This window comes from Diospyros lotus, chromosome 1 (genome assembly GCF_014633365.1).
Source record: "Diospyros lotus cultivar Yz01 chromosome 1, ASM1463336v1, whole genome shotgun sequence".
Taxonomy (NCBI): Eukaryota; Viridiplantae; Streptophyta; class Magnoliopsida; order Ericales; family Ebenaceae; genus Diospyros; species Diospyros lotus.
This window is the reverse complement of record NC_068338.1, coordinates 30702542-30846720: the sequence shown is the minus strand read 5'-3', so window position 1 is coordinate 30846720 and position 144179 is coordinate 30702542. Positions and strand designations below refer to the sequence as shown.

The following is a 144179-nucleotide window of genomic DNA, read 5'->3' as shown; positions in this document are numbered from 1 at the left end:
AAATGAATAAAATTATCATTCTAACATTATCTATTAAAAGAGACAAATAACATTATTGATATCTCGTCGTAACTCCTCCTATCTCTTTTTTCTAAATTTATTAGATTTATTTTCTAATAAATCAATTAGTTTCATCTTTATATATTACAAAATAAGAAATATTTACTTATTATTGTTTTTTCCTAACCAAAAAAGGACGATCGGAGGCAGGGCGAGGGTTCCAACGATGGGTCTATCCAGGGGGTGGCTGGCACCTGTAAATACTCCGACGGTCAAGTAAGTAAGAGAGTAAGGGGAGATAGTGTATCAGTAGATCGGATATCAGAACATACCTTACATTTGAAAATAGTTAATTGATATAAAATGAGGAGACGTCATCTTGTATGCATGAATCGTGCATTTGCATGTGATGAGATTGACTATCTAGTGCCAGTGGAGATTCTCATGTGATAGCATGGTGGCGACGAGACCCTCATTAATGTGGATAGAATTCGTTATTAATGAGTATGAGATCTGAGATGGTCGCGCAGACATCCAATGAAAGTTGTAATAATGTTGTGACAGGTTGGCGTTGGACAAAAATTGAGTCCAAAATGAATACCAAATTTGACTTAAAGAGAGGATCGAGATTGGGCCAAGGAGAGATGTGAAATTGAGCCTTGAATGGTCCAATTATTTCTACTAAAGAATTAATGATTTGGTCATTTTAGATATTTTTTTTCCCTTGATTTTTCTTTAGACTAACAATTAAATTATAGTAGAATATAGTTATAGCTTTTATTTGGTAACATGAATATTATTCTATCTAACTTTTATATCAAATTGAATTATGAATTTTTATAATAAGTACAAGCCTTTATAAGGTTTGTTCTCTGACATTCCTTTTAATTAGCAGTCTCCTATTTGAGTTCAAACCTAATTTTAAAAACAAAATTTGATATAAACATTCCATTTGATTTGTATATAATAATACATACATGATCGATGTTCTAAACATAGCCTATTTCTCTTAATTTCAAATATTCTCTTTAATTTGTAGTTTCTCTATTTGAGTTCACACCCAAAGAGTTGAAAACAGGAAAATATTATCTTTTGTTAATTTTATGCACATAAATAGTTGGAAATACAAAAGTGGAATTTTAATTGATTTTTTATGCAAAAATAAACAAATGCAATTATAATTGGATTTTATGCACAATTAACCATTGGAAGGAAAATGGAAATTTTAATTAGGATTTTATCTATAATTGATCTTTGGAAATAAAAAATGAGGTTTCAATTCAGTTTCATGTACAGTTGATAATTGGAAATAAACGAAGTAATTCAATTTTTTAATTTAAAATATAATTTTAACATTGGTTTTTTAAATTATAAATATTATAACTTAAAAACTAATATAATATCCATAATTAGTTTTATACCCTTCTCATAATTTTAGTTTGCTTATGAGTATTTAACGATTGAATTTGTATATAATAAAATTAAATTGAATTAAAATTTTTAAAAATTAATTTAACCCAAATAATGAAAATAATTAATTTTTATTTAAAATAACAACATTAAAAAAATTTAACAAGATTAAATATAATTATTGTCATATGTTCATTTTCATAGTAATTTCGCGACCCGAAGCGAGGACGCGAATTTCAAAGACACAGAGAGGTTTCACCTGGCCTTCAGGGATAAAGCCGACGTTTACGTGGCCGCCGGCGAACGACCACCTGGCGGAGTGTGTCCACGTGTTTGGCCTCGGACTCCAAACCCACCATTCCAATCCACCTCTGCGCATTTAAAGTCCGCCCCTCGAATTCCAAAAAGCTACTGCGCAGTATCCACCACTTTTAAGCTGCCTCTGTCTCTCTCTCTCTTAACCTTTGCGTTTTCTCCATCTCTTCACTTCTCTCCCAGTCTTTCCCATCCCTCTCTGTATCTGACATCGCAATGCGATAATTCTGGGCTTTCGTCGGCAATCTTCAGAGTATGTTGTTCTGCAATCAATGTATTGCAAAAGCGTTTCCCTTTTCCTGACTGCTTGAACAAGGTATTTTTCTGAATCTCCTGTGTCCCCGTTGTTTCTTTTTTTTTTTTTTTTTGACAACTTTCCATGCTTGCAGTGCTTTCTCTCTCTTTTTCTTCATATATATATATATGTATAGATGCGCAATGATGATTTTCGTGTTTGATTTTTAACTTTATTTTCGGGGGGGCGGGTTCTATTTGGAATATTTGGGATTAGATAGGGAAGGCACAGCAGTCGCAAAATAAGATACTGCTATATGAGTGTGAATGCTAGTTGATAATCTGTTAAATTGTTTTGTAAACGTGTATTTGAGGTCTGCAATGAGAGTTGTTTTTGACAGGAACGTGCAAGATTAAGGGGTATTGTTTTCATTGAATGCTATAAAGATACATAGAAGATTTTGGTAATGAAAGTAAAATTGTATTGCTTTGTGTTTTTTTATATGATTCTTGGCGTACTGATTGATGAAAAAATCTCGAAGTGAGCGGAACATTCTACAGACAATTTCATATGGAAAAACCTGCTCGGTCCGGGGATATATAATTGAAGAAATGCTTGTTGGAGGGGAAATTGTGAGACCGAATTTAACAGGGACTGTGATAGTGTGATTGCTTAAACTGCAGTCACGGAATTTAGGAACCTTGTGATATTTGTAATGGTGGTTGTGTTCTGTAGTATATTTGGAAGTAATGGTGTCAATATTGGGCGTGAAATGTAGGCAACCTAAACGAATTTAAGTGTAAGCGATTGCTACTTACTAATTCAGTTAGTCCTGCACTCCATGATGATAAATTGTCTGTGAAATTAAATAAATGGATGACCATTATTTATGATGATATTTGTGATGGACATCTCATTTTCTTATATAATTGATAAGCACCATAAAAACATAAGATATTGTTCTGTACCAGCGAGTAAAATTGCCACCCATACTGTTGTTATACATTTCATTTCTCTTTTTTTTGTTTTGTTTCACATTTTGCACATTTTTGTTTTATTTGGGGGGAGGGATGGTGACACGGCTCGGTGAAAGCCTTGGCTCTTATTGTGAAATTGTTCTTTGGAGGGAGGGAGTGACAAAGGGTGTATCTATTTGAGTCACACTGAAGAATACCAAGAAGGTACCAATTTGGGTGATCTAGCAGGATATTCAAATTCTTTTTGAGATTGGTGGACTTAGAAAACCATAATACATGTTTGACTAAGTGTATTCTTAATTGACCTTAAGCATTGAGATGTTATTCATGGTTTGAGGGAAAGAAACCACAAATCAAACCTAAATCCCACTTGGTGGGGTCAATTACATGAATTCTAGCTCAATAATCGTTTTTATCTATGGTCATATCTTTTTTAGGCCCTTATAACTCATGTAAGGTGTAAGAGTTCCACACCAAGTTTTTATCAGGTTTATCTCTTTTTCTGAAGATTTTGTTCAATTTCATCCATTCTCCTCGATTAAGCTTTATTGGTCTTCTTCTCACATGACCGAAGCTTCTTAATCACATCTCGCTCATCTTCAACAAGAGCCATTTTGACTTTATTATAATTAACTTCATTTCTGATCTTATATTTTCTTTTATGGCTGCACATGCATCTTTGTTTTGCTAATATATTTACATTTTGATGCTTTACTACCCAATGTGCCATGTCATGGAACAAAGTGTTAGGCCTCAAATTGAAGGCTTGAACAATTCGGTAAATAGAGTAGTTGTAGGGATTTGAATTGAGTGAGAGAGAAAATTAGAAATGGAGGGAGAAATTGAGAGAGAGATTGGAGGGAAAAGAATTATGTCAAATTCATTCATAATTTCCATCCTCGGCGCCTGATATCTTTTATAGGTTGCCTTCAGTTATAACCGTCCAAGTACAAGCGGCCCATAGCTATAACCGCAAACTACTACAGTAGCTTATTACATGCATTCATCTAACTACAGTTTTACCCCCAGCCTACTAACTACTATCATACCCTTTGTCCGCCTTTGGGTCGTGACAAATCCCCCCCCCCCCCGCGGGGCGGTTGAAGCCTTTCTTGCCTCAAAGAAAGGATAGGAGATGAGCTGCTATGGGGTACTGCTTTAGCAGTTCTGGAAGGTACTCCAAAGTAGTGTTGTCCGGATGTAGGTGGCTCCATTAGACAAGTACCTTTGTTAAGGGCAGTGTGTTCTTGTAAGTAATCCTTTGATCCACGATAGCTTGGGGTTCCATAGTCATCTTCTCCTCATCCACTGTGGGAAGGTTCCGGCTAGTAGTGGTTGCCGGTCTTCTTGAGCAGTGATACATGGAACAACGGATGATTAGTGTTCCCTTTTGGCAATTGTAGCTGGTAAGCTACCTAGGCCAGTATTGTATAGGGCCCAAAATACTTAGGGCTCAGTTTGGATACTGGGGTTGTTGAGAGGAATGCTGGAGACACCTCTTAACTTTCAAGTTGACCTTGTCCCCCACACTGAACTCTCAGACACTTCTTCCCTTATTTGCCATTTGCTTCATTTTGTTTGCATTCATCAGGGTAGGTAGGGTGGGAGCTTTGTAACCAAATAATGCTTTGAATGGAGACCTTTTTAGGGCATTGTGGCAGTTAGAATTGTGTCACCACCGTGCCATAGACAACCATCAATTCCAACTCCTAGGCTTGGTGAAGCACATACACCTTAGATAAGACTCCAAGCACTGATTAACTCTCTCTGTTTGTCCATCGGTCTTCGGATGGTAGGCCGTGGACATATGTAATCCTACTCCCAATCCTTTAAACAACTCTTGCCAAAAGTGGTTGGTAAAAATCTTATCTTGATCAGACACTATTGTTTTGGAAACCCCGTGTATCTTTGCTAGCATATCTAAGAACCGTCTTGCCACCTCTTAGGCCATGAATGGGTGAGTGAGGCTCACAAAGTGAGTAAACTTGGTCAATCTGTCCACAATCACCATTATTACATCCTTGCCCTCCGACTTAGGTAGCCATTCAATAAAGTCCATAGATATCCCCTGCCAAGCCTGTTTTGGAATGATCAGTGGTTGTAATACGCCTGGTAAGGCCACATGTTCAAACTCCACTACTTCCTTCTTTAATCCCGACCCAAAGAAGAGTTGTCTTACCTTGTAATAAGTAGCTTGAATTCCCAAGTAGCCCCTTAGGGTGAATCATGGAGGGATTGTAGAATTTTGCTTTTCACACCTTGATCATTTCCCACTACTATTCTGCCCTTGTACATGATCAATCCGTTTGACAGTATGTATCCCCTACTCTCTGTTGGTTCCACAGCCAATTGCTCCTGCAACTCCTTAAACCATTTAGTGTGTTGATAATTGTCAGTGATCTCCTTCTCCCAATCTGGTATCACGACGGTGATGGCATTACAACAGACCCCTCCTTCCCTTCTCGAGAGTGCATTAACCACCCTATTCTCCTTCCCTTGCTGATAGTGGATTGTGTAATCCAACCCAAGCAACTTGGATACCCCTTTCTTCTGCAGCTGGGTGTGTAGCCTTTACTGTAACAAGTATTTAAGGTTCTCATGATCGGTCTTTATTATGAAATGGTTACCCTCCTAGTAGTGCCTCTACTTATCTACTGCCACCAAAATCGCTAATAACTCCTTATCATAAACACTTGGTCCCATATGCTTTGGGGCCAAGTCCTGACTGATGTATGCTAATGATCTTCCCTCTTGCATGAGCACTACACCCACCCCTAGATCACTAGCATCAGTTTGCACCACAGAAGTTTTTGAAAAATCTGGCAAGGCTAAGACCGGTGCTTGAGTCATGGCCTCTTTTAGTGTTGTGAATGCTACCTTTTCCTTTGGACTCCATTGGAATTTATCCTTCTTGAGCAATTCCATAAGGGGCTTACTGATTACCTCATAATGAGAGACAAACCTCTGGTAATACCCAATCAATCCCAAGAAGCCCCTCAATTCCCTCACCGTGGAAGGCCTCGGTCAATCTGTCATGGCAGATATCTTCTTTGAGTCTGTACTAACACCTTCACCCGAGATCAAGTCTCCCAAGTATTCCACCTCTTTCTTGGCAAATAAACACTTAGACATTTTAACATACAATTGATTGAATTTAAGGATCTCAAAAGCTGTCCTTAGGTGGTTTAAGTGTAGCTTTAAGTCAGGGTATATATGAGTATGTCATCAAAGAATACCAATACAAATTTCCTTAGGTAGGGTGCAAACAATTGGTTCATCAGGGCTTGGAAAGCGGTAGGGGCGTTGGTAAGCCCGAAGGGCACTACCAAGAATTCATAAACGCCTTGGTGGGTTCAGAAGGCCGTTTTTGGGATAGCATTAGAGTGCATGCGGATTTGATAGTATCCCAATCTCAGGTCTAGTTTAGAAAAAATGATTTCTCCATGCAACTCATCCATCAAGTCTTCTATGATAGGTATAGGGAATTTGTTCTTGATGGTGAGGTCATTTAACTGGCAGTAATCCACACAAAATTGCTAAGTCCCATCATTTTTCTTTACTAATAGGACTGGGGAGACAAATGAGCTCTGGCTGGGTTGAGTCAGGGAAGTTGAAAGCATTTGTGTTAACCTAGGAATATGCGGAATTACCCTTAGATGATATAGGCCTCTCTCAACACTCACAAACCCTCTCGATGTTAATAGGAATTGAAACAAAAAACTTAAGCAATCAAAACAGAATGAAAATAAAAACAAGAAACAATCAAACCAACATTAGTAGACGCGGATTTATCCTGGTTCAGATTGCATATGATGCAACCCTACATCCAGTCTTCAAAACCCCCTCCGAGAGTAATTTTTATTTTGAGAATCAATCGATGTAGCAGCAAGAAAACATCCTCCCTATTTTCGAGTACACCCAACACTTAGTTCTCTCTCAAGATTACAAAAGCTACCTCAAAATCTAGCCTTTCCTCTTAGAGAACATACAACACTCGTTACAATAGAAAAAGACTTAATTTAGCACTCTCGCACACCCCCTTGCCCTCTATTTATAGAGTGGGCGGATATCTCTAGAGAAGACATTAAATATTTACAGTTTAACCCCTCACATATTACTAATTATAGTTTTTGGGTTACAACTTCTATTTAATTCTTCAAAGGAACTCTAGCGTACTGCCATCATTCACTACTTATACCATCATCTTCTTCTTATACCATATACTCAAGACAACCTTTTAACAATTTGTTTCACTTGTTTTTCGATCTCAGATTTTTGCACAGGTGAATAACGGTAAGGTTTGACATTAACTGGTTTAGAGTTGGGTTTAAGGGTAATGGAGTGGTCTAGATTTCGGTTAGGAGGGAGTGATGTAGGCTTAGCAAATAGATCCTTAAATTTAGTCAAGAGTACATGGAGGGAGTCTAGTGTAGTTACCTTATCTTGGGGCAATGTGTTCGCAAATGTCTGCTTTCCTTTGTCACTCTTGGCCCTGCATTTGTCTTCTTCTATCTCCCTAGCTTGAAAAGAGCTTGCATTCCCTGTTTCTAGACTCCCTACCAGGGTTAGTATTTCACCATCCACCTCCATTGTAACTTCCAACTTGTTGAAATCAAATGTCAGAGGACTAATCGTCCTCATCCAATCAACCCCCAATACAAGATCACATCCTCCTAATTCTAGGGCCCTAAGATCCATTGCAAACTCTTTCCCTTGCGTGAACCACCTGAAGTCAGCACACCTATAATGGCTGTACATATGGGTACCATTGGCTACAATAATCGTCAATGGGGTGAATGTGACGATCTAGAAATTCCTCAAATTCTATTTACAACCAGCTAATAACTCAAATGCATGGGTTGGAATTTTGCCCCACAATTATACAACAATGGAAGCAAATTAAATATAAGTACACATCTTAGGGGCGTTTCTTTACATAATAAAGCATCAATCAATCAAATACAACAAACCACAATTTCTAAGTCCCTAACCACAACTCACACCCAAAGATCTTTTCGGTGGGGATTGCCCCTGTACACACAACCACCTAAAACCAACATGCCATAGAACCCATCCTCGACATCAGCTCCCACACTTAGAATGATGTTAAAAATAAGGTGAGCCACAAGCCTCAGCAAGTATAAAAGAAGAATAAAGGTAAATCTGGGAATAAATCTCTCACCCAGAATACGCCCCACACAATGCAATGCCACAAATGATAATGTCACATCATTCCATGCACGAATATGTTCCGTGCATAACACAAATATACCAATGTATGTAATGGTATATTTGCCTTGTACACCTAGTCACCTAAAACCGACATGCCATAGAACCTATCCTCGACATCAACTCCCACACCTGGAATGATGTTAAAAACAAGGTGAGCCACAAGGCTTAACAAGTATAAGAGAAGAATAAAGGTAAATCTGGGAATAAATCTCTCACCTAGAATATGCCCCACACAATGCAATGCCACAAATGATAATGTCACATCATACCATGCACGAAGATATCTCGTGCATAACACCAATATATCAATGCACGTAATGGTCCTTGAGGCTCACATAAGAAATGCACAACCTGACACCCAAGTCTCGTCATACAAACCTACCGCAGCTAGTCACACAAATGATAATGTCACATCCATACCATGCATGAAGATATTCCGTGCATAACACAAATATACCAACGCACATAATGGTCCTTGGGGCCCACATAAGAAATGCACAACCTAGCACTCAAGTCCCGGCATACAAACCTGCCGCAGCCATGACTGGCTGGCATAAAACACGTGAACCTGAGTCCCTCACCACATAATCCATATGAACCCGAAGCTCCCACAAGATAATCCACATGAGCCCAAGGCTCTCACAACATAATCCACATGCCGAAGTTCCTGAGTCATAGCTACCCAGAGCCCAGCTCCACTCATAGCTATTGAGGGTCAACTCCATACCACAATTCACATTATACTATAACCACGCAATGCATCAAATAAGGAATGCAATGGCTTTTACAGTATTAATGTGATGACAAAGCCCCCATAAGGCAAGTATCAGGTCATGCTACGCCCACGTAGGAATTTACATAAGCGAATGCTCTAAATGTATATGCTCGCCTAACATACATAAGTCAGCACTCAACAGGCCAACTGTGTTATGCCAATGCTCACACTTCCAACACATACAAGCATGACCCTCAATGAATGCAAGCCCAATCCCATGCACTGCAATGTCATGCGATATGTCACATAATGGCAGAACCGATTGATAATGACTAGGCATCAGTCGACAGTTCGTGACTAGGAACAACCAGTCGACAACCATCCTCAGCTTAGTTAATGGTTCGCTCTAGCGTCACCAGATGGTCAACATATCACCTCATTAGTCGACAACTCCCGCACCCCACTGCCACAACTCACACTTGCGGGAAACCATGACCACAACCAAAACCCACCAACCTTTTAGGAACCTAGTCCCAAACTGGCTCGACATCATTCCCAAGGAAATAGGGGCGATACAATACCCCGTAAACACTTACCAAATTAAACCCTAGAAGTCTCCTATTTAATTTAATTTAAATTACATCAAAGGTACCCATACATTAAATTAATAACACGGTAAATAACGCGCGGAACCGAATCAGATTAAGGAAGGAAATGGAATCCATAAATTGAAGGAGATTCGCAAAGGGAGTAAGGAGCTTACCTTTAATTAGCAGATTTCAGTGTCTTTATGCCCACATGTCGCTAAATTAAAACATGTTGCAAAATAATATAATTCAACAAAATTAGCAAAATCGCACCCTAAATTAAATTCCAACCGTAGAGATTTACTAGCATAATTTACCCCACTTACATGATTATTTAAACCTCGATTAAATTGCATTTTCCCTCAATTTCCTCTTAATTTTCTCCCCTATTTTAGCTTATGTGCGCTGTTTCTTCTTCACCAATTTTTCCTCTCTATTGTTGTTTGATTTCATGGCTGAATGCTCCCAAAATCGGGAGTTAAATAGCAAAAGAAGAAGGCCACCAAAAGCTATCGCGTGACAGCCTAACGCACCACCTCCTTACCCCAAAATGACGTCGTTTTGGGGTTGGCCTTGCTGAAAAATCAGCATTTTTCTTCCCTTGCGCGCGCCTACATCCGAGCCTCGAACTCACGACCTTCCCCTCCACCTTGCGCGCTCGTGCCACCCGCACTAGCTGCTCCTTCAACCATTATATGCGCGAATCCTACCTCTGGAATTTACACTTAACACCCACAACTTCCAAGAATTAACACACACACACCCCACATAATAATATCTCTTATATCCCAAATTTTCAACAATTACTCGCCCATCTCTTTAATACAAAATAAATTAATATTTCCCTTAAACCCACAAATATTCAATAATCACCTCAAATATAATAATTATTTCTTCCACTAAATTATTCAAATCAACAAAACCCCAATAAATCACAGTTCACTTCAAATGCAAAAACTAATAATTATTATTTGCTCCCGAATTATCGAGATATTATAGTGGTGGCCCTCAATTCACACTTCAGGTCCATGGCAGTGGCCTCATTTATGAAGTTGTGTGTGCTGCCACTGTCTATAAGGGCCATCAGCCACCTTTTCCCCACTTGTCCCCTCACTTTAATGATCTTCCCCGTGGGTTCCCCTTTTAGAGCATGGAACGATATCTTCCCTCCTCCATCTTCTACTTCTGCTTCTTCCACCATTTCTACCACCCCTTCATTGTCTTCCCCTTCTTCTTTGCCTTCCATCTTCAATAGCTGCCGTTTGCACTGGTGATTGGGATCATACTTATCACCATATTTGGAGCAGAGTCCCAACTGTCTTCTATGCTCCATTGTAGTCCCTCTCACCCCATTATTATTTGTCCTAGGAGGTCCCAATGCTAATCCAGCATTCGTCCCCCTCGAATTCATCCCCATAGGTTGTGGAGGGTTAATGCTACCCCTAGGCCACGCCTTGCCTTTGCCGAAAATGGCTTCTGACGTCAATTCTCGTAACTTGGCCTTCTCCGCCGCTTGCCTAATTGTGGTAGGCATCATTATCTTGACCATGGATCGTAGTTCTCCCTTCAAGCCACTCACAAAATTAGATACGAAGTATTGTTCCGTGAGATGTGGTTGTGCATTCCACAGTAAGGCCCTCAATTCTTCAAATTTATCCAAGTATTCAACCACCGACCCTGTTTGCTTCAACATCTTGGATTCTTCAACCACATCAGGCATATTCTTCTTCCCAAACCTCACACACAATTCTTCCACAAAATCATTCCATCCAGCCTCCACTTCTCTTGCTTTGGTCCACCCCTGGTACTAGGAGTCGGCAATATCATTGAGATATGTCGTTGCCATGGTTACCCTCTGTACCTTAGGTACATTATACAATTATAAAAACCTCACACCGACGAATTCACCACCTAGGCTTGGATCCGTTAAACATGGGAGTCTTTAAGTGAGGCATAGGTGTATGAATAGTAACGTGAGAATTCAGGCCTCTTACTGGTACTCACGTGTCCGCCTTTGACGGTTCACTTGATTCTCCCCGTCTGGTCGTGGAAGTATCCCATGGCTAGATTAATTGGGATCCATCGTCGACCGTGGTGGAAATTTAGGTTGTAGCTTGAATTGTGGAAGGGCAGAGAACATATTGAATATGATGTGCATTCTCTGCCCGTATTGGTCGATAGTCTCTCGTTGTTTCTCTAGTTTTCGCTACATTGCTTCTTTGGTAGCGGCTTGATATTCTCTTCCTTGCGCAATTGCTTCGTGAGTCTGGTTCATTCCAAACTCCAATGCCTCCAAGTGCGTCTCCAACTGCTTCATGCATGTGCCTTCTACCATTGATCCTGCTCGAATTGGTTTTGTCTTTTATCTCTGAGGATGACCGACTCTGATACCAAAATATTAGGCCTTAGATCGGAGGCTTGAACAATTCAGTAAGTAGAGTAGCCATAGGGATTTGAATTGAGTGAGAGAGAGAAAATTAGAAATGGAGGGAGAAATTGAGAGAGAGATTGGAGGGAAAATAATTTGAGAGGGAAAGAATTATGTCCAATTCATTCATAATTTCCATCCTCGGCGCCTAATACCTTTTATGGGCTGCCTTCGATTATAACCATCCAAGTACAAGCAGCCCATAGCTATAACCGCAAAGTACTATAGTAGCTTATTACATGCATTCATCTAATTACAATCATACCCTTTGTCCGCTTTTGGGTCGTGACACAAAGTTGGCCTTATAGTTGTCTTATAAAATTTTCCTTTTAGTTTTAACAAAATGATGCTATCATATAATGTTTTGGATGTGCTTTTTGATTGTGACCATCTTGCCTTAATACAATGGATAACTTTCTCGTTGATCCTCTCATCATTTTGGATGGATGATTGATCTTAGATATTTGAAATAAACTTTTTTGGGGGATGTTTTGATCGTCAAATTTCAACATAATATCATTCACACTTATATTTACTAACCTTACACATTGTATTCAATTTTTAATCTACTCAGCTTAAAACCTGTCGATTTTAAAGTGTTCCTCCATTTCCCGAGCATATTATTCATGCTTTCTTTTGTCTCATCCTCCAAGACAATGTCACTTGTAAATTACATACACTAAGGCACCTTTGATTGAAAATGTTTAGTAAGTTCATTCATAAGGAAAAGAGATAAAAGGTTAATGTAGAGGCTTAATATATTATGAGGTAATTATTCTTTCAGGACTTGTCTGATTACTTCATGCATCAAACTTGTATCCGTAAATTCTTTCAGATATTATATGACTAGTGTATGTTTATGAGTTGAAAGTTGGAACAGAACTCCACTGCATTCTGTAAGCTTTAGCTTCAACAATTGTGGAGTATAATATCTATAAGTTTGTGTCTTGAGGCTTTGTACTTTACATTTTGAAGAGAATGGCAGAAGATGGGCAGGGTGAATACAGTCAGGAACTGATGGAGAGACCCAAAGATGGTGTTACCATTAATGATGCTTTAAACATGTCTGGCAAGAATCTCAGTCAGGTTAAGGTATTCTTATACATGTTGATGAGATTGATTATAGATCTGTTACTGCAGTTTTTTCCACAATTTATAACTCAAATACATTTCTTTTACTGTCTTGAGAAAATTATTGTGATTTTGGTATTGTGATGCTACTTAATTTCATGAGGGTAATAACGTATTTTATTCCAATGTCTATATGATGGTAATTCTTAATTAGTGGTGTACAACTAACATTTTGAATTGAATAATTATTGATAAAATGAAAGAATAAGGATGGTTACTTTGGCTGGTCTGGTTCTTATTCTTCCAGGCATCACAGATTTTTAATAAAGTTCATAAACAAGGCTTAGGTTAAGGACTTCTTTCTTATTTCTATTCTTTGAGTCTTTTCTTGTTTTTTCTTCTTTGTCTTGTTTTTTCTGCTTAACAGTAAAGGCATGGGATGGTACAAAATGTATGCATATGAAATGTTTAGCCTATGTAGATTTGGGTTGAAGCTGGTGCCAAATTCGAATTAATCTATATTCATGCCATTGTTCTGCTGATGACAATAGAAATACTTTAATGAATTCAGAGAAACAAAATAGTGTTGGGCTTGAGAATAGAATTCCATTCTATTTTCTTGGCCATAAGATATTCAATATTTGTTAAAATTGAGAAAAAAATAATTTTTTAAATTAATTCTATAAGATATTGTGTCCAAGTTTTTGCTGAGTCAATTTTCTTTCTGGTCTTCTGGTTATTTGACTCAGGTTGCATCTGGGTGCTCTGCTGTGCTAATTTATCTGGTTAGATTGCTCTGTCTAGTGGGTTTAATTGGTGTTCCAAATGTACAACCAGAAGAAATTAGGGGCTGTTTAGTTGTGGAAGATGATTTCCAGTTTTCACTCTATATAAAATCTCTAGGTTTCATTTTCTATGGAAAAATTGGAGAACGCATTCAAGTGTTAAAAATACAGAAACTAATTTCCAATATTGAAAATGAAAACGTACAGAAACTAATTTCCAATCTAGAAAATGAAAACATATGTTAAAAAAAAAGAGAGTTGTTTTAATTTTTGCACGTAACCTGTTTTAGAGAATGAGATGAAAATGATTTATAGAAATTTTTTGGAAAATGGTACTTTCCAAATCTCTAAATTAACAAGGAAAACTTAGAAAACTCATTTTAGTGGTTTTCTACGTTTATTTCAATTTCGGAAAACTGCTTTTTCCAAATATCCATTTTCCATTTGAAATTTTTTTGTACTTGAACTAGCTTTCTAGTTTTCTGTTTTCTGTAGAGTAATTTTCTGGAAAACTGGGGCAGTTTTCTGCAACTGAACAGCCCCTTAGTTTCTTGGTTGCATGGCCTTCCCAACTTCTTTAAGGAAACATGCTCTACATAAGCAAACATACGGTTTTTATTGAGGAAAATGGCTAAAATGCTAACTTCTAGTTTTATCAGAACACAGTATCATGATGATGGACTACTGGTCCCAAGATCTAGTCAAGAGACATTTGTTACAGTTCATGATTTGGTAAGATTTATTATATTGCCAAAACATTTGTATGAATGCCAGATTCTGAGTTGCTGTGTCCATAAATAAACTGAGAAACAGCTTCTCACAACTTGTCAGATTATAAATGAATGAATCTCTGCAAATAGATAGGCTTCCAATAACATGCACCAGAGTTTGTATATGTACTGAATGAACACATTCATTAATGATCTTTCAATCACATCCATGAATACTTAATTTACTCGAACAACTTAAAACATAATACGATCTTTTAACTCATTACAGTACATGTAGGATCTATGTGTGTCTAGAAATATTTAAAATTTTTAAAATATCGTTAATCAAGTTTAACCATCCAACATTTTGATGCTTGATCTTTTTTCTCAGGGATCTAATGATCATCATGGTTCATTGAGACTTTTAGATTTTCACTACTAAAATCATTATGGTTCATTAAGACTTTTCATTTTCTGTGTGGTTTCCACCCCTACTTGCAGTTTGTTTGTTCCCCCTTGGTATATTGCATCTTTTGTTTTTTGTTTTTTATTTAAAGAAACTTTTAGATTTTCACTACTCATGCGATCCAATTTCTAACGCCATGGGTTAATAACTTAAAAAATACTTCCAAGTTTTATATGTAACTGTAAACTTCATGCGTGCAAATTGTAATCATTTTGAAAGATATAATTGCTGATTGCTTCATTTAGGACAGGTAATTTTCCATTAAGAATGCCATTCAGACAATATGTTTGTAGAGTGAGTAAGCAACAGAGATGAAAGTTTTTGTCAATATGGATAAATGCCAAATAATTCATCTGGCAGTAATCAAGGTTAATGTTGAGACTTTTCTTCACTTTTCTGCAAATTTTCTGTTTCGGCTCATAATATATAAATGGAAAATGCTTATCGATATGTACAAAACTAAGTTGTGCTTAGTTGAATTACATATGCCTTGCGATCTTGGCATGATTTCTCTAGTTAACAACTTTGTTTTTTCTCTTAGTAGGGCTGGTTTGCTTCACTTGACTTATTCAGGGCTCCCTGTTTGATCCAAATTTAAAGCTAAATTAATCTCGAATTGTGTTATAGGAAGATTTTAGAATTGGCTTGCCCTATGGAAGAAGCAATATTTTGCTTTCATCTAACTTAAGAGGGATCTCTCTCTCTTGGGGGGGTAGGGGTGGTGTGTGGGACTTCTTAATGAGTTTTAAGTATCATCATGTATGTGGAATACGGTTCTATCCTGTAGAAGTTGGTGGCCTAGGTATTAGGAATCTCGATCTTTCTGATTGTAAATACTTTGGTTATTTTCTGTTGAGAGGAAGGGTCATTATCGGTTTGCTTATGAGTTGTGGGGTTTGGAGGGGTATGATGATGCACCGAAATGCTTTCTTCATGAATATTCAGTTCAGGGTTGGAAATGGGGTTGTTCTATATTTTGATAATAAACCTGTTCTTTATTTTCTTCCTGACCTATTTTGTTTCTCTGGTAATAGAGGTGCTTTAGTGGGTGTATTTTTAGTGTTCCTGCGAAGGGCTGTGCTTGGTTATCTATTGTTGTGGATAAACAGTCAAATTAAGGTTGGGTGATGATATAATTTGTTGGGCCTTCTCAAAGATAGCTCCTGATTGTTTGTTTGAGCAGTGATGGGTTTGGAGGCCTGTTTAGGGTGCGGATTCTTGGTTGGTTAACTTTAGGACACTGTCTTTGATAGAGGCATATACCTATCGTGGAAAGTTATTTGAAGATGAGAGCTCCTCTCAGGTTGCATTTTTTTTTGGGTCTGTACAACCACTTGTAAAGCTATTCTCATGATTGACAACCTGAGGAGAAAGGTTACAGTTTAAACAGATTGGTGCTTTTTATGCAATGAGATTGGTGTTTAAACAGATTGGTGCTTTTTATGCAATGAGACTGGTGACTCAGTGGATCATTTGGAGGTTTTTGGTTGAGAGTAAAATATAGTATAAAAGATAAAGTTAATTCCCTATCTAATAATTTAAGCTTTTAGACCAGATGGTGGTTAATAATTCAGCATGGCATCAGTGCAGGGAAAGGTCTTGAGTTCAAATCACATTGCCAACCCAATAATTAAATTGTTTCACCTGGTTAGACCAGTTATCAGTGAAACTTGGCCACACGTGAGGCGGTGTGTTGGGAGTAAAATAATAGTATAAAAGATAAAGTTAACCATCCATCTAATAACTTACGTTTTTAGATCATATCGTGGTTAATAATTCAACAGCTCTGTTTCAATTAGCCAAAGGGATTTGGAGGTTTCATTATTTCCTTTCTGATTTGGCACACGTCTGGAAAGGAATAGCATTACCTACAAGGACAAGGAGCAGTGGATTCATTCTACTAGGGGATCAATTATGGTTTCTCTTTTCCTGTGGTGCTGTAGTTCTGTTCACTATCCTGCGTGTTTTCCCTTGCTTTTTTTGTTGATGAGCTTCTTATGCAGCCTTGTCTCTTTATTTTCTGTTTCTGTATAGGGTTCCCCCCCCTCCCCAGCACGCCTGTGCACTGTTTTTCTTTCTTTGTCTATCCCAAAAAATGGGCTTTTTTTTCTCCTATCCGATGTTTGCCTTGGTACTGTGTATTTGTGTCTCTGCTGGTTTTTCTTCCCCCCCAATAAAGAAATATGAAGCTTGCCAACATGATTTTCTTCTTATTGTTGTCTAGGTTGAAGATGGATCATTTTTTCCATCCTTGGAAGATGAAGTAATAGGTGTTCAACATTTGCTAGCAGAACCTAATTGCAATGACTTTGGTGACGACGTTCTAGGTTTTAATGCTTTCAATCATCATAAGTGCTTTGCTTGTGATGAGTTTTCAGCTGTTGAATATGATTCTACAAAACCTGATAGCGGTAATATTCTTGTCAGCTTCTAGTTATATGTCTTGCTATTTTCTTCTTCTTTTCTTTCTATTTGAAATGATAATTTGTAATACTGAAAGGAATATCTGGAGAAGATGTATGTCACTGTAAATTGACTCTTTTTGGGTGATAGTTGGGGTGTGATCCATACTAGCTTATGTGTAATGTACTTTCATGCTAAAGAAATTCGTGACAAATTGTGATATTAGCAATCATCGGATTCCCCAAGGCATAATAATGAAGTCATTTATTGTAATTTGCTGCCAATGTGATTCATTTATTTGTTTTTTCATCTATAGGGATATTCATTTTAAGGAATATTTTGGGAGCTGAGGCATTCATTTGAAGCTTCCTCTTTTTTGTCTAGTATGATTAAAGCATCAGGAGAATAGTTGCCAAACTAATTTTGTTAATGGGTGAAATTAACTAGTTTTTGTTTGGTAAATCTTTACTGTATCTAGGTAGTTGTTGCATGGAGTTGCAGGCTAGATTACCTCATACAATGTACACATATTTTACATGTATAATTATATAATGTATTTGTGGTCCATCAATCAGATTTAAATAGCAAGTGTATTGCTATTCTGACCTGTTAACCTGTTTTGCAGGTGTATTTATTCTGAACAAATAATTACATGTGTTTCACTGTCTCTCGTTTTGCTGCTTTCTTGGTTCTTTGGTTTATTACTAATGCTTTTCTGCTTGATTTACTTTTCAGATGCACTGAGTTGCGGGCATAACTTGCTTGAGAAAGTTAAAGAAGTATGTGTTGTTAAGTAATGGATATATTTCTCATCCCAATCTTGCTATTGGCATGTGAACCTGTGTCTGTTGCAGTAAATCTTTTCATTACTAATGAATTTGAATATATGCGGTTCCTAGGACATATAACACTCTATAGAGTTGGAATTCTTAGGAGATCTAGTTGCGTTGCCAACAAACAATTTAATAAAATTTCTGGTGACCAAGAAACCCAAGAACACTAAGCTTACCACCTTCCAGAATTGCCAAGGAAGTGGTTGAATTGATTGGCTTGAAGACAAGCTGTAATTACACTAGGTGGGACCACCTACATGAGTTCTAGAAGTAATCTGTAATGACCTGTAATTTTGTCCGGAACAATTAAAGAAGTTAAATGAATAAATAAATAATAATCAAGGAATAATTAAAGAAGTTAAATGAATAAATAAATAATAAACAAGAAAGGTGGGTTGAATGTAGAGGATTTTTAAAACTGAGCTTATGAGGGGTATAAGTGACTCGTTAAGTGCTTTTATGGGTTGAGTAGCATTTTTTTTTTAAATTGCAAGAATTTAATTTACTTTGAGTTGGTTAGGAGTGAAGTTAAAAAGATGGTGAAATTATTGGTCAAAATTGTAATTAAAAATGTATACAAATGTTGGCACGTGGGAAAATAATGGAAGAAGATAAGGATGGTTTTATATACACACTCACACATAGAGATATGAGAATAGCTAAAATCAGTTCAGATTGCAAAAGAAGTTTGTCAGGACCCTAGGATGTATAAGAGTTTATGGTAGGGTTGAGTGTAGTAGATTATCCCTCAGAATAGTTAATTATGTTGGGTTGTTAGGGTAATTATTTTACTTGTATTTTCTGTTAAGCTATTGAAGTAGCTATATAAAGCTACTAGGGCTGTTGTAGATGGATTATTGAGAATTATATCAATTGAATCATCTGTTTTTCTCTCTCCAAACTCTCTGTCTCCCTGGCTTCTCTTCCTCTCTTCTTCCTCCCGATTCTCCCTCTATTCTCCCTCTCGATCTTCCTGTTTCTTACACCACCTCCTGTTTTCTTCCTCTCTTTCTCTAATTCTGCCTTAATTCCTCCTTAAATCTGACCTAACTCTCTGCGGTAACCCTAGGACCCTGACAAAGTTGTAGTTCGGACTTATCAAAACAGCGTTGTTTTAGTCAGTTGCAGTCCTGACTCATCAAAACAATGTCGTTTTAGTCAAAATGGTGTCATCTTATGAATCTTCTTTGTCCTCCTCTCTCTTTTTCTCTCTCCTCTTTTTGTTGTCCTCTCTTTTTGCAAATCTAACAGGTGGCGGCGACATTGTTGGGCAGAATTGGAATAGGCAACGAAGGTGACGATGACGAGCCGATATTGAATGGGCTAATATGATGTTGGAGATGAGAAGATTTGCCCGTTGCTGTCGCAGTTGCTTGTTCTAGATCTGCTTGTCACCATCACTGTCACTTGTTAGATTTGCTAAAAGAGAAGAGAAGAGGGGAGTGAAGATTGCAAAATGACGCCGTTTGAGTCAAAATGGCGTCGTTTTTGACAAGTTCAGACTGCAACTTCTTTCGTAATCCGGACTGATTTTAGCTATTCTCTATAGATATGTGTGTGTGTGCGCGCGCGCTCGGGCGTGTGTGCGGTAGAAAAATAATAATAAAATTGGCCAATGGCCAAGTGCAGCCTAGTGCAAGGGCCAGGCATATTTTTGGCCATTGCCCCCTTGCCAGCTGGCTGCTGGCCAGAGGAATTAAAGGGACCACTTGGGTCCCCTCCCATTCATGTCACCCCTTTTCTTTCTTATTTTTTAAAAGAAGTTTAAGGGGAAAAAGGACAAAAGCAAGGGTGCAATATAAATAGGAGGTGATCCTCCCAGTCTCTCATTTTGTCAAGTGCAAGTTAAGGGAGAGTGAGTTTGGAGAGGATAAGTTGGAGGGTTCTTCCTTTGGAGTTGGATCATTCTTCATCAAGGCAATGAGAATGAGACTAACTCCATTATGATTTATTTGCTATCATGATTAGCTATGAGAATAGTTTTAGCCTATTGTTTGGTTCCTAATGTAGTTTTAAAAGTGGGATGCTCACTGGTTGGCTGTTTTCTACCTCCTAAACTCATCCTAGTAAGTCCTCTACCCTAGTTTCATATTGCACAGAACATTCTTTGGCATGATATATTGTTGGTTTTGCGTATTGGATGCATTGTTGCCTCTTTACTTTGTATAAATGTCGTGGGGACCTGCTGGGGTTGTGTGTGTGAGATCTTGAGACAAGAATGCCCGAGGTTATGGGCCATCATCGGTACAGATTGGGGAGGTATCTAGAGATGAGAATGGCTGAGGTTAGTGGCCATTGTCCATGAGAGATCAGTACGTAAATCTTAAGGTGAGAATACTCGAGGTTAGGGGCTACCGTCTTTGGAAGTTCAAACATACTTGGTCTTAGAGACCTTGAAAATGTAGAGGATGCAGTTGGGGGTTGCATAACTTACTAAGCTTTCAAAGCACATGGTTGCATCTCCATCATTTTCAGATACTCGTGGGGAGATTGCAAGTTCAGAGACTCATTAGAAGATTTCCATTTATATTTATGTAATAGAGACATCTTGCTTGTTGTCGTTGCTGGGTGACAGTGTTTTGATGCTACTATTTTGGCCTTGGACAAGTTGCTATCAGTTGATTATGTCTTAAATTATATTTTTATCGGAAACTAGAATGTCTTTGGAACTTTTGGTGCAAGAAGCATGGGAAAACAATTTTTCTACAATTGCTTACAATTTTTCTTGTAAACCCTGTGTAAATAGTCCAAATTAAAACGTGGTTGTGCGTCAATGTATTTCGGGGAGTTGCTGGGAATTGTGGATGGCATGAAAAATTCTGAGAAAATTTTACATGATGAAAACTGAAGTCTAGTTTCTAATGAATCCAGCCTCACTGCCTTTTGAATCTTGTAGAAAAAGATATGCCTGTTGGAGTATCAATTGTGCAGTGCAGTCAGATAGACTAATTGACTTTGAATACAATTCAGGAGGGTCAAACCTTCTTGGAATAAAATGAAATTTGGATATGTTGTAGCTCATTGAATAAGCTTTCCAGTGGTGTATGAATCATCCCAAAAGATGAAGGATTGGTCATTGAAATATTAAAAATACAGAAATGTGTCACAACGACAATGTATTAGTAAATAGTCAACTTCATGAAGTTTTTCGATGGGTTAAATGATGCCCTTTGGGTTTGTACCTTTACACAAGGTTGATCTATGGATTTTCTAGTCTCGGTGAAATTTTTAAGATTTTATATGAGGGCTGCAATAATGTAATAATTAAAACCCGATATGGTGGCATGTAACACTTGTCTCATGTAAGCTGCACGATCGGGATTCCACCGAGGGAAACCATGGGATTTTCCATTAATGGCTTCGTTGTGTAATCCGGTCTCATATTTGAAATTTTTAAATTGATATTAATTTGAAATAAGAAGTTTTTCATATTATTTTAAATTAGAGATAAAAAGGACGGATGTTAGGGCGTCTCTATCCATGGCCTAAACCCTAAATCACAGGCAAGGAAAATTGATGGGATTTCTTTGGTTGCCATTGGTTGCCATGTCATCTTGGTTCCTCATGTTCCAAGGTTTAGTGCTGTTGTCCTTACATTTTTTGCAGCCATATCGGATCATATCCGTGTATGTATCTTTTGTGTGTGTGTGTGTGTGCACAGAGAGAGAGAGAGAGAGAGAATTTGCAATCTTTCCCCCTTCATAAATTGCCAATGGTGCCTGCCTCCTTTTTTTGGTCATTTTCAGATTTATCATATGATTTTACCTTTTGATAAGGTTTTAGTTGAGTTTTCTATTATTTTAAATTTTGTATTATGATTATTTTTATATTAAATGATTACTGTATCTTTAGTTTTCAGATGAGGCGTTGTCAGGAACCGATATAATGGTTCTTGATGTAAAAAATAACATTTCAGATACCTGTGAAGACTATCTTCTAGGTGAGTGTTTGATGTTAGATACTACCTACCTGTTCAGACACAATAAATATTAATTGAGCCATATGCAAAACCCCATCGCCCCTCTTTCCTTCTCTTCCTGCTGAACTTTTGGTGTAAAATTTGTCTGTTTTCAGATACCGAATTTGTTGATGAAGCTTCACATCCCAATCCAGTTAAAGGATCAGCTGTGGGAAACATGCATATGGAAAGCAAGTCCATGGTTTCAGAAGACGCTGTTTGTGTTGCTGAGGTGCCTGAAGTGTCCATTGCATGTATCCCAGTGCTTGACAGTGCATGTCAAAATTCGTCATTGCCTGATAATATGACAATTGATGAGGTGCATAATGCTTTTGTAACATATTTTGGCATGAACACCATTACGGACAAGCAGTGGCTCAACCTCAATTCACCCCCTTCCCTCATTTGGTTTGCAGAGTGTTGTTGTAGCTGCAAATGAAAAAGAAAGCGAAATGATCTTGCCAACAAGTGATCAGTGCTCCCAAAGAGTGTCAACCTCCTTTAAAGTTATGTCCAATTTAAAAGGAAGGCCTGGAGTTAACTATGTGGAGGAGAGAAATGAGAACCGTGTTTCTTTGAAAGCATCATCTTCTGAGAATAGAAATGCATTATTTAGTTTTTCTGAACTAAGAGAAGAGGAAACTGTACTTGTTATGGGTAAGAGATCGCGCAAGCCTACTCGGAGATACATTGAAGAATCATTGGAACAACACTCGGGACATCATAAAAAGAGACGCGGGAATTCTAATGCATGCCCAAATCCTAAAGTTGTGGACAATGGATCTTATAAGAAGCATTCTCACAAAGGATTTAGAGCAAAACATTTTGTCTATCAGAAGGAATCTTTTAGAGGAGCTTGTATTCAGGTTCCATTTGGTGAACCTGTTCAGGGAGACCATTCAAAGAAAAAGGTGAGAAGTATATCCTGCTAAAACTAATTGTAAAAGTTCATGGTCTTTTATACTTCATTTTTATCCTTGCTGACTCTTGTTCAAAGGCTTAATTTTAGCCTAAAGCTGCTCTACCTGGTTGATTATATTAGTATCATGACTGCTTAATCTCAAAGTACTGTTCATCCTTTTCTGTTCAGGTGCTTGAATCTGAGGGTTGCAAGGACAGTAGCCTCTTAAGTGCAAATGCCGATTCTGATGCTGATTCTTTTTCAACTGAATCACAAAATTGTGTGTCTGAAGAGGATTATAGCACGGGGACCAAGAGTCAGAAGGGTAAAACTCGTAGAAAACATCATATGTACTGGTCTCTCTCAGAGGTATTGAAGTTGGTTGAAGGAGTTTCTATGTATGGAGTGGGAAGATGGACTGAGATAAAAAAGCTAATGTTCCGATCATCTGCGAATAGAACTTCCGTTGATCTTAAGGTAGTATTGGGTTCATCTTGCTATTCACTCTTTTTTCTTTTCTGGGTCTTAATCATTTATTTGAGCTTTCAGGATAAGTGGCGCAATCTTCTTAGGGCCAGCTGCCCACATATGCGAAGCAAGAGGGAGGTTGGTTTCAAATCAACTTTGTAAATTTGTTCTGCATTATGTTATCTACAGTTGCGCTTCCACATTTCACACATTGCCTACAGACGGTTAGCTGATTGGTATTTTTTTTTCTTGGGTAGAGAATTTTTACGATCAAGCAATAACATCACATGAGGATATGTCCTGGACTTGAGTTTAGAAAATCTGTCCATATAGACAGAATATAACTCTGGTTTTGCAATTTTTTTTTTACAAAGGGGTTGCTGAATAACAGATGCTTATTACATGGAATCCTATCTTTTAGAACGGGTTGGGGGGTAGCCATTATTTGTGGAGAGGATGCAGTGAATTAGGGTTTATTGTGGTTCTTCACCTCGAGTTGGTAGTGAAAGCTATTGAGACCTAATATTGCCCAGGATTTTTCCAGTATGCTGCCAAATGCTACAAATCTTACCTACCTAGAATTGGTCAGTTGCAAACACATCTTGCACGCATGCATGATTGCTACTTAGATTGTTCTTGAATCTTGATACCACTTGTAACGCTATATGCCCTTGTTTAACGGTGCTTAATAATTTTGGCTTTCGGACCATGGAGACTAAGTAATATTTTTAATGTATTCTCAATACAATATTTAGATGGGATATGATCTAGACAGGAAAAAGGAAGGAAAAAACTCCCCCAGAATACTTAATCTGTAGGCCATTTGAATGAGCTTCTTCGCAGCCTTTATTTTTCTTCCTGCAGATGCTCTAAAGCGCAACCCCCTCCCAACCACCATCACCACACCCACCCACACACGCAAAAGTTGATATGATTTCTATATGAAAGATGAAACAATAATACGCTGTTGAATGGTTTGAATTTGATAGGGAAATGCTATGAGTGTGTTAAAGAAACATATGGTAATATACAACAACATATTCAGCCTTTATCCCACTATGTGGGGTCGGCTACATGAATTCTAAACTTCCATGTATTTCTGTCTTTTGTCATATCTTCATTTATGTCCATACACTTCATATCAAACTTTAACGTCTCTCCCAAAATCTTCTTGGATCTGTATCTATTTCTTTTTTTGACTAATTGTTACATTTCATCAACTCTTCTCACAGCAGCGTCTCTTGGTCTCCTTCTCACATGACCAAACTATCTTAGTCTAGTCTCTCTCATCTTCTTCTCGATTGTCACTACTCCTACCTTATTACGAATAACTTCATTTTTAATTTTATCTTTTCTTGTATAGCCGCACATCCATCTTAACATCCTCATCTCCGCTACACTCGTCTTTTGCTCATGTTGGTATTTGACTACCCAACATTCTGAGCCATACAACAAGACTGGTCTTATAGCTGTCCTATAGAATTTTCCTTTCAGTTTTAATGGGATTTTACCATCACATAACACCCCTGATGCATTTCTCCATTTTAGCCAACCTGCCTCAATTTTATGTGCGACATCCTTGTGAATTTTTTCATCTTTTTGAATCACTGATCCCAAATATCGAAAATGGTCTTCTCTTTGTAAGATTTGGTCTTCCAATTTAATTATAGCATCCTCCACTCTTGCATTCTTACTAAATTTGCATTTCATATATTCTGTTTTCTTTCTACTTAATTTAAATCCCTTAAATTCTAAATTGTTTCTCCACAACTCAAGCTTAGTGTTCACCCCTTCTTTTGTTTTATCTACCAACACTATGTCGTCTGCAAATAGCATATACCATGACACCTCTGTCTGAATATCTTTAGTGAGTTCATCCATTACTTGAGCAAATAAGTATGGACTTAGTGCAGAACCTTGATGCAGTCCTATTGTAATTTTAAACGGTTCAGTATCCCCTCCGCATGTTCTGACCCTTGTCTTTGCACCGTGATACATGTTTTTAAGGGCTTGTATATAGGCTATTCTGACTCATTTCTTCTCTAAAACTTTTCATAATACTTCTCTAGGGACCCTATCATAGGCATTTTCTAGATCTATAAACACCATATGTAGGTCTTTTTGATGATTCCGATACCTTTTTATTAGGCGCCTCAGTAGGTATATAGCTTCCATTGTTGATCTACCAGGCATGAAACCAAATTGATTTTCCAAGACCTTTGTTTCTTTTCTGAGTCTGTGCTCTATTACTCTCTCCCAGAGTTTCATGGTATGGCTCATTAACTTAATTTCTCTGTAATTTTCACAGTTTTGAATATTTCCTTTGTTCTTGTATATAAGAACCAAAATACTCTTCTTCCACTCATTTGGTGTCTTTTTTGATTTAAAGATCGCATTAAATAATTGCGTTAGCCAGGAGATGCCCTCCTTTCCCATGCATTTCCATGCTTCTATTGGTATATTATCCGGTCCCACCGTCTTATAATTTTTCATCTTTTTTTAATGCTTGTCTTATTTTATTTGAACTTATGCGTCAATAAAATGTATAACTCACGTTCCTTTCAGAGTTACTAAGATGTCCCAACCTAACTCTTGTGTCACCACCATCATTGAATAGTTTTGTAAAATACTCTTTCCATCTCTCCTTAATCGCTCCCTCATTTACTAATACATTTTGATTTTCATCTTTTATGCATTTCACTTGATTTAAATTTCGTGTTTTTCTTTCTCTTACTTTAGCTAATTTATATATATCTCTTTCTCCATCTTTTGTATCAAATCGTTTATATAGATTCTCGTATGCTTTTGACCTTGCTTCACTAACAGCTCTTTTTGCTGCCTTTTTTGCTTCTTTATAATTTTTTTGATTTTCTTCATTGTTGCATTGATATACAGCCTTATAACAAGTTTTTTTTTTTTTTTTTTTAATTTTGAATTGTACCTCTTCATTCCACCACCAAGACTCCTTAAGGTTAGTGGCTCTACCATTTGTCTCTCCAAGAACTACCTTTGCCGTGCTTCTCAGGGCGTTAGCCATTTTTTTCCACATTTGGTTTGTCTATTCTTCTCCCTTCCATTCTCTTCTACCTTTTAATTTTTCTTTGAAGATTAGTTGTTTCTCTCCTTTTAAATCTCACCACCTGATTTTAAGATTTTGTTTTATATGATTTTTTCTCTTTCAATTTCTTATTTGGACGTCAAGTACTAGAAGTCTATGTTGAGTAGTCAAACACTCTTCCGGTATCACCTTACAATCCCTACAACATAACCGATCCTCTTGTCTCATGAGGAAGTAATCTATTTGGGTTCTTGATGTGACATTTTTATATTTGATTTAAGTGTTCGTCCTGTTTTTTGAACTTGGTATTGGTTATGATGAGCTCATAGCCATAACAAAATGTAGAATAGACTTACCCTCGTTATTAATTTTCTCGAATCCATACCCTCCATGTATCTCTCTATACCTGTTTCCGTCTCTACTCACGTGCCCATTTAAGTCACCTCCTATAATCACTTTCTTTCCTCTTAGTATCATTTGTATGAGTCCCTCTAGATTCTCTTAGAATTTTGTTTTTATCTCATCACCTAACCCCGCTTGTGGTGCATATGTACTAAAGATATTCATAGTCATTCTTCCTAGACTAACCTTCACCATAATAATCATATCCCCTATTCTCTTTACATCCACCATCTCATCTACTAAGTTTTTATCCATAATAATCCCCACTCCATTTTTCGCTCGATCATTACCTATGTACTATATTTTATATTTAGTTTCTGATAAAATTTTTATTTTTTTACCTACTCATCTCGTCTCTTGAAGGCACATAATATTAATTTTTCTCATAATCATCACATTTACCACTTCCATAGCTTTGCCTGTTAATGTTCGTTCCATGATCCAATCCTTAATCTATGATTTTTTTTTTTTTTGCCTAGACTTTGAATTTGATTTTGTTTTTATTTTTGATTTTGATTTTGGACTAGCTTCTTTACCCACATCCATCCAAGCAAATGCGGAGACCCTTGCTCATTTGTCACTACATCTGGGCGTCGATGCAGCGACCCTAGCTCACTTGACACTACACGCGGACAGTAGCGCGTCGCTATCAAGGGTTATGCCCACGCTCAAACATTTTTTCATAATTTTTCTAGAGTTCATGTTTTGAATCCGACTAAGTTTTACGTTGGCTGTTGGCTATCTAACACAATTCTCTTCTTTTATCCGGGCTTGAGATCGGCAGTGGAAAACATCCCCGGGCGGAGTTAAACATAAGGAAATATAAAGATAATAAAATTTTTCAAAGAACTGATTTGTGTTTTTGGATGGAATTCAAAGGATGGCTGGTTTTTGATGCCTGTACAACAGAAATACTTAGAAGAGGCACTACATGAAACTCTTTTGTAATGTGCTTTTTAGCCACGAAGTTCTATGCTTGAAGTCAAATGTGGCCTGTGCAGGTTGAATCAAGAAGGAAGCATTCATCACAGGTAATTCCACCGTCTATTCTGCATCGTATCAGGGAGTTGGCTGCCATGCATCCGTATCCTCGGGAGCGAAAGACGCAGGTCTTGCAAACTGCTTCTGTTGCCTCACCAATTCCCAGCAAATCGTGTGATGGTTTGGTGCCTCTGTCAACTGCTGTTAGAGTTTAGTGTACAGTCAAATATCGTTAGAAATTAGGTACTGGATATATAGATGAAAGGATATTTTTTAAGAAATGGGGAAAGCTAATACAACCATGTTATAAATTCTTCTTTGTTTTTTCTTCTGTTTGTTAGTTATGCCTTGCCTCCTTTTATTGCTGCCTGCTTGTTTTTGGCCTTGGGTTTTTGAATGCCGCACCGATCTACCATTTTCACTGAAGCCTCTGCTGGCATGTTAGCACCATTCCTGTTGAAGCTGCGAAACGGGCTCTGTTTCTTCCATTTGTTTGTGGTTCGTTGTGATATTCTGGGTTCTGGAGATGGTAGGGAGTATGGACTTGGGACACTGAGAGATGGTTTCAGCAGAGAAGTGGAAGAGCTAATGAGCATGATAAATACTAAGAAATATGACCTTGATTTGGTCTTTTGATTATATGAGCCAACGAGCAGTGCAAATTCCGAGAAATTCATTAGCAACAAAGCATTTGACGGAGTACAAAGCACGTGATGGAGCAAGATGAGCACGATAATCCCAACAAAATTAAGAAATTTGAATCAGCTGGAATCGTTACTAAGGCCATATGGTTATGAGGGATTTCAAAGGATCAAGAAGCAGATGCTTTCCACTTCCTTTTGGTGGGTTAAACTAGCAATAAGCAGATTCTTTGTCGATTTTGATTTCTGCAGTCTTGATGGTAAGTTTTAACACCCTTAACCTTGAGAAAGTTCTAAGTCGGAGATGGGAGCTGAGCGGTTGATGTGGACGATTGTCAAAATGGGAGCCCTTTTAATGGGTGCACCATTTTGATGATAAATGATGTTGGTCATTGAGTCTGTCTCCTTTGCAAGGCAACCTAAGAATTGTCAATTTAGCTCCACATTTGTCCAATTTGACAGAATGTCAGATGATTTGGGTTTCTTGGGGGGACACTGAAGGTAGCAAAGGTTCCTATCCGGGAATAGAGCTTTTTATCCTGGCATGGTCAACTTCTTTTCCTCGTGGTTTTTTCATCTCTCTCTTTATCACCTGTTAAGATTTGCAAAATAAAAATATAAATTGAAGTATAGACATTCGTATCTCAATTGACCACCACGTGAACGGTTGCTGACTTGTTTTCTTCGATTAGAAGCAATGACACGACACAAACTATTGCTAACTTGGTTCTTTTGTTTGGAAAAAAGTATTCGCCGAAAGAGATGCCTATTCACAGCATCAGCATCACACCACTTCTGTCGCAATCACAGCAAACTGTAATCTATTGTTTTATTAGTATAATAATCTGTGAATATCTCCGACCGTGTCCAAAGAATCCTAAATAATTATATCCCACTCCCAATTTGAACAAGAATTAGCAGTCAGGACCCTAAATATTAATATATTGCTCAACGAGGGGTCCAAGAAACAGAAATCTCGGTCGGGACCCTGACTTGATCCGACCATGTCCTCGACTGCAAAAACAGCTTCGATATCTTCCCGGCCACGCGCCCCATGGATGGCCTTTCCTCTGGATCCACGTGTACGCACTCCAGAGCGACCTTTATCACCTTCTCGGCCAACTCCACCGGAAACGAGTCCCCCAGCCTCCGGTCCACCCATCGCCTCACCCTCCCCTCCACTTCCTCTGCGCCGCCTTCTACGGCGTGTCTCGCCGTCTCAACCACCGAGATTTTCTGGTACTGGCCACTCGTCCGCTCGAATTTGTACTTTATAGGCTCTCCGCCGGAAAGAAGCTCCAGAATCACGACGCCGAAGGCGTACACGTCTGATTTCTGTGTCGCTATTCCAGTCGCCCGAAATTCCGGTGACATGTACCCCCTGACGCCTTCGAATTTAGCCACACCGGCGTCCGATCTACTCGTTTCCGCCGGCGATTCTGGTACAGGTTCCTCGATCTCGCCGAATTGGCTCTTCTCGAGGCCCCTGTTTTCCTTATTCTCAATGGCGGTTTCGCCGCAGAGCTCCGCCGCGCCGAAATGGCATATCCTGGCGTTGAATGATGGTTCGGTGATGATTAGGGCACTGCTTTTGATGTGCTTATGAACGAGGCCAATGTTGAGCCCCGTATTGTTGTGGATGTAGTCCAAGCCGTGCGCAAAGTCAGTCGCGATCTGCATTCGCGACATCCAAGTCGAAAGCACGGTGAAGTTAGGGTTTTTAGGGTTCCGGAGCAAATCCGAGACGCTAGCACCGTTAACGAAGTCGTAGACGAAGAAAATGTTGTCGCCGGAGATCGAAACCCCGAGGAGCTTAATTATGCTCACATGGTGACTCCGGCAAATCACCGACAGCCGCTCTCTCAGTTGCGACAACTCTATCGAACGCCGCGACTTGCGTTGGAAAACGACGACGTCCTTGTCGCGCAGAATGCACCGCCACGACGGCGTTGAGGAGGAGGAGTACCGTTTGGCGAGAAAGGAGTTGGTGGCGGAGCGAATCTCGGCGAAGTCGTAGATGTGAGGATTTTCCGGCAACGCCCTGCGGAGGCTGGGCAAGGAGGTCCAGCTTGAGACGGAATTGGTTGTTGTCGAGGAGTCGAGTATGTAGCCGGAGCCGGTGGAGTAGCTAGAGCTGGGGACTTTTCCGGTCGACGATTCGGATACAACCGGCGGTTTGGTTGATCTTCTTGCGGCGGGGCGAGAGGATCGGGCGTTCGGACTGGGCTCTGCCGCATCAACTGCCATCTTCGATCTACACATAAGATTCTTTTCGAAGGGATCCAATAGGTTGAGATTGAGAGCTAGATGAGTCATAAAAGCAGTGCGAATTGGCTCTGGCTCAGCAGCAGAATCCGATCGAAGGGGACGGGGAAGAACAAGTGTAGAAGATGACGTACCCGAGAAAAGGTGCATCAGGGTAAGGGGATGTCTGCTATATTTTGAACTTGGAAGCAGGGCGTATAATTATAATTATAATTATATTGGCTGACGTGGACGGGACTCACTCACTCACCCTATCGAATCGAAATAGGTTTATCGATGAATTAAAGCGCCTTATTTTGTCATTGGGTTTTGGGTAGAAAACACCCCTCTCCCGTTGTTGCTGTTTGTTAGGCTTACTCCGACAGCGACCTCGCCAGCGCTTATAGCGAACCAATTCAAAATTGCAGCTCTAACAGAAACTTAAATTCACCACCGAAGGTGTTTTCGGCCCAGCTAATCCAAATGAGTTCCACATCCTCAATGGATCGAACATTCCGGTGCCAATTATTGGCTAAATTATAAGAATAGTTACTTAATTTTATAATAAGATATAAAATAAATTATTAAATTTTAATTTTACATATAATTCTATAACTATCGTCAATTATCGTTAAAAGAATTTAATAAAATATTGACATAACTAATAATGTAAAGTCATATATAATATTAAAATACTACCTCACTTAAATATAATATTAAAATTAAACCCAACCCAAAAATTAAACGATCGCTCAATTTTGTACTAAATTAGAAAAAAGTCAATGAATTTTGTATTAAAATATGAAAAAAATCACTAATTTTTTTATGACAATAGTTATGAAATTATATATAAAATTAAAATTAAGTTATCATTTTTTATGTTAGTAAAAAGTTTAGTGATATTTTTGTTATAAATTAAAATTTATTAACCTTTTTATATTTTAGTACAAAATTAAGTGATTATTTTTATAATTTAACAGCCAATTACATATAAAGGCTAGCGTGCTAATCCCGTGGAGAGACAGGGTCCAGGGAGGAATGATCGACATAAAGCCTGCGGTAGATTCCCGGCCGAGCAAGACAGATGGGTTCGCAAACAGAGTCAGGCTCACGAACCAGAAATTAAAGTTGACTTGACCACTGCTTTCAACTTCATCTTTTCTTTCAAAAATTTGAAATCTAAACTAGTTACTATTACAAAGCAGCAAGTACCCACTAATTGAAGATGGCTGTTCGTTTTAAATTCATATTTAAGTTGGCAATTCATCTATTTAATTTACTTTCTTGGGCTTAAATTTTAATACTGATAGATATTAGCCTAAGAAGAAGAGGTAATAAATTTATTCAATAGATAACATACTCAAAATGAATGCTACAATTGGATATTTTCATTCACCCAAAGAAAGGTCCATCCCCTCTCTTTTGCAGCAGGTTTTGATTACTCTAAAAGTAGATCAAACTTTTATAATTTAAATATTAAGATTCGTAAAATTTGTTTAATGTAAATACTAATATATAAAACATCAATACAAGCAACCATTTTGATAAATTTTAATTTTTGCTCCTCCGATGCATAAAAGAAAATAGATTTGACTGAATACAAAAAAAAAAACTTTTTAATCCAAATCCAATCTAATGTCAATCAAATTCAAAAAATAAATAAATAAAATTAGAAAAAGAATCAAGTTGAAAAAAAAAAAATTCGAACAGGCCTAATTAAATATCTAGAGTAATGATTTTTTTTACTTACTTAATATTGGTGTAAATTAGTGATTCTATTGAACAAAATATTGAATATGACTTTGCATTAGTTAGTTATTTATTTCTTTATTTATTATTTGCATATATATGATTTAACAATTATCATTATAATTGTTAAACTAATAAAAGTATATGGTAGACATTTTGCTTAACAAATTAAGCTGCCAATTTTTAGGTCGCTGAATAAGACTAATTAATTCTCTCATTAATCATATAATTATTTATTTCTTCACAAATTCTTTTATTGTTGCCTCAGGCTACAGTGCATGGACATGCATGCGTACGTGGACTTGTAAACCCCCTCTCCCGGGGTACCTACCTACCTAGCTACGTACGTCTCTCAATCCATAGACCAGGTAACGTTCGGTGGCGGAGGAGAGAAGGGCGATGAGGGCTGAAGAGCTGGCAAAGGCAGAGCAAACTGTAGTGTTTTGCCATGGATGTATTGTTGGAATTAAAAGGTTTTTTGAAAATTGAGTATGGAACCAACTCGGTATATTTTATCAATGTTGGATGACTATACAAAAATATATCTATATATTATTTATAATAAATTATTATCTAACTTTTGAAATGACCAATGAATACGACTGGCTTAAGGTACAGGCCTAGGGCCCCAAAAAAAGGTCTCAAATTTTTTTCAAAAAGCCAGCCCTGCTGCCAAAAAGGAGGCATGCTGTCCCAAGAAATTTTTACTTTTAAGTGGCAATTGAAATGACAGAGAGAGAGAGAGAGAGAGAGAAAGAAATAATTATAAAAAAATTTAATAAAAGAAAAGAGTGAAGATGATGAAGGTTGCTGAGTGGTGACAGGTAAACCTATTATAGTCTTCAAAATCCTTGAGTAGTAATGGAAAAAATTAGTGACATTTGGAGTGAAATTGTGAGTATAAAAGGTTTTTAATAGTTTGAGTTTCAACTCCTCCATCACTTCTTTCTCACTCTCTCTTTATGATTTTTATTTACAAATTATATATTTTTTACAAAATATTGGTGATGCAGTAATCATTTTTTTTCTATATTTCTCTTTGTGTTATTTTTATCTCAATATTATGATTAATTTTTAAAGGCGCATGTTTTGATTTTTTTTTTAGATAATAATATCAAGTTTTATCAAGAAGAGCACTTAAAATAGCATAATCAGGTATTACCATTCCTCATTTATTGCATTTTTATAATTAAATTTATTTTAAAAAATAATATTAAGAGTCTAAATTATTTATTATTTGAATATAAATGTATAGTAGAAAATATGAATCTGAATATAAAAAATGAAAGAAAAAAGGAAAAGTAGAAGAATTAATTCAATCCAAAAAATGTGTTCTTGGTAGATTTGTAACTAATACTAAATACCAAATATTAGAAAAATCAAATGAATATTTAAATAAAAATTAGTTAAAAATTATGAAGAAATTTTTGAGAATAACAGTTTAAATTCACTAAAAAATTGTGAAAAATAAGATGAAAATTTAGAAAAAAAAAATATTTTAATAGACAAGAATAAAAATGTTAATGATGAAGATTAAATAACTATTAAAAATATTTTTGATCTGGTACAATAGAATAATTTAGACTTAAAACTAATTAATTTATTAGTTAAGAAATGTCCAATTAGATATGTTTTAGATTTTTTAAGAGAAAAAAATTCTAAACACTTTTTTTACAATTCATTACATTCAAAATTTACTAAATGGAGAAAGACATAATAAAAAGTGGCTAGTATATTTAAAAGAATTATATAAAGTATTTTATTATTATTGTAAATTATTTAAATTAAAATCAAATACAACTCAATTAACAAGTGAAATGTGTGGAGATTGAAAAAATCTTAATGGCAAACTTAAAAGTCACTAAATAAGTAATGAATATACTATAAATATAAACATTTGGGTTGATACTGAGATGATATTATCTATATAATAAAACACAAGGGTTTTTGAAATGTCTTAAATGTATAGACATTTTGATGGTTGAGATTAATTTGGTTGAGATGAATGGCTGAGATTACACCCTTCATTTGTGTGTTCTCGCCCATATTGCCTCTCTATCTTCTCCCCACCCTCCCTCTCCATCTCTCTCTTCCTCTCTCTGTCTAAGCTCTCTTTCTCTCTCTGTGTGTGTTCTTCTTCCTCTTTGTTTTTCTTCCTCTCTCAGCGAGAAACTCGCTTTCTGTAACCTTCCGAGAGAACAAGACCGCGCACCTGGAAGAACGAAAGAAGAGAAAAAGAAAACGCATAGGAGCATAGGAACAGGGAGTTGCGTCTCATGCACCTAGCGCACGCACCAGAGAAGAAATCGGGAATGGAGAAAGAGAGCTGGGCGTCGAGAAGCTTGCTGTCGAAAATTGGGAGGTTGTTTTTGCTCATTTCTCTCTGTTTTTGCTTACACACACAAGCACATATATATGATTTATACACTCACATATATAAGGCTTAAGATCTGACTTGATATATATGATTTCTACCTCTCTCTTCGTTCGCTGTTGTGATGTTTGCTGTGTATTTTTTGTTGTTGGATTTGTTGTTTCTGGTTGTTGCGAAGATAAATTTTAATGTGTTATTCGATGTTGATTTTTACTGTGAATAGAATTTTTGTTGTTCTTAGAAATTTCTATTGTGTGTGTGTTTATATACTAACTGCGCGTGTGTGTATATATTATGTATATATTATATATGTATGTATATGTATATATATTATGTATATGTGTGTGTATAAACACAGAACAGACTGAGATCTCACACATACATAATATATACACACAGTAAGTATACACACAGAACACACGCATACAGAGAGAGGAAAAATGAACAGAGACACGCAGAACTCTATAAACACACATACCTGCTTAAAGATGGATACACACACAAAAACAAAAACAGCCCCCCCAACCACACACACCCATCAACACACGTATAATCATATTTGTGTGTGTACATCTCTGTGTGTGTACATAAAAAACACTCACATACAGCAACAGCCCCCCAGCCACACACGTACATCTGTGTGTGTACTTTCTTCTTTTTTTTTTCCCTTTCTCTTTCTCTCACTCTCTTTAAAATCTGTGTGTACATCTCTGTTTGATGTTTGGTGTAAAATATCTATATATTTGGTAAATTTTATTTTTATAATTAAATTTTAAGAAAATTAATCGTATTTTATATAAAATTTTAAGATATACTGATAAAATTAGATAATGTTGGTAAAAAAAAAAGTATAATTTAAAGGTATATCAATCTTTTATTTTATATGTCAAATTGTAAAAAAAATATGCTAATCCTGTGAGTAAATTGTTAAAAGACCAATTTGTCCCTTTATCTAAATAGATTAGAATTATAATTTTAACAAATAAAAATATTTTTAAATTACAAAAAATATATTTTAATTGCAAATATATATATATCAAAATTTTAAAAATAAAAAAATAAAATTGAGATAGAAAGAAAATAGTCAGATTTGCTTATATAATTAGGGAAAAAAAATGTTCATATAATTGAAATGTTTAATTTCACTAATTAAAGTGTTTATTTAAAATCAATACTCCTTAACCTTCTATATAATAAAAAAGAGTTTTTGAAAATATGTAAAATATATGAGAGAGATATTTTAATGGTTGAGATAATTTTAAATATATATATCAATGGTTAAGATTGAGAATGATATTCCCACCCGCTCACTCACTCTCTCACTCATTGCTTCTCTATCTCCTTTTCACTTTCTCTCTCTTACAGACCTACCCACCCACCTCTCACTTACTACCCCTTTCTCTCTCTCTCTCTCTGACCCATCCACCCACCTCTCTCTCTCTTCCTTTCTCTCTCTCACAGACCCATCCACCACCATCAGCGGGTACGACTGTAGTGGGGGGTAAGGGTGGGAAGCCAATGGGTAAAACGACAATGATGGGGGGTAGGAGGGACGACAACGGGTGGGGGGGCCGACGGGTGCGACGACCACTCATTCCCTCACTCGCTGCCCCTCTTTCTCTCTCATTCTGTCTTTTTCTCTGTCACAGATCTACCCACCCACGCCATTGGTGGGTGCCACAGTGGTGGGGGGAAGGGAGGGTCGATGACAGTGGGGGAGGGGGTGAGAGGGACAACAATGGGTGAGGAGTTGGCAGGTGTGACGACCACTCACTCCCTCACTTAATGCCTATCTCTCTCTCTCATTGTCTTTCTCTCTCTCACAGATCCACCCACCCATACCATCGGTAGGTGTGACGACAATGGGGGATGGGAAGGTCGACGATTGGCTGACGGGTGCGACGACAGTGAAAGGGGCGAGAGGGACAACAACAGGTGTGACGGCCACACATTCCTTCACTCACTGCCTCTCTCTCTCCCTCTGTTGCATGCTCTCTCCCATTCCCTCACTCACTGATTCTCTCTTACAAACCAACCCACCCACGCCACCAGGGGATGCGACGACGGTGGGGGGAATTCATTTATTTTTTTAATTTTATTTATATTAATTAAAATAATATAAATTATTCAGTATTTATAATTTTTTTGTAATATTAATAAATATTATTATATTTTAATCTTAATATTATTTATACCGTATCTTTAAGCACGAATATACGCTAGTACGTATATAATTTACTAAAGGAAACTTCTCTCAAAAGTTTTGCGTTTTTGACATTTGATAAATGTGAAAAAAGAAAAATTTTCGTCAAAACTTTTGAAAAAGGGAGAGTTAAATTGACGGAGAGATGGGATGGGGATTTGACATTTGAGAAGTTGTCTCAATCTCAAACAATAGCAGCACCAAAATGTTCCTCTTTTCATTGATAGGGTCGGCTAAAGGGGCTGAAGGCCTCAGTCATTGTTAATTTATGAGTCTTTTAAAAAATAATAAAAATTATTAAAATTTTGTTTTTTTATTTTTCATATGTAAAATTATTAATTAAATTTGTATATTCTAGTTTAGAAAGTAAATTTTTTTCAATTGACAATATAACTAAATTACTTAATTTTTTTGTGATATAGTTGAATGTAAATAAAATTTTATTAATTTTAATTTTAATTTTAATTTTAATTTTTTTTATATTAGATTTATTATCATATCATTGTCCTCTCATATTATTTATATCAAGTTCAAGATTTTTTATTTTACTTGTGAATACATTAAAAATATATTGACCGGAAGTATCATTTATTTTTAAAAAAATTATAAAATATTTATTTATTTTTATCTAGGTAATTGAAATATCTACACATTTTAATATAAAAAATATTTATTCTTGATGACTTGCATCTAGAGTACAATTAAATATAATTGAAAAATATTTTTATTTTTTGATTTTTTTAATAATGATATTTTTTATTTTTAATGCTAAAATATTTATCAACTCATTTTGTATATTATGACCAAGATAATTACTATAAATTTCTCCATTTTAAATGTGTTTAAGGTGTTTTTACATTATTATATCAGACTTAGTAATCATTTTAATTAAGCTTAAAAAATTTATATTATTATCTTGATAAATCTTTTCATTCTTACCACAAAATACCAAATTATTTTTTAAAAGATTTATTATAATACCAATAATTTTTATTAGTACATTCTTCCAATATCCCTTCTCTTTATTTATTTCCTCTTGTAAATATTGATCAATTGTTATATTTTTATATTAGCGTATACCCGTGCCTAAAGGCACGGTGTAAATAATATTAAGATTAAAATGTAATAATATTCATTAATATTACAAAAAAAATTATAAACACTGAATAATTTATATTATTTTAATTAATATAAATAGAATTAAAAAAATAAATGAATTCCCCCACCGTCGTCGCACCCCCTGGTGGCGTGGGTGGGTTGGTTTATAAGAGAGAGAAAGAGAGAGTCAGTGAGTGAGGGAATGGGAAAGAGCATGCAACAGAGGGAGAGAGAGAGGCAGTGAGTGAAGGAGTGTGTGGCCGTCGCACCCGTTGTCGTCCTTCTCGCCCCCTTCACTGTCGTTGCACCCGTCAGCCAATCGTCGACCCTCCCATCCCCCATTGTCGTCACACCTACCGATGGTGTGGGTGGGTGGATCTGTGAGAAAGAGAAAGATAATGGGAGAGAGAGATAGGCATTAAGTGAGGGAGGGAGTGGTCGTCACACCTGCCAACTCCTCACCCATTGTTGTCCCTCTCACCCCCTCCTTCACTGTCATCGACCCTCCCTTCCCCCCACCACTGTGGCACCCACCAATGGCGTGGGTGGGTAGATCTGTGAGAGAGAAAAAGACAGAGGGAGAGAGAAAGAGGGGCAGCGAGTGACGGAATGAGTGGTCGTCGCACCCGCCGGCCCCCCCACCCGTTGTCGTCCCTCCTATCCCTCATCATTGTCGTTTCACCCATTGGCTTCCCACCTTTACCCCCCACTACCGTCGTACCCGCTGATGGTGGTGGATGGGTCTGTGAGAGAGAGAAAGGAAGAGAGAGAGAGGTGGGTGGATGGGTTAGAGAGAGAGAGAGAAAGGGGCAGTAAGTGAGAGATGGGTGGGTAGGTCTGTAAGAGAGAGAAAGAGAAAATGAGATAGAGAAGCAATGAGTGAGAGAGTGAGTGGGCGGGTGGGAATATCATTCTCAATCTTAACCATTGATATATATATTTAAAATTATCTCAACCATTAAAATATCCCTCTCATATATTTTACATATTTTCAAAAACTCTTCTTGATTATATAGAAGGTTAAGGAGTATTGATTTTAAATAAACACTTTAATTAGTGAAATTAAACATTTCAATTATATGAACATTTTTTTCCCCTAATTATATAAGCAAATCTGACTATTTTCTTTCTATCTCAATTTTATTTTTTTATTTTTAAAATTTTGATATATATATATTTGCAATTAAAATATATTTTTTGTAATTTAAAAATATTTTTATTTGTTAAAATTATAATTCTAATCTATTTAGATAAAGGGACAAATTGGTCTTTTAACAATTTACTCACAGGATTGGCATATTTTTTTTTACAATTTGACATATAAAATAAAAGATTGATATAACTTTAAATTATACTCTTTTTTTTTTACCAACATTATCTAATTTTATCAGTATTTTATATCTTAAAATTTTATATAAAATACGATTAATTATCTTAAAATTTAATTACAAAAATAAATTTTACCAAATATATAGATATTTTACACTAAACATCAAACAGAGATGTACACACAGATTTTAAAGAGAGTGAGAGAAAGAGAAAGGAAAAAAAAAAAAGAGAAGAAAGTACACACACAGATGTACGTGTATGACTGGGGGGCTGTTGCTGTATGTGAGTGTTTTTTATGTACACACACAGAGATGTACACACACAAATATGATTATACGTGTGTTGATGGGTGTGTGTGGTTGGGGGGGCTGTTTCTGTTTTTGTGTGTGTATCCATCTTTAAGCCTGAGGTATGTGTGTTTATAGAGTTCTGCGTGTCTCTGTTCATTTTTCCTCTCTCTGTATGCGTGTGTTCTGCGTGTATACTTACTGTGTGTATATATTATGTATGTGTGAGATCTCAGCCTGTTCTGTGTTTATACGCACACATATACATAATATATACACACACACAACAGAAATTTCTAAGAACAGCAAAGATTCTGTTCACAGTAAAAATCAACATTGAATAACACATTAAAATTTATCTTCGCAACAACCAGAAACAACAAATCCAACAACAAAAAATACACAGCAAACATCACAACAGCGAACGAAGAGAGAGAGGTAGAAATCATATATATCAAGTCAGATCTTAAGCCTTATATATGTGAGTGTATAAATCATATATATGTGCTTGTGTGTGTAAGCAAAAACAGAGAGAAATGAACAAAAACAGCCTCTCGATTTTCGACAGCAAGCTTCTTAACGCCCAACTCTCTCTCTCCATTTCCGATTTCTTCTCAGGTGCGTGCGCTGGGTGCATGAGACGCAACTCCGCTCGGATGCGTTCGAATAGACTGGGTGGTTGGGATATGTAAGCACCCCCGCCCGGATATCCCCAACCACCTGGATTACTCGAACATGAGCACTTACGGAAGGAGAAAAAGAATGAACACAAGACAAAAATCACCATGGCATGCATACACGAAAATTAGAACAGCGAAAACGAAGCTAAACACATGCATGCACTACGAGTACCCCGCTATCACAGCGGTCACATGATAAATAAATAAACACAGACTCTTGTGCCGACATACATGAGATTCGAGAAAAGACCTGGCACAGTACAAAATAATAGAGTAAATCCTACTCAGACATCAGAGTTGACAAGGATTGACGGGACTGTCTGTACACCATACCGACTCTACCGCCAAAAGTTAACTCCCTTTCCATGGCCCACACTGCCTCTACCTGGAATGATGGAAAGCAAAATAGGTCGAGAGACTTAGCAAGCATAAGGAAATAAAGGCTGAAGGCTGTATAGATCCAATAAACTTTCCTCAGAATAAACCCCCAGGTACACACAAGTCATGAGACGCTATAACACAATAGTATAGTGTAATAAAAGCATATACCGGTCCATGGGGCTCACACAAGACACACGGCACCCAAGTCCCATACCAACCTGCCGCTGCCCTAAAAGGCAACATGAAACTCCAACAAACATGCGCGTGCCATCCCAGGTCGGTACTCTCGGCACCCGTCCATGTCAGTACTCCCGACACCTGAGCTAGAGGCTCCATCGGAACGGTACTCTCGTCCGAAAATTAAATACTACCAGTAACCATGCAATGCACATAACAATGCAATGGCGTAGTGAACATCAACGTGATACACTAGCGCCCATACATCCAGGCATCAGGCCATACTCTGCCCACATAGTAAACCACACGCGATGCATATGCCCGTGCCAGATGCAACCTGACCAAGTTAGAATATCCGTGTCCAAGCATACTCAATAAATGAATATCCCAACATGCAACCCGCACCCATGTGCATATCAAATCGTGAACAGTAATATAATAAATCTAGACGTGCAGTGAATCACATACTAGTAGAGCTAGTCAGTAGTGCCCGGCACCGGTCAACGGCCAGTGACTAGGAGTGTTCACCCAACGGTCCACATCAGGGCCGTACAATAGTCTACCCCAACGTCACCAAACAGTCGATCCCTGCCCTACTGCTCGGTAGCTTTAACCGAACCAAAAATAAATCCCAGAAAAATTGTAAATAAACCCGATAAAATCGTAAATAAACCCGCACATCTAGGAACCTAGTTCCCAGGCTGGTTCAGCATCATTCCCAAAAGGAGTGGAGGCGGTACAAACCCCCATAGGCTCACAACGAATAAAATTCTAGAAGTCTCGGATTTAATTTAAATTAAAACAAATAAATAATAATTCAACAAATAAGGGTAGGTGCTAAATTAAAGTAAGGGAGGTGATAAAATACGAGAAATCACGGGGTCTTTCGTAGGAATTGAAGAACACGAGGAGAGGGTTAGGAGCTTGCCTTTACACGATCGTTCCTTGCCTTTTGAGTATTCTCGCTGCGAAGTAAAACGTTTAATAACGATTAATAAAATTGTGGCTCACCTTAATTAAATCTAACCATATAATATAAATAATTTAACTGCCTAAAATCCCACGTAGGCGCATCGCAAATAAAATCCTAATAAATCTTATATTTATTTTAAATTAAATCATGCCAATAAAATCATTAATTTATATAATTAATACATGAAACCGAAACGAATTGAGGGAAGACGAGAGGTTCACCAAATGGAAAGAGATCGCAATGGTAGATGAGAGCTTGCCTGAATTTAGCTATTTACAGCATTTTCATGTTTGAACACCACCAAATTAATACAAGCCGTAAAATAGAATAACTCCCAAAATTAATAAAATTAAACCCAAAATGAAATTCTAACCATATAAAATATTTAATACACATTTCTTTACTTACCTGCCTAATTAAAACTTCAATTAAACTTGATTAAAGCCTCAATTTCTGCCATTTTTCTCCATCTACAGCGCTCGTTCGAGCTTCTTCTTCGCGAAATTTAATTCCCTTTGCTTGCTGTCCGTTTGCAGCAAAAGAATCGAGCAAAAAGCGGCCTTAAATTGGCTAAAATAAGCGGCCAGAACGCGGCCACCGCCTCCAGCCCAAAACGGCACCATTTTGGGTGCCTCATTGCTGGAAAAATCCAGCCTCATTCCAAAATCAACAGCGCGCCTACAGGAATCGATCCCAGCCTCTCCACGTGCACATTATCAACCAGCTAAGCCACATGCCTACTTGCTAAATATGCTGCAACCATTAATTATAAGCTATTGTTTTGAGGGCTGCCGTACTTAAAAACATGATTCCACCTACCATGCGCATGCTCCACCACTTGCTGCCACAACCCTTGACATATAATGACACAATATTTAAATTTATTCTAGTTAAGTATCCAATTTTTCAATAATTTAATTAATTACATTTAATTTCTTATTTTCTCAAATTTACATAAATAAACATTTTTCTTAAATTTTCAAATACCCAAATAAATTAATATTTCATTTTAACCCACAAATATTCAATAATCACCACATACACAATAATTAATAATTATTATTTATTTCTAAATTTTGAGATATTACAAAATATCTGAGCGGGGACTTACATGTAATGTAATAGAGAGAGCCGTGAGTTTGCAGGCAAGACAGCCTACTACACACACTAGGGTTGGCATGCTACTCCTGCACTGTACACTGCATGCGCGTGTGCTCGCGCACACACACACAAACACTCTCTTTCTCTACGGGGTTGGCATGCTACCTACTGCTACACTGCACTTTCTCTCTCTCTTTACTGCTTGTTGTTTCATAATTTTCTCCAACTCTTTGCCCCAAAAGGGTAAAACTTACCCCAAATTTGGGGTAAGACATAATTTCTCTCCAACCCTTTACCCCAAATTTGGGATAAAGGAATAGTGTATTCTTTTTTTTTCTTTTTTTTGTTATTATAAATATTTATTTTATTTATAAAATCATTTACTTATTATATATAAACTTAAATTACTACCTAAAAATTATGCAATTAACTAAAAAATTTCAATTATTAATAATATTTTATTATAAAAGTATTAAATTTACTATCTCAATTAACAAAACATTACATTGAACACGACAAAATTTAAAAAAATTATTACATATAATGTAAAATTTTTCACTGCACAAACGTAAAGTCAAACATGCAAGAAAACTTAATTTTTGGATTTAGTATATTTATCCACGAATTATCAACTTTAGTTTTCAAGATGTATGATGTTGTAGTATTTATTCGGTTTATTTTTAATTATCGTGTCTTAATTTTTATTTAGAAATTTTTAATTTAGTGCATTTAATAATTGTTATTCATTAATTGATTACAATTTATCAATATTATTTAAATATTATTAATACTAATAATAAGTAAATAACAAATCTAAAAATATATAAAAAAGATACAAAAGAATTAAAATTTGTTATACTTAAAATGAAAGGGCAAAATGAGAATAAACATATAACTCCAAATTTGGGGTAAGTGAAAAGTGTTACCTCAAATTTGGGGTAGTAGTATTCACCACCCCAGATTTGGGGTGGGATTGGAGAAGATTTCACTCAAAATTTGGGATTTTATCTAAGAGTGGGTTGGAGATAGTCTTAAAAGTTTCACACTTTATGTATAAGCTCTTCCAATAGTTTCTTTTAAAATGTATGCACCCATTAACTGTTTTGTTTAATCATTTTTGCAAAAAATTAAAGTTCTAAGAGTACTATAGACTTCCATAACGTTATCTTTATTCGTTCATCATTTCCTTCACTAAGTCAAATTTTTAGGGAGGTTTTGAAATTTTTTCACTCTAATGCTATTCACTATCTCTAATTTTTCTCGCCATATTGATAGCGATCTGCCATTGTTAAATTTGGCGATCAAGCTCATCGTCATAACCCTCACCATCTCTCTCCACAATAACCATTTCAACAGCCTGTGCCCCAATAGTGATCATCACTATAGCCCTCATTGTCGTCAATTGTAGTCGATTTGTTGTCAATTTTAAAAACAAAGAGTTTAGGAGGTCGAACATGACGAATCAAAAAAGACTTGTTGTCGGAAAAGACAAAAAAGTCAGCAACAAAGGAGTTGGGGAAAATGAATAAATGTGGAACAAAAAATAAACAGCCACAACAATAAAAGATGAACAAATGGAGAAGGAGATCGAGGCGGAATTATTTTAAAAAAATTAGTTAAATAATATTTTTAATAATATTAAATTTTAATATATTAATATTTATTATTAAATTAGAAAATAAATATTAAAATTTTATAGTAGTAAAAATTATAGGTAAGATAAAAAAATAGAATTAAATTTTATTGATAAATAAATAAAATAGAGAATAGAATAAGAAGTGCGATTAAAGTAAATATATTTTTTAAGATAAAAAATAAAAAATAAAATATTTATAATATAATAAAAAATAAAATAAAAAATATAATCGAAGAAAACCTAATAAACTAGGCCAAACATCATCTCACGATATTTTTTACTTTTCGGGGCATTGCAGTTGATGAAAAGAAACAATTAAAAATAGCAAGGTCAGGCAAATACAATATTTACAATTTATGACCCCTCTCTGATGTTTAGGCCACATTTTTTCATTTTAGGGGACATCCCCTGCTATATATTAATAAATCATGTAAATTCATTATTTTATCCCTAATTTTTATACAATCTCTCTTTCATCAAAATATTTTTAATTATAAAAATACATTTTAATGACAATAAAATAAATATATATTTTCTAAAATTCAAATGTAAACCAAAAGTATTTATATCAACAAGAAATTTATTTTCTAAATTATATACATGTGAATATATTTTTGAATACATAAATATAACCAAAAAATATAAACTTAATATATTTTTTTTTCTAAACAAAATATTTATATTCATAGATGAAAGAAAAAATAATTTTTATTTATAGAGATAAAAATATTTATCTAAAATATTTAAATTTCCCAATATACATAAACTAAGAATATAAATTATATTTTCTAATATATATACAAATATATTAGAAAATATATATATATATATATTTCACATAAAAATCTCTCTAACAACATCCATTAAAACTCTTAACGAATAGAATCTCTGTAAAACCCAAAATATAATATGCCACATATATACCTCGGCCCATTCTTCTAATGTATGTGACATATGGTTTTCTGAATAATAATGGTAAAAAAAGAAAAAGAAAAAGAAAAAGCTGAGTAAGCAAGCGGAATTAACAAAATGTTCATGCTTTGCTGCCCCCATTTCTGTCTGAGAGAGTTTCCAGAATAATCCTTTTCTTTCCATGTTCACATGCATCCATAGAGGACCCATGTATGGGTTACTACAATGGTCTGAACCCATACATGTTAGCCCATTTTCAGATTGGGCCTCTCCTAATTTTGGACCATTGTATCTCCTTAGCCGTGCAGGCCTGTACACAGACGAGCCCACTCAATGGCCTTTACTCACTAACTTTAAAATAAAATATTTATTTTGTGCTCCAATATAATTTCTACTATGTGGATGGATGTTAGTTAAAATCAAATTAGAATAAATTTAACCAATTTTCTCCTAATGTCTCTTTATTTTCAAAAATACCCAAAAAAAAAAAAAAGAAAATGTTTGAAGAACATATCTATATTATTAAGTGAAAGTTGGTTAATCTTCACTTAATTCTTAGTTCATGTATAAAGAGGTACATATATATTTAAGTTCAAAGGAGAAGAAGATTTGGATTGTACACTGAGCCAAGATTATTTATTCAAACACATGTGGTTGGCACTATATGATTCGATACAACAGATAATTACGTATAATACAAGCTAAGAAGGACGTATATATTAGAACCAAAGCCAACTTATTAGGAGCATCAGTAATTAAGTATCGGCCAACTTATATGAGGAGCTTAATTGATTAATTCCTAGCGCCGTCATGCATCGCCTCCCTAGGGAGAGCCACCGTTGTAATTGTTGAAGTCCTGCCTTGGGATGTTATGGTGGTTGTTGTCCATTGTACTGCTCGCCGCCGGATAGTTGCCCTTCTGATCATCATCAGCGGCCGCCATTTCCACCATCAAAGCCTTCCTCTTATAACTATTAATCGCCAAGCAAGAGCCGCCCATGATCATCAGGAGCAAACCCACCACCAGAAACCTCATAGATCTCCTCGACCTAGCGCAGAAGATGAAACACAAACAGATCTTAATTTACATGAACAGATTATATATAGTAACTGAGTTTTAATGCGTCCATCAACATTAATGTTATAACTAAGCTGAGACTTACAATCGAAAATGGATCCGAGATTGTGGTGGAGTGGAGAGCAACAAGAATTTTGGGTGGTTTATATATAGAGAGAGCATGATCAGCTAGAGGGATCGAGGGCATGTGCACGATAGTTTCAATTTTTTTTTTAACGAAAATTTGGTGATGGGTTAACCACCAAATGAGGCAAGAATAAGTGGGATTTCCATATCATGGCAATAGTAAGGTTTTAAAATAATTGAAAACTGGTCTAATTGAAGCAAATTAGTTTGTTCTGTGTCGCACTAGCTAGCATAATAAATAGAGATCCGCCTGGACCCAAACCAAAAGTCAACTAGCTAGCCAATGCAGTGGAGTTTGTGATGATATGAAATGTATTATTGCAGTTTAAAACTTGGGATTGTGTCGCGCGTGGAACAATTTTAATTGAGACATTTGAAAATTATTTTGGTTTGGTTTAATGGCACGTATTTATCCTTATGGTTAACGGAATCCTTAATTTGTATTTTAGCATCATGATCAGCTTGTTGAAACTATCCATTATATATATATATATATATATTCTACTGCTAATATATATATATTACCTATGACATACATACTTATCCGGAATTTTTGTCACCATTCTCAGAATATATATATTGTTTAAAAACATTTGCTAATAATATAAAGCTTTTAAACCAATAAAAGACACTAAGGTTTACCTTAAGGTTATATAAATCTCGTTTCAATACACATTTTTATGTATTTATTTGCACTGCATGCTATCTATAAGTTATAGATTATCATATGAACATATTAATTTAGTACACATGTAGTAACCTTTGGTGTTAATCATCAAGGCAATAAATATAAAAGTAAAGACATAAAATTCAAAAAGAGCATATATATATCTACCACTCCAAAGGACGAATTAGCAGGCTTTTAAGGCCAAGTTCAAAGATAGGAAGAACTTCTTTCCACTGCTGTGTCAATACAAAGTGTTCCATATAATAATATTATTTGGCCCAAAAATCAGATTGATAATTGGACCAAATTCCATTTGGTCCCTACCTTGCACAATAGAATCTCATTTGATCCACTCATAAGGTGTGATTTTAAATTGAATGCAATAAAATGAGATACTTACATAATAAATTTAGTTCATGGTAAGGGGTCGTCTATTGAAGAGAAAGTTAAAATTTTAAATTAAAAATAGAATGAAATGACTAATTCAAATACTGAGAATTGAACAGTTAAATATTATAGATACTCAATAATGATCAAATTGAAATTGAAACTCAACAAAATCAATATCATAATGGAAGGAAAAGCCTAAATGGGGATGAAGATGGAGATGAAATTTAACATATTACAAAGCCCCTAAAATGAGTTAGAAATATCATAAAAGGTCTAACACAGCTTTTATATAAAATTGCAAAATGGACCTTGCAAAATTTTAGTTTTTTTTTTTTCTATCTACATTCACCTTTAATTAATGATTAAACAGGTAGACATTTAAAATAATCTAACGATTGTTATTAATCAGTAGATATCTAATGGCTAGTAATTGTCCAAGGGCATCATAGAAATGCCTATCTCAAAAGAAAAAAAAAAAAATCTAAATTGACATAAGAAGATTAGATCGGTTATACACAGATAATCTATCTGTAAAACAGATATTACAAGTATAAATATTTATAAATGATAGTTGTCAACTCTCATAAGACGTTGTCAACTCTCATAAGACCTGTTAAGTAACATCCTATTTGAATAGCATCATTTGTCAGTATTATTTATAATTTGAAATTAATTTAACTCGAATGAATCCATAATAATAATATGAGAAGCATTTAAATTTAGGTCTAAATTTGGACACCAGGCAATAGAAAGATTTAAATTTAAGTGATAAAATTAAGTGGAGTGGAAGGAATAGATGGGCATGTGAATGTGATAGTGGGATTTTGCAACACAAAAATCATTGCTTCCATTTACGTTTCTGGATGCCTCCATAGGTTAATTAAAAAAAACAATTAATCAATCTCCACACCTCCCATTCCCCATTCCGGGTTAATTTTGCCATCAAAATTGACTAATTATTTGATTATTGGCCTTGGAATATATATTCTCAATTTCTCAAAACCTAGGAATAAAATATCATCACTTAAGCTCTGACAATATTATTTGAACCCATATCTTAGTCAACAGAAGAAATAAACTTCGCCACTCTATATCCCCATTTATCAACACCTAATCAAGGATAACCATATAGTTACATTACACCTGTTTAACAGAATTTTTAGTTTATTTGACAATTTTGTGTCTTTTTTTTATTTTTTTAACCCTTAATGCTTTTAGCTATATTGAGGGGAAATATTATAACTTGCCGAGGATTCTTATGTCATTCTCTTTTGCTGTGTGAACTCTCAAATTTAATTTGGGTGTGAACTCTCATAGAAGTTGATTAGAGTACTCTATTAACAATTGATTAAGAAGGCTTTTATGACTCTCATCTTGTTCATCTTTCTCTTTACATCAACGATTTTCTTGATTGTTATTGCAATTAATGCAATCAACTGCAGATATGGAGAATCTCATGACTCCTTCTACAATTTCAGCTTTATTTTTAGCTTTTCTAAAGTCATATATATGGTTCGTCACTGTTGACCTTAATCAAATAGACTCTCACCAAAATAGAAAGAAGATTGAGCATCAAAAAGTCGTCTTCTTCGTCACATTTGAAACGGTTAAACAGCATCTAATTGGCTATCAACTTCTTGATGCCATCATAGTTATGTTTAATTTCGAACTTGTTGAAAATCTAAAGCAAAATAAAATAAACACCAACCAAGTCAACTACCCTTTTATTTGTTCACATTGGAGAGCCATTCTATAAAACCTACTTAACCCATCAAACCCTATAGCTCCAATCGAAGCTCGAAACATGGAGAATAAAAAGCTTCAATCTTTGTCGTATAAACCACTCTTTATTGTGTTTGTCATCCTTTCACTTTCCTGCCCGCGAGCTATAGCTCAGGAAACAGGTTATCTATTGTGAATTACTGCTTAGAGCTTCTAAAAATTAATTCTCTTACTTTGATCATATACTTATTCATCCATCATTCATCATCTTTGTTTCGACATTTTTTTTTTTTTGTGTGCTCGGTGCAGAGGATGAGAGGGAGTTTGATTACTATGAAGAGAGCGATAAGGGGCCAGACCAGTGGGGAGAGATTAGGCCAGAGTGGAGAATGTGCGGTAAAGGAACAATGCAATCTCCAATTGACATGTTGAATGAGAGGGTTGAAGTAGTTTCCTACTTTAGAGAACTTAAGAGAAAATACAAGCCCTCTAATGCCACCATTGTTAACAGGGGCCATGATGTGATGGTAAGGAGGATCAGATTTTTCATGTTCTTCTTGCTAGCATATTAAATTTTGCGCTCCCTTAGAGGTGGTGAAATTTGATCGATTCATGATTATTCATTCAATCATATATACAGTATATAAATATATTAAGACTAGTCTAATTCATGCATTGTAATGGATCCATCTTTTCCATCCAAAGTTTATATATGTCTTATGGTTTAACACATGCATTGAGTAAAATTTCTAATTAAAGTATTTTGTTATATAGTAATCTTCTGATTAAGTCATCCTTTTTCTTTCCAATCATCATTGGTGAATCCATGCAGTTGAAATGGGAAGGTGGTGCTGGATACATTGAAATAAATGAAACTCAGTATGAACTCAAACAGTGCCATTGGCATTCGCCATCCGAGCACACTATCAATGGCAGAAGGTGCCAAGCTAGCTAGCTTCATTTCTCTAATATATATGTGTGCGTGTGTCCATTATACTGGCAAAACTAATTAAAAATGTCCTCTTCTTGTCTGTAATTAACCATAGGTTTGATCTGGAAGTTCACCTGGTTCATGAAAGCCAGAGCAATAGGAGTGCTGTGATCGGGATCTTGTACGAATTTGGACGACCAGATTCGTTCTTATCAGAGGTATGAATCAATTAAAAACATATATACAAGATGATGAAAAGTGAAAAACTTTAAACCAGTTTCCTACTTTGCTATTCCTCTCGATCGAGCCATCTCATGGATCACTACTGTGTTACGTTTGATCGATCTTTCAGGTGAGTGAACACCTAGAAGCCATTGCAGAGGACGGAGAAGAAAAGAGGGTTGTGGGTATGGTTGATCCAAATCACATTAGGGTAGGCAGTCTAAAGTATTATAGGTACATTGGCTCTCTCACAGTTCCTCCTTGCACTGAAAATGTTGTCTGGACCATAGTAAGTAAGGTAAAACCCTAAAGCCCAATTAATTCCATCTTTACTACGTGCCAACTATGTCATAAGAGAGACAATGAATTGAAGTCTTACAGAGTATTTATATAAATTCATGCGAGAGTAACATTTTTATATCTATAATTTCATAAGTCATTTTAATGTGTCTTTTCTCCAACTTATGAAATGTATATAAATATAATATAACTGACAGAAAAGAAAATCTAATTAAATTAATATGTGCTCACTGATGAATTCATCAGGCGAGGACTGTCTCAAGGGAGCAAGTTAACCTGCTGCGTGATGCTGTTCATGACGTGAGTAATTAATTCCCACGAAAAGGGTTTTATCATCTCAATTATTTCTGTTACTGAATTCAAATTTCTTCAACGTAAATGATTTCTAACATTCTTACAGCATTTATTTAGTGTAGATTCTGATAGTTTGATCAAATTACATGATTATTTTCTTATTTTCAGGATTACGAAGTCAATGCAAGACCAGTACAACCATTAAACAACCGTGAGGTGAAGTTTTACCAACCACAATTGAAGTTTATGTAGAAGTTTTAGCCAAAATAATAACACTCATATTGCCACCACACCATCCTTTCGGTTGTACGGCACCGACCTATCTTCCTCCTAGCTAGTATGCAGATTTGAGTTCTACACAGTGAATACAGATAGTGTTAGTTTGGTTTCACCCAGATATAATTATATTTTTCTCCAGATGTATGGGATTTCCTTGATCATAATACATATATATATATACATCTCTTCACAGGAAATACTTGAAGCTTTAGAATAAAAAAACATAATCAGGGGAATATGTGTACTAGCATTTGATCTTCTGTTCTTCTTTTGTATGGCAAGCTTCACTATGGTTGGGTTCCAACCATACCTGATTAATTGAGCAAGAAAAAAAAAAGAAAAAGGAAAATCTGTATCTAAATTTGTTTCCTCTCAATTGTGGACCATTGATTTTCAAAACTCTGAAGAAGAAGAAGTCAATTTATTGATCACTCATACATGTTTTAATAGAATTTCACAGACCTTATTTAAAGATGTATAAATCTTTTTATTAGGTGTTCTTGAGACATTTGTTAAAAAAAACACTTAATAACAAAAAAGAAAAATGCTATTGGTATATTATTGTATACACTTTGGACTATACAATAATACTAAAATATCTAAAATACTCCCACCTAAGGCGATAAGACGTCTTGAAGTCGTGAGGCGGATAATAAAATTTCCCTCATTAAAGGTAACGAGGTGCGGTGAGGAGAGATGATGAGGTGTAAGGGGTATTTTTGTTATTTGTATGTATTGTATAACATACAAAATATACATAAATCATGTACCAATAATATGGTCCAACAAAAAATGATGATGAATCATAAGTTCCGAATTTTAAGCATAGGCAAAACTGGCATTTTGCCCAATTGGCTGCTGCAATCAGTCTGTCCCATAGTTAGACTTGAATTTAAATAAGTTTAAAAAAAAATTGAAAACAGTACAAAAGAGGTTGTTTACAAAAAAAAAAAATCACAAAATCCTCTTAATTTGACTCATAGTTTCGAGATGGAGAATGGGCTTCAAAGAACAATTGAAAATATTGATCTCAGCATCTTCAATTTAATCGATGTAGATGACAATCTGCCAGGAGATGAATTTACCCAGCAGTATTTAAAACTCTAAGTTGCGGTTCTATATCATTAAGATTAATTTAGGTTTAATGGTTGGGAACATTGCTTATTAAATGCAATAACATTCAGATGGACCTCTAAGTTGAGGGCCAAGGCTTAGGTCACCTGTTCTATAGTTTAACAAAAAATATCCGCACAAGTTCAATATTTGACTTAGATAAGGGTCAAAAGTTTACTTGCGATTTATCTTTTCTGTCGAAATTAAAGACACGAGCGGTGGAAGATAGTGCAAGGATAGTAATCTCAACAAAAAATATAGTAAATTATTTCGATTTTAATTGATTTTGCTAGCATTGATATTACTTTGCTGGGAGACTAGTTAGTAAGAGTCTAAATAGTGATACAAAACACACAATCTCGGTAATCAAATAAGATCATCTTAAGGTATATTATATATATTTATCTTGATTTCTACTTAAATAATTTTGAGTTTTATCAAAAATATTGTATTTCAAAATAGAATTTGATGACTTTTCTAGCAAATTAAATATTAAAATAAAACACCACTTGATTCATGAGCAAAAGACAAAATACGAACTGGAATCCGGGCTGTACATAAGTTTTTAAGAAAAATAAAAGAGAAAAACACAAATCCATAAAGCAACCAGCTTGATATGGAAGAAAGCTCAGCGGTTTCGTTAAGGACCAAATCCACAGGTTTTAACAGTAATTGAAGAGCAAATTTGAACAAATTCTTGTCCAAGTTTGTCTAGGAAATTGGAAGAGGGATTCCATTCCAATCCTTGAGACATTCAAGATCCGGATCCAGCATTTTGCCTTGGCAAATTGCTGTAAATACCTCCTTGTCAAATTCCTCACCTGGTGATCTGATCTTCTCTCCCGTCAATAATTAATCCAGTCCCCATCTCCTCTCCTACAAACTTGTACGGTGGGTGGGATCTGGACTCTGATCCTGTTTGGAATTGTTGGAGTACCACTCTCGAAAACAGTTCTAGAGGGTGTTTGCCTTAGCGGTTTGACCGCTTTTAAGCTATTATAATAGCTTATAAAGTTTTTTTTTTCTTCTTTAAGTGTTTGGTAATTCTTCTCAGTTTATATAAAAGCTATTACATAAGCATTTTGGAAAAGATTGGACCCCCAATTTTTCCAAAACGTTAGTGGGGGATTATATGCGTTGACCAATAAAATTATCTATTTGTTCTCGTACAAATTTTATATTTCCCATCTATTCATCTCCTTTACCTTCTTTGTCGTCGTCGCCTTCCTCCAACTTCGGTCGTCGCCTCCATCTCCTCCATCATCGTTGGCCGTCGTCTCCAGCCTTAATCATTGCCTCTTTCATGTCCATTGCCGTCGTCCACCACCTACACCTCCATCATCCGTCTCCTTTTCCATTACCAGTGGCGTTTTCTATCGATATATATATATACCTGTATATATATTATATATATATCAATCTAATAATAATATTTTTTAAAGAGAAAAATAAAATATGTATATATGTTGTATTAATATATTTTTTAATAATTCAACAATATATCTATTTTTGTCTTTTTATCAAATTCTAATAACTTATCAACTCTTTTAAATTAAACACACAACTATTAATTAATAACTTAAAAATAAATTTATTTAAATATATTATCAATTTAAACATTACTCAACTTTTTAACTTTACACAGTTTAAAAACTCAGCATTTAAGTCGTTGAAAAATAGGATAAGCCAAACACCCTCTAAAAGTCATTGACCAGCTCGATAATTGAGCAAACATGAGTTTGCCAATTGAAGCTAGAGCGAGCCTATAATTGTCCATGGAGACAACAATTGGGGCACCCTGGAAATTCGCACCATGGAAGGCCTTGTTCCTTGAGACATCGATTAGAGGGTGGTTGTCGTTCACTGAATTGATCTCCGTGTCAGTAGACTTGGTTGATGATCGGATGACTTCAATTAATTTGAGGACCCAACCACTGTGGGGATGTACGTAGAGCGTATCGATCTTGCTTAGGCTGCTGAAGAGGGTTCATTTCATGCAACTTCTGTGCCTCTTTGACATAAGAACTTCCATCTAAAATATGTTCCATAATAGCAGCAGCTTCAATCTGTCCAGGGTGATGCTTCAGCTTGTGCGTGAAATGGTCAGTAAACTCTGCTTTCCTCTGCATAACTTCAGCAAAAATTGCTGACAAAACTTCAGATAGAGCAGCCAGCTAGTACATCAGCATCATAAACGACCACGCAGGCCAAATAAAATCACACGAGATCATTGGTTTGACATTTAACATTGCCGACAGACAAAAACTCCACCTAAATCACATAATATTTGATAAACTACACCTAAATCACATGAGATCATCCTAAAACTAAACTAAAACCAAGAGGGGATAGGCTGAAATTTATCCTACTCTTGTTCAACATTGTGAATAATTTAACCTAATAAAATTGTTGTTCGAAAAAACAAAACAAAATAAAACAATCATAGTCACTTCAAATGTTCGATTTAAATCATATAAGGTCTCCATAAAAATGACATACCCACAAAAAGTCTGGGTGAAATTTTATAATAATTCATATATAACAAAGTTACAACACATTACATGATTTATTTTAATTATTTCAAGTCAGATTTTTTTTCACGCGCTTTAAAAGATAAAACATTTTTGACCTGATGAAAGGGGTTGCTTTTGAGAAAAAAAAATAATTCATAATTATCCGTAATACTAAGAGTAAATTATAGAGAATATATCTAAGAATGGCCTAATTAAACCACAGGGATCAGGGCAATTTATCCTAATTGTTGCTTATGCTTGGGCCCCCATCAATTTCTAGCTTCAATTTATACTGACATTTATAGTGAAGGCCCGATTAAAGCCCAAAACAACTCAATATCAAGATTTGACGTTAAGGCAAAAGCGGCTTTTATTGGCCCATTTGATTTATACACCCAACATTTGAGAAGGACGGCCCAACTGTTTGACTCATCAATATTTGTGTAACAAAAATTATAAAAATATCACATAGGTTAAAATGAAAGAAAAAATTTAATCTATATTTACTTTATTATATATAAATTTGTCAAAATATCTCATAATATATATTATTTATATTCGTGTCATTTTGTATAAGTTTATGAAAAAACTTATAAAAAGAATGTATGTATTTTATAAATCTAAGTAATTTAATTATAAAACGACGATACATTTAATAAAGAATTAATATTATACTAAAATTTATAAAAATTTAAATTATTTGCTTGCTCAATGTATTTCAAATTATTCTACTTTTCTTATACGAAGTGAAATAACCCACCAATTCAAGCCACAATTAAAGTTGTTCAAAGTTCACACACAAAAGAATCTAAAGCTAAACCAACAGCTACTAACCTTCGAATGATTGTTTAGGAACATCGTATCATATGTTAAGACCGACAAAAAAAAAAGTACGCAAGTTGTGGTGTACATTTTATGTGTGATTATTTGGATATATTTGTGCAGTTTAGTTTTAATATTTGAAAGGAAATGAAGAAGATGGGAATATTATTAGGCAGTGGGGTCCAAATCCAACGGGGCTGGCGCACATGGTTAGTTGTATTTTAATGGATGTGTATCGTTAACAGCCACATCACTGTTTGAAAACCTCAAATCATCATGAGAATAAGAATGGACCATTTGAGAAGCAACCAATGTCCAATGCCAATGGGCTCTGTTACAAGTTACAAGCTAAGCTCCACACTCTCTCTCTCTCTCTCTCTCTCTTTCTTTCATTGACTTTTATGATGTAATTAAAAGCCCTTTTGAATTCAACTGACAACTGCCCATTTTACAACTCCTTGTTTGCCTAGTGGTACTACCCCAACTTGGATGCTGCCAGTCTTATTCCAATTTCGTCACTCGCCAACCGAATAATAATATTCTACTAAATACTTATATAGTAAAAATTGCACATAGTATTTTTTAAGTTTAGAATAATTATGAAAACATATTCTTAATGTTTACAAAAATACAATCAATATTCCTAAGATTTAATATTATTTTATAGTTTCTCTATTATTGTTGGTTTAACTCCTCTTAAATTTTTAAAAATTACCCAAATATCTTTATATTTAAATACTTTTTTTTTTTTTACATTTTTTATTTTTATTTCTCTCTATCTTGTATATTTCTCTCTTTCTATTGGCAGGCTGTGGGGGCAACATTTCTCCCCATTTCTCTAAGGCTCGATTGTATTAATGATCTAAAATATTTTAAACAACAAAAATAATAATAATGATAAATCTTTCTTTCTCATAAATTCATATTTAATCTGAACTTATTATTTTTTAAATTTAGAACAATTTTAAATTTCAAACAATGGGAGAAAAATGGTGATTCAGCGAATAATAAAGATGACCGACATGGTCGTGATAAGTCTTTCTCTTTCTTTCTCTCTCTCATTTATTTTGTGATAAATTTGGATTCATCATTCTTAACTTAAGCTAACTTTGATTAATCTTTATCATTATTCTATCTACAATAAATATGGGTTCACCCTTTCCCATGAACCCAAGCAAACTTAAATTCATAATTATAATTTTTTTTATTTTTTTTTACAATGAATCTAAGTTCATTGCAATAAACCAAAGTGGTTGGATTCATTTGTGATGAACCCATATGGTATGGGTTTATTGGGTTCATCACAAATAAACTTAGATCTATTATGGGTTTATTATCTCTCTCGGCTATCAATGGCCGGTAATCACTAGTTGCTTGTTGTTTTTTTAGTTTTATTTTCATTTTAATTTCCTTAAATTATAGGAGAAATAGAAGAGAGAAGAAAAAGACGAAAGGTAAAATGGTATTTAATAATTTTGTTTAACAGTAGATATAATTATTACCATCTGTCAATTACTGTGAGTGAGTCTTGCAATTTTGAGCTTTAGGGGTGTTCTTTGTAATTTATCCATATTTATATATATTAACCTATTAAAATAAGTTAGCAACATTATCTAGGTATCATTAACTAATGTTTTGGTTAAAGTGTAATAAATATATCTTATTTTTAGATAAAATATGTTTATTGTATCTTATTTGTAATTTTAAAATAAATTTATTAATTGACGAGATGTTTTAAAATATAATACATTTATCACCTGGTAATATGAGTATTAAAAGGTTAAAAATAAAATTAATAAATGTACTAATTCATAATGGATAATGTTAATTGTTGCTCTAAAAGTAACGTTAAGTTATAGCAAATTGCAACTTATTTTTAAGTACAGTGATTTATTGTACTTTCTTTGTAATTATAAAATAATTTTATTAGTTAATAAAATATTATAAAACACAATGCATTTATCATTCATCAATATAAATATTTTAAAATTAAAAATAAATATATTTTATCTGAAAATAAAATACTTTTACTGCCTTTTTAACTCATTGCCCATAATAAGACCCATTAATAATACCTATATTATTTTTATATTTTTTAAGCTCAAGTTATAAACATACGATTAATTAATTGATCTCAATTGGAATTTTGACAGCCAGCTAAATTACATTGTTAGTTTTTAAATTTTGTATTTTATAATAAATTATTTATTATATTTTAGTTTTGATTATAAGAATCATTAAAATTTAGTCTCTATTTCAATTTTTCATTAAATTACATTAACATAAACTTCAAAATCATGAGATTTATATTAATTTTAACATTAAGTAATTTTTGAATTTATATTATTGTATATAATGTTTTGACAAAATTTAATAAAAGATAAAAAATCCTTAAATTTTATCAAGAATTAAAATATAATAACTAATTTATTATAAAATGTAAAATATCACAATATAATTTACCCCTTCAAACCACAAAAATTATGAGTAAAAATTGGGGAACAAATCCCAAGAAATATTAATGGGACAGCTGTAGAATCTGGATGCGGGATTTGGATGGTTTGAATGGAGAAGGATTCGAAGTCTTGGTGGATTGTATTTGCAGACCATTGCAACCCCCCCAACACACAGGGGGAGAACCAAAGAAGAAATAATAATTAACTAATAACTAAATAAATATATTCTCATATGAATTGTTGCGTGTCAAGACTCTTAAGGAGCGGGTATGCATTATAAATTATAATTGCTCGTTAACTCTTCATTATAAATAATATTAAATTATGAATTTTTTTAGATGACTGTCTATAATTATTTTTATTTATCCAAAACAAAACAAAAAAGGTATTTAGGCCTCATTAGATCTTTTTATTTGAAATTTAAAAATAATAGCTGTAAATTCTTATTATAAAATAAAAGAACTCCGGAGTCTCAATTCTCAACTAAAGTTTGGTAAAATAGCACAGGACCTCACTGGCAAGCAATCAATTTTGACAACTAATACTAATATAGTAATGGCAACACCACCCATATGCCCATCATACCCAACAACACAACACCCCCACTATCATCTCCATTCATTTCATGCACCACAACTGCCTCTCACTCACTCTTCTCAATGGTCCATTTGGTTATGATTTATGTCATGATTTTTTATGCTTATTGTAGTAACGCATCCAATAGTTATTACTTCGCCAAATACAAAACAATAAAAAAAACAAGAATTTTGGATGTCATGTGAAAATGGATCTGAAAATCCCAAATGGGGCGCATATATATCCATCCCCACCGACCCCTCCACTTACTCCCACGCAAGAATGAGCAAACAAGAAGCCATGATGGGACTCATCTCAGACACCTAAATGCTTCAACTTGAAAGAGTTTGTCACGATAGTCTATAGTTGGAACAAGTATTTTACACATGCGTAATGTTTAGTATCAATAATAATGTATATTATTTTTTTTGATAATATGTATTTATTGTATTTTAATTTTAATATCTGAATATTTTTATTATTTAATTAAATAATTTAAAATACGATATATTTATTACTAACTAATAAAATTATTTGAATATTAAAAATAATATGCACTTATTGTTATTTAATTATCATCAATAGAGCAATAGTTCAAATTACCCTTTGTATATATAATGGTGAGCCGGGATAAGCTTTATTTTTATTTTTTATTTTTAAATTTATAAAAGTTATTAATTATCATGCATGTACTCCAAATCCACACTAGTAATATCTTATAATTGATATGTAATGTCATATTAATACCATGACGTGACAATTACATTAAATATTTTCTCTTCATCTACGTTTACTTTTTTAAATAAATAATAGTTTTTCTGCTTGTAAGTATCTTTAAAAAGAAACGATAATAATTTTTTGTCATTTTCCGGTTCTGTTTGATTTTTGAGTTGGAATTGTGATAGAGTTGAGTTCAATGTTCAATTGATGGGCAAACACACTAAATAAAATATTTGGTAAATTTTAATTCAATTTAACTCAATTCACGTTAAGGGCGTTAAAAGATTCAAATTCAACTTAACTGTTACGTTAACCTCAAATATTTGATCAAATAATTAAAATTTAGACTCAATTTAACTGAATCCATTTATGAATTAAACATTTTTATCCCTAAATCTGCCATGGCCAAAGCATGCCTACGGTTCCTCTGTGGGGTAGGGATCTCTTTTGTATCCCTAAATCTGCCTTACTTTCTGGGGCAAGTCAACAGGGAAAAAGAAAAAGTACGTAAAGCAAAGCTGGCTTTCACAAGGGAACCTCCCCCATAATGCTGTCCCTACCCTAGCTGACTTATTACTACTTACTGCCACTGTTTTCCCTAATTATCATTGCTTTGGGTGGCTCAATGTCGGATGTTAATGGGAGGGAGAGAGGCTAATGGTATTGTGATGGATGATAACTTAATAAACATTGCTCACAGTAATTTGAATGAATTTCACTGTCGTGTACTGACAATAATTAAATATCAAATTACAATTAAGCTTAGTTTTATGATTGAATAAAAATTAGGTAAAATTCATTTTACACATAAGTAATATGGGTGCATCATTAATTCGTAGACATATGAAATAAAAACACCTCAACAATCCCTTCTTTAATCATTTTAAAAAATGGCTTTTGGATATTATATTGAAAAGCATAAAATTAAGAAGGTAAATAATGCTGGATAAGGCTAAAAAGTCTTGAGCAACATTAGTATCAAAAGTCTAATAGGACAATTTATATCTTAACCCTCATATCACAAATTAAATATGAAAACACCATTTAGACATAAAATTAAGTCTGACTGTTTTATTAATATATTTTACATTTATATATTAATATAACATATAATATAAAAGTAGAGTATTGTCATAAATATTAAATTTAAATATCAACTAATATTATTTTTATATCTAAAGGTGATGGATCTGGACACCACCCCCATAGAAATTCCGTAATAATTAGTCATAAGCAAAATAATGAAAGATAAAGGTCAAATTTACAATTCTCAAAGATCAGGGGACTGTTAAGAGGGAAAAAAGAAAAGTATGGGGATGGGGGGGTGGATGTGGATGAGGATGCCTACTTGTAAAAATGCGGGCACTCATCAACATGATTTGACCAAATGCGGATGAGATTGAGAGCATCGAAATTGTCTTTGACCAGGGTGGCATTGCTCTCATGCTCTGCTTGTTAATTTTTGCTCTCTCTCTCTCTCTCTCTCTCTCTCTCCCATTCCGACTTGTATAAAATATGTCAAGTGGAAGAAAGAACGCAGACATAATAATAATAATAATAATAATAATGATGATGATAATACTCAAATAAAGTCAAAGGTTAATTAAAAAAAGGTCAAAGAATGTATGTATAGTATACTAACCTAATTTGCTAACATAACAAATCATTATCCAGAACAAAAACAGTAGCAGTGGTGTCATAATCTCATTTTCTTTGCAGCATAAACATTGAACAGTAATTTTATATATTCTCTCAAAGTCCAATCTTCTGATCAGATGTGCAATTTATCTACAACTGCCATTAAGCACGTCTCTTAATATTTTGATAAATACCTTTGACTTTGATTATTTATAGTTAAAGTTTGAATCCATAATTAGATATCAGAGAAGGTGTGGCGTTTACGTTTGTTATACTTATCTTATTCTTCAACTAGTTAATCTAGAGTCAAGATCTAATTTATATTATTAATTTTTAAATATTAATATTAAATTTTAATTCAAATAAATTATAAAAAAATAATTTTTTTAAATTAAAAAAAATCTTGAGATATCAGGTAATACCGTCCAATTACCAAGTAAATTATTTTATTTTATTTTTCATAATTTATCTCTTATTCCCACTCAATAAAATCATCACTCAAAATTCTAAAATTCTTAATTAGTTTCAAAATCATAAAAAAAAAAAAAAAGTATTGTTTACCGTAAAGCATGCATCCATCAATTTCCTCAATCATGACAGTGACTTTGGGGACTCCCTTCCCAGCCAACATATGCTATCCACCGTCAACTTCCATCATCAAGTCCCCTCCCCGGCAATGGGGTCCGCTGCTCGATCGGCAGTTATGGCTTTAAATTGCCTTCAATTTTGACGCTTTTCTTCCTGTTTCCTAGCAAACTCTGAGCTGCCGGCTCCACTACGATCAGGACTCGGGGGGGACTCTTCGGAAAATGGCAATGCTATTTAACCATGGCCAATGCCTTGCTTAAATGAAAAATGGTATTTCAAAAGAAATGGCAGAATAAAGAAGGGCAAAGAGAGAAAGAAAGACGAGTGTGGCCAATTGGCTTGAAAGTGGGAATGATAACTGGCAAGGTGCTTGCTTGGACTTGGACATAAGGTGACGTATCTTGCCTTTAATTGTCACAGTAAACAGAGGCTTTAATAATTAACAGCCTACTTTGAACCAAAGTGGAGCATAACCCTAAAAAGGGAAAATTACCAACTCTCTCAATTCTCATCTTAATTTGTTTATGGTTTTATTATTACGTGTATGAATGTGTATTATAAATAAAGTGCACGTCCGATAAGCAATTTCCACGTTTGTTCATAATCAATGTAAAAAAGTTTACAAGTCATACCTGCTAAATTAAATTAATTATAGGCACGCTAAATTTAAGTGAGATTAATTAATTAGATACAATGTAATTTCTTATTATCAGATTAATTTTTAAAAATGTTTATTAATAAACATTCAATATCTAAAAATGATATATTTTTAATTAATACAATTACGAGGATTACGGTTGTATGATTTATTATCACAGCAAGAACAAATTAATTAAGCTTCAAGAATTTTTGTGCAGTAAAAAAGGCGGCAGTTACGGGATTTATAATTATAAAGGTGGATTGAGAAAATATTAGATTGTATGTTACAAGATTTAGGGTTTACCATTAGGTTGCTTTTAAATAGAGATTTTATTTTTTATTTTACTAAAATAAAGAGATAAATTTTGAATAATTATTTTATTTATTCAATTAAAATCTAAGATAAATTTATAATTAAATTAAAATGTCAAATTGTGAGGTGCTTCCAATCGAGTTAAGCCAACTCATTTAATATATATCACAATGAGTAATAAATTGATATTAATTAATAAATAAAATATTGAGTAAAATTAAAAAATAAAAACAAAAACAAAAACATAAAATGAAAATAAGTTTTTTTGTGAACTCAAAATTTTGAAAATTTTTAAAAACACAAAAAAATAATTAAAGAAAATTTAAAAAGTAAAAATAAAAAAATTGAAAACAAAAATACAGGAGAGTACATGTAAGAAAAAAAAAACGAAATATAAGGGAAAAAGTGAGATGAAAAAGAAAGAAAGTTAAGGAGTAGGTATCTTCTCTCTTTAGTTGGTTACAACTAATTCGTATCCATTCCACTCCTGGCCGCATCCGTGCCTTACCCAATTCTCTCCTCCGCCTCAATTTTCTTTACAATAATATAAAAACCCTCCGCCATTGAAGCTCCTAATTAGAGCTTGCTTCTCGCGCCTGCCAATGCCTCCAAAGCAACACTCTCTCTATCTCTAGAACTTCACGCTCTCTCTCTCTCTCTCTCTCTCTCTATCTATCTATCTGTCTGTGTTCGTATAAAGATTTGTTTATGTGTATGTGTTCTGCTCGGTTTTTGTGTTGGAAGAGATCGAGCATTTGGAGATCTGTTCTTCTTGTCTGCGAATATGCGGGTCCTGGTTGGAGGTTTTGAGCGTCTGAGTACGTGAACTGTTCTCTCTCTAGAAGGATTCGGATCGAGCCAGGGAATGGGAAGCAGATGGAGGAAAGCGAAGCTTGCTCTGTCGTGCCTGCACGTCCCGAGAACGGACGACGACGCGCCGCCGTCGGCGGCGTCCGTCGGGAGGCTGTCCGACGTCGCTTTGCTCTCTCCGGCTGGAACCGGCTCTGATTTTTCAATGCCAACGACGCCGGTGCCGTCGTCCTCCGGCCTCCGGTTGCCCAAACACGGGAGCAAATCATCCAAGGTTCGCAGTTACTTTTTTTTTTTATTTTTTTATTCTTTGATACGTGATGGTGCTATTTCTTAAAAATCTTTTGATTCTGTGCCGTTTCCCTAGAGGAACGTGGGGATTTCTATTGTTACGTTTTTGCGTGATTTTTTGGCGTCCGTTTTGTCTAATCTGCATCTTGATTGGTGGATTGCTTATGGTTTATGCTTTTGAGCACTTTACTGTGGATGATGCAAGGAGATAGGGATGGATTAATGTGACTGATTGTCTATTTTTATTTGTGCGGCTAAGTTTATTTGGTTGGATTTGTGATAATGGTATGTCTGTGAAGAATGGGCTATGCGTGTGGTGTAGTTTTCAGTTTTCAATGGCCTTGTGGGGCTGAGCCGAAAAAGTAGATGGTCGCTTTAAGGGACCATTATAAAAGGGAAAACTACAGTGTACGCTTGCCTTTTTCTTCCCCCCTTGAACAGAAAGTGCTTTGTCTGGTCAGCAGCAGCACTATTCTCCAAATGCATCCCTACCCATCTCTCTCTCTCTCTCTCTCTCTCTCTCTCTCTCTGCTTTTGATGATTAATATTAGAAAAGCCTGTAGGCTGTTCATTGAGAGCTTTCCTACAATAAGCTTTCATCAAAGGAATATGGGAATTGGAAAAGAATATAAATCTTATACAATCAACTAATGATTTCTCCTCCTTTTGATAGCTGGACTTCCAATTTCTTTTCCCTTCTTTATTTTCTTGAAAGCTTCATCATTAGCCTGAGAGTTCCTTCTTTGCCCTTTCCTTAAAGTTATCCCTTTGGTTTTTCTTAATTTTACCAATGCCCCTTTGTGTTTTGACTAGCTTTCTTTGACTTTAATTATTCCTAATCTGATTTAACCATCAATGGTGCAGTTAATTGAATTTTCTAATCTGGAATATGACAAGGGTAGGTCGTAGTCAATTTCTTCTTTTTATGCACCTGGCTCTGTAAACGTGGCTTACATGCAGGCATGTGGATCATCAGCCTTTAGCGCAACGGTGAACTTTGAGATTTTGATGGCCATCCAATCGAGGCAATCATGCAGAAAGTTTACTAATTTATTTCTGAATAACTACTTTGGGTATGGAAAAAGATTCCATAATTATGTACTTTGTAACCTATTGAATCCAACAGTATGCTGGATGGATCCTTTGGCTTCCTGTCCTGGTTTGGATGATTCCACAGGTTAAATAGTTTTTGAAATAGATGCAAACAAATGTTAGGCGTAATTATTCTGGGAAAACTGTGTTCTGGAAATTATGATTTATTTTTTGAAGGATACTTAAAAAAGATTTTTATGTATCTTTTATCACTAGTATCATTCTGGACGTCTTGAATATTGTCAGTGGATAATGTTTAAGGTATAATAATTGGACATGTCAATTAATATTCAAACGGGAAACTTTGAGAGTCTACCAGTTGATAGTTCTTACTGTCTTATTTTTCCATTTTTTATTCTGAACGAAACTACATGAACCAATTAAATTTTCTGAACAAACTTAATGAACCAATTCAAACAATTTTGTAATATCTTATTTATTCTGAAAAATGCAAACATAAAAGGTAAGTTGAAATAAATGTGACTGTAATGATATGTAAGTTTGCATTTCAGTTTATGCTTCACACACACACACACACACACACACACACACATATATATGCATATATATCTTGAATAGGTCCCCCTCACCCAGTGAGATTAAGGCTTTGGATTGTTGTATTGAAAATGTCTCCATCTGGGAGCACGAGTCTTCATTTTTTTAGGTGTTTTGCATTAGGACTACGTTAAGCTAATGTAATGTGTCCTTGAATTCTCAGGGCTTGTATTCCTAACAGTTTGTTGTCCTCAAATCTACTTTTAGCTCATATTTCTTTTTAATTGTAGTGGACTTGCGCGATATGCCTGAACAACATGAAACCAGGGCAGGGCCATGCTATTTTCACTGCAGAATGCTCCCACTCCTTCCACTTCCATTGCATTACTTCTAATGTAAAACATGGAAACCAAATTTGCCCCATTTGCAGAGCAAAGTGGAAGGAGATACCCTTCCAGAGCCCTTCTGATCTTTCTCATGGTAGGGCAAGAATGAGCAATGTTGACTGGCCCCGGAATGATAACCGGAGTACTATGTTGAGAAGACTTCCTCCTCATGCAGATGCCAATAGGCATATTTCATCATTATTTCATTCTCCTGAGCCCAGTGTTTTTGATGATGATGAACGCGTCAATCACCAACCTGGGAATACTGAAAACGGTTCATTCAATAAAGATGTTGCTGCCCAAACTATTGGAGCAATAGAGGTGAAAACATACCCAGAGGTTTCTGCTGTTTCAGGATCAACATCTCATGATAACTTTGCCATTCTAATCCATGTCAAAGCTCTTACAAGTAGAAAGCACTCTTGCGGAGTTAACGAGGCTAATATGTCACCAATATCTCAATTTTCTCGCGCTCCAGTTGATCTTGTTACAGTGCTCGATGTGAGCGGTAGCATGGCAGGTACCAAGCTTGCTTTGCTAAAACGAGCTATGGGATTTGTGATACACCATCTTGGCCCTTCTGACAGGCTTTCAGTTATTGCCTTCTCCTCCTCTGCTCGTCGTCTCTTTCCTCTTCGTCGTATGACTGATGCTGGACGACAGGAAGCGTTGCAGGCAGTTAATGCTCTGACATCAAATGGCGGCACAAACATTGCGGAGGGACTGAAGAAGGGTGCCAAGGTGATGACTGATCGCAAGTGGAAGAATCCAGTTGCAAGTATCATTCTGTTATCTGACGGTCAGGATACGTATGCTGTCAGCAGCAGTCCTGGTGGGGGCCATCCCCAAATAGATTACCAAGCTCTTCTTCCATTATCCATTCAATCCAATGAAGGAACAGGCCTACGCATTCCAGTGCATGCCTTTGGTTTTGGTGCAGATCATGATGCTGCTTCAATGCACTCAATCTCTGAAACTTCTGGAGGAACCTTTTCGTTCATAGAAGCTGAAAGCGTAATCCAGGATGCTTTTGCACAGTGCATTGGTGGGCTTCTGAGTGTGGTGGTGCAGGAACTGCAGGTTGTAGTTGATTGTGTGCACCCATGGCTAAAACTTGGTTCAGTAAAGTCTGGAAGTTACAAAACCAGATTGCCACCTGATTCAAGGCAGTGTTTTATTGATGCTGGAGACTTGTATGCTGAAGAGGGGAGAGATTTTCTGGTAACAGTTGACATTCCAGTTGACGGCTCCAGCAATGAGATGCAACTGTTGAAGGTTAGATGTACATACAAAGATCCCATCACTAAAGAATCCGTGACCTTGGAAGAAGTTGATGTGCTGAAGATTCAGCGGCCCGAAATAACCAGGGAGTCAGTCATATCCGTGGAGGTAGACAGGCAGCGAAATAGGCTTCGAGCAGCAGAGGCAATGGCAGAAGCAAGAGCTGCTGCTGAACGAGGTGATCTGGCTGGTGCCGTGTCTGTTCTTGCGCGTTGTACTGAAGTACTGTCAGAAACTTTGTCAGCGCAAGCTGGAGACCAGTTATGCAATGATTTGGCTGCTGAGTTAAGGGAAATGCAAGAAAGAATGGCGAATCGCCAGGTTTACGAGTCCTCTGGAAGGGCTTATGTTCTATCTGGATTGAGCTCACATTCATGGCAGCGAGCAACTGCACGTGGTTATTCCACGGACAGTTCAAGCCTTCTGCAAGTTTATCAGACCCCATCTATGGTGGACATGGTTACGCGATCACAGACTATGGTCTTTGGTAGTTCATCACCTCAACCATCATCAGATAGACCAGCTCGATCTTTTCGGACACAACGTCAAACGTCAAGGTAATAGCGTGCTTACCTTTGAAACTGCTCCTCAGATTATGACCATTGGATGAACTTCAATTTCGGTTTGTGTCTCCAACTATTTTGTTTATTTTTCTGTGGTTTAGGGAAAGTGGGGCATAATTTAAACACAGGGCTAGAGGGGGGATGGAGAGGGATTTTGGTTGTTTACACGTGAGAGGGTATATTTCCTTGTTAAGCGATGTACATGAATAATTGGGGAAAGTGACTTCGCAAGAACAAGGTGCGGGAAGAAGGGAAAGTGGGGGTATTTAGGGTTTACAAGTTCAATTTTCAGGGTCTGTATATAAGGAGAAAATGGTCTCTTTATTATCTCTTTTAGAAGAGGACTTGGGGGGGTATAGCCTTGTAATTGTGGGAGAGATACTGCACTACTCAAAATTTGGTATATCTGCTCTTTTGATTCTTTTGACAAAAAGTCTTCCCGTGCAGTATTCATTTCTCTAATTTTCTTCATTGTTTGCGACCGGACATTTACTGGGCTTCATGTTTTTAGATCGGTGCCTTAGTTTGGGCTCAAACCTATAGTTGCCTGATTCCAGGTGGGGAAAACGGATGTGGAAACAGAAAATGAATGCAATACTTAATAATTTACATCCAATTCTATTTTTTATTAAATGAGTAATTTATATTTAGTTTTAAATATTTTTTTCATTCCAACCGTTGCTATTTTTCTCTTTATGTAACAAAAAAGACATTTTATTATTTTTTTATAATTTATCAAACTGAAAGAAATAATCTTACATTTCATTCTATTCATTACTATTACATTATTAATTCTCTTCCAAACGAAGCTTGCGTAAAATAGTTTTTGTTTTTAAAAGACGTTTGCCAACTTGGACGTCGATCTCAAATGGGCACAGTCCAACGTTTGGATTTTTCCAAACTTATTTTGAATGTTTTTATTTTTAGTTTTTATATTTTAGAAGTTTATTTTTAAAAAATTAAAAATATGTTTTTTTTTGTTATTCTGAAAAATTGAAATTTAGAAAATGCGTTTTTATAAAATTTTGAAATTTTTTTAATGATATTTTATTTAATAATTTAATTATTTAATAAATTAGAAATATTTGACATTAATAATTATTAAAAAAATATATACAATTTAAATTTAATAAATTTTATAATATTTTTTTCTATTACAATAATAAAATACTAATAAATAAATAAATAAATAAATAAATGTTTTTTGAGTTTGTTTTTTATGAAAACATTCAAAATAATTTTTTGTTGTTTTGAGTTTTTTTTTATATTTTTTTATTTTTAAAAATAATAAAAAGAACGTATTTTTATTATTTTAAAAAATTAAAAATTAAAAATAATTTAAAAATAGTAAAGAGAACGCAGTCTTAATTTTTATATTTTGATGTGTAAAAAAAATATATGTGAGAAAATAAAATACATATTATGTTTTATTCATGTCAAAGTGTGACATAAATAAATAGGTAAGTTAAAAGTTAAATTGACTCGAACGTGCAACGGTAAGGATGTAATCGAAATAATAAAAAGTTCAAATTATTATACAAAAAAAAAAGAATCAAAATATAAAGATTAGATTAACTTAAAGATATAAATTTAACGATATAATTAAAATAATAAAATATTTAAACAATCACAAAAAAAAATGAAAGTACTAAAGTAAAAAATATAAGTTTGACCTAATATATGCTTGTAGAAAAACTAAACAATTTTGTAATAAAACATTAAAACAATATTGTTCATAAAACTATCTTAGATGTGGAAGGACTCGAGGTAACAATTGCAGATAAAAAGGTGATAATATATACAAGAAAGTATATCTATTACTTATCATATTAATGAATTCAATAAGATTACCTTAAATTTTAAACTTTCACAATTCAAGCCTTCCAATACTACCACCACAATTGTTCCGAAAAAATTATACTTTTAAGTTTTCTTTTAAATTATCTGACTCGGGTTGAATTTTAATAAAAATATCAGAACTAAAATTTAAAGTATACTTTAACGTGTGAATTTTGTGGCTGAGAAAACATAAGTCTTATTAAATATTATTTATTAAAATTTATTATATTTTAGCTGAATTTTGAATTCTCAAACTTTTTTACTAAACCCAATCCGTTCATACTGTCATTTTCTTTCTTTAATTAATAACTTTTTTTTTTTTTTCCTCAATTGGCGTCAAAGATCATGACTTTTGGAAAAGAAAGCAGCAAAGAGGGGTTCACAGAATTATACTAATCCGCATCCTTTTCGATGCATCCTCGGGGCGATCTAAATCAGGAGCCGTTGAACAAAGTGACGCCGCTCCTCCCACTTTTGACCGTAGGATCAACAAACGAGACAGAAAGGATCGCCTTGCCACGTGGCGCCCAATCTGAGCCATACACTGTAGATCATTAAATTGGAAACTGGCATGGGGCCTACTTTACTTCCTGACAGCGCCGTCTTGGAATTGCGCTCTCCTCTCACCACCGAGCGAGTTACTTACTTCCCCCCTCTGTTCTCTCTCTCTAAAACCTCCATTCTCTCTCTCTCTCTCTTTCTCGCTCTAAAACGCCATTTTTCTCCTGTCGATTCTGATGAAGCTCGCTTGAATAATGCGAACATTTCCAGAATGTCGATTGCTGTACGTTTGCCAGTTCAAATTAGCTGCTGATTCTAGCTTAAATGCGTCGATCAAAGCTCGATGGTTGCCTGTTCGAGTTTGAATTCTACGCAAGCAGAGGACGAGAACTGTTTCAGTAATTGAAGAAGAAGAAGAAACAATTCCAGTGATTCAATCATTCATGGCTGTTTCTCTTCAGGTACCTGATTGTGTCACTCTTTTTTGTTGATTATTATTTGTTTTTCGACGGTGTTTATCGCTTTTCATACGGTAAATTATGTCAACAATTTAATCCTTTTTCGGAGCGGATTAGCCGATTATTCTCACATATGATGTGGTCCTGATCTGATAATTTTTCGGAAAATTGTCAGGCGTGTTCGTCCTAAAACAAAGAACAATGAGAAGTAATACGATATTTTCAAGTGTGTGTTTGCGATGTAAGCGAAGGAGCAGAACGCAAAGAAAATAGAACAAAAATAATAAGTTTTTATGGACCGGTAATGATGACAAATTTTATTAAGGTTAACCCTCATTATTATTTAATTATATTAATTAATTATAAATATATTATTATATATTTTATTTTCAGTATTTAAATATTTTTATTAGTTGATAAGATAATTTAAAATAAGATATATTTATTATTAATTAATAAAAAAATTAGCATTTAAAATAAAATGTATTAAATTAAATTTAAAAAAACTCAATAAAAAAATTTTAAAAATAATTTTTTTTATTACATACCCTTATATTAAATGTATTATGTGAACTTGTCTTAAATCAGCAACTCTTATCATTGTTGAAACATTAATTTCCAAAACAGTAATTAAAGGGACACTTGACAGTTGACACCCCCATTGTCCTTTCCCCAATTTTCTTTGTAAGATCATATATATAAAGAAATTTTAATTCCTTGCCTTCTCTCTTCCCGTGGTCCAAACGTAGTCTAAGCATGAGGAGTGCGAGATTGTTTTGCTTCCTTTGCCCCGGTCGTGCAGAGGAGACCCATGACTATAGCGCAGCACCACAGTTCTCTTGAAATTCGTTGTCGTCACGATAACCGGACCATCCTGATCAGCTGAATCGAACGGTCCGGATTTCATCAGGACCCCTTCTGTCGCCTTGGGCAGTCTTCTTATCATCGACTGCCGACAACCGGCGCCGAGTTGGTGGGCTCGCCGTGGGGAGGTTGTCTTCAACGTCGCTATTGCAAGGTCTATGTTAGCGCGCGTGGGTGCGTATCTGTCCACCTTCTCAACAATGTCTTCGAAGCAAAGTATAATCTAACCGTTGGCACGTACCTCTTCCAGAAATTTAAAAATACTTTCCTTTTTAACGCAATAGGGTTAGCTAGATAAAATTCAATAGGGTTATGGTGGAAAGATAACATAATTAATTATGCTACTAATACTTGAATAATGGATTGTTGAGAGGTCCCTTTCAGGTTTGGGGATAGGTTGCTTTCGCCGGGTTTTTCCAACGGACTTATATATATGCTCTAGCAGTTCTCTGCTTGAATGTGTAATAGAAAAGCCCGCCCTCAAGTCGTTTTCTGACCTATTGCTGTCACATTTATATTATGCGTTACATGTTTTTCTTTGGCCTGCTATTGGTGATTGGTCTTCAGATGTTTTAATGATCAACTCGGTGTGTTCCTTGCTTTCATCCGTACTCAAAATAGTTAAATTTGAAAGTATATTTTCTGAAGATTTCTATTCTTATACTAATTGCAAGATGCAGAGTCGTTGGTGTACTTTTTATGGATAAACTTCATGTGGGTTCTTATTTGCTCCCGTTTACAGAACTTTCTCTGTGTAGCTGGATGTTTAAGAAATGCTTTAAAACTGTTTTGTTTTTATGTTGTATTTTTTCATCTGCTAACCGTTACTGTCTTGTTGGGGTATGGAGAGACCATTTCTTCATTCCTTCTACGTACACAAATTTCAGATAAGTTAAGTTTGAATATAGCATGCTCTAGAAAGAAGATATATCAGGCTTACAATAATTCATCTTAATTATAGCTAGTGTAACAATTTGAATTGACATTTGTATGTTTCTTATACATTTGAATTTAAGCCCATTAACTTTGTATTAAATATTTATAAGAGTTGTTTTTGGTACTGTAGATAATCAATTATTTGTTGACAAAAAACCCCAGAAGATTGTTTACCTAGCCAACCCCCCCCTAAAATTCACGAAATTTAAAAGCCATGTTCTCCTGCATTTGTATTGGTCAAATATTTTGAAGTGTGGTTGAGATGAATCACATCTTGTAAAAGTTTGTTGGCCTACTGTATGTGCAGTAATTCCTACCTGCATGACCTTTGTGATAATCTGTCCATGTTACTGCTTCATTTGGCCATGTCTTCCAGATATCCAGATATTGCCGTCAGCGTATTTGCTCTATTTTATGTCTGTATTAGCAAAGTCTCCTAAAAATTCCAGTGCAAACCGCCCATCTGTTGCTTGTAACCTGTGATCTGTAGCCGTCATCTTGCCATATACCATTATTATAGGGTTTTGGATATAGGAACTGCTATATTTATCTAACCTTGTGCTTCCGCATTAGCTAACAGGTCTAAAAAAGATGCTATGAAAATCCAACCTCTATCATTTATAGAAAACTGGATCACTTTTAGCTGTAATGTTAGACGATTGAACATCTCTAATGGATTTTGGATCTTGCTTCAGCTATGGTTGATTTTTAGCTGCTGCTGCTTGCCTCTGATATTTTTACCATTTCCTGCCAGCCCTAATTATCTATTATTATTCTTGAAACAGATAGCCTTAGCAGCATGTGAATGGGAGAACTTGAGATAATGGTTCGCGAGTGAGTTTCTTGCTTGTAATGAAGGTCAGTCATAGTTGATTAATTTGGCTCTTAGTGACTGGAAGAATTTTCCCATAAAATTTGCAGATACATTTCAAGAAGACCAACTGCCTTAGCAACTAATTTATTGAGAATCATGTTTCCCATTGAAGTTTACAGAGAGATTTACTGAAATGTCTAATTCTTGCTAAAATTTTTGATCAATTATAAAGTTTCATTGGCCAACTTCGTCAACAGTTTGAACTAAAATGTCTTTATACCTACCTACATGATTTCTAACACTTGAACTCCAAGAGATAGATATTTTTCTGAATTACTGTCATTCAAGTAAATATATCTATATGTAATTGAAATCATGTCATCTAAGTGCCTTACTTTTTGTTTCAAGTACAGTGTTTGTGCTGGAATAAATGAGGCTCGGAGCAACTGTACCCCTAGCTTTTCTCATTGGCTTGATCTGCGGTCTGCAAATTCTTTGTGGTTAGTATCATTCTGTCTCCTCCACTAAGAAATTCTGTCTACTACCATTTATCATGTAAAGTCAGAAGCTTAGGTTAACTTAGATGCTAAATTCTACCAAAGAAAACATTTGATTGTGGTGCTATCAATGAAAACTAATAGTAATAATTTCATGGGCAAGGGGCCGGGTGTTTATTGGGACACTTGCATGTAAGGGAGTTTGCTACCATGATGTAACCATATTCTGAATGGACTCAACAGATTACACCTCATCAGGGCGGGAAGGGAGAGAGACAGAGAGGGAGGTGGGGAGGTTTCTTTATGTGTTGGGTATTCTATATGTATGTGTCTTTGACTTACAATTTAAAAATAATTACACAGTCAGAAAGAAGCTCATGTGTTGTTATTTTAGTGGCAGATGAACTTTCTGATACATCCAATACAAACAAGTGGAAGTGCACATGTTCCGCATATCAGGGAAACCAGAGCTTTGCCACAAAAACCAACTGTTCTACCTCATGTGATTGCAGTCCTGGTATAAAATGATCTTGTTTCTATTTTGTAACGATGCATCTTACTGCTATTTCTTAACAATCCCTAAGCTGAAGAGTCTCAACTGTACAAATATGATCCAGTCTAATAAAAAACTAAACTATTATTTGGAGTCTGAATCACAGCTTCACCCCCTAAAAAACAAAAATATGAATTAAAAGATGTATAAACATAATTTTGTACCAAGGCTTGTAACATCCCAACTCTGTTTCAATACCCAGATGTCTTGGACCATCCGTAGACAATAGATGCTCTATTTATATTTCCTTCTCAATTGTAGCCAGTTCTTTGAAGTACTTAGTTACTTTAGATAATGTAGATAAAACACAGTAGTGGTTATGGGAAAGATTGAAGAAAATCAAAGAAGAAGCTGTGTGTGTGTGTGTGTGAGAGAGAGAGAGAGAGAGAGAGAGATCACAATTCTATTCAATATCAATCAAAGCGTGTATTTCTGAATATATCATATGCCTGCCTATTTATAGGCTGAAATCCAATCCTAACTAATGTAATAATGAATTCCTATTCTTACTATAATTAGCTTAACAAAATAAATAAACAACAAAACTATCTAAAAGATGAAGTCTAAGAATCTAAAACTTAAACAGAATATGATAAATTTAAATTCTAAATATCCTAAGATCAAATATTAAAATTTTATATTTTTTCCCTCATCAAGTAGCCCATTCTTGCTGTGTTGATTCAATGGTTACAAACTTGATCAATATGCCATAACAATGAGTCTAATTAAAAGAATGGGAATGGGATCAAACCCATTACTTTCAGGACTGTTAAAACAGGGTTCTGATAAATCAGTAACTTGCCCTGGAAAGTTTTTTTTTTTTCTGTAAATGAACTTGCCGTAGAAAGTTAGGGTATGAAGTTTATGCTTGGTGGATTTTCTTTATTAGTATTTTATGTTACTTATGGACTGCCATTTTTCATGACTTCCAATACTAAGTTTGATAGTTTTCATCTGGCTGCAGCGGGGTCAAGTAAAGGTAGATGGATTTGCCTGTGTGGTGAGAATGGATTCCCTGAAGTATCGGATGACAATCTCAGCAAGAGCTGTTTTACAGCCTGTAGATGCACTTCTGGTATTACTCTAGTGCATAGAAGTGTCATCCTTGAATGATTTTGATTCTCTAATCTCTGGATGATGGAAAAATGATGTCTTAGTTTAAGTGAATTCTTTGTCATAATGGTATCTTATAATGCAAATGCTACCACTTGTATGCTTTTGTTTAACCTAGTATACTCTTGGTAATGATGAGCCAACCACCTGGCATTCTGAATGCTCCAAATCTTGTTCTTACATTTCTGATCATGAGGACAATTATAGTGGTTTTTTATGCTCTATATACCCCTTTTCCTTATTTTCTAGAAACTGCAATGTGCAGTTCAAAGCTATCCTTCTGCTTTCTATGTCTATACCACTTTTCCTTATTTTCTGGAAGTTTCGACGTCTGGTTCAAAGCTAACCTTCTTAAAAGGATGTTCTAGTAGATTATAGGCACATGATAACAAATGCAAAAGAATCCTTTAGAGAAATGGACCTTTAGTTATATTCCTATGCTTTGATACTTGTGATGCATATACTAAGGTTCATGCCGTTTCCCATATTGATGGTTTCTATGTGTAAACAAATGTTGCAAAAACCTAGAGCAAAAGTGCTTAGTTTGCCTTTATAAATTATGATTGAGTAACTATGTCATGCTCAGCAAATAGTGAATCTAAAATTATAAGGAATCTACAATAATTTTTTGAAGTTTAATATTATGTTGCAAATAAGTGCAGCATAGTCTTAGTGATGGAGTCTGGTTCATTGTTAACCAGTTATTTTAATTTACAATGTTGTTGCATCCTAGAACATGCACATGGTACTTGGAAATGCACTTTTGACTCCTAGTTTCTTCTCGTTGTCATTATTTTTAATCGTGAGAGTTGGGTAAGTGAAAGCAAGATTGAGTTGAATTGTAAATAGTTCAACTTTGCTTGATTAGCTCATGTGTTTTATATTACCATTAGTCCAAAAAGCGTAAGCTGTTAGGAACTGTTCAAGAACTAGAACAGTAACTAGTGCTGTTAGAGAAAACCAGAATTGAAACTAGTGCAAATCTCTTTTGCTAAGAGGCATGATGATGCTTCTTGAAGATAGTCGGAGCCTCCCATTGTCCAAGGGATCTAGCAACTCTACTCTAGGATTTAACTTATCTCAGATTTGATTTCGTTCCCTTATGGTTTTGCACTAACTGATGGGAACCAAGTACTTGTCAACCTCAATTTTAAAACAATAACAACAACAACATATCCAACCTTTATCCCACTATATGGGGTCGGCTACATGAATTCTAGACTTCCATGTATTTCTATCTTTTGTCATATCTTCATTGAGATCCATACACTTCATATCAAACTTTAATGTCTCCCTCAAAGTCTTCTTAGGTCTACCTCTTTTTTTTATTAATTGTTCCATTTCATCAATTCTCCTCACAGGAGCGTCTCTTGGTCTCCTTCTTACATGACCAAACCATCTTAGTCTAGTCTCTCTCATCTTCTCCTCTATTGGCACTACTCCTATCTTATTACGAATAACTTCATTTCTAATTTTATCTTTTCTTGTATGGCTGCACATCCATCTTAACATCCTCATCTCCGCTACACTCGTCTTTTGCTCATGTTGGTATTTGACTGTCCAACATTCTGAGCTGTACAACAAAACTGGTTTTATAGTTGTCCTATAGAATTTTCCTTTCAATTTTAATGGGATTTTATCATCACATAACACCCCCGATGCATTTCTCCATTTTAGCCAACCTGCCTTAATTCTATGTGTGACATCCTCGTGAATTTCTCCATCTTTTTGAATCACTGATCCCAAATATCGAAAATGGTCTTTTCTTTGTAAGATTTGGTCTTCTAATTTTATTATAACATCCTCCACTCTTGCATTCTTACTAAATTTACATTCCATATATTCTGTTTTCTTTCTGCTTAATTTAAATCCCTTAGATTCTAAATTGTTTCTCCATAACTTAAGCTTAGTGTTCACTCCTTCTTTTGTTTCATCCACCAACACTATGTCGTCTGCAAATAGTATACACCATGGCACATCTGTTTGAATATCTTTAGTGAGTTCATCCATTACTAAAGCAAATAAGTATGGACTTAGTGCAGAACCTTGATGCAATCTTATTGTAATTTTAAACGGTTCAGTATCCCCTCCGCATGTTCTGACCCTTGTCTCTGCACCATGATACATGTCCTTAAGGGCTTGTATATAGGCTATTCGGACTCATTTCTTCTCTAAAACCCTCCATAATACTTCTCTAGGGACCCTATCATAGGCATTTTCTAGATCTATAAACACCATATGTAGGTCCTTCTGATATCCCGATACCTTTCCATTAGGCGCCTCAATAGATATATAGCTTCCATTTTTGACCTACCGGGCATGAAACCAAACTAATTTTCTGAGACCTCTGTTTCTTTTCTGAGCCTCTGCTCTATTACTCTCTCCCAGAGTTTCATGGTATGGCTCATTAACGTAATTCTTCTGTAATTTTCACAGTTTTGAACATCTCCTTTGTTCTTATATATAGGGACCAAAGTACTCTTCCTCCACTCATCTGGTATCTTTTTTGATTTAAGAATCGCGTTAAATAATTTCGTTAGACAGGAGATACCCTCTTCTCCCATGCATTTCCATGCTTCTATTGGTATATTATCCGGTCCCACCGCCTTATGATTTTTCATCTTTTTTAATGCTTGCCTTATTTCATTTGGACTTATGCGTCGATAAAATGTATAGCTCATGTTCCCTTCGGAGTTACTAAGATGCCCACTATTTTAATAGTAGTTTTCAAATATTTTCTTTATGAATGTTTTAATATTTGAAGGCAAATCTTTTGAACTTCTTAATTTAAGAATGCTTTTGGAGTTCCTAGTTCATGTATAACTCTTCTAGTTAATGCATGTGTGAAGTAGTCTCTTGGGTGACCAAGCCTATCAGGTTTCTAACTCATTAATTCGAACAACTGCATTTAGTTTCAATCATGTACTTAATTTAAATAATTTTCTAACAGGAACTTAGTGCAACTATATAAATTGAGCTACCTAACATTCTCCCCCTTGTGTGATAATGGATGTGGACGTGAGGGGCAAACAGATGAATTAAACAAGGTAAAAAAGGGCATCCTCTGTGCACAGGCTCCCTTCTTTGTGAGAGTTGGGGGAAGGTAGATGAACTAAACAAGGTACATAGAAAAATTTACAAGATAACAAACATAATGTGAAGCACAAATCCTGAAACTAAAGCTTTGGTATCATGTTGCATTTCTGTTCCTAAAAGCTTAAATTGTAAGAAAATGTTCCAAACATTGTATAAGCTATTTAACAGCATGGGGCATGATGCTACAGAAATTAGAAATATCAAATTATTAGAAAAAAAAAGCACCCTTCGTTTATTCAGAACAAAAAGGTTATGCAGGGACCTAGTTCATAGCTCATTTCTATGTGGGGTAAGATAGAGCAATCCAGTGGTCACCCTGGCTTGCTTGTTCATGTGCTTAGTTTTCAGTTTGTGGTTCACAGGGCTCAGAGATAACTGGGTATCTGGTTTTCATGATATTGGTCTATAGATAGTCCATGACAAATCTATTGGAACAAATATTTTATTTTGTTATTCATATGTCCATATGCTGGTATGATAATATGATTAATCATGGTAATCTATTGCAAATCACTATTCAGGCTACATGGGTCGGAGGTGAGACTTGATTGATGTTTTGTTGCTTCAAACAGGATCATCTGATTCTCTGGATTCTTCAAAGAAGCGTATATCCAGCAAAATTGTTGTGGTCATTCTGCTAGCATGTCTGCTGCTCACAACTATGGCATTTATTGCTTCAGTGGCATGCTATTTTTATCGAAGAGGCAAATATCCTGAACAACGCCCTCTATTCTCAATGGATCAAGAAACTAGTTTCAGCAGTGCTACAAAACTAATAAGTCAAAGGGCTTCTTCCGTTACCGATTCAAGAATTTATATAGGCTCCCCTGTTAAGCCCGTCACAGGTACGTGGTGCAACTTTCTCTGATGGACTCTATTAGTGTGCCTCTTGAACTGGAGCCTCAACTTGCATCTGGTGTCATTTATTGAACTATTTTTGGGACAAAGTTGGCCTTAATTTCCTATATTACTATAAATACTTTGTTACAGGGCTCATTTACAAGGCTTCATTCCTATTCAGACACAAAGGAGAAACAATTGTTGGAACAGTTATACAGTTTTCCTACTCTGAGTTGGAGCATGCAACCAATAAATTCTCCAATTCAAATTTGATTGGTGTTGGGGGCAGCAGTCATGTTTACCGTGGTCATCTTAAAGATGGTAGAACTGTGGCAGTTAAGCGACTGAAGACTAAGGCAGGAGCACACTCAGAAGCTATTTTCTTGACAGAGGTAATACCTCAAACTGGTGCTATTATGTTGCCTGTTAACACAATTTTGTGTGATATCTGGACCTTTGGTGCTAGAAACAATTTTCACTGTTCTTATGTTTTAAGATTTGCTGTTCTGGACAGATTGAATTGATATCAAGACTCCATCATTGTCATGTGGTGCCATTGCTGGGCTTCTGCTCAGAAAACCGAGGAAAAAATGCTGAGAGACTGCTAGTATTTGAATATATGTTCAATGGTAATTTAAGAGAGTGTTTGGATGGGGCTTCTGGAAAATTCTTGGATTGGGGTACTCGTGTTGCAATTGCAATTGGAGCTGCCAAAGGTTTGGAATATCTCCATGAAGCAGCTGCACCAAAAATCTTGCATAGAGATGTCAAATCCTCTAACGTACTCTTGGATGATACATGGAGAGCAAAGGTATGAATGCACCAACCTTAAATGTGACAAAAGTAGAGTGAAAAACCAGACACTTAAAATGTGATGAAAGCAAGGTAAAAGAACAAAACTATAGGGATTATGACCCCATAAATAAATTTATTTGTATACATGGTAGTAAACTTTTAAATAATAAATTAAAATGGATTAATTGCATAGGAGGTTTATATATCTAAAAGTCAAATATATATATATATATATTGTAAATAAATCTTAATTACGTGCAAAGAAAAGCAGAAATTCATGGTTTCCACATTTTTGCCTACTAAATTATACTAAGAGGAGTTAAGAAACAGATTTGGACATGCATTGCTAATGAGGTGTATATGCTTAGATACATATATTTTCATTATTATTATTATTATTGTTGTTGTTGTTGTTTTGACTTAAAATAAGAGTAGAATTCTTGCTTACTGCTAGCATTTAAACAAGGAAAGAGAAAAATTAAGAAAGAAAGAAAAAGTAAGAAAGGAAGAATGAGACTTACAACATGGTTTAAAATTTAAAGTAAAACATAGTGCATGCCTGGAAAGTCTAAACAAAACAAATGTGTGAGTTTTGAATAACTCAGTAAGCTGATAGTCAATATATACATATATTTATACTTGCATACGTGTCATGGTGTGGGGAAACTAGATAGCGAAGTGTTTCTATTTCAAGGTTAGTGATCATCCCCAACATATCTTTGTATACATATGAGACATACCATGACTAGAGACAAGGAAATCTTACAAATTTGCATCAATACCCAAAGCAACTTTGGTGTTGCAATAACTAACTTTCAAAGTCATCACTTATCACAAACCAAATAAACACATAAATAAATAATAAATCAACTAACACAATGATAGCTTACAGTGTTAGGTTTCCTTTTGCCCCTCTCTGCTTCCTCCTCGTATATTTGTTTCCTTTTGGGCAAATCTTGCTCTATTTATGGTAAAGCTGTTGTGCTTCTAGAGACATGTTTTTTATTATAAGTCCATGTGCTTGCTTCTTATGAAATTCCTTATTTAACTCTTCTTTATTATTTTGTTTCTCCTTAAATAGCTTAATTTGTCATATCTTTTGTTGTCCTTGTCAGATTCTTTCATATCTAACTTTCCCTTATGTGTTTACAACTAATTTCAACTCCTTGACCATTATGGGTCAAATCAAGTGAATGTACCCTTTTTGTCTTATTTGCATGGGAGATGAAGTAGGCCACGTGATTTTTCTAGGCCTAACCCCTATTGCAAGTACAATGTCAATACTCACTTATCCCCATGTTTTGTCTTTTTATGTCATTGCTTCCAATGAGTATTTGTTATGCATGCATGCATCCTCAAATGCAACACATATATATACATACGCGATGTATATGTCTCAATTCTTGCCACTTATTTATTTAATATTCCAAGATATCCTCCAGATTTACTTACCAGGTTACTATATATATATATTATTTATTTATTTATAACATATATTTTTTATTTTTTTCTTTCTTTTTGGGGCATTACAGAAAAGAATGCTTCTTCCTTGCACATAGTCTTGTAGAGAATCAATTATTGCTATGGTAGTAATTTCAAGCCTCTGATTGTGAGACATGTCAATTATTTTTCTATTCCCTGTGTTGCTTCCTTACCACTTTATGCATATGAGTGCAGATAACTGATCTTGGAATGGCTAAACATTTAAGGAATGATGATCTTCCCAGCTGTCCCAGTTCTCCAGCTAGAATGCAGGGGACTTTTGGCTATTTTGCACCAGAATACGCAATTGTTGGAAGAGCTTCTCTTAAGTCAGATGTTTTCAGTTTTGGGGTAGTTCTTCTTGAGCTGATTAGTGGTCAGCATCCTATCCGTAAAACAGTGAATAAAGGAGAAGAGAGCCTCGTTATTTGGGTATGATATTGAGATCTGATTTTATTGCATAAAATGCTTGCATGGATCAGTTTAAATTTCCTTGACATGAGGTTGTCTCTTAATGAACACATTAAATTTTAAGCTGACATTTTGTTGGTGTTACTGAAAGATGCATGATCATTTGGCTTTTGTTGGTTTAATGTCGTTTTTGCCTGCACTCTTGTTTTATTGCAGAACATTAGTTCTTATGATCATGTGGTATAGTTCAGTGACCAAAATGCCATTGGATCTTCGTCTTTTATTTTACTTTATTTCCTTTTATTTTCTCCCAGGGGAATTGGGTGCTTAATTTATTTGGTAATGCACACAAATGTTTCAGTTGATTCATAATTTCTTTGTCCTTGCAGGCTACTCCACGTTTACTGGACAGCAAGAGAGTGATTATGGACTTACCAGACCCACAATTGAAAGGGAATTTCCCCGAAGAAGAGATGCATATAATGGCTTACTTGGCGAAGGAATGTTTGCTGTTAGATCCTGATTCTAGACCAACAATGAGTGAGGTTGTGCAAATACTTTCAACCATTGCTCCAGAAAAATCTAGAAGGCAAAACTTCCCTCTAAATATTTTTCAGGTACATATAGCTTTGACACTGTCTTAGGCTTTGAGATCAAATTCTTTAGATGCTCCTTTACACCCAGTAAAACTCTATGTTGCTAACATAAGAAGGCAGATGCTTGACATTAATGATCTTCAAAGAGCACCAATCCTTCCAGAAATTAGCTGATGGCTTGTTGGAAGATACCTTCGTAATTTTGAAACAGAATCATATGAAAGAATCATGCTGCTAAAACAATAAGCAACAACCTCTTAACTCTTTACTTAAAGAGAGGGAAAGTGAATGGTTTTGTTCCATTATATGTTACCTGAGAAACAGTGTATACATTCCTTTGGTTTAAGAAATCTTAACAGTAGGAAGACTAGTAAAATGTATTGATTTGGGAAAAGGTATCTGCCAATGGGCAACATAAAACTTGTAACATATAAAATGGTGATATGCTGGTTTACGTTTTCATCTGTATCCACATGCACTTACAAGTTGGGAGCATTATAGGCCTAGCTTGGAGCATGTTCTTATATTTGTTTGCTTTGTGGGTTTGGAAAAAATCTGCTGAAGTTGGACAAGAGAATACGAGCATGCTCCCACATAAAGATGACCCGTACAAATTGAGAAATTACCATGTCATTGTGGTTGATCAAGGTGTAGCATTAAATGTTTTTTTTTAGCTTTCTAAATCTTTTATTATTAAATGAATTAAGATTTATTAGAATTCATATAAGTGGCACAACCTGTAAATGCAGGCTGTATGGCAGAGCAAAATATATCATATTCCAACTCCCCTTCCCTCCCAATACTCAATGTATTGCTTAAAGTTGGAAAAAGAATGCTTCATAGGATTTGTGGCAATTTCAATGAGTTATTGTATTGCATATAGGATTTGTGTTACTTTTAGTGTATTTGTTTGTACTTCCTGTGTGTCCAAGCTTGCAAGCCGTTTTGATTGTAAGGGGAGAGGAAATGGAATTTATGATCTAACATCTTAGCATTTATTTTTCAATCATTCATACTCTGAGAAGTATGAAAATGAACACCCTTTGATAACTGCACCTTTGCAACTGCTGCTACTCTTTGACTCTTATGGCAGTGTCCATAAGCCCTAACATAAGTGTGTGCGCGCACGCGTATCTAGAGAGAGAGAGAGAGAGAGGGAGGGAGTATCTTTAATCCTTTAGTACAGGTGCGTACACCTCCAGTTTTGGTAATGTTATACTGACGTCTTCCAATTATTTCAGATATACACTGCCTTTACTCACAGAAATCAGTTGGTAATCATCATTTTCCTCTAAACCTCTGAAGTTCTAGTTGTCATCACTCACATCAATAACTAGGACATGTGCCTAGTTAATGAGTTCAGATATGTCATTTGCTAAAGGAGTGGATATTTGTTGTGGCTATTCATCAATATTATCTGTTGCAAACTGTGTCCCCCTTTTGGGTAGCATTTTTCAGTAATCACTGATTATTTTTTCTGCATCCTGCTTTCTTCATCACTGTGAGAGGCCCAGTAGGAATCTGAAAAACTGATGGAAGAGTTTGTCTCAATGAAGTTAATTTTAACCCGATGATACTCTATTTGGGCTTTTTAAAAGGTTTGTTAATTTTCCAATTGATACATTTGAAAATTGTATCTTCCATTATTGTGCAGAACTCTAGTCATTGCATTAAAAGTGGTGTAGACGTTGAGAGGGCTGACAAACCAGTTGAGAGTGCTTTTGGCGCTAAGGAGTTCAAGGGAGTCACATCCAACAGCTTGTCAGCTCAATGTTCACTGCCATTAGATATAATAGAAAGCAAACCTTCTGTTGACGAGAACGGGCAAGAAGTAGATTCCCTTTCTACAGAGCAGATTGAGCGATACATCCTCCTTACTTCAAAAGCTAGAAGTTTGAGTTCCCAAGATGAAGCAGTGGACTTAACTGAGCCCAGATTTGAATCATTCTGCATGGAAAACATTAGTTCCTGAGACCTGAGTAATGCTACAGCAGAACTAGCAACATTGAGCCTAGGTAACATGCATTCTGGTGGTATCCATTCACTCTAGTTTCTTTCCCAGTTATATTTTCTCCATAGGGGAAAACTGGAAGGGGATTCAGTGGCAATGTGGACAATGCAGTCTGGTTACCTTTCAAATTGCAAGTTGTTCATAAAGGGAAGGAGATTACAGCCAAGACTTGCGGCTTGACCTTGATTTTTTTGTTTTGTTTTTTCCAGTTACAGTTTCCATAGAAAATGCTTAAATGCTTGTTTCATTTTTTCATTTGTTAATATAAAAAATATAGAGAAAATTCAAATTAATTTCATTTATTTGCAATGACGACTTCTTACTTGGTGCTGGTTACATTTGCAAATTACCAAGAGCTTGTGTATGATGACATGCTTAGAATTGAAATTCTCCAAGTTAGTGGCAAAAAGAATTAGTAGCCGGAAGTTCATGCCTACATCTACATATATATCATCTGGATTCCCTTTTAGCGGTTCATTTGTCGGTGAACGGATGTACCATATGAGATTTTTTCTGCAGTTTTAAATTTTTGAGCTCATTTTAACTCCAGATCTATGCTTGGAGGCTTGTGCTCGGTGCTTGGCTAAGCTCTATTTTTAAGTCACTAATCTTGCTCACCTGTCATAGATTGCCGAATAAAGTAGTGAATTCCATTCAAATATGTAGTACTTTCTCGTTCGTTTTGTGAAAGAGTAGGATGCCCATCTTGACTAGGACTGAAACAATTTTAGAGATTCTGACTCAATTTCTCTAAAGAATAATGTACGGTGATAAAACAAAATCTGATTAATCTAGGAGGACTCATTCCTGAACATGTAGACTTAAACAGTTCAATATTTTAATTTGTATAGTTCGTAGTTCTTATTTTTTCTAAAAAAAATTAAAATTCAGGAAAAGAGTGTCATTAAACATGAATTGCCAATATAATCCACTTTCTATGAAGTTTTGTAGAAATTTTTGTTTGTATACTATTACCCTTTTTAGCTGTAAATAAAAGATGGTGTCTGTAGGCAATCCTAAAAAAAAAAAAAAATCACTTTCAAGTGTGTGGAGAAGGGAGCTAATTCTATGAATTTTGAGATTTGCTTTAGCATGGTAATAAGGTTGTTTGATAATGATGCCGGCATCTTGAATGCTAGAGTGATGCCTTAACTATCTAATTCAAATTAACACTAAATGTAGTTTACCAGAAATAACTGACACACTAACGATCAAGAAAAGTTTTGTCAATGTTCGGACTTCGGACTAGTTGACTAGTAGGTTTCCAACGGACAATGCTGCTTTGGCATACATCCAAGGAGATAAGAGCATAAGCTATGGAATCTAATAAGCTGAATGCTGAATCATAGGTTTCTAAACTTATCTGAGAGTTGACTCAACCTGATAAGGCATCAAATTCATGCGATGCGACCTTGGAAAGGCATTTCAGATTCTGGGTTCTGATGTTCAGTAAACGGTGCATCTGCAGACTTTTGTTGATGTGTTAGTTGGGAAGCCCCCTTCCAAATACGCATTGAATGGTAGATGGAAGCGTGACCTAGCTAGTTGACCATTGGTGAATTATATAGACGTCTATGAGCAAAAAGTAGTCTTGTTTCTGTCGAGAACCTTGCAGTGGTGGTTCTGTTATCAGTCATGGATCCGACTCCTCCCCCAGAATCGCCACTGCTGCCACCGGCACCACCTCCACCCCCTGGGGGAGGTCTTCTGGAATCATGGTAAGTGTCTCTTCCCATTTTCCCGTCATGTTTCCTAGCTTCCAACAGGGAAAGTAATATTGGAGCTGGAAGTTTACTTCGTCTTGAACTCGGTTCTCTCTACATTTTGCAGCTTGTGGTTTCTTTGCTGCTGTGGCCTGTTCACAAGCTGCTGCCCTCCACTGTTTGAGGCCAGGCCTCCACCGCCATAAAAGATGCATTCCTCAGTTCACTTATTCTGTTTGTGCCTGCGAATGTGTGTGTTTCTTTGGATCTTGGGAGTCAATGTTGATTTGACTAATTCAGCTTCCTTTTTCCTTTGAAGTTATGTTGACAGATTTGGAGGTGTTGTGAAGTACATAGACTTCTCTACTTCTCTCTTCTTTTCCTTTTCCCCCCTTTGCCATGCCATGTACTTGCTGTTATTGTGAGACATTATTTGTGGAGCTGTTTTTCCTCCAATGTTGTTCCATGTTGCAAATTATGACTTCCAATTTATATATGTCAACAGTATAGTCTTTTTAACTTCCAACCAGGATAATTGCTCCAAATGGCTATCAACACATTCCAGATGATTTGATAGTGAAGCTTAGCTTTCTAACGCCCGAGTAGATGATAGAAAAACAGAGATTTATGAAGAAGAGGCAATTGACAATTGCTGTTGCTGCAGCTGTAGTATTGGGCTGGCTTCAGTGGCTCACCAGATGACTAGTCAGTCATTGGATAACCCGACAAATGATTAATATATATTGTGAAATTTGAATTCGCACTAGAGAATAAAGTAAACATATATATATATATATATTAATTAATTAATTAAAAATAAAAAAATTATTGAGATCTCCTATGATTTAGCTTATTTTTACGAATATTTTATATGATTTATCTTTGGTATTTTAGGTTTTTATGATTTTTTTAAAACAAATCTCTCTGTTAAATTAATAGTTCAAATAAATTGTCTAGAGAGTTAAATTGTTCAAAGTAAATTCATAGAGACTCAATTAGAGTTTTTAACTTAAGGGATTTTTTTTAATACAAAGGAAAATCATAGAGATTGGAAATATTAGAAATGAGCTCGGAAATTTCATTTGAAATTATTAGGTAATTATTTTCTCCCAAAGTAAGTATGAAAGATCTTAACAATTAAACATAAAAAAGATGTTTTCTAATTCATAGCATAAAATTGGAAGATTTAAACATTTATTTTTTTATTTTTTAATAAAAATTAAAATTAAAAAAAACAAAAAATACATGTCATGCGATTTCTGAGGTGACCCAGAATGGGCAAACCGGACCCTTTCCCAAACTCGGTTGGGCCTCTGTCGGCCCAAAGGATCAAAGCACATCCGGCGCACAATAGCGCGAGGCTGCTAAACTGAGCCGTTCATTTTTCCCAAATTTAAACCTGGCAGCTCAGCTGGCACATGAAGTGCGGAAGAGAGACCGAGGGAGAGGAAGCCAGGCAAAAGAGAGAAGTGTGTTCGCACTCTGCTCAAGCGTTCAGGAAGAAGTTCTTTCTACATATACAGAGTGAAGATAGAGAGTGATGGCCGTAAAATCTGGAGCAACTCCGGGGACGTACTCGCCGTCGCCGTCGACGACGGAGGCGGAGAAGAAGAAGAGGAGAGCGGCTATTTTCAGTGAAGTCGATTGGATTCGCTCCGACGGCCGCGGCTTCCACCAGTGCCGCCCTGCCTGTATGCATATACATCTACTCAATATTTGTGATGATTTCAATGCACGCAACATTTTCAGACTCGAATATGTTCGATCCTCTGCTTAATTGCTAATCTCTTTCTCCCTCTTACACACACGCACATACACTTGCGGTTCTGATTATGCCGATTGATTGATGCTGTTGTTGAAATGTCATTAGCTTGTGTTGGGTTTCCTTATTTGGATTAGAGATTCATATTTGTGTGTGGATTGGATGATTATTTATATATTTGGGCTTCAACGCCTTTCCTCCGTGTACGTAGTAGTATCTGTAGAACTAGGTGGGAAGTGATTGCATGCATGATAATGATTGTCCTAAGTTTGAAAATTTTTGTTTCAAAACCTGGCCAATTTGAGGTAGTTTTGCAGGTACCTATTCCCATACCTATGATGTAATTGGTTGGTTGCATCTAACTTGGCGTATTTTAATTTAGCGTTTTGTTCATGTAATGCTTACCTATTACTTGGATGGAGCGTGCTCTGGATCAAAGTACAATGCATCATTAGTTGCTAATGTTTGTGGAATCAGGAGAGCGAATGGGAAATGGGTAGAATTCGCAATTTCTTCGTAATTACACCAGCAATTATGAGAATGTGTTCTCAAGGTGAAGAACTTGGTTGCTGCCAAAAATTTAGACCAATCACAAGTGATTCAACATCCCTTTATACAAAAACTTGAAGCAGTAACCTTGCCTTTAATTGAGGTATCTCCCAAATCAAATGAGATAGCCCTTGGACCCTAAACTCTTAGGTGTTATATAATACAACCAGAGTTTTAATTCCTTGCTTGTTATTATTATATACCCTTTACCAGAACTAGTGAGTCTTTTGAAAATTATCACATATTTTCTCCATCATTAAGGGAATTAAAATTACTCTTTTTTTATCATATCATCTCCAACTTTCAACTTCACTACTTCCCAATCAGTGCCTTTTCTATTGGCTTTTTTGTACAATAACTATTTTAGGGTTTAATGTTTATTTCTCATAGAATTTACCATTTCTTTTTGATAACTAATGATGACATTCACACTTTTGTGGTTGAAGGCCTTACAGGACCTCCATGACATCACAACAAGTACAACAGTCGTTTATTAGTGCCAACTTACCGCAACTTATATTGCCATGCTTTTTCTTTCTTTCAGCTTTTTATTTTGATGAAACAAGCCTGCTGGATCCTGATAGTATACAAATAATATCCACAACTTTCAAGTACAGATCTTAAAAGTTTTTTTCCATGATCTCTTAATCTTCAGCCACAATCCTCCTAAGAAGGAAATTTGTTATTTATTGAATTCTTTTTGTTGTTTCCAATTGATTAGAGCAGATTCATGAAAGCTAATTTTAAATTTTATTTGGTTTTGGGCTGACTTTGTTGATGAAATGTTTGATTTTACTCATTTATTATATGTTAGGAAATACCGAGATTCATATGCTTGATCTATGTTTTCATATTTTCATTCTTTGGAGATCCTATCTTGACCGTATCTTTCCAACTATATTCTAGATTGCATGTGTTCCCTAATTTCAGTAGGGAATGATTAGGCAATTGCCTAATTTAGAGATTAGTTTTCTTAACTGACCAATTGTATAGTCTTGTAATTCTACCCTAAGGAATAAGATTGCATGATCGGTTACTTTTGACATGGTATTAGAGCCCTCGGTCCATATTTCTGGAGTCGGGCATTGGTTTTCGTCCTTCTTTTGGTTGTAGCCAATATTGACATTTGATCCACTTTAGTAGCTCCCTAAACCCTACGACCATGACAGACACAACTAAATCAGCAGTATAACGGAGGTACCTTTTGCTGGAAGCAATGGCACAACTTCAGGCGAGGAGTTGCAAAACATTCAGGTAGCATATTGACTGAATGGAAGGAACTACTTAAAGTGGTCCTAGCTAATCCAGACGTTTCGTAAAGGCAAAGGGAAGTTGAGTCACCTGCTTGGAATTGGGCTTAAGGAGGATGATCCTGCATATGCAACCTAGGACGAGGAAAATTCGTTGGTCATGTCTTGGCTTTGGAATTCCATGTTGCCGAAGATTAGTGAATCGATTATGTTCCTAAGCATTGCCAAGGAGATTTGGGATGCAGTTAAACTTACATACTCTAAAGTTCATAATGCTGCTTAGATTTATGAGATTAGGACAAAGGTGGCAGCCACCAAGCAAGGATCTTTGTCAATCACCAAATACGCCAATCTCGCAGACCTTGTGGCAAGAGTTGGACCATTATCACTGCATTCTGATGTAATGTAGTGATGATGCAGCTATACAAAAATGCTTTGTTGAAAAATAAAGAATCTATGTGTGAGAATCCCACATTGCCTCAGCAAGGGAGACCTGTGCTATATATAAGGAGGAGAATCCCTCCACTTGTTAAGCTAGCTTTTCAGGTTAGAGTTCTACCTCTGACTTCTCACATGATATTAGAGCCAACCCTTGGTTGAGGGACTACCCTCGGTTGTGGTCATGGACCAGTACCCTGCTCGATCACCTGGGCGTGTATCAATTACTGGAGAAGCTTCGACGTGGGGGGGAGTATGAGAATCCCACATCGCCTCAGCAAGGGAGACTTGTGCTATATATAAGGAGCATGATCCCTTCATTTGTTAAACTAGTTTTTCAGGTTGGAGTTCTATCTCTGACTTCTCACATGGTATTAGAGCCAACCCTTGGCTGGGGGACTACCCTCAGTCGTGGTAATGGACCAGTACCCTGCCCGATCATCTGGGCATGTATCAATTACTGGAAAAGTTTCGGCGTGGGGGGGAGTGTGAGAATCCCACATCGCCTCAACAAGGGAGACCTGGGCTATATATAAGGAAGATGATCCCTCCACCTGTTAAGCTAGCTTTTCAGGTTGGAGTTCTACCTCTAACTTCTCACATTATGATTTTCTTATTGGTTTAAATTTAGAGTTTGATGCAGTTAGAGTTCAGATCCTTGGAAAGGACGATATGTCCTCTCTCAATGAGACAATCTCAATTGTATGTGGAGGAAGGATGGAGGAGAGTGATGCTTGAGACTTCTACAAATAGTTCAACACTTGTAATTGCGAAGAGTCCTGGGTTGGAAAGGAAGGCATATGATTCACCAAAAATAGTTAACAAGAACTCTTTATGGTGTAACTATTGTAAAAAAACCTCGTTATATCATAGAGAAGTGTTGGAAGCTCCATGGTAAGCCTTTTAAGAGTGGACAACTAAGAGGACAAGGGCAAGTTTATGTGGCTAGTAGCCATTAACCTGCTGTAGGAAAAGTTCAAGAACAGGCCGATTCAATGGAGTTCAATTGGGAAGAGATTGAGAAACTAAGAAGTTTGCTGGAGTCATTGGAAAAGAAACTTGGGACATGTACTTGCATTCTAGCCTTCATAGGTATATTTTCCTTTTCTCATGTCGTACATTCTTCGGATATAACTTGTGAGAATCCCACATCGCCTCAGCAAGGGAGACCTAGGTTATGTATATAGGGAAGAGGATCCCTCCACCTGTTAAGCTAGCTTTTTAGGATGGAGTTCTACCTCTAACTTCTCACATGGTATCTGAGCCAACTCTTGGCTGAGGGACTACCCTCGGTCGTGGTCATGGACCAGTATCCTGCCCGATCACCTGGGCATGTATCAGTTATTGGAGAAGCTTTGGCATGGGGGGGGGGGGTGTGAGAATCCCACATCGCCTCAACAAAAGAGTCATGGGCTATATATAAGGAGGGGGATCCCTCCACCTGTTAAGCTAACTTTTCAGGTTAGAGTTTTACCTCTGACTCACTCTCCCAAATGTCTGGATCCTTGGCTCTAGAGCCACAAATTATATGACTTGTTCCTCCCATCGATTTATATCCTATAGACCATGTCCTAGCACAAGAAAAATAACCATGGCAGATGGGTCATTAACAACTGTGGCTGCCAAGGAAATGTCTTTATAAACAGTCACCTCACCCTTGAAAATGTCCTCCGTGTTCCTAAGCTTCTCACTAACATTGTGTCCATCCAAAAACTTACCACATTTTCCAACTTTAATGTCATTGTTTATGCATCCTTCTGTGAATTTTAGGAACAAGGCACGGGGATGATGATTGGACGTGCTAGGGAGAGAGATGAACTTTACTACCTTGAAGATCTTAGTGGACAGGTTAACAAAGGGGGAGTTTCCCCCTGTATCATTCCTAGTTGAGTCCTCAAGTCCAAGATAAGCTATGGCTTCGTTACTTTCGTCTTGGTCATCCCTCTTTTGGTGTTCTTAAATTGATGTTTCCTTCATTATTCAAAGGATTAGATGTTGAGGATTTCCATTGTGATGTGTGTGAACTTGCAAAGCATAAGAGGGTTTCATTCCCTCTTACTAATAAAAGAAGCACTCTTCCATTTACATTGGTCCACAGTGATATATGGTGCCTCTCAACAATTCCTAGCAGCTCGATGGTTTGTCTACTTTGTTGATGATTGCACTCGTGTGGTTTGGTTATTCCTTTTGAAAGCTAAATCTGAGGTGTGCACTATTTTTTCAATCTTCTACAATATGATCAAAACTCAATTTGGTGTTGAAATAAAAAGTTTTCATTCTGATAATGCCAAAGACTATTTCAATCAGTCTTTGTCCTTCTTTTTCCATGAAAAGGGCATAATTCATGAATTTTCTTGTGTCCATACCCCTTACTAAAATAGGGTGACTGAGAGAAAGAATGGTCATTTTCTAGCTATTACAAGAGCTCATCTCTTTCAAAACAATGTTGCAAATAATATTGGGGAGAAACGGTCTTAATAGCCACACACCTCATTAATCGACTACTCACAGAGAGTCTTGATTCTCATAGTCCAATTCAACTCCTCACAAAAATCTTTATGAGTTCAATGCCTCTAATGGACTTAATCCCAAAGTTTTTGGTTGCCTATCTTTTTTTCATCTACACTTTCCACATAGAGGAAAACTTGATCCTCAGACACTCAAATGTGTCTTTGTTGGGTATTCTTCTACTCAAAAGGGTTATAAGTGTTATCATCCACCTACCAAGAAGGTTCTTGTCTCAATTGATGTTACCTTTGTGGAAGGTACTTCCTATTTTGATCGTCCTTATCTTCAAGGGGAGACTTCCTTCTTAAAAGACAAGGACATAAATCTATTTCTTGTTGACTTTCCTTCTTCTTCACCTCCTTTGGTCTCTACCTCAATGTCACGGGAACAATTGTAAATGGGGGGCTCAATTGTAATTAGTTGTCTGTTAGTTGATTGTTAGAATAAGCGGGAATGTTGGTTAGGCAGTTAGACAAGTTGAATTCAAATGTTTATAATGGGGCAAGTGGCATTTGGCGCCTAGGGGTGAGCTGGAGTAGTATATATAGCTTTGATGCCACTCTCCTGAATCATCTAGAGAATTATCAATACAGATATTCTATCTCCCGCCAATTCTCTCTCTCTCTCTCTTTTCCCTTTCCCTTCAGTTCTTTCTTTGTTCTTCCTCAATTTTTCCCTAATTCTTCTCGGATTGAGGAGAATTATCACCTGTCAGAATTAGATTCTGTTATTCTGGTATCAGAGCAAGTTCTTGGGCCGTGATCTCACTGAGATTCACCATGATCAATGGTACGCATATGAAACAAATGGAAGCTCAACTGTAGCAAGTCACCGTTGCAATGTCCAACATGCAGATATGAATGGGTGGTTTGGAGTCGTCCATGGAGGCAGTGGTGGAAAGAAGGATTGAAGGTGCCATGGGTTGCTGGAGGGATGAAAACTGGGAGCAACACAACCAATTGCATGATCAGATGAAGATGTTCCTCCGCATGGTCACGAGTCAGAACCAGGTGAGACTCTTGTTGGATTTCCCTCCCCAAGAGAGGTCGGATTCGATCTTACTCGATTATATTCCCACTTCTTGTGCCGAAGGCGCCTTTGAATTTGGGGCCGATCTAGCGATGGTAGAGGAGAATCACATGGAGAGGCGGCAGGGCAATCAGGTTGCTCCCCATCCGCATGGATTTCCAACTCCTAAATTGGAAATACCAATGTCTGATGGAATGAATCCGAGGTGGTGGGTGCGTAGGTGTGAAAGGATGTTCAGCTTCTATGGGGTTCCAAAGCAACATCGTGTGACTCTTGTAGTTGCTTACTTGAATGATGCAGGGGATGCATGGTTTTAGGGGTGGATCGGGATTAAGGAGGGTGTCATGAACCTAGGGTTCATAATAGATTGAAATTGGCATTCGGAGTCATCCGAAAGGTTTAGGATTAAGAACAGAAAGTTTAGAGGGATATTTGGACATAAATGAGAGGAGAAATTAGAGAGAATTGAGGGAGAGCAATAGAGAGAAACAAGAGGGAGAAGGGAGAGAATTGTAGAGAGAATCATAATTTCATTTCATCAATTCATGCATAATCATCTCCTCTTTCAATGGGCCTTTTTATAGGCATAGGTAGCTCCTTAACTAATTTCTAACAGCATCCATGTGCTCCTAACAAACAACCAAATATCTCCTAACAAACTAATATAAGCCCGTTACAATATTACCCCTTTATTATATCCCTATCACAATATCACCCTTCTAATCCTCCCAAGGACATGACAAATTCCCCCCCTTGAAATGTTTCTTGTCCCCAAGAAATTTATTACCACCTAGCCGTTGCTTCTTTATCCAATGCCCATCTTCACCCAGTGGTTTCTTCTTCGCTTTCCTTCTTCTTATATTGTTTTTCCCTTTTCTTTTGCCTTCTCTTTTCTTTCTCCTCAGCAACAATAGCATTATAGCTTGCTGCCACACCAATGGAAACATGAATGAGCAAAACATCAAGGGTCTCGGTCCCTTCAACAAAGAACTCCTTCCCTTTCTTCCTTTCATCTTGTTTCGCTTTATCCTTCTGCGTCTTCCATTGCTCCAGATGCGTCGTTAATCCTACAACCCCATCCTCCAACTCTTTGGGCTGCAATGTTAACTTTGCTTCGTCTTGTGTGCCCGTGCCAATGACATACATGTGGGATGTTCCAAGCAAGGTGCTCGGTGCAATCATTTGTTCCTTCTCTTTAGACTCCTTATTTTGCTGTTTTAGGAGATCAATGGCATCAGGAGTCTCAGCACTAGTGGCAGTGCTTGAGAGATTGCCAATTGATTGAGTGTCATCCTCCACTTTCTCCTCCCCAATCTTTTCTTCCATGTACTCCTCAGCCTTCTCCATAGCCAAGACCAATGGAGTAGTATGTCTAGACTCTTTCATATCTTTAGTAGGGGCCTCCTCCAATGGAAATACTTTTACTTGCTGGTAGTTGGAGTACACCAAGGATTTACTTTCAATAAGGCTGTCCTCCTTCGGCTACTCCACTTTAAGGAATTTCTCCTTGTTAAAACTCCCGCGATAATTATCGAAGTATTCAATGGGAAAGTTGTAATGATAATTCTTAATTAGTATCATTACAAACTCCTGTAGCTTCTCGCGGAACATACGGCCAAATTCCTTGTACTCTTCATGAATCCCACTGCTTGTTCCTTTGTCTCTTCGGCTAGACTCATTCTCAAACTTCTTTCCCCATGTTTGATTCTTCCAGCTACACTACTGCTTATTCTTGTTGCTGTCAACTGAAAATGCAGCCTTCTTTGACTGCCATTGAAGCTCCATTCCAGCTGAAAATGAAGCATTCATCTGCTGCAATTGAGGTTCCAATTGTCTTGTGCATGCACTGCTTCCCATGGCCGATTTCTCATGAACAAGACACTGCGAAGACCAAGGAGTAGGAGTTCTATACATACTGAATCCCACACTTCCCTGAGCTAATCGACCCTACATTAGAATCACCTCAATGTAATTCAATAGCCTAAAAGCACCCGCTCCTCTTCGTCTTACAAATTCAAACAAGTTAACCAGATTTCAAAACTGAATTTTAGAGTTGCTCACTGCAATGGTCCATTGTACCGCTTCTAACTTAGCAATTGGCTACTTGAACCCGATTGTTGTGCTGACTGGTCAACCACAAAATTTACCAGATCTGTTTTTCCTTTCCACAAATTCGAACCGAGAGCTGTCGAGAAGTTACAGCCTATGAACAATCAAAAATTAACCGTCAAGGAGCATCGGAACCCACCCGAGAGCCGCCTCCCGATCTACACAGCAACCAACATAGCCCTCCTAGATCTGAATTCAGTGCCTCAGATCTGGGTCTTCTTCCTGGATCCCCAGAATTTAGCGGCAATAAAAGGAATCGGAAGCTGGATAGTGGCCGAGATTCGTTGCTAAGGAGAAACAACCAAGATTGCCTGGGTTTGCTTGCCTCAATCACACACAACTACTTGGATCCAACTACTAGGACAACTGTAATTTACACAAGCTGCTGGAATTGAAGGCTAAGGATGGTAACAGAATTGGCCGAGGGTCACTCATCTGCGGCGCCTTCCAAGTTCGAGCTGAGGGTGCTTGCTTGCTTGGAGATTAACACCTCCTAGCGCCTAATCACCTTCCAGATGTCCATTGTTGCTGGAACACCGCCCAACCAAGTTGCCTTCAAGTCTTCTCAACTGGACCTAATCACTGAGACGGATTTTCCTACATTCAGCTCGAATTGAAACCCCAGCCATGTAGCTACCGCCCAATCACCGACCAACACCAGCGTCTTTGCTGTCGCTAGCCAGAATCGGTTCTGCTCGCGATTGCTACAGATTCAACAATCTTCTCCGGCCGACTCCTTCTCACCCAATCACCGACCAATTCAGAATTGCCCAGCAGAATTCGTCTTCTATGCTGATCGACTCTGATGCAGTCGGTACACTTTGTCGTATTCAAGCCAAAAATCGCTTGACCCGCTTCGCACGTCAGTTACGAGCAAGAATTACTGAGATTTGCAGCCAAGAGTCAACCTCTCACTTCGCTTCCAAGTTCACACTGAAAGTTACAAAAATCGCCTTACTAAATCGCACTCGCTGTCTAGATCGCTGGTAGTCACTTGGCTCGCTCTCCATTCCAATTGAGATCACCTTACTCACAGCTTCCAAAGTCACTCGAACTTCGACACTGAAACCGCTTCTATACACCGCTTACTTTAGTCGCGATCTACTAGCTCTGCTTCACCTTCCTTGATGGACTATATACAACTCGGAGAATAGCAACGAATCAATGTGCTGCTCCGCCTTCACCAGTTGAACCTTGTACCTTTCCTCTACAATTCCAACTGAGAGATCGACGTTGGCAATTAACCACGTCGGGAAGCAATAGCCTATAACCGATCGAAAATTGCTTGGCTAGACCGCTGTCAAATTCTACCTATGAACCACAGCCGAAGAATGAAGGCTTTGATACCATTTGTCACGAACCTAGGGTTCATAACAAGCTGAAATTGGCATTCGGAGTTATCCGAAAGGCTTAGGATTAAGAACATAAAGTTTAGAGGGATATTTGGACAGAAATGGGAGGAGAAATTAGAGAGAATTGAGGGAGAGCAATAGAGAGAAACAAGAGGGAGAAGGGAGAGAATTGTAGAGAGAATCAGAATTTCATTTCATCAATTCATGCATAATCATCTCTTCTTACAATGGGCCTTTTTATAGGCATAGGTAGCTCCTTAACTAATTTCTAACAGCACCCATGTGCTCCTAACAAACAACCAAATATCTCCTAACAAACTAATATAAGCCTATTACAATATTACTCCTTTATTATATCCCTATCACAATATTACCCTTCTAATCCTCTCAGGGACATGACAAAGGGCTGTCGGTGGGCAAAATTATGGAGGATCTTTGCGAGAGGTTTGGGGACAAGAATATGCTGGACGTGGTTGAAGAGTTCAATAGGCTCCGACAAGAGGGAACAACGCTTGCTTACCAATTGAAATTTGAGGAACTCAAATCCCTCATGCTCATTCTATATCCCCACCTGACCGAGGGATACTTTGTATCCAGTTTTGTGAGTGGGTTAGGCGAGGAATTGAGGCTCACTGCCAAAATGCAGCAACCTAAAACGGTTAAACAAGTCGTAGAGTGTGCAAGGCTACAGGAGTTGATGATAGAGGCGTTGATGAGGAAACAAAGGGGGTAGATAAGGGCCTTGAATGCGAGAATGGGTCAGGTGGGAAGTAGAGGGGTAGGGAGAGAATGAGGTAAGATGATCCAAGGGAGCACAAGCGGGGGACAATCCTCTGCCTTAGTCCCCGTGCCCTTAAATAGTGGAAGGTTTTCGGAATAGAGGAGAACAAGACTCTGCTTCTATTGTAGGGACCGGTACACTCCTGGACATTAGTGTCAAAGGCAGCTGCTACTAATAGAAGGAGATGAAGAGATAGAGGAACAAGATGAAGGAGAGCTTCCCCACGGAAGTGAAGAAGGGGAAGAAAATGTGGAGATACCTCCATGCCCTCTGATGACTTGCTAATAGCAAAATCATACGAGTGGAAGGAAAATCCAAGGATCATCGGCTAATGGTCTTAATAGATAGTGGAAGCACTCATAGCTTCCTCGATGAATGAACGACCAAGAGGTTAAAGTGTGAACTAATAGGGACTCACCCCCTGTCGATAAAGCTAGCAAACGACAACAAGGTGATGTGCTGATCTGTGTGTGAGGGGTTATGTTGGGAGATGCATGGGGAGTCATTTGAAGCTAACCTGAGATTGCTAAAGTTAGGGGGTTGTGATATAGTCCTAGGAGTAGACTGAATGAAGAGTGTGAGCCCTATCAACTTCGACTTCAATACAATGGAAGTTACCTTTGAGAAGGATGGCAAAAGAATGACCCTTACAGCGAGTCCTAAAACGAGAATTTGTAAGATGATTGCAGGGAGGAAGTTACAGAAAGTTCTTAAGTCTAAATGGACTAAGTAGCCCAATTGTTCTCAATTGAGGTAGGGGAACATGGGGAAGGTGATGCAGAACAGGTGGAAGTAGGGAATACCACCCAACCACAACCATGGTAGGTACACAAAATAGACTCCCTTAATAAACTATTGCTTGAATTTAAGGACCTTTCTGAAGAGCCCCAATCACTGCCACCTTACAAACATTTTGATCATTCTATTATTCTAAAACCAAACATTGAACCTATTAATGTCTGAGCCTATAGATCCCCCCCTAAACAGAAAGCAGAGATCAAGAACTTGATCAAAGATATGTTGGCAAGGTCAATTGTTCGACCAAATCAAAGCCCTTACTCCTCACCCATACTATTAGTCAAGAAAAAAGATGGGAGGTGGCGCTTTTGCATCGATTACCGCCAGCTCAATTCCCAGACCGTAAAACATAAATTTCCTATTCCTATAATCGAAGACCTCCTTGATGAGCTAAAACATGCCAAGGTATTCACCCAATTGGACTTGAGATCAAGGTATCATTAGATTTGGATGAACCCTGATGATGTCCCCAAAACAGCCTTCTCTACTCATCAAGGGCATTACGAATTTTTGGTAATGCCCTTCGGCCTAATTAATGCCCCTATCACATTTCAAGCCTTAATGAATCACATCTTTGAACCCTACCTCCATAAATTTGTGTTAGTCTTTTTTAATGACATTCTTATCTACAGCTGTCAGCCCTTCATTCTCACAACCCCTAAACCATCTGGAAACTGCCCTTGAGGTCCTGAGATTCAATCATTTGTTTATTAAGAAGTCTTAAGTGTTCTTTTGCCTAACCAAGAGTGGAATATTTGGGATATGTCATATCTAGTGTAGGAGTTAGCACTGATCCCAAAAAGGTAGCTGCAATGTTATCATGGCCGAGACCTACATCAGTAAAGGCCCTTAGGGGTTTCTTGGTCCTAACAAGCTATTACAGGAGGTTTGTGAGGGATTATGGAGTGATCAGCAAGCCCCTCACCAATTTAGTGCTATCCCCAAAAGGGAGACCCTTGATTTTTATTAGCCAAACTTTGAGTCCTAGACATTAAGGACTCAGTGTCTATGACTAGGAGTTGATGGCGGTATTAATTGTAGTTAACAAATGGTGTCTCTACTTGGAGGGTGGACAATTCATCATCAAAACAGATTATGAGAGTCTCAAATTTCTCTTGCAATAGATGCTACACACGCATCTCTAGAAAAAAATGGATGGCAAGATTAATGGGGTTGGACTACATAATTCAATCCCAGAAGGGAAAGGAGAACAAGGTAACGGATGCATTATCTAGATGCATCGAGGAAGCAATAGTGACCTCCATCACAGTCGTTGTACCTGACTGGTATCAAGAGGTTAGTGCCAGCTATGAATGGGCTAAGGGAATAATGGAGCAGCTTACGTTAAGCCCTACCTCAAGACTCGGGTTCACTTTGAAGAATGGAGTACTGAGGTATTAGGGAAGGTTGGTAGGGGGAGATCAGGAGGAGTTAAAGGGAAAAATTTTGGAGACATTGCATGGTTCTCCACTTGGAGGCCATTCCGAAGTGTAGGGCACTTATCAAAGGGTAAGACAGATGTTTTTTTTGGCCTAAACTGAAGAAGTATGTTATGGAGTTTGTGTTGAAGTGTGAAGCTCAAGTGGAGATGGGAAGTGGTTGGAGTAGCCCAGGTGCGGCTACTATGGAGGGATTACGAAAGTTTGAAGGCTGGAATTGTATCTTAGTGGTAGTTGACAGATTCATAGTAGGCCAGCCACTTTTAGAAATTGCTTGAGTAAGTTGGGGAGGGTAGTTGTCACAAGAACAATTGTAAATGAGGGGCTCAATTGTAATTAGCTATTTGTTAGTTGATTGTTAGAATAAGTAGGAATGTTGGTTAGGCAGTTAGACAAGTTGAATTCAAATATTTGTAATGGGGCAGGTGGCCTTTGGCGCCTAGGGGTGAGCTGGTGCAATATATATAGCTCTGATGCCACTCTCCCTAATCATCAAGAGAATTATCAATACACACATTCTCTCTCTCACCAACTCTCTCTCTCTCTTTTCCCTCTCCCTTCTGTTCTTTCTTTGTTCTTCTTCAATTTTTCCCTAATTCTTCTCAGATTGAGGAGAATTATCACCTGTCAGAATTAGATTCTGACACTCAAATGACTCACAGGGCATGATACAGGGGAAGCAACCACCAACTTCTTTTTGTCCACTACAAGTGCATTCAAGAAGAAAAGCACTAGCCCCTTAACCTATGCAGGCTACATCATTTGAACTAGGCACTGGTCCTGTTGTTCCTATTCTCGTACTTAAACTTGTCACTAAACTTGCAACTGATCTTGATCCAAGTGACCTTGATAAACTTGGTCCCAATGACCTTGATCTTCCTATTGCCATCAGGAAGGAAACAAGGACTTGTACCCAACACCCTCTATACTTGTTCATGTCCTATACAAACCTATCTCCCACACATAGAGCTTTTCTCACTAGCCTCAACACAATTCCCATACCTAAGACCTTTTCCGAAGTAATAGGCAATGAGAACTAAGAGTGCCATGGAGGTAGAGATGGTAGCACTGGAGAAAAATCAAACTTGGGAGTTGGTAAAATTACCAAGGGGAAGAACGCAGTAGGATGAAAATGGGTGTTCACTGTGAAATATAGATCAGATGGGTCATTAGAAATGTAAAAAGCAAGGTTAGTTGCTAAGGGATATACACAAACATATGGGATAGATTATCTTGAGACATTTGTTCTAGTGACAAAAATGAACATTGTAAGAATACTATTGTCCTTGGTTGCTAACCTAGGCTAGAAATTGCAATTGTTTGATGTCAAGAATGCATTCCTACATGGTGACTTAGAGGAGGAGATCTATATGGAAGGGCCACCTGGGTTTGGATCAAAGACAAGGGAAGATGTGGTATGTAGGTTGAAAAAGGCTTTATACGGACTAAAGCAGTCACCAAGAACATGGTTTGGGCGGTTCACTAAAGTCATGCTTGCTATGGGATACAAAAAGAGTCAAGGGGACCACACCCTGTTCGTATATCACTCGGCCATAGGGGGAGTGGTTACAATGCTTATATATGTGGATTATATTCTAGTAACTAGCAATGATATGGAAGGAATGGAAGCTTTGAGAGGCTGCTTGGTCTAGGAATTTGAGATTCAGGAGTTGTTGAAATATTTTTTAGGTATTGAGGTTGCTCATTCTAAGCAAGGAATTTTTATATCCCAATAGAAATACATATTGGATTTGTTGATAGAAACTGGTAGGTTGGGAAGTAAGGCTGTTGGTACACCCATTGAACCTAATCACTAGCTAGGAGATATCCCAGAAGATGGTACAGTGGATAAAGGTTCTTATTAGAGGCTAGTGGGGAGGCTTATTTACCTCGCATATACACGGCTAGATATTGCTTATGCAGTGAGTGTGGCCAACCAATTCATGCATAATCCTAAGGAAACTCACCTAAAAGCAGTATACATGATTCTACATTATTTAAATAGGACACCAAATAAAGGCATATTGTTTAGAAAAGGGGAAGAGTTGTCTCTTCGGGCCTATACTGATGCTGACTATGCAGGGTCAGCTGTTGATAGAGGGTCATCAGGATATTGTACATGTCTAGGAGGTAATTTTGTGACTTGGAGAAGTAAGAAACAAAATGTTGTAGCCTAATCAAGTGCTGAAGCGAAGTTCAGATCAATGGCCCTAGGAATATATGAATTACTTTGGATCAAGATACTCTTGGAAGACCTAAAGATCAAGTGTACAACACTTATGACACTCTACTGTGATAATAAGTCAACTATTAGTATTGCTCATAATTTGGTATATCGTGACTAGACAAGGCATGTTGAAGTGGATAGACATTTCATAAAGGAAAAGCAAGATAGTGGCTTGATTTGCACCCCATTTGTGCCTATTGGTGATCAACTTGTAGATATTCTTACAAAAGGACTACCTAGCCCTGTGTGTCAAAGATTATTGAGCAAGATTGAAATGCAAGACATTCACTCACAATCTTGAGGGAGAGTGTTAGGAAATACCGAGATTTATATGCTTGATCTATGTTTCCATATTTTCATTCTTTGGAGATCCTATCTTGACCGCATCTTTGCAACTGTATTCTAAGTTGTATGTGTTTCCTAGTTTCAGTAGGGTATGATTAGGCAATTGCTTAATTTAGAGACTAGTTTTCTTCACTGACCAACTGTATATAGTCTTGTAATTCTACCCTAAGGAATAAGATCGGATGATCGGTTACTTTTGACATTATACTTACATCCTTATTCTTTTAAATCAAACATCAATATTTGTATTGTCAATTATTACATTGAAATCACTATTTATTGTAAGACAATATGTTAAAAAGTCCATTGATGAAGATTTAAGAATAGACCAGGAGTTAGTATATATATTAGTTCATGTTTATATATATTATAGAACCCAGACAAAACCATTTTAAGCCCTAACATATTCAGTTCTAATCAGAGATTATGTGTATCAATATGATTTGTTGGGAACAATAAAATCCATGAAGGATTTTCTATTGTTGTTAGGCACATCCATTCTATGTGTGATCTGTATCATTGCCACTGCTTCCATTATGGTACCAAATACCAATTACCATGACCTAATACCTTACATGTACCCAATCTATTTGTGCACAACTCGCCCCCCCCCCCCCCCCCCCCCCCAAAAAAAAAAAAAAAAAAAATCCACCCAACACAGGCAAATGCCCCAGGGGGGTACTCATTTATCCCTTTGTTGATCAATTGATGTCCTGTGGCTACCAAATCTGAATTTCTCCTTAGTGAAAGATTCTTGTATATCTTTTGTTTTGGTGTAATTATTATTTGATATAATCTGTAAATATATATTTTTGAATTCTCAGTTTAATAGAAAAATTGATAAGTCTAAGCAAGCCCAAGCTGTAATAAAGTTTAGCTAGTATGCTGAGTTACCACTACCCTCGCATTTTTGTCATTACATTTTGCTATCTTTCACACTGGGTAACTACTGGCAGCTTACCAATGTGTTTGTGCTTTTGATTGTCTGTCTTTTATGTATTTTGTATGTTTTCTTACTCAATTACTATAGCAGTTGCTTGCTATTAATTTGAAGGAACATTGTTGTGTTGGAGATTTTCAGTTTTAAGGACTGGTGCAGTGAATGCCGCATCTGGGTCTGCTTATGCTGAGTTTGGAAATACCAAGGTTATTGTGTCTGTGTGAGTATCTGCTCTGTATTGTTTCTTGAGTTATTTATTTATTTATTTATATTTTTTGATATATAACCACTGTTGATAATATGTTCAAGGTTGATTTATATTTTAAGTCAACCTAAGTTGAATTCTTCTGATGGCTGCGGTGATTTATTCTATTTTAGTTTCCTGGCTTCTTAGCTACTCCGTACAACTTTAAAAGCTTGGCCTCCCAAGCTAACAGAATGAAGTTGTCTAGCAATACATCATGTAAATATGCAAAAGGTTTTTCATTCACAAGTCTCCCCACCCAACATCATCACTAAACTGATAGTTGTGATGGTAAATTGAATGACCTTCTTAGTGTTCCAACTGGAAGAACCACCTAAGTTAATATTCCCTCTTTGGTCATTGTTTTTGCACTTGTACGAGAGTTTGTGAGAATCACAATAGTTTGATATGTTGCTAAATGTTTGAATATTATGTGTAGATAGCAGGCTTGAACTATATGATAGAGACTATAACATCTCCACTACTGCTTATATTATACAAATGAGTGGGCCAATGGATGACGCACAAGTAGAAGAAGAGGAAACAGATAAGAATTGGACAAGGAGAGAAGAATGGAGAAGAGAAGAGGAGAGGAGACATAACACAGAGAAGAGAAGAAAAAAAGTAAAGAAATAGATGAAGATTGCAACAATGAGAACACATTAAGTTTTATTCCCTCTAGGTGGAGTTGGTTACAAGGATTCTATCTCCCCAACTATTTCTATCTATAGCCATATCTTTTTTATAAGCCTATTATAATTCAAGTCTGATTAAGAGTTTCCCGTTTAGTTTTTCTTGGTCTATCTTTATTTTATTTTTTTCAACTTATTCCGTTTTATCTACTTTTCTCATGAGCATCCTTGCATTTTATCCTCAATATGAACCAGTTTGACTTTATTATGGATAACCACATTTTTAATTCTGTTTTTTTTTTTTTAATTTTTGTATGGCCGTACATTTATTGTAACATCCTCATTTTAGTTACACCCATATGTTACATATATTGGTAGTTTACTTATCAGTACTTCTTGTCTTACAATAGAGTTGGTCTCATAGCCATCCGATAAAATTTCCCTTCAGCTTTAAAGAAATTTATGATGGAGACAGGAAGAATATTTGGTGGGATATCCAAATATCGCATCTATAATAAATATAGAAATCTGAATATCCCCTACCATTACAGGTATTTATAAACTCACAAATTTCTACCAAACTAAGAATCTAAATGAAAGGGAACAAAAACATGACTTCTTGTTCTTACTAAACTTAAAATCCCTAATTCTCTTAAAGTACCCAAAGGGCTAGACCCTTGATAACTAGAATTATAAAGTTCTAACATAATTAGAACTCTTGATCTCCATCACTCATTCTCTTCTTTTAAGTGTTATATCATCCTAATGAAACTTATGTTCTCATCTTACCATGGTTTCATCTTGTTTGCATCAGATTTGGTCCAAGGGAAAGTAAAAAGGCAATGATGTACAGCGATATAGGTCGGCTAAATTGTAATGTCAGTTACACAACTTTTGCCACTCCAGTTCGTGGACAGGTATATGGACCCCTTGAATTTTTCATGATATGCTTTTATTTTAACTAGAATTTCCTGATTTATTTTATTGTACTTTTATCTCCTTTTTTACAATATGGTATTCAATATGTCAACTCCATTTGTTAGGGATCAGACCACAAGGAGTTTTCATCAATGCTTCATAAAGCTTTGGAAGGTGCTATAATACTGGAGTCTTTTCCTAAGACAACTGTGGATGTGTTTGCATTGGTGCTGGAATCTAGTGGCAGTAAGTCTGCATGCATCAGCTTTTAGAATATTAGATCGTTGTCAGTCAGTTTGTTTATTTTTATGCTTGGAACACAGGAGAAACGTTGTGCTTAACCAGAATTAGTGTTCATGAACCTAGCTGCTTCTCACAACTTGTGTGGATATGACCACTGCTGGATAATTGCCACTGGCTTTCAAAAATACAGATGGAATCTATCTTGAGTGTGTTTGTATCTTGCAAGATCGTAACTAGTTTAGGCATTAGTATTGTTTATATATATATGTATTGACAGTACTATGGTTGCAGGTGATCTTCCTGTGGTGATATCATGTGCTAGTCTTGCTCTAGCAGATGCTGGGATTATGATGTATGACTTGGTTGCTGCTGTTTCTGTGGTAAGCTTTGCTTCCATAGGCTAGGTTGTTTCATTGTGACATTTTCAGTTAGATTCGTGTGAATAATGCTTTTTAGCATATGCACAATCTTTACATGCAATCACATTTCTTTTTAATAATTTTTTCCCTTGTATAGAAATAGAATTGTTTATATGAGATCAGGCATAATAATGTTGGAATGTTTCCTACTGAAGATAAGATGAGGGAGTCATGACTAAGATGGTTTGAGTATGTGAGAAGAAGATTGATAGAAATGAGGTGTGTGTGTGAAATGAAAGAAATTTGTAGCAAAAGAGGGAGAAAAAGATCAAAGATAACTTGTTGAGAAACCTTAGACATGATATAGACATGTCTGCTATTATGAGTATATGATTATGGATAGAGATGGTTGGAGATCTAGAATTTATGTAGGCAATCCCAGCTAGTTGATTATTATTCTTGTTGTTGTACAGGTTTTGGGATAATGATAATATTGGTCCACATTCGCTTTCATAAATGAATGTAGATTATCTGATTGCTTCTTCTTTTTTTCTTAGGGGAAAACAACTAAAAATATTGCAATTTTTTATTTTATGTTTTCAACCCTGCCCCTACTCCCCAATTTTTGCACTATTTTCTAACTTGATTTCTCTGGAACGGAGAGCACTTGTGAGGTTGGAGTCAAAAACTAGTAGTTGAGATACTTTTAAAACTTATTCTGCTCATGCCATTACTTCCCTATTTATTAAATGTATTGCTTTATAATTTAACTTTAGTGGTAGCTCAATATTAGAAATTTATATTTCCTGTTGGGACTAGTTCATTAAACTCCCTTCTCCAACTTTATATTTTTCCAAAGATGAAAGAAGAAAAGAAAAGAGAGACAATCCTTCAAAAGGAAATTGCAGATCTGTTATAAACACATTCATCATTCATATATGTTGTAGTTTGTCAGGATTTCCTGGTAATTTGCTTGTAATGAAAAATCCTATTCAAAAGATTTCATAGAACTAAATGAGATATTCACTGATCAAAAAGATGTACTTTCTCCATGTGTGCAACTTCAAAGGAACACAATGCCATGGTCCCTAACCTTAGACTTAGAGCTTCTTAGGTGTACTGATGAATTAAAAAAGGTGTTCTTGTTCATGTTCTCCTGTTTGAGTTAGCTTAGTTTCATGGACCAAACTGACCCAAGGATGGTCAGCTCAGCTGTATCTCAGTCTTCACCAAGTCCTCATGTTGCACTACTCTTTGCTGGAATTTCTTCCATCTGATTCATATTACTGTTACAGCATTTTGATTTGGTCGCATTGTGCTGATGCTGGAAGATAAGGGGTTATTTTCTTTGTGTTTTAGTTTTCAGTTTTGAGTTTTGAATTCATTTCTAGTTTTGTGTTTTGAGTGTCTGTTTTGAGATTGTTGAAAACGTGTTCTTTTTATTTATAATGTTTTTCACGTTTTGAAAATTTTGAGCGTGTTTGTGATAAAAACAGTTAAAACGACATTTTGTCACTTTGAGTTTCTTTACAATTTTTTTTTTTTTTTTTTTCGAAAATACGTTTTTGAAAATATGAAAGTAAACACGTTTTCACTATTTTGAAAAATTGAAAATGGCTTAAAAACAGAAAAGAGAACATGACCTAAGATATTCCTTCGATTTAGTAGCATGTTTCATTTTATTGTTTGGCATGTCATGATAATGATATATGCCTTGTCTAAATTTGGCAAGCAAATAATTATTTCACGTTCTTGATTCTAGTAGTTGTGTTCACAGCTATCACTTATTTTACCAAAATCACTATACCAGCAGTTTGATGAGCCATTTCTTTTGAAGACCTATGGCTCTAGTATAGGATCGTAGACTTCTTATTAGGTGCCAGAATTTATGGCTTGTGACATGATTGTGAGGAATTTGTGGTTCCTGTACAGTACCAACGGTTAGATTCTAACAGCATCTGCTTCTTGAATTTGTTCTCTAGTCTTGCCTTGGGAAGAATCTTGTTATCGATCCCGTTTTAGAAGAGGAAAGTTACCAAGATGGAAGCCTAATGATTACTTGCATGCCTTCTCGGAACGAGGTCACTCAGCTGACTGTCACCGGAGAATGGTCTACCCCAAAGATACATGAGGTAAGGCAGTACCTATGATCTTATATTTTTTACTTGTACCTAGCTTTCTGTGTGCTTTTAGACCAGCTACGGATCAAATAAATGTGGATATATTAAGAAAGAAAGAGAAGAAAGTGGAAGTAATAAGTAGACTAGTCAATGCACTGTTTCTGTGCATTGACACGGTCATATGGGCCTTGGCCGAAGCTTTGCTGTATAATTTTGCAGTTAGTTTATTTCTGAAGTTGCCTTGCCCAGATAGCACGCTGTTAAAAATTGACCTGTTCTAGCTAAGTTTTTAGTGTGTTGTCGCTATAGTTGGTAAACGTCAAGATCATTTTGCGTGACAAAAAAGGTAGTTACCAGATAAGCTCTTCTTATAAAAAAAAAAAGAAAGATTGACAAATTTTACTGGCTCACAAAGCTACATCGTCCATGTACAGGCAGTGGAGCTGTGTCTCGATGCTTGCTCTAAGCTCGGGAAGATCATGAGATCTTGCTTGAAAGAAGCTGCTTCTGGTGAATAAGAATAGAACGAGTCCCCCTTATTTTTCTCTTCTATGGTACAGATATATAGATAGGTATTTATCATGTGCCATCAAACCATGCCTATAAACTATGCATTTTTATTGGCATGATTTGGCCTGAGCCTGAATTTTGCTTCTTGTATTCCATGCATGTTTATCGTTTAGTCCCTGCATCTGCTTTTGACTCTTTAGTTCACTCGAATTAAATGTTAGAATTTTGATGCATTTGAAGAGAAAAAGCTTCAAGTTCAGTCTGGGACAAGATTGGGTGTGTTAATGGAGTTTCGGTATAAACGAACTTTTGACCACAAACACCATATTTGATATTCCCCTTCTTGGACTTGAGACCGTCATCACTTTATTCCCGTGGGAAGAGCGTGGGTGAGGCAACGCCGAATACATTTTAGAGCTTCTTTTCAGCGAGGAATAATTTGGAGACTAGAGAATGTTCTTAGTCACACTTGCTACAAATTTAATTATAATAATTTGTCAAATCCGCATCATTGGTGGAGTTAGTCAACATTGCATCTTTCTCTTTGGAAGCATTGGTTTAGTGGGTTTATTTTATGATCATTTTAAAATTTTCTTTCCCTGTCTCCTTTCATCTCTCCCAACAACCACAAGTCAAGATGCTCATCAGCCAATATATTTCTCTGGGTATATATGTAGACCTTAAACGTAAAGTTTAAGTTTAAATTTATAGATAATCTTGAGAAGTATATTTATAAAAAGTTTATAAAGTGTGGTATAAAAATATGTAAAATTGCTTATTAATGAGTGTTGTTTTAAGATACAATAATAAATTTTGTGTGAGAATATTTCAAATGTAGTCTTTAAGAGACTTGTAAGGATATGTTAGGGGCATAAGCGAAGTTATTTATAAATTCTTTGATGCTTAAGTCAGTTATATGCTATAAATGAAGTTTATAGCCTTAATAGAGTTATGAGTATATTTTAGCTTGGAGGAGAGTTTTCTTATTTATAAAGAGGGAGGAGACTGAGAGGTGGAGGAAAATTTACAATCTTTTGTGGACATTTTAGGCTTTTTTTTTTTTTTAATTTGTAGGTAAGGATATCGGAATAACTGACCCATGAGTCTTTTAAATAGCACTTGTCGAATGATTTAAGAATTTTTTAGAGGATTTCTCGAAGGCATCGAGAGAGGCTAAGGGTAAGCTCATCGATCTCAATTTTAGTCATTAAGGGTTAAGAGTCACTTATAAGTCATTCAACCAGGTCTCTCGCAAGTTTTTCAACCAAATCTCTTGCGAGCCACTTGGCCAAGTTTTTCACAAGCCCTTTGCCCTTGGTCTTGTGGATGACTTCATGCATATGTGACTTGTTTCTCTAGATTTTTTTTATGATAAGTTTTAATGTCTTTTTTTTTAAACATAAGGCCTATCCTCAGTATAAACCCACTTTTTTTAGCACAACAATGAGTTTTTGACTTACTATTGAGAAGTTAAAAATTCCTTTTGAAAAATTATCATAAACTCAAAAAAATAAGTTGTCTCAAAAAGTTGTTCATAGATTTGTAATAAGATAGTTAGATTTTTTTTAATGAATTTTTAGCAATAAAAGTTTAGTAACAAAAAATTCATACCAAGAAAGTCCATAATTTAAAAAAAATATATTATTAATTAGACATGATATTAGCTATGGGTATCTCTATTGCAAACTCAAGTAAAAATAAATAATTGGCTTTGAATTTGGATACAAGCGAATTGTGTTAGGAGAATTAGTACAAATTGATAGGATCAAATAATATGAATTTATAATTTATATAGTTGATTTCATATGATGAGATTAATGTTTGATATGTTATTATAAAATAGCTTTAACCTTCACTAATTTCTTAAATTAAGAGCCTAAATACTGATCTTACAGGGTCTTTCTCAAACTTTAGATAATATTTATCAATGTGCATGCGGTTTAGAGATCTGAATTGAGTCCAGCTCTAACAGCATTATAAACGCGCAGCCGCACGGTAAAGCTTAAAAAGTGATGGCATCCCAATTTTGTAAAGATGCCTTTCTTCAGTGAAGGCCCTGCCTGAGCTTAAGAAAGCTTTTAAAAATATAAAATGTTTAGCATAGGCTAGCCTTGATGGAAGTGGGCCATCGTTGGTTAATTCCAGCCTAGAAACTGGTCTCTGGTGGGCCAGCGTCCGGGACTTTTTATCTTCAACACATGATCTTTTGGGCCCAAAGCCCAAAATCTCGCTGGCCCTGCCGCTTTACTAGTCATGGTGGATTTACGGAAATGCCCCCCACCGTCACACTGGCGTTTGTTTGGTACACGAAGCAAAGAGCCAAGAGCCTGCCAAAAAATTGAATCACGATAAGTTAAGATTCGTATTAATATGTCATGAGTTTGATTTTTTATCTTATGCAGTGAAATAAAATTTTCACTTACGATTTATCTTTTCTATAAAAATCGAAGATAGAGTAGCGACGACCATAATATAATTTTCTCAATAAGTCTATAATTCTTATATATCATAGAAAATTTGAATTGTTTTAAGTCCAAAAAAATTAGATGAAATTCAAGTTTATACTAGAGAGACCTTGAGTGAGCATACGTATCTGGAATGCTTAGATACTAAGGTTTAGAATTATAGATGAGTGAATGTTATATAATTGAATCGACTTTTACACTCCATTCATTCATATGTAGCCTATGAGATGGTTTAATGAATTTGTATTAGGCGGGTAAAATTTGGGAGGGGACATATCCACCCACACCGACCAAACAAAGGAACTCGTGGTCGTGGGTACAAAATCCTAGCAAAACAAAAGTCAATGATTGTCCAGTTGTTTCTTGGCTCGTATCCTTCAGCTTTCGCCCATTTGTTTCTTCCTTTTTTTCCTTTCTCACTCACTCGTAGATACGACACTAGAGAAAGAGAGATCATTAAATTAACGGAAATAAATAGACATTTATATATGTTATGATATTAATATTAATGTCTTACGTTTCATTAGTATAAATAAATATCAAAAAAATAAATCAATGATTCATGCTTTCTTTTTACAGACAATAAATAATATTGGATATTTGCGTTGGCATGTGTTAGTAGTTAGGAGGAATGGAAAGGAAATGCCGTTCGTTGCCTGTTGGTTCTTGTTTGTATCTGTAACGTAGAAAATCCTCATCATCCAGTGCGGTGGTCAACTTTGGAGATGAATATGACAATTATTATTATATAAATTAATTGCAGTCAAATCATGTTTGTTCGGCAGTCTGAACTGAACTGAACTGAACTGAAGAGGTGAATTAAGTAATAAATTTTGAAATTGTAGTACTAGGCTACTAGCTAGTAGTAGTAGTATTACTTTTTGAGTTTGAAATGAAATTAATGAAATCTCTCTTACTGAGCCATCCCACCCACCCACCCAGCTAGATATTATGAATATATATATATATATATGTTGCTCAGAAACAAACAAACAAACAAATAAAGAGCTAATTAAGCTACGTTTACATTGGGTGACAAGAAAGGAGGAGGAGGAGGGGTGGAGATAAGGGAAAGAGTCTTCCTTCCTTCCTTCCTTCCTTACTTCCATGCCCATGCTGTTTGGGATTGGGAATTCTTATGGACTTTTCTTGGACTTTTGCGTTCCATTCTCTAACTTATATGGGAATTTTAAGTCTTTTAATATTTATTTCTACACAAAAACTAGTGAAAAAGACCCATAAAGGGAACTCATCCAATCATTTCTTTTTTAAATTATATTATTATTATTATTATTATAAGAACCCCCCCCACCCCAATTAGGATATATATATAATTAATCAATCTTCTTCGATCCTTTTCCATTTGTTCTATCCAAATTTAAATCTTATTATGTTTGGTTTCCATTAATTTCTTCTTCTTCTTCTTCTTCTAATCTAACGTAACTGGTACAGAATCTGTTTATTATTATTAGCTAGTGTTGATCTTCCTTCGTCGTCAACCACCATTGAAGAGAAGATTTCCTCACTCCCATAGCGTACGTTTTTAACAAGAAATTAAGAAAGGGAACGAGGAGATAGAAAATGGCGAAGAATTGGTCACATGTCTGACCCTCTCTCTCTCTCTCTCTACTTTTGGTCCACAAACGAGGAGAGAAGAAGAGTCTTCCATTCCATTCAACAAGACTTCTTCATTGCCAGGTTTCTTTTATATATATATATATCTCTACTCCTTTCTTCACATGATTCCTGCCTGCTGAAGCAAGCGTTAGAAGAAGATCCCATTTTGTCTTCTGCCTCTCCACTCCCCGCCGTCACATTCCGGAGATTCATGCCCTGAAATTAATTCACACACACACTTCCCCTTCCTCTTCCGCCGCTCAAATCCGAATCCTCTGCCTGCCGGTTACACCACTCCCAGATTTTTAGTCAACTCCAATGGCTTACAGTAAATCAAGATCCGTCAGGTCTGCGCTAGCTGTTCTGTACTTCAATTCTATGTCTGTGATCAGTTGATAGCTTTTCTAAATGCAAATCTGCAGATTCCGAGACGATGTCGAACTGACGAAACAGCCGAAAATCTATGGAGACACGACTCATAAGGTGAAATACAACATCGACCGAAAGCAAATTCCGGCGACTGAGGGAGCGGGAACGTCGCTGAAATTTAAGGTGGTATCGAGAGTTTTCTCGGAGGATTACGAAAGAGTGAAGAGAAAGATTCTTGATCCTCGTGGACCAACGATTCATCGATGGAACAAGATCTTCCTAGTCGCCTGCCTGGTTTCTCTGTTCGTCGATCCTCTGTTCTTCTACTTGCCGGAGGTCAAACACGATTACTGCATTCATATTGACGCCGCTCTCGAAGTCATCCTCACAACCGTGAGATCGATCGCCGATGTCTTCTACATAATTCAGATTTTCCTCCGATTCCGCACGGCTTTCGTGGCGCCTTCCTCTAGGGTTTTCGGGAGAGGCGAGCTGGTGATAGACTCGAAGAAGATTGCGTTAAGGTACCTGAGGAGCGGCTTCTGGATTGATTTCGTTTCCGCCCTGCCGCTTCCACAGGTTCGGAAGCGAACTTTCTCGACTTGGAACGCTTTTTTCCGGGAAAATTCAAAATTCTAGTCTGGTTGTTGAGGCCTCTGCCGATTGTTAATTTTCAGGTACTGATTTGGCTGATCATCCCGAACCTGAGCGGCTCGGCAATGGCGAACACGAAGAACGTGCTTCGATTCATCATCATCTTCCAGTACCTGCCGAGGCTGTTCCTCATATTTCCTCTGTCAGCGCAGATTGTGAAAGCTAATGGCGTCGTCACTGAAACGGCATGGGCCGGCGCCGCTTATAACTTGATGCTCTTTATGCTGGCAAGCCATGTAAGCTAAGCTCACAGAAAACTCGTCGTAATTAAGCAAAACAGGATAATTTTGTAATTCATGATGATTTGCCCAACACTTTAAATCTATTTGTTTTGTTTTCTATCTTGTGTGATATATTTGATGTGATTGTTACAAATTTTATTTCTATAAGTAGCAATTGATACAAGCATTTGTGAAAGGCTAATAATTAATTAATATGATTCCCAAGTCTTGTTTGAATGATGATGATGATATACTGGGGGGGGGGGGGGGTGGGCTTTGGAAATTGTAGGTCTTAGGAGCTTGCTGGTACCTGCTAGCAATTGAGAGGCAAGAAGCGTGCTGGAGAATGGCCTGCAATGCAGAGGGGGGCATATCCTGCAAATCCAGCTTCTTTGATTGCCACGGGGTGGGTGATCCTGAAAGAGTTGCCTGGTTCAATAAAAGCAACATCGCCACAAAATGTGACCCAAAATCCAACTATTATCCATTCGGTATTTACGAGGATGCAGTGACTTCATCTCTCATATTCTCCAACTTCTTCGACAAGTACTTCTATTGCCTATGGTGGGGCCTCAAGAACCTCAGGTTTTTGTGATTCTCTCTCTCTCTCTCTCTCTCTCTCTCTGAAATCTCAGGTTTAGAAGAATGCTTCTTGTCCTAGTTTAACTAAATTTCGAGTATTTCTTCTTGCCGGAATTTGCAGCTGCCTGGGCCAGAATCTCTCCACGAGCACCTATGTCGGCGAGATATGCTTCGCCATCATCGTTGCGATTCTGGGATTGGTTCTCTTCGCATTGCTCATTGGAAATATGCAAGTAACGTCTCTCTCTCTCTCTCTCTCTCTCTCTCTCTCTCTCTCTATATATATATATATATACTTACATACATACATATATATACACACTCACGCGCACACAATCTAATAAGCTTGTTAAGAAGTTCAATGGAGAAAACTGTTCTTAATCTGAAAAACTTGGTTATAATTTGCAGACATACCTGCAATCGACCACAGTTCGGTTGGAGGAGTGGAGGATCAAGAGGACCGACACAGAACAGTGGATGCATCACCGGCAGCTTCCGCCGGAGCTCAGGCAGGCCGTGACGAAATACGATCAGTACAAGTGGGTGGCCACTCGTGGTGTCGACGAAGAAGCTGTTCTCGACGGCCTGCCGGTGGATCTCCGGCGAGACATCAAGCGCCACCTCTGCCTCGCACTTGTCCGCCGCGTAAGCTTCAACACACATCACTCCTTCCTCATCTTTTATCTCTTGTATAAATTGATCACATGTACAACTTTTTCCATAAATAGCTCCGGACAGCAATCGTATAATTTTGAAACCCCTGTATCTTCGAACAGGTGCCGTTGTTCGATCAAATGGACGAAAGAATGCTAGACGCCATATGCGAGAGGCTAAAGCCAGCCTTGTCCACAGAGGGCAGGTGCCTGGTGCGAGAAGGTGATCCCGTGAGCGAAATGCTCTTCATAATCCGAGGCAACCTCGATTCCTACACCACCAACGGCGGCCGTACGGGCTTCTTCAACTCCTGCCGGATCGGTCCCGGCGACTTCTGCGGCGAGGAGCTGCTGACGTGGGCGCTGGACCCGCGGCCAGGTGTCATCCTCCCGTCGTCCACTCGCACCGTCAAGGCCATCTCGGAAGTGGAGGCGTTTGCTCTCCGAGCCGAGGACTTGAAGTTCGTGGCGTCTCAATTCCGGCGGCTGCACAGCAAGCAGCTGAGGCATAAGTTCAGGTTTTATTCGCACCAGTGGCGGACGTGGGCGGCGTGTTTCATACAAGCCGCGTGGCGGCGGCAGAAGAAAAGGAAGGCGGCGGCTGAGCTGAAGGCGTCGGAGCATCCGGCGGAGGCGGAGAGTGAGCAGCCGGCCGGATTTGATGAGTATGTGGCAAGATTGGCTACAAGTGCTAGAAGGGCCGGGAACAAGCTTTCTGGGTCGGATTCTGGCGTTGTCAGCTCTTTGCAGAAGCCGGAAGAGCCTGATTTTTCAGTAGAGGAGGAATGAAATTGACAATGTCCATGGGAGTGCGATTTTGTACATTGTTTTAATTTTATAATAATATACATACATACATGCTCTCTCATGGGTCATGAGGGCAACGTCTAAACATAATTAACAGTTAAATGATTATGATAGAAGAGATTTAAAAATAAATTATGCTAGATATTCGTCATTTTTATATATTTTGGATTACATGAGAGAATATTATGAGTAAAATATCTCTCGCCTCACGCGCTTTATGAAGAATTTTTTATTATTGGTACATCTTTATGTAGCCCTATATATAACTCAAGATATACTAATAATATTTTTCTTTAAAAATAGTTACTTGTTTCTAATGGCAATCATCATTCACTAGTAACTAATGTAACAATTGAGAATAAGAAAGAATTGGTGTACTTGGGATTGGGGAGCCACACTCCCATCTCTTTATATGTTTAGAATGTGTTTTTGTTTTATAGTTGTACTAGCCATAATAATCAATCTCAAAATGATATAATAATCTCATTGATTTAATCAGATTCTTTAGTTTACGGAGAAATTTTCTCCATTATTAATTAATTAATTTTACCATTCAATCGATCTTTGTAGTGTTCCTGAGTGAGAGTTTGTTAAAAGGCAATGTCCACGTGGGCAGGTACAGCACATAGCCGAAGCACTGTTGCACCTGCACCAGAATGGTGGCCCAGGCCCATTGATCAACGTCCTCACCTTCTGGGCCCAAACTGAAGGCCCAATATGCCTATGGGAAACATTCTACTGGGCTTGCTTTTTGCACCTTGAGAACATCCACCACATCCAAATCTTTTTACCGTTGTCGCTGTAGTTTTGGATTTAGGGTTTAAGAAATAAAAATATTATTTGAATATAAAATTTTGATATTTTGTGTGATACACACTATTAGTGGTCAATCATCTTGAATAATCACCGATTAGTGAACGATCACTGACTAATAATTAACCATTAATGTTGAGTGTCACATAAAGTGTTAAATTTTTTTTATTCTATAATGAATTAATACATAATTTTTTGTGTATTTATTTAATATACATAATTCATAAATTATAGTTTTATTTATTGTACACTTAAAAAGAATAGTAACTAAGAATTTTCATCATAAAACACAAACAAAATAAGATGGCTCATGAATGACTTTTGTATTTAGGAAACAAACACCCATCAAATTAACTTATAGGGTATCAAATTATTATAGCTACATTATTAATGTCGATGGGAGAGAGAGAGAGAGAGAGAGAGAAAGCAATTTGTGATGGGACTATGCCCACCGAAAGGCCTCTCAACCTGCAAATGGTGTTTGGTGTTGTCAACCATAAATGTCAAGAGCATTTACACTTGCATTTAGATGTGTCACATTCACATAATAACCCATCGCCAAATGGAATGAATAATTCTAAGTTGCTACCCACAGACTGCAGTAGCGCTGTGCTTTGTGGAATAAGCCACCCCCCAAAGCCCATTATTTTAGTTAAGGATATTAACCAAGTATACATTTACTGAAACCAAAACAAACCAGTGTATTTCCAAGTCGTGTAAAATACAAGTGATTTCACCACGGCTGCCATGTGATGGGCCTGTGTTGGCCCAAAACTATGGACCTAATGGGCCGAGATTGCCTTGTGGACATGTAAAGGGTACCTAGCTAGTGTAACATAAACTTGATTGCGTGAGGTAATTAATTAATACAACTTTTACACAATAAAGATAATTATTATGATTGCTAAAACATAAGAAATATTCATTCTATTTATACCAAATTTCAAGGATATATACATTGTATCCTTTTTACCCTTTCTGTTTTATTTTTTTTACTAAAAAGAATAAATATATATTTCTTACTAAATGAATATGTAGCAAGTTGCCTTGATGTCATTTTGTTAAAGAATTCGAAAGGACTTTAAAATACTTTGTTTTGTACTTAATAAATCTTGTATTTTGTTAGAATCTCATTAACAATATCAACAGCGGGGTTATATAGAATCAAACAGAGAGAAGGGTTAGAAACAAATCTGAGGTATAAAGGAGGGGGACAGTTAGAAAGGAAGGGGTGGGGGGGAACAAGCAATGGGGCCAAATTGTTACAGAAGAAGCACCATTTTAGCATCGGGTCATGGGTTGGGCCCCAATGCTGCCCATATCTCCTCTGAAGCAAGCAGTTCCCCTCTTCATTACAAAATGGGCCCACTTTGACTATTGGTCTCAATTCCTAATTCAGTTTTATTTTAATTATTATGCCCATCAGACAACAATCAAAAAAATCCAAAAAAAAGAAAAAGAAAAATAAAAAAAAACGCCCTTTGTATGACTCTTTCATTTTAATAAGTTCTTAAGTTAATGGGAAGATTATTTTGTTATAATTTAATTAATATAATAGGTTCCAAAAAAATGTTCTTTTACTCGTTTTTTTTTTTTTTTTTGGTGCCAAAATTAGAAAGTAGAAATTAAGAGTTGGTGATCTTAATTAGCATGTGGGTGGGTAGCTGAGAATTCAATTTAAAAAAAATTAGAAAAAAGAAATTGTTATGATGGTGTTGAATGGGAGTGGACAAGACATTAGACAGAAGAGAAATGAGTAGTTAGGATGATGATAATGATGATTAATTAGATCAAGGCTTTTAAGCTTAAGGCATGGAAATTAAACTCTATATATAACTCCTCTTTGACCTTTGATTAAATGTCTTCTCACTCACCACTACCAAGAGGGGACTTGACGTTCCAACCCACCTCTGCCCTTTGAAAACTATGGGCATCGAGTTGACTTCGTAATTGTGTTTCCTTTTTCTTTTTTCTCTACTTTATTATAAAATTATAATAATCTAAAAACTCTTTAGTATTTGTATGCTTTGGCTTTAAGAGAGATCCATTATTCAAAAAAAAAAGTTAATAATTTCTTTTTCTTTATCATCATCATAGCCGTGATCATCATCTTCTTCTTCTTCTTCTTCTTCTTCTTATTATTATTATTATTATTTGCCAATTTGCCTTTTGAACCATGTGCTCTTTAAGTCCAACTTTTATACAAATCTTTGGCTTTCATTTCTTAATGGGGGCACAAATTAAATAGTCACAATAAAGTAACCAGAATACAAACAATTAAAAACATATAAGGGAAAAAAACCCTAGTTTAATTAATTTGTAGCATAAAATAACCAACCGATTGCAAGTGTAATGCAAAAAAAGTCCTGGACATAGCTAGGGATGAATATATAATATATATATATGTAAGGGCATGTATGCAACTTATAATTAATTGAGAAATGAGGACGAGACAAGGTAGGAATCTTAATTATGGGTAGGTAAATTCCATTCTTGTCCCGACCGTAACATAATTATTTTGGAAAATACCCTATCAAAATGATGGTTATGTTTATTATTAATGAGGGTCTTGCATTGGACACAAAAGTTTAAATAGTCACCCCTAGTTAGCTAGCTACTGATAAAAACATGGAAAACCCTAGCTAGAAAGAGAACAAAGAAACACCAAAAGTCATTTGTAGCATAACCATGCACTTGCACAGTTTGAATTGCCTACAAGAAACTCCAACAAAATTAAAAGCTTGAAGCAACATACTCACACGCTCTTGTATGTCTAACAAGTGACAAGGAAACAAACATGATCAAATGGTGGTGAAACCATTGAGTATATAGCTTTGATGGGGTTCTGAGTCAGCTAAATGCCACCATATATATGTAGCCAGCCAGCCCACACATATCACTGGTTCTAGTTCAACTCAACCACCAACACTGGCCATGCTTGATATTACACACACACACACACATATATATATATAGCTAACTAGCTGGATTGCCATTTTAATTGATAATAACCCAGCCACTACTACTAACCCTAATCATTTTTAGTTTCTTAACCGCAGTATATATATTAATTAAGGTTTTGTTTGATTATTATGTGAAATTAATTAATTACAAAATTTTATATTTATTTTCTATATTGGACAAATTTTCTGTTAATTATTAAAGAACCAAATTAACCCACACAATTCTATTCCTTTATTTGAGTTTGAAAATGAGAATAAATAAAAATTGGGAGACAAAATTCTTGGGCAACATCGATCCCACGCTAACATGTATTTTCTCCCTCCCTTTTTCCCAAGAGTCAAAATCACACTCGATAGAGTTATTACTCTTGCCACGCCATGCCATGACAGGTGCCATTAATCATTAGGATGACGACACTTGGCACTCCCTTGGAGGTCATGATCGATCAGTTGGTTTGAGAAAGGCACTAATTCTTTTTTTTTTTAATTTTTGCTTCTTCCAATACGGTTTTAGCACAATCGAGATTCATTAAGAAAGAGTTTTTGGTCTTCTCATTATGCGAAAAGCCCCACAACTTTGTTAATGCTAACATGTGAGAGAGAGAGAGAGAGAGAGAGAGAGAGAGAGAGAGAGTTGTTTTCTAAGTTCAACACTTGAATGATCACTGCAGAGAGTATATAGGTTACAATTATTAAGTAGTGGTCTCTCTTTCCCTCTTCTTCTCTGTTGGACAAGCCATTAAGGGACCTAGATAATGTACTATATATATGTGTGTGTGCTAATCAAATGATTCTAAGAAGAAGCACACACACACACACACACACATATATATATATACACACACACACAGTAGCTAGGTAGCCTTAGATTTATTGTACATTAATTACTCCATAAAATAAAATTTGAAGTAAAAAATTAAGTATTTTAAGTAGTTCTTTTAACAACCCTAAATAGAGATAAATGACCGATATATATAACAACCCTCTCCTCTCCACATGACTATATATAGCTAGCCTTCAAGAAAAAACGTCTAATCCTACTACCATCCCTACCCATAAAGCATTGGACATAAATTCTTAAAGTGACCAACTTGTTGAATTTTGTCAAACAATTGAATTGAATTGAATGATATATATATATATAATTAATTAATGAAGTAGCTAGCTAGCTAGCTAGCTGGCCATTAAATAGTTGGTAAGTAAATTTAATTTAATATATAAAGATTTGATCTTTGAACACGCGCGCCCTCCAAGAAATTAAATTAAGATCAATTAATAATGTATCGAATTTCAAGGGCAATTAATTATGAATGCTAATGATGATTAGTGGAGGACCAAATTAATTAGAACAGCAAATTAATTAATTAAAGAGAGGCTTTCATTCCCTGATGAGAAAAGCGATCGATGAGCGGGATTTTTGATTAGCCTTGGCTTGGCTGCCACCAAAAGTTTTGGAGATAGATATGCAACCACGACGACACTACTAGCTAGCGATCCATCGATCGATCCAGTTTCAAAGTAGTTGAAAACAAAGTAATCTGCTCATTATAATGTCCTGCAATCCATTGTTGACTCCTAGACACCACCCCACCCCACCCTCCCTCCATCCATCTCTCTCTTTCTTCGTTAATTGGTACTATATATAAGTTTGAAATTAACATACGGATATATATATATATATAGAGAGAGAGAGAGAGAGAGAGAGAGGGAGAATTTCAAGCTATATAGCTAATTAAGATATATATATATATAGTTTGGATGGGTTTCGCTTTCAGAAGAGGGGACTGTACGTACGTGTTGTGGAAATTAAAAAAGAAAAGCAGAATCAATATTCTTCTAAACTTATGAATCATCTTTCTTCAAAAGGTTAGTTATTTTCATCATTAATTTGACCTTGTTTGGTCGATCGAAGCTTATTCTTCACATGTGTTGGATTAATTATTGGGATATATATTATATATATATATATGAAAGAAAAACACAAGAAATACATTCTATATATATATATATATGTGTGTGTGAATTATTAATAAACCTTATGCTCTCTGATATGCATGTGATATGAACCTTCCTTCCTTCCTTGAGATCATTAGCATTCTTTTTCCTAATTAAGAAAGAAATAATAATATATCAATCTTAGTTAATTAATGAATTATTATTATTAATTTGTGATCCATAGTTTGACCTAAGAACTTAAACCACGAGGTTCATTGGCTTATTATCTATATCCATCTTTTTTATAACCTTATCTTCTTAATTTCTTCTCTCTCTCTCTCTCTCTCACTTAATTTTTTTTTTCTTTTTTTAAATCAGCCCACAAGAATGATAGCAGCACCGTATATAATATATATATTATACAAACGGATTCTTTTTATATAAAAAGACGACTTAAATGATATAACCTTTTTATATATATCCATCTATTTAAAAAAACAAAAAAAAAAAGTGCATCAAAAGAGCTTATTTTAGGAAAAAAATATATCATTAATACAGTACTATTCTAATAGTTTTTTCCCAAAGATAACATTGAAATATCCCCCCTTCCTTCAGTTGCCACCGACCGGTAAGCTCTGCTCCTGTGCTGCTCCATACTGTAATACGTACTAACTATCTGACACTGTTTTTCAAGAATTATTATTAATTGGGGCAAATGACAGTTTATTATTAAAATTAAATAATAAGTTAATGTGCCTATAGAAGAATTAAAAAAAAAATCCCAAATGAAAAATACAATATTTAAAATTCATTTTTTTTTTTTTAGTAATTTACTCGTATAAAAATTTAGCACTTTTTTGAAACAAATTAAAGTGCAGGTGTAGTGAAGGGCACTAAGTATAGCTTTAGCGTCGTGCATGCATGCCTGCCAGTGCCAGTGCCAGTGCCAGCGCCAGCGACAGCGCTTGTGGACCTTTTCAAAAGTCTAGTTCAGACTTCAGACCATAGTCCAAACAAATTCATTAAATTTTTATACAAAATTTTGCTAATGTAGTACCACTACCCTGAAACTAAAAACCAAATTAAACAGTAAAAATAACAAATTCCAACACACAAGTAAAATCAATCAAACAGTCCTTGTTTTTTAAGTGTCTTCTGGGTGGGATGAAGATAATTGAGTTCATAAAAATATTGAAGCAATTTTTTAACTTTATTACAAGCGTGAATGGGAGAGAAGTGAGTGGGTATAACTCATCTCAAACTCTGAGTAGGAATTCCACAACTTTAAAAGTGGATTACAAATACATAAAACAAAAAAAAAAAACCCCAAAAATTAACAAAGTATATACGAAAATAGTTGTGGTGATAATTTAAATTAAATTTGAACAAAAACAATTAATTGGGTGGGCACTAAAATCACGATCCTTTCGTATACTCATTTATATTATACACATCAATGTTCGTATTAACCTTTTGTAGATAATTGCAATATTTGAGCAGAATAAAAAGAGTATTTTAAGATTTTCACTGCTTTAATTTGACCCAGAGAAATGAGTATGTATGTATGTATGTATGTATGTATGTATGAAGGAAAGAAATAGAAAAGGAATTGATGATAACATGTGGGTGATAATTATAGAGAAAAGTCGTGAAGATAAGTGGTGATGGACAGCATAAAACATGTTGGTTCATTTATAGTGCAGGCAAAGAGCGTTGTTCTGGAGTCCCCTAATCTTGTGGTTCCCATGTTATGTTACTGCTGCTGCTGCTGCTGCTGCTCTTTCTTTCATTCATTCATGTGGTCATGGAGCTGGGAAGTACATTGATTCTGTGAAATGAAAGACCAGTCTGGTGACTGACTGCTCAACGTGTCGACGCCTCACTGGGTGTACAGCCTCTTATGGAAAGAGGGCTACCTACCCGTCCCCCTTCAATAATGCAAACGCCCACGAACACGTTTTTTCTTTTTTCTTTTTCCGTCTATCTACAGCTTGATTGCCATGCCTAGCTGCGTCCACGTGTCGATCGACGGGCGCCTACCAGCTCCACCGCCATCACGTAATCTTAGGATCTAATAATTTGTTCGAACAAGGAGGGCTTAATTTTGGTTTTATTTTTTAAGTAAATTGTAAATTAGTGTTATTATTAATTTATTTATTTAATGGGGGCATGGGCGCGGTGGCAGGGGATAACAGAGCCCTCTCTGTTACGTAAATTTACAGAGACAAAACTGCTGCGGAAAGATGGGGGCACTGAGCCAAACCTTAGCTCTAAGGCCATACATACCCCATTCCTTGGGGTATATGTTTTTAATAATAATGAAAGGGTCCTGCTGAAAATTTTTGGTGTCACGCTCCTCCTTGGTTAGTGCAGCAACAGCAGAAGTTGTCCAGCGCCCCTCCTCCTGTCATTTACTTCAATCTATTTGTTTGAATTCAAATTCATAATATGGTTTAAATACAATTTTTATGTTTAATCTAAAATTTAGGATATTTATATATATATATATTTATTTTTTTTTCCTTATAAATAGAATTATATATTTGAGCACTGATTAAAGAATAAATATAATGATGAAATTGTGCCCCTTTTAGTGTATTGTGTCTGTCTCTAATAGATTTCAGTCATTTCATGCCATTGGCCTCCAAGTTCAATAGTTTTCACAACATTATCACCAGTCCTTACATTTCTTAGACCTAACCTTAGACATACATATCGTAGGAGATCATACTAGGATTTGAATGAAAGGAGGAGATTTGGAGACTTAGACATAAACTTTTAATATAATAATATAAATTCTAATTAACCATCTAAACTCTTTGCCTAAGCAATTTACTCACATGCTTGAAAACAAACTCCCCCTTTTTCATGTTGTCCTAGCTCTCTTTTTTAATCGAAAACCACGAAAGATTCTTTAACAAACAAGCTAATAGTCAATGATCTTGACTCTAAAGTTAATTAAAAAGTAAAATTTAAAAAATAAAGTAAGAACGATTGAAAATGATAAAAAGTATCTCAAGTAATAATAGATATCGCTCCAGCATTATCATAATGTGTTTACCTCTTTATGAAAGGCTAGCACACAAACTATTAATGCTAGTAAACTAGTATATGACTTGTCGAGAGTCTTGGAAACTTTTTTTTTTTTTTTTTACTTTTTTGACCAAATCAATTCTTTATTTTTGAAATATTGGTTTTGAGTCATTTAATTTTAGTTAATAAATATATTTTTATTTATTTTTTTTTTTTTTGAAATCTGGATAAAAGTCTAAATTATTTCCCATCTATGCAAGCCACTAGCATTTCATAGTGTAAAAAGTTTAAATATTCAAGATGAAGCTGACCATCTTTTAAGGAGGAGGAGGAGGAGGAGAGATTGAAGGACAAATTACATTGTATATGCAACCAGTAGGACCAAACATTTGGCACCGGCCTCTGCCTGCACAGTGCAACTACGCGGAATATTTTTCAAAAACCATATTTTATTTTCAACTTTACATGAAATATGTAACGCTATGATTTTTTTTTTTCTTTTCTCCGAGCACGATCGATGCTTATAAAAAATTGTTTTTCTTAATCAAAAGGGTGGCCGTTTACCCCGTGAAGGTAGATTTAATGGTTCAGTTTAATTTTTTTTTTTATCAATTTTTCATTATTAATTCTTGATTTTATAAGCAAATAAAATTCAATTACCTAACTTAGCATACGAGAAAATATTTATAAGATAATAATTTAGTTTGTTAGGCTATGTTTGTGAGAGATTTAGTAATAACATGATATAAAATTGGGAAAAATGAACCCCCCCCCCCAAAAAAAAAAAAAAACCTAAAAATCTCATTTCGTCTAATTTAATTTAATTCCAAATCACATGCCCTCAAAAGAACGCCACCCTCCCAAACAGAGCCTTAAAGCCGTTCTTGTCACCTGTGAGACTTTCATCACGACGAACGTACGTGAGGCTAGCTTTATCCTTGCTCGGGTACTCTATGATGCTCTATGTGATATATATATATATATATATATATATGGTGAGATTGGAAATGGAAGAATGAAGAATCGGGTCATCCGGGGTTCCTAGGATTGTTAAGATGCGGGGCAGCAGGGCTCTGGATATTTGCTTTGTCCTCCCCAACTCCCAATCCCTACGGCCACTTTAGAGAGAGAGACAGAGAGCTTTCTCCAGTACAAAAAGCCTTGCAACACCACAAACCACGCTCACCAAACTACAGAAAAAACCCAGAGAAAGCAGCAGCAGCAGAAGCAGAGCATGGACTTGGAGAGAGTCGACAACGAAATAATGAAGCAATCCAAATTCAACCGAATTTGTGTCTTCTGTGGCAGTAGCCCCGGCAACAAGAGCAGCTACAAGGATGCGGCAATCGAGCTCGGCAAGGAATTGGTACTCTTCTTCTTCTCTCTCTCTGTTTTTTTAACGATTCTCTCATTTCACTGTTCTTCTTCATCTAATTGTTCTCCGACGAAACTTGCTGTAGTTCATGGAAAAACAGAGGCTCTTGTTCTTGAATTTTGGATTGAATTGTGCAATGCCTTGTTGCCTAATTGTTGTTTGATTTTCTTGCTTTAATTGACTTAGGTTTCGAGAAACATAGATCTGGTTTACGGAGGAGGAAGCATCGGCCTAATGGGATTAGTTTCGCAAGCTGTGTACGACGGCGGCCGCCATGTCCTTGGGTAGGCTAAGCTTCCTCTGCAACTAATTCAACAAGCCAAACAATGAAACCCTGCAACCGATTTCTTCTTTTTTTTTTTTTTGTTAAATAAAACAAAACAAGTGAGATTGGACAGTTGATATCATATGCTATATATGAGTCGGTTTTGCTCTCTCTCTCTCTCTCTCTCTCTCTCTCAACTAATTCTTTTGTCATCTTCTTGTCTGCAGAGTAATTCCCAAAACGCTCATGCCCAGAGAGGTACATCCATCCTTCCTTCCTTCCTTCCTTCTATCTTCACTCCCATATATTCATGAAAATGAAAATGATTAATGAAAACGGATTGAGAGAAATAGAGAGAGAACATGTAACCTTCATGTTGTGAGTTGCTGTGGCAGCCACTGTTACTTGAAAGATGAAATTCTACCTCATCTCATCTCATGCTCCATTCCATGGAACATGCTCTTCACACTTGTCTCCTCGGGAACTTTGTAAAAGCGCTCACATGTGCAGGCTTCTAAGTGGTTCAATTAAAGCCTTTTCTTTACTTGTTTTCTTATGTTCCCATTTTTAAGCGAAAAATTGGTATATTAATACAAAATTCTACAATTATCTATTATTTTGAAGAGTCTTTTATGATATGTAAGATTATTAATTAATAAATTGCCGGAAGGGATTGGTGGTTACTCCTTTGGTCTCGATCAACCTTATCCATGGGTTGGATGGCCACTTTGAGATGGCTTTTGGGGCAAGCAAATCACCATTGTCAAGCTTTGTTTCTGTTGTTTTCATTTTTTTAATACTTGACCTTGGCATTGGGTTCTTATGTGTACATATATTTGTTTTCGAGTGTCTTTGTCTCTGTCTTTGTCGCCAACTTTGCTTTATATTCCCAAAGCCTTGTCCTGCTGAGGAATGGCCGCCACAGCTGAGCCCACCACCACTCTCCCCCTCTCTTCAGTGTTCCTATGCCTACCCACCAGTTTCTTGGAAACTCTCTCTCTCTCTCTCTCTCTCTCTCTATATATATATAATATCATTATTATATGTTTATGTAAAATATCATAATTATATAGACTCACAGTACTTTATCTTTTTTTTTTTCCTCGGCAATTACTCTGTATGATCATTAATGTGTAACAGTAACATTTTTTTTAACATGTGCCTTCTTCTCTAATGAATGAGCATTAATGAGGTGGTTCAGATTTCTATAGCAATTCTGTATAAAATATTTATTTATATATCATTATCACCATAATTTTAGTACGAAATCCTTACGAGAAAGGTTTATTTTAATATTTATGATAATTTTATTTATTTATAAAATATTTATTTACTTTTGGCATGCACAAAACCATCTAATATTCACTTAGCAAAAAAAAAAACATCTAATATTCTAATTTATAATAATTATTAACTAATAAAATTTTTAATGAAGGAATTAACTTCCTGCGCCTCATATGTATGGTCAATGTTATGTAAACATAAAGTTTATATTAAATGAATTGATTTATTAATATTAAATAAAAATATATTGTAATAATTATTTATATTTAGAAAAATATGTATGAATTTTCCAATTTGCACTGCTTACTAGTGATTTGATGGACCTGCAGATAACTGGTCAGACAGTTGGGGAAGTGAAGGCTGTGGCAGACATGCACCAAAGGAAGGCAGAGATGGCTAGACATTCAGATGCCTTTATTGCATTGCCTGGTTAGCTTTTATCAGTTTGTCTTTAAATTTCTTTATTTTTATTTTTATTTTTATTTTTTCTATTCAAACTCCTAATCACTATCCTTTGCATCCAAATTTCTTATTCAACGACTCTCTCTTTCTATGCTTGCCTTTAGAGTTTAGACATTAAATTCTGATTGTTGTAACCCATTTTCTTCGTTCTAGAGTCCGTTTTGTGAGTTAATCTTAAGAAGGAAAATAATTAGAATCAGTGAAATGCTTTAATATAATGTTCAATTATTATTTTGGCTGCATTTCTGTAGACGATGGTAAAGATGCACGAATAAAGATTAATTGTATACAAAATGAGGTGACTCATTAAAAAGGAATTTAATTATTATAAAAATGTTGGTGTCACATCGTAATGCTTAAATACTTGGAAAAATCAAAATATGGGATCATCGACTCGACGTTTTTTGCTTTTACCTTTCGGCAATACTTATCTTGCACCCAATAATAATTTGTGGTGTGGATGAAGGTGGTTATGGGACTCTTGAAGAGCTTCTTGAGGTCATAGCCTGGGCTCAGCTTGGCATCCATGATAAACCGGTATTAATCCCATCAAAAACTTTGTTTTCTTTCTTTGTTCCTAAAGCATGGCCAAACCCAAAGGATCCTTGAAAGGCCAAGAAAGCGATTCTATTCTAGTACTGCCAAATATTGGAGGCAGAAACTTTAATAAAAAAAGGGGAAATTTTGGTGCAGGTTGGGCTGTTGAATGTAGATGGGTACTACAACTCTCTCTTGTCTTTCATTGACAAAGCAGTGGAGGAAGGCTTCATTAGTCCCAGTGCACGCCATATAATCGTATCAGCCCCCACAGCTAAGGACTTAGTGAAGAAATTGGAGGTAAATTAAGGTTCAATAATTAACGCTAAGTCTATTATTTGGGTGATGATGAGTTGCAGCAAAAGTTATACGACATATAATTATATATATGCTTCATTTGTTTATTTTTCTCATAAATTATTTTTAGGAGTACATTCCTCGACACGAAAGTGTTGCGTCGAAGCTGAAATGGGAGACGGAGCAGCTAGGCTTCCCTGAGGAATCTGACATCTCAAGGTGACTGCCATGGAGGGACTAGCCTTGATGAGTTGCCCAAAGCTGGGAATTCTTTTTTGCCTCTTTTTTCTTTTCTTCTTCTTCTTCTTCTTCTCCCTCCTCTGTAAACTAGAAAATTTCTCGTCAAAGTAATGATGTTTCAATAAGTTTTTGGTAAGGGTAGCTTTGTTTCTGATTAGAAGTAGAAGCAGCAATTAATTAGCCAGGAAGAGAAAATTAGGAATCTCGAATGATTTGAAATTCAGTTGTGTCGTCGTTGGCAAAGATTCTCAAATTTCATTTTTGCAATCACTTGTCAAGCTAATAACGCTTTGGCTTAACTATTTGGAGCAGAATTTTGGTGACAACATTAACATTGCTTCCCCCATTATTAGTTTCCTGCAATTATTGCTCAACATTTAATACTACTACTACTACTACTACTACTACTACAAGAACATTACCACATTACCAATTTTTAATTAAGTACTTAGTACATAAGTCAAGTAGTTGGGGTATGATAAGTTAGAATTCGTATCAATAACTCGTTGATTCGATACTTTACCCTACTAAGAGCGATAATCCCAAGAATAAGTAATTAAGAACAAATCACAAACTAATAATAAACTCCACTTAACAAAATGCGGAATCTACCGGAATAACGACAACTGCACATTGAAATTATTATAGAGCAATCTCTGGATATCAAAATCAATGGGTCAAACTGCTTGAATCTGAGCAAACTAATTACTCCATTTACTCCTCCCAATAACTATATATGGATGAATCATTCCAGAAATCATGGATCAATCAAAGCTTTTCTAATCATTAAAAAGGGGCAATTCAGAATTGGAAAGATGATGTGTTACCGATAAGAACAAGAAATATAGCTATCGAGGACACCCGGAATCACTGGCTGAAGCTCTGAGTCTAATAGATCTTAATGTGGAGCAGTGAATATCTGAGTAGAGATGGCGGCTAAGATGCCGGATCGATCTGGGCCAAATCCACCCTTAATTAATTTATACAGCCTCAATTCTTGTTATGAAAACACGTCTCCTTCAGGCTTCAGCCACAGCCAACCAGTTTTGACCAACAAATTAATTAAAAGGGAAATTATTTCCAATTTGCGAGTGCCTTTTTAAACACCCCCAAATAATGGTCGCCAAATTTGAATTGGACAACGTAATGGGCATCGAGTTAGATCTTATAGCAATATATATATTGTTAATCTCTTTTCGAATGGCATAGTTTGCGCTTTAATTTAAGAAATTGGGTTATTTTAATTAATTTTATTGAAAATATAAAATAAAAAAAATCATTAAATTTACCATAATTTTTTTAATCAAAGTGAAATTGTTTAACTATAATTAAGGGTAATAAAATAAAAAAATCATTAAATTTCCAATAGCTCATTAGGCGCTTATCTCAAGCCTTGAAAAGCACTCATGCTTGAGCATTTTACTTGTTGACTTATTGATAGACACTAGAAAATAACCTTGAAACAACTTGAAATTGAACTCAAGTTCTTTCATATCGAACCACCCCAGAACAAAAAATTATAAAGAATGAATACCGAAAGAACACTAAAATAAATAACCACCCCAGTTTTTTTTTTTTTTTTTTTTGTCCTTCCCCTCCTTTTGAGTTTGATTCTCTGTTATTATACCAAAGTAACTCAATTTTGTTATATTTGAATTGATTATTGCAAGCTGTGGTTTAGGGACTGGTGGCCAACCAACTACTAATTTTTTAACATTTTTATAACAAGTGAATAGGCTATTGTAATTTTTGAAAGCCAATTGTACCATCCCAATTAATGCTAGCTATTTCAACTCCAAGCATGTTAACTCAAGACAAGATTGAGCATTAATTAGTTAATTAATTAAAAGACATAATTATATGATTGTTTTGGGTCCACTTACATGCCCGGGAAGCCCATGTGAGATGTGACCCATTCAACAACTCTTGCGGTGTTTATTTCCGGCCGCCGTAAGGTCCACCCAATTCACTAACACTTCAGCTTGCTCCTACGCAAGCAAGCAATGTATATATGTATGTTTTTATGTAAGTATCTGCCTCCTCCTTCTAGTTCTTTCCTTCCAAGAACAAAATCAAAATAAGAAAGTTGACTTAAAATTATCTTTTTTAATAAAGAACTTAAATTAATATTTGACATTTTATAAATTATCTTTTGTCTTTTCCGCTGGAATATAATTGTTTATGTAACGTTTGGTGGAATTCCATGAAAAACAGAAAAAGGCAGACAATTAAGTTGAATTCCTTCCCATTGACTAACGTTGGCCAAATTACATGACACGATGTATAATGTTTCTCTCTTATTTTTTGTTAGGTCATTTCAGACTGCCCACCAAATTTCTGGCCTAAATGTGCCTTTTTTGAGCAAACTTAATAACACGTGTCTTATTTATTTGTAAAAAAAAAATAAAAAAAAAAATCTCTGTTCTAATTTGTTTCTTGTCAAAGTGTGCCACCTAGTTTGGCACCCCGATACATTCGTAAAATAATAATTAAAATATTGAAATAACTTACATGTGTTAATTCAGAGCGTTTATATCAAAAACTATTATAAATACTTTTGTAATTCAAAAAATTAATAAAATTTCGTGATCTAAACTCTCATCTCATCTTCATTCTTAAAAGTAAAATATAGAATAAAAAAGATAATATATTACCAAATAGGCTATGGACTATTATGTTATAATTTTCTTGTAGTTGGTAGAAAAAGCTACTATAATATATATATATATATATGTATGGTCTATATATAATTAATCATTACGTTAATCATTACTGGTTAAGTGAAAAGATTTATTGTACTTTTGTCACTCAAAAATTCTATTTCTAGATAATAACCCCCGGCCCGGAGTTTGTTAATAATTACTTGGATTTTATATATATATATTCCCTTAAAAATCATATATGATTTGGAATTAATGTGAAGAGTTAAGTATTTCTTGTGGCACCCAAGACGAGATTAATTAGACAAATTCCTTGAACGAATCATGGGTATGATATGATAAATTAATATTTAAGATTATTAATTTTTCCATTTGTGATTGCTCCATGCAGGCTCACACTGTCTCGTTTCAATCATCATAAATGCGCGATGAAAATCTAGCCCTCTCTGTCTCTGTGTGCGCGGGGGTGTGATATATATATATATGGTATATGTTAATTCCGTCGACAGATTGATGATCGGCAGAACAACTCATGTTCCGTCATCTAGTTATCTCCATCTTCTTCTCACTTTCTTAGGGTTCAGACAACATGCATGACTGGTTGGACAGAGAGACAAGAAGAGAGAGAATATATGCATGCTGTCATTGAAACAAACACACATAGGGGTGAGTAATTTCTTATAATCAAATTGAATCAGCCAAAAATTATGAACCAAACCATATGCAATAATCGAACCGAACTGACCGACTAACCTAATCGAAACCGAACTAACCGAAACCTAAACCGTGCTAACCGAATAACCGAACTGGAACACAAAATAACCAAGAGAACAACCTTGCTGTTGCTACTGGCCACCTAGCCGACCGGCGATTCCGATTATCAGAACTGATTATCGGATTCCCCCAATCACGATGACCCACATACCCAAAAATTAAAAGCATATAATAGTTGGATTAATATTTTAGTATATCTAAGTTTCAAACTTTTAATGTAAAAGAGAAGTAGACGGAAAACTTACCGAAAAATCATTGGCGTCGTCTTCGTCTTCGGCCTTCATCTTCTTCTTCGCCATTGGCGACGACAACGGATAGTGGAGGGAGAGAGAAGAGATGAAGACGAAGAGCCTTCGGCTAGTGCTGATCTACGAAGCATCAAAGAGCCTTCGTCTTCGTCTTCGCCATTGCAAGATTTGTGGGCGGCCAGTGCTGATCTACGAAGCATCGAAGAGGCAAGAGCCTTCGTCTTCGCCATCTCCATCAGAGAGCCTTCCTCTTTGTCTTCGCCATCGCCATCGAAAAGCCTTCATCTTCGTCTTCTCCATCGCCAGATCTGTAAAGACTCGAACTCGAAAAGAGTCTTCGTCTTCGCCATCGCCATCGCCAGAACTCAAAGAGAAGAGAAGACGCGAGAGATAGAGAGAGAGAGAGAAGACGAAATGGGGTGTCGCGCCCGCGTGCGTGAGGGGGGGCGGTCAGTTCGGTTCGTATGGGGGGCAGTGTGGCCAGTTCGGTTCACCTATTTGTTACACGTTCAATTTGGTTTGATTTTTGAGTATTTTTATCAAAATAACCGAACCGAACTGAATAACTGATTTTTAAAGAAAAATATAACTGAATCGAATCGCATTTTATGATTAACCGAACCAAATTTTTCGATTTGATTATATTAGTTCGGTTTAATCGAACTTTTGTTCACCCCTATATATATATATATATATATAGAGAGAGAGAGAGAGAGAGAGAGAGAGAGAGAGAGAGAGGAGGGCAAATACTGAAGGATTCCTTCCTTGTTACACCCAATCCAATCAAGAAAGTTAACTACTTTCTTGTCTTACGTTAGAATATTTTTAAAAAAATGAGATTTATGTTAAAAATTGATGGTTGACATGAGAATATAATGTTTTTTTTTCTGTTTTTTTTCTGTAAGTTAAAAAAAAGATCATATTCTTACTGAAAATCCTTTTTTTTTTTTCTTCCTTTTTTTTTTTATTTTCTATGATTATTCTTCAAGTAAACGAGGTCGGCTTCATGTGGGTATTGCCATTTTCTCAAGTTAATGCAGACAGAAATTAAGCCTCAATTTATGTGAATGAAACATGAAAGCAGATCATTCTTGATCGTCCAAAATATTAATCAGTGGCAAAGGTTTAATTAGGAAAGCCCATGTTATAGTTATATATTCCAGTTAAACCCTCACTGAAATTAACCTCATGATAATCTGAAAATATTAATTAGTTTCCTTGTTTGTCACTTTAATTTCTTGCTAGCCAAACATGCAAAACAATAATTACCATGCATGAGAGTACTAAGTTTTCCTAATGAAGTTGAAACTCTACAGATTTTCTTCTGCGACACTAGTGCTATGTGCCCTGTAAATTAACATGACTTGACCAACAAAGAAGAGCCAAGAACACAAATCTATCTAACACGTTTTCGTATTCCCACTTCATTATTTCTTCAAATTAAAAGGCACCAAACCATTTTTGAATTCCAGCAAAATCTAGTCTTCTTCTTCCCTGCACTCAACTTGCAAAAGTTTGGCCAAAAGGCATTAGCACAGATGGCTCTAGAGTTCATGCGTCCATGCATACACAAATCTACAATGCCAAAGTCAACCCTTCCTAACTTTTCTTTTTCTTCAATTGGGTGCTTAAATATCATGCCCTCAATCTTTAGCCTAAGCGCTTTTGCCTTCTGCACAACTCTACGCGGCTTGTTCTATTCTTGAACTGTACTGAATAAGCTTGAAGGATAGCTTCAGGTTGATTTGCAGAAGACGGGAAGAGTCACTCCTGGAGTTCTTTATTATCAAGATTGTGAGTTTGACTTTCTGTCTTGTATTCCTTTCCTGCACATTCTTTGTACTTGTATTTTTTTCTCTACTTTGTTGGGCTTCTTTATTAGTTGAAGGCTCTTGTTCTTGGAATTTGGGTTTGACAAAATTGAATTTTAAATTAGATTATTGTGTTTATTGGATCTGGCCATGGACTTTGAGTTCTCTTCAAGTACTGAAAATATGATATGGTATTTGTAAGATTCTGTAGTCTGAATTCTTGAATCCCTTTGAGTATTTTTTCATTTTGCCAAACTGTAATGATGATTCATATCACTAATTGGGAATTATGAGTGATACTAGGCGGCATGACTCTCATCAGTCATGCCGCCTAGGTGGCAGCACACTATTGGGTGTGCTGCCTCCTCTCATGAGAGAGCAGCACACCCAATGGTGTGCTGCCACCCGCCTAGCATTTTCCAAATAATTATATATGATCATTTCAGTTACTAATTAATGATATTAGCATTATATGTATATAGTTCAAAGTAGAGTTACAGATAGCAGTATTCAGTTGATTTTCTTCTGTTTTTTTTTCTTTTCTTTTCTTTTTTCCCTTTCATATTTCTTGTCCTTAAGTAGATGTCTTCCATTTGCAGGAATTTTTATTTTTCTATTGAAACTTAAATAGAGAGAAAATATGGGTTTATTTTATAGAGGATAGAAGTGCCAAAAACGCAGGGGCAGCCCGCATTCAACGCAACAAGGCCATAAGGCCGGCCTTTAATGGAGTGAGAAATTGTAAAAGAAGAAGTGAATATAACGCCTAAATAAACCCTTTGTTTTATAATCATAGGGGTTAACTCCATGTGACCTTTCCTGCATTTCTCGTGGTGATCTCCTTCAAAAGCACTTCACTGCCTTCACCCTAGCTTGTATAAATAATTATAAGCCTAACAAGTTTGTATAGTTTACTCTTCCAACTCGACGAAAAATCACACTTCTCCTCATTCGAATGCCATTCCTTTCCTTAATCTGGTTTTTCAAAAGAACTGAAAAAAGGCTCTTGCTTTAATTGGTGAGTTTTTGAATTGGAACTGTACTATTTGGAACTAATTTTGATTTCATGTTTATTATGTGCTTTTGCAACATCTTGCAGGTAAGAAGTGCCATTGTTCTTATATTTGGGAAATGGCTTTTATCAAGAGTCCCTCTTCAAGAAGTGGGGATTATTTGGAAGGGATGCTAAGTGACATTGTTGGGGGAAAGGTCAAGGTGAAAGCACAAAAGAGTGCCTCAGCCAGACTTGTCACAGTGCTCACTTGTCTTCAATTCGGCTTTGCAGTTTACGCGACATTCCTTTTGTATTACATGAGCCCAAGTATCGATCTAAGAACAAAACCAGACTTTTCATGGGCTACAAGAATAGCGCATCAATGGAAGGAATTCATTATCCCAGCACACGTAGTGAGACGATACCAAGAATCCTCTTCGATCATCCAAGCTGAGATTCCTCCCCTTGCTAGGTTCAATCCAGCTGAAGTTTGTGAGCAGGAGAAGATAGATTTCCAGCAGAAGAAGTCTAATGATGCTGTGATGATCAAATTCAAGAGGGAGCTCTATGATGAGGTGCTGCAGTTCCAGAACAAGTCCTTTGGCACTGAGACCCTTTCTGAGCTCATGGCAATGAAGTCTAAGTGGGATTTGAGAGGCCAGAACAAACCAAAAGTTACCGTGATTCTGAACCATTTCAAGAGAAAAACGTTGTGTGCACAGCTTGACTCTTTGCTTCACCAGACCCTCCCTTTCCATCATGTTTGGGTGCTTTCGTTTGGCAGCCCAAATGAGCTCTCCCTCAAGAGGATTGTGGACAGCTACAACGACTCGAGAATAAGTTTCATTAGCTCAAGCTACGACTTCAAGTACTACGGAAGGTTCCAAATGGCCTTGCAAACAGAGGCCGATCTTGTGTATATCCTCGATGATGATATGATACCAGGGAGGAAGATGTTACAGATTTTGTCACACGTAGCCGGGACGGACAAGTACAAGAACTCTGTTTTGGGCAGCATAGGAAGGATTCTGCCTTTCAGACAGAAGGATTTCACATTCCCGAGCTATAGAAAATTTCGATCAAAAGAGGCAGGGCTCTATTTGCCTGATCCTGCCTACGACATCACTGTCGATAGGATTGTGCAGGTGGATTTTCTTTCTAGCTCATGGTTTCTATCTGCAGAGATTGTCAAGACACTTTTCCTTGAGACGCCCTTCACATTCATGACTGGTGAAGATCTGCACCTAAGGTGTGTTCATGAGAATCAAAACTTCTTTTATATTTTGCTGGTTTTCATGGAAGATAATTACAGATCATCATTCGTCAAATTAGCTAGTAATTAAGAAGTTAACTAATCTCCTCTTTAGACGTAACACCTTTAATACTTTTCCAAGGAATGTGGCTTTCCTAAAAGGGTGATATCAACTAATGTTGTTTCACTAGGATAAAACGTAAGAGTGTTTTTGTCAATTGAAAACTGCTTTCCTCTTGGTTTGATTTTTCGGCGGCCTGATTTCAGCTTTCTAACGGTTGAAATTAATCGTGAAACTTGCAGCTATCAGCTTCAGAAATACAGAAATGCCGGCTCATTTGCTCTACCTGTTGATCCTAAGGACAAAGAAACCTGGGGAGATAGCGAACACCGGCTTGCTTATGTGTCTGAAACAACTGTAATCTTCAAAGACATTGTTCAAGTCCGGGATGACCAATGGTGGAAAGCCCTCTCCTCAGGCTATGTCACGCAGTGGGCTGCAATGTATCCTCAAAAAATAGATGCACTCTTCTACGCCCACTCTATTGAAGAAGTCAAAGCTCTCAGCCCCCTCCTCGACAAGTTCAGGTCCACGGTTGGCAAGAAGGCCTATATTGCCGTCTCTGGAGGCCATTTCTGCCCTTGTGAAGACGCTGCCACAGCCTTGAACTGGCCAAAGGCAGTCTGCAAAGAGAGAAGGTTCAAGATATTCGACATGGGAGTGGGTGCTCTTTCAGGAATCTCGGATTCTGAGGTGCCCGTGGTTCAAGCTGTGTACTCCAGCATGAAAGGGCTGATCAAAATCCACAATCCAAGTGTCGTTGTCGCTGTTTCCGATATCGATCCTCACGTGAAGAAAGCTTTGAAGACGGCATTAGAGGCAGCTTCAAACAGCTCAACCCTGGTTCTTCTGCCAATCCCTTCTGTGCCAAAGGTTCTTTGGATGGCTGATCTCCGGTCCACAGCATTGCCAAGTAAGCCTCACTTCAAAATTACTCAAAACCTCTGTATACTACTCTTTTTAAGTCTCTAATCACCCTCAATTTGTGGAATTCAGACTGGAACAGAATGAGGATATCCATCAACATAATCACCCAAAACCGCGCGCATTCATTGACAAGGCTTCTCAATTCCCTTAGCAATGCGTACTATCTCGGGGATGAAGTCCCCATCACCTTCAACATCGACAGCAAGGTCGATGAGGCAACCATAAAACTCGTTAGCTCGTTCAATTGGGCTCACGGCCCCAAAACCCTGAGGCGACGAATCATCCAGGGAGGCTTAATTCGTGCCGTCAGCGAGAGTTGGTACCCTTCATCCGACGATGACTATGGCCTTCTCCTAGAAGATGACATTGAAGTCTCCCCTTACTACTACCTCTGGATCAAATATGCCCTCTTAGCCTACCACTATGATCCCCAAGTCTCCCTCCCCGAGCTCGCCTCCATCGCCCTCTACACGCCCCGTTTGGTGGAGGTGGTGAAGGAGAGGCCTAAATGGAACCCCACGGAGTTCTTCAAACTCATCCATCCAAACACGCCTTATCTCCACCAGCTGCCCTGCAGCTGGGGAGCAGTCTTCTTCCCCAAGCAATGGAGAGAATTCTACGTCTACATGAACATGAGATTCACCGAAGATGCCAAGCAGAATCCAGTCCAAATCCCTAAGTCCAGAACAAACGGATGGCAGGCTTCCTGGAAGAAATTCTTGATCGATATGATGTATCTCAGAGGCTATGTCAGTCTGTATCCGAATTTCCCCAATCAGGCGAGCTTTTCGACCAATCACATGGAGCCAGGGGCTCACATCGCTGCTAAAGACAATGTCCTGAATCACAACAAGTCCGATTTCGAGGTGCCGCTGCTGAAGGAAGATTTCAGGGCTTTGTTGCCCGGCGGGAAGCTGCCCCCGGCTTCAAAACTGCCGTCGCTGAACCTGTTCAACCAGGCGGTGTCCCTGAAGGGGCTCAAGGCTGCCGGAGCGAAGCTAGGGCAGGACGTGATCGGATGCAGCCCTTCGGAGGTGGTGGCGGTGGATCACGAGACTGGTTTGCCTTCTCGTTGCGCTCGATTCTGATCACTTGAGTTTGGGTTTCTTGTTGATTGATGATCATTCTTTTGATTCTCCTGGAACATTTGTTGATGCAATTCCGATTTCTACGAATTCAACGTTGTGTGGATGAGGCTTGGATGGAGTCGCTGGCCTGGCCTCTGTATTTGTATAGATTCTTCATCTAATTGATGAGGAATGAGTACTACATTTACATTACATTGTTAATGAAATGCAGCCAAATTTGACACTCTCTACTCCATTCATTATCTCTTATTATGATAGCAATCCATCGGGTTTCAACCCAGAATCCTCTTTCTTTCAATCAATTTTTTTTTTTTTAAAAAAAAATTCTCAATAATAGAATGAAGTTTCATATTTTGTTCCCATTTTATGAGGCTGTTATTATCAGTCAATGTCTCCCGTTAACTGCTCATGTGTTTTCGGGTGGAAAATATTAAAACTAATTATATAATGGCAAACTTTTCATGGATCCGTGGGTCCTTTGCTTCTCTTCTCCCAGTTCCGGCAATGGCATACGCTCTTCGGTTTGCCCATGGCAGCGGCAACAGCTGCTGGTCCTTTCTTCATCGAGCAGCAGCTAAGTTGAAGGAAGAAAACATAGGATGTGCAAACTCGCTGCACACATCACATTGTTTATTTGAAAGCCTGCATCGCGGGAAGACCCAAAGAGAGAACGAAATCCATCATTATTATAGGAGGGAGAAGACTCCTGTGTGTAGCAGCAACCATAGAACCGTCGCTTGCAATAGCAGAAGAGCCCTCTGTCGACCTCGACCACCGGAGAAGAAGCACCTGCAGGTCCGCCGCCAAACACCAGACCACCAGCTAGCAGCCTTCACCCTATATTATATATATTCCACTTCTGCTTGCTTTAGTTCTGTTCTTCTACTAACATTATCAACAACACGAGCAGCCGCGAACCAGCTTGATTTTCTTTTAACTTCTCTCAAAATTGTCGCAGCAATGAAAGATCTTTTTGTTCCATTTTCTGTTGCATTCTAATTTTTTTGTTTTTTAATTGTGCCTTGCGGCCAACAGACATATATAGACATATCTATACCGTTAGGAATACAGATAGTATAGATGCATATATAATATAGAAATAACTTGCTTGATACAAGAATATCAATTCTAACCCACTACAGAACAAAAAATATAAATTACAATATTTAACTTCAGACCACAACAGCTGAATACGGATATAAACAGTAATAGAAACTTCTAAATAGCAACAACTCGAACTTATAAATAACAACAACAGGCGAACAATAGCAGATGTTACCAGACCGAACAACAAAGTAGGGAAAACTGTTGAACAGCAACGCTCGTAGCTGGAATGACAAAAAAACATGAACAAAACTTATGAAATGTGGAGAAGGCAGGAATAGAAGTAGGTTGAGTCGCATTTTACATTATCTTGAAGACAGTTAGCGCACTGCACCGGCGACAAGCAAACTACGACAACTGTCTTAGTATGATGAAACGAAATCTCCGGTGAACGGCAACCATGAACAATTGGAGCTAGCAGAACTCAAGACGGGCTTACTCTCAGTGAAGAAAACTTGAGATGAAAGACAAAACTTGAGAGGAGAGAAAAACGTGAAAGCTTATGGAGGAATGGAAAACTTCACACCCAAAAATGAGCCAACACAACCAATATATATAGGCACCCCATCGACTTAGCAATGAAGGAAACTTAGAGACCAAGCCAATCTAGAAGAACTTGGGGGGCCAAGCAAGAAAGAAAAATAAAAATAAAAACCACACACACACACACTTCCAACATATACATACATATATGGATATATTGAAGAAACCCTATCATCACTGCAAGAGTAGGGCTTGCCTATTGAAGCTCTGTTTCAGTCCGAAGGGTTTGCAACTGATGATGGAAAATAAGAAAAGAAATTGGAAAGTTGGACAGGAAATTGAAAGAGGACGAAGAACGGGAGAAACCCCCCGGCAGGTCGGCACGTTGTTTCCATGTTCTCGAAGAGATTCATCAACAAGAAGGTGCAAACATGCATGTCGGCTTCTGATGGATGGCATCTGGGCAGCCGGTTATTGAAGAAGTTGGAAAAGGCTGAAGTTGAGAAAGATAGAGAAATGATATATGGAGGCAGGCATGGAAACACTACATAATTTTGGGAACGGGTCTTCTTCTTCACTGCAATATGAGTGTTTGGCTTTGTGCAGGCCAGGTCACCGATACTGTGCCAACTGCCATGTGGGCAATGTTATATATATATAGATAATCTAACATACTACAAACACCAAAAATAACATTTAGATTAATGCGAAAAAAAATACAAGTTACTTCCACCCATTGTCGTTTTCTTCAGTATTAGTATTGGCTCTTTCAAGCTCTCAAACACCCCAAGTGATGGTGTATGATGAAGAAAATGGATAATAAACTTAGGGACCAAAACCATGGATTTATACAACGTTCTTCCATCAAGAATGCGCATCCATTACCACCTTCAATCAATGAGAAAACATAATCATAAGAGCATATGGGCCAAAAGTAATCAAGAGGTTACTTTACAGCCTATAACCATTATATAAGTTTGGGCCACAATTAAGGAACTTTACATTCTCCCACTTGGTCCAAATGTATAACTTGATGTCTTAACTTAATCTCATTGATTGTCATTTCTCAAGAAATAAATATATGAATCATAGCGGTAAGTCTTCTAACAATGAGTATTACCTTCCATGTATTACAATGCATTCAGTTTCTCAAAAATTATACTTCATGTGGCAACATTACTTAATGAATAAACCTTATGTTCATTCTTGGTCCTATATAGATGTGTTTTCTCAAATAAATTAAGGTGCACATGAATGTGAAAAAATATCATAATAAATAAGAGTTTCATTCATATACTAAATGTATACAATTACATAGTGGAACCAAGTCTCATTTTGTCTACATGATCCTTGAATTTTAATGGTGGCATGCCTTTAGTCAAATGATCAGCGATCATCAACTTAGTACTAACATGCTCAATCAAATTATCAACGATCATCAACTCAGTATTAACATGCTCAACGACCACTTTCTTTCCTTTAACACGTTTTGTTGGTCCCTTAAGAGGTGGTGAATTGAATGATTAAAATTTTTCTCAATTTTAATAAATATTCTCGATTAATGATTTTATAAAAAATATATATTTGATAAATATAATAAATTATATTTGAGATTAATAATAAATGTAAACCACAAGATATAACAAAAATAAATACAATGAGGCACAAGATAATTTATAATGGTTCGGTGTCTTTACATACACCTAGTCCACTCTTCCAAGGTCTAACCACCCTTGGGGTTCCACTAAAATAATTTCACCAATATTTCTACACTAGCTCACCTTGGAAACTATATACACACCTAGATTACAATTTTTAGAGACAAATTATACACCCATATCCTTCATATCAAAATTTTTAGAGAGGAATTGATTTACCTCATGTAGAAAACTCTTATCATTGGCTGCAAGCAAAATGTCATCCACATATAAAACAAAAAAACAAATCTTACTCTCACTAACCTTTTGGTATATACATTAATCCATGGGGTTCTCAAAAAATTCAAATGAAGAAATTACTCCATGAAATCTAAAAAATCATTGACGGGATGCTTGTTTTAGACCGTATTTGGATTTCTTTAACTTGCAAACCAAATGCTCACCATCACTAGAAAGGAATCCTTCAGGTTGTTCCATATAAACCTCCTCCTCTAGGTCTCCATTAAGAAAAGCTATTTTCACATCCATTTATTACAACTTAAGATCAAAATCTGCTATTGATGCCAAAATAATGGACAGTTAATATTTCTTAGATACCGGAGAAAAGGTCTCTGTATAATCGATTCCTTCCTTCTGAGTGAATCCCTTAGCAACGAGTCTTACCTTGTATCTCTTAATGTTACCTACTGAGTCATTTTTAGTCTTAAAGACCCATTTACAGCTAATGATTTTTGCATCATGAGACAACTCAACAAGATCCCAGACTTCATTACTCTTCATAGAACTCATCTCTTCCTTCATAGCATTATACCATAATTCTGACTCTTTGTAACTCATAGCCTGAGAAAATGACTTGGGATCATTTTCGACCTCAATGTCAGATTCTTGTAGGTACACTATATAATCACTAGGAATTGCTGACCTCCTAGTTCTAGTGGATCTCCTTAATATTATATCAACATCTTCCTAAAAAGCTTGTGATTCAACTGGTTGTTCAGGAGGTGCTAGTAATTACTAAACCACTGGATCCACAAGAATGTTGTCAGCAGCTTGTGGAATTTCATTGATTGGTTGTTCAACACCAGTTGGAACTTGAGGGGTGTTGTGAACTATAATCAATCTATCACCTAAGGTGGAAGGTTGAGGTTCTAAATGATCATGTTCGGGAACATTGTTCCTGATTTGATCTCTCCCATCGATCAAGTCATTCTCAAGAAACTTAGCATTTCTTGATTCCACAATCCTAGTGCTATGAAATGGATAATAAAATTTGTATCCCTTAGACCTTTCAATATATCCAACTAAAAACCCACTAATGGTCCTCGAGTCCAACTTCTTCTCTTGCGGATTATAAATTCTCATTTCAGACGGGCATTCCCAAATGTGCATATGTCGCAAACTCAATTTCTAACCTTTCCATAATTCAAAGGGCATCTTTGGAATATCCTTGGTTGGAACCC

At 36.3% G+C, this 144179-nt stretch overlaps 9 protein-coding genes and 1 long non-coding RNA gene across 16 annotated transcripts; 9 read left to right on the top strand and 1 right to left on the bottom strand.

Moving 5' to 3' along the window:
- Positions 1-1638: 1638 nt before the first annotated feature.
- On the top strand, positions 1639-28246 carry LOC127800930 (uncharacterized). The gene is made up of 10 exons (XM_052335680.1): positions 1639-2041; positions 12875-12991; positions 17156-17342; positions 18070-18113; positions 22020-22107; positions 22242-22444; positions 22542-23036; positions 23216-23503; positions 23576-23632; positions 27956-28246. The coding sequence occupies exons 2-10, from the start codon at positions 12878-12880 to the stop codon at positions 28148-28150; spliced, it is 1671 nt and encodes a 556-aa protein (XP_052191640.1). The 5' UTR covers positions 1639-2041; positions 12875-12877; the 3' UTR covers positions 28151-28246.
- LOC127800946 (lysM domain receptor-like kinase 3) lies at positions 28067-31080 on the bottom strand. The gene has a single exon (XM_052335681.1). It carries the CDS (start codon positions 30989-30991, stop codon positions 29525-29527), a length of 1467 nt encoding a protein of 488 aa, XP_052191641.1. The 5' UTR covers positions 30992-31080; the 3' UTR covers positions 28067-29524.
- Positions 31081-49783: 18703 nt separating this feature from the next.
- LOC127786542 (alpha carbonic anhydrase 7-like) lies at positions 49784-52004 on the top strand. Its single transcript, XM_052314013.1, has 7 exons — positions 49784-49885; positions 50013-50230; positions 50536-50642; positions 50750-50852; positions 50987-51154; positions 51403-51456; positions 51619-52004. Exons 1-7 carry the CDS (start codon positions 49786-49788, stop codon positions 51700-51702), a joined length of 834 nt encoding a protein of 277 aa, XP_052169973.1. The 5' UTR covers positions 49784-49785; the 3' UTR covers positions 51703-52004.
- Positions 52005-63553: 11549 nt separating this feature from the next.
- Positions 63554-68693, top strand: LOC127802616 (E3 ubiquitin-protein ligase WAV3-like). Its single transcript, XM_052338531.1, has 2 exons — positions 63554-64191; positions 66086-68693. Exons 1-2 carry the CDS (start codon positions 63973-63975, stop codon positions 68021-68023), a joined length of 2157 nt encoding a protein of 718 aa, XP_052194491.1. The 5' UTR covers positions 63554-63972; the 3' UTR covers positions 68024-68693.
- Positions 68694-70237: 1544 nt separating this feature from the next.
- Positions 70238-85272, top strand: LOC127802585 (receptor-like serine/threonine-protein kinase NCRK). Of its 6 annotated transcripts, XM_052338487.1 has the most exons (12): positions 70238-70826; positions 71573-71861; positions 73409-73481; positions 73851-73937; positions 74329-74451; positions 75452-75562; positions 79269-79541; positions 79687-79928; positions 80051-80347; positions 82009-82245; positions 82614-82841; positions 84475-85272. In XM_052338487.1, the coding sequence occupies exons 4-12, from the start codon at positions 73868-73870 to the stop codon at positions 84790-84792; spliced, it is 1899 nt and encodes a 632-aa protein (XP_052194447.1). In that variant the 5' UTR covers positions 70238-70826; positions 71573-71861; positions 73409-73481; positions 73851-73867; the 3' UTR covers positions 84793-85272. The 6 variants fall into 6 exon arrangements, with proteins under 6 accessions (XP_052194447.1, XP_052194481.1, XP_052194440.1 ...); XM_052338521.1 differs by lacking the exon at positions 71573-71861 and having other exon boundaries at positions 74335-74451; XM_052338480.1 differs by lacking the exon at positions 71573-71861.
- Positions 85273-85864: 592 nt separating this feature from the next.
- Positions 85865-87060, top strand: LOC127812430 (uncharacterized). The gene is made up of 2 exons (XR_008025911.1): positions 85865-86549; positions 86662-87060. It is a non-coding gene; the product is annotated as an uncharacterized LOC127812430 (long non-coding RNA).
- An 882-nt stretch (positions 87061-87942) lies between these two features.
- LOC127788073 (exosome complex component RRP41-like) lies at positions 87943-109268 on the top strand. Its single transcript, XM_052316194.1, has 7 exons — positions 87943-88225; positions 104203-104281; positions 105752-105854; positions 105981-106101; positions 106390-106478; positions 108440-108589; positions 109012-109268. The coding sequence occupies exons 1-7, from the start codon at positions 88075-88077 to the stop codon at positions 109093-109095; spliced, it is 777 nt and encodes a 258-aa protein (XP_052172154.1). The 5' UTR covers positions 87943-88074; the 3' UTR covers positions 109096-109268.
- Positions 109269-112947: 3679 nt separating this feature from the next.
- Positions 112948-116587, top strand: LOC127792996 (protein CNGC15b). The gene is made up of 7 exons (XM_052323724.1): positions 112948-113516; positions 113592-114117; positions 114216-114428; positions 114703-114998; positions 115117-115228; positions 115404-115640; positions 115772-116587. The coding sequence occupies exons 1-7, from the start codon at positions 113488-113490 to the stop codon at positions 116435-116437; spliced, it is 2079 nt and encodes a 692-aa protein (XP_052179684.1). The 5' UTR covers positions 112948-113487; the 3' UTR covers positions 116438-116587.
- Positions 116588-126089: 9502 nt separating this feature from the next.
- Positions 126090-130007, top strand: LOC127795262 (cytokinin riboside 5'-monophosphate phosphoribohydrolase LOG1). The gene is made up of 7 exons (XM_052326836.1): positions 126090-126565; positions 126761-126858; positions 127067-127097; positions 128453-128552; positions 129052-129122; positions 129279-129422; positions 129550-130007. The coding sequence occupies exons 1-7, from the start codon at positions 126434-126436 to the stop codon at positions 129640-129642; spliced, it is 669 nt and encodes a 222-aa protein (XP_052182796.1). The 5' UTR covers positions 126090-126433; the 3' UTR covers positions 129643-130007.
- A 4997-nt stretch (positions 130008-135004) lies between these two features.
- On the top strand, positions 135005-139811 carry LOC127797550 (uncharacterized). Of its 2 annotated transcripts, none has more exons than XM_052330556.1 (4): positions 135005-135135; positions 136252-137395; positions 137702-138372; positions 138456-139810. In XM_052330556.1, the coding sequence occupies exons 2-4, from the start codon at positions 136284-136286 to the stop codon at positions 139472-139474; spliced, it is 2802 nt and encodes a 933-aa protein (XP_052186516.1). In that variant the 5' UTR covers positions 135005-135135; positions 136252-136283; the 3' UTR covers positions 139475-139810. The 2 variants fall into 2 exon arrangements, with proteins under 2 accessions (XP_052186516.1, XP_052186506.1); XM_052330546.1 differs by lacking the exon at positions 135005-135135 and adding an exon at positions 136066-136170 and having other exon boundaries at positions 138456-139811.
- The last annotated feature ends 4368 nt before the right edge of the window (positions 139812-144179 follow it).

Coding starts and splice junctions, on each gene's coding strand:
- LOC127802616 (XM_052338531.1), top strand. CDS start 63,973: ATGGGAAGCAGATGGAGGAAAGCGAAGCTTGCTCTGTCGTGCCTGCAC. Junction 64,192..66,085: donor ACGGGAGCAAATCATCCAAG/GTTCGCAGTTAC, acceptor TTTTAATTGTAG/TGGACTTGCGCGATATGCCT.
- LOC127797550 (XM_052330546.1), top strand. CDS start 136,284: ATGGCTTTTATCAAGAGTCCCTCTTCAAGAAGTGGGGATTATTTGGAA. Junction 137,396..137,701: donor GGTGAAGATCTGCACCTAAG/GTGTGTTCATGA, acceptor TGAAACTTGCAG/CTATCAGCTTCAGAAATACA. Junction 138,373..138,455: donor CCGGTCCACAGCATTGCCAA/GTAAGCCTCACT, acceptor TGTGGAATTCAG/ACTGGAACAGAATGAGGATA.
- LOC127800930 (XM_052335680.1), top strand. CDS start 12,878: ATGGCAGAAGATGGGCAGGGTGAATACAGTCAGGAACTGATGGAGAGA. Junction 18,114..22,019: donor TGCTTGAGAAAGTTAAAGAA/GTATGTGTTGTT, acceptor CTGTATCTTTAG/TTTTCAGATGAGGCGTTGTC. Junction 23,633..27,955: donor ATATGCGAAGCAAGAGGGAG/GTTGGTTTCAAA, acceptor TGGCCTGTGCAG/GTTGAATCAAGAAGGAAGCA.
- LOC127800946 (XM_052335681.1), bottom strand. CDS start 30,991: ATGCACCTTTTCTCGGGTACGTCATCTTCTACACTTGTTCTTCCCCGT.
- LOC127788073 (XM_052316194.1), top strand. CDS start 88,075: ATGGCCGTAAAATCTGGAGCAACTCCGGGGACGTACTCGCCGTCGCCG. Junction 105,855..105,980: donor CCACTCCAGTTCGTGGACAG/GTATATGGACCC, acceptor TCCATTTGTTAG/GGATCAGACCACAAGGAGTT. Junction 106,479..108,439: donor TGGTTGCTGCTGTTTCTGTG/GTAAGCTTTGCT, acceptor TTTGTTCTCTAG/TCTTGCCTTGGGAAGAATCT.
- LOC127802585 (XM_052338480.1), top strand. CDS start 73,868: ATGAGGCTCGGAGCAACTGTACCCCTAGCTTTTCTCATTGGCTTGATC. Junction 74,452..75,451: donor CTCATGTGATTGCAGTCCTG/GTATAAAATGAT, acceptor ATCTGGCTGCAG/CGGGGTCAAGTAAAGGTAGA. Junction 82,246..82,613: donor AAGAGAGCCTCGTTATTTGG/GTATGATATTGA, acceptor TTGTCCTTGCAG/GCTACTCCACGTTTACTGGA.
- LOC127786542 (XM_052314013.1), top strand. CDS start 49,786: ATGGAGAATAAAAAGCTTCAATCTTTGTCGTATAAACCACTCTTTATT. Junction 50,231..50,535: donor ACAGGGGCCATGATGTGATG/GTAAGGAGGATC, acceptor GAATCCATGCAG/TTGAAATGGGAAGGTGGTGC. Junction 50,853..50,986: donor CAGATTCGTTCTTATCAGAG/GTATGAATCAAT, acceptor TCGATCTTTCAG/GTGAGTGAACACCTAGAAGC.
- LOC127792996 (XM_052323724.1), top strand. CDS start 113,488: ATGGCTTACAGTAAATCAAGATCCGTCAG. Junction 113,517..113,591: donor AGTAAATCAAGATCCGTCAG/GTCTGCGCTAGC, acceptor GCAAATCTGCAG/ATTCCGAGACGATGTCGAAC. Junction 115,229..115,403: donor TGCTCATTGGAAATATGCAA/GTAACGTCTCTC, acceptor TATAATTTGCAG/ACATACCTGCAATCGACCAC.
- LOC127795262 (XM_052326836.1), top strand. CDS start 126,434: ATGGACTTGGAGAGAGTCGACAACGAAATAATGAAGCAATCCAAATTC. Junction 127,098..128,452: donor AAACGCTCATGCCCAGAGAG/GTACATCCATCC, acceptor ATGGACCTGCAG/ATAACTGGTCAGACAGTTGG. Junction 129,123..129,278: donor TTGGCATCCATGATAAACCG/GTATTAATCCCA, acceptor ATTTTGGTGCAG/GTTGGGCTGTTGAATGTAGA.